Source organism: Hippopotamus amphibius, chromosome 1 (assembly GCF_030028045.1).
Source record: "Hippopotamus amphibius kiboko isolate mHipAmp2 chromosome 1, mHipAmp2.hap2, whole genome shotgun sequence".
Lineage (NCBI taxonomy): Eukaryota > Metazoa > Chordata > Mammalia > Artiodactyla > Hippopotamidae > Hippopotamus > Hippopotamus amphibius.
Genome location: NC_080186.1, coordinates 75,996,316 through 76,140,494, shown reverse-complemented (window position 1 = coordinate 76,140,494; position 144,179 = coordinate 75,996,316). Strand labels below are relative to the sequence as shown.

The 144,179-nt window shown below is 41.7% G+C and overlaps 2 protein-coding genes across 5 annotated transcripts; one reads left to right on the top strand and one right to left on the bottom strand.

Moving 5' to 3' along the window:
- Positions 1 to 27,852: 27,852 nt before the first annotated feature.
- Positions 27,853 to 125,778, bottom strand: WLS (Wnt ligand secretion mediator). Of its 4 annotated transcripts, XR_009050062.1 has the most exons (14): positions 125,408 to 125,778; positions 87,256 to 87,528; positions 61,062 to 61,186; positions 56,162 to 56,323; positions 54,982 to 55,118; positions 51,844 to 52,012; positions 49,526 to 49,623; positions 49,125 to 49,188; positions 46,690 to 46,833; positions 45,727 to 45,759; positions 45,319 to 45,402; positions 38,638 to 38,791; positions 29,437 to 29,596; positions 27,853 to 28,787 (listed from the first exon to the last, which is right to left on the bottom strand). XR_009050062.1 is itself a non-coding variant. In XM_057716714.1 (13 exons), the coding sequence occupies exons 1-13, from the start codon at positions 125,511 to 125,513 to the stop codon at positions 28,678 to 28,680; spliced, it is 1,659 nt and encodes a 552-aa protein (XP_057572697.1). In that variant the 5' UTR covers positions 125,514 to 125,777; the 3' UTR covers positions 27,853 to 28,677. The 4 variants fall into 4 exon arrangements, 3 of the variants coding, with proteins under 3 accessions (XP_057572697.1, XP_057572717.1, XP_057572707.1); XM_057716714.1 differs by lacking the exon at positions 29,437 to 29,596 and having other exon boundaries at positions 125,408 to 125,777; XM_057716724.1 differs by lacking the exons at positions 27,853 to 28,787; positions 29,437 to 29,596 and adding an exon at positions 31,696 to 34,011.
- Positions 125,779 to 142,476: 16,698 nt separating this feature from the next.
- LOC130859997 (S-phase kinase-associated protein 1-like) lies at positions 142,477 to 143,059 on the top strand. The gene has a single exon (XM_057747684.1). It carries the CDS (start codon positions 142,499 to 142,501, stop codon positions 142,988 to 142,990), a length of 492 nt encoding a protein of 163 aa, XP_057603667.1. The 5' UTR covers positions 142,477 to 142,498; the 3' UTR covers positions 142,991 to 143,059.
- The last annotated feature ends 1,120 nt before the right edge of the window (positions 143,060 to 144,179 follow it).

The following is a 144,179-nucleotide window of genomic DNA, read 5'->3' as shown; positions in this document are numbered from 1 at the left end:
CTTTTATCTTCACATCATGAAGATATTTTCTTATTTTATCTTATAGAAATTTCACATTTAGAGCTACCATCAATTGAGAATTGATTTTTCTGTATGTGGTAACATAATAATCAAGTTTCTTTTCTTTTTCCCAATAGACAAAAAAACTGATTGAACTATCCTTTCCCTACTGCTTTTCAGTGTCAATTTGTACGATCAAATGTCCAAATATGTGTGGACCTGTTTGAGGAGTTTTTTCTTAGTCTATTTGTCTACCTTTATACCAATATCACACTGTCTTAATTACTGTAGCATTATAATAAGTATTGATATCTAGTGTGTAAGTTCTTTGGCCTTACTCTTGCATAGCATCCCTATTTATTTCCATACGTATTTTAGAAGCAGCTCATAAATTTTTATTAAAAAATACCACTGTGATTTTTATCAGGATTGTAAACCATGGAGTTTACATCTTACAGGGTTTTTCAATCCATAAATCTGAGATATTTCTCTATTTAGATAGGTGTTCATTAATTTCTCTCAATATTGTGTTACTTTTTGTGCAGAATTCTTGTACATATTTTATAAGATTTATTCATAGGTATTTGGTGTTTTTGTTGCTACTATAAATGGTATCTGTTTAAAATTTTTATTTTCTAATTTTTGCTGCTTTAATTGATTTTGTACCTTGACCTTGTATCCACAAACTTTGCTAAACTCACTTATTATTTCTGATAATCTAATTGTAAATTAACTTTTTCTGCCATTTGTAAACACTAACTTTTTTTAAACAATAATAGTTTTATTTCTTACTTTACATTCATTATATCTTTTTCTTATCTTCTGTTCTTGTTGTCCTTGCTAGGATTTTCTGTAAAATGCTACACAGAAGTGGTGATACTGGGCAGATTTTTCTTATCCCTAGTCTTAGAGACAAAGCTTTCAACATTTCACCATTTAGTATGATACTGTTTTTTCTTTTTAATCTAGCCCTAATGAAGCTAAGGAAATCCTTTTCTATTTCTAGTTTTTAAGAAGTTTTTTTCTCGTGAATAGATGCTGAATTTAATTAAATATTTCTTCATCTATTGAAAAGTCCAAACGATTTATAGCTTTCTTAGTGTTAATATGGTAAATTACACTGCACATTTTTTCCAATGTTAAACTAGTCTTGCATTCCTAGAAAATATCCATCTTGATTTTGATGAACTGCACTTTTTATATATTGCCAGATTGAGTTTGCTAATGTTTTCTTTATGATATTTGCACCTATGTTCATGAATAATATTGGCCTATGATTTTTGATATCAAGTTTATGGTATCAAGGTTTAGGACCTCATAAAACAAATTGGGAAGCTTTTCCTCCTTTATTCTCTGGAATTGTTTTTGTGAAATTAGAATTATTCTTTCTTAAAAGGATGGTATAATTCACCAGTGAAGCCCAACTTTTCTTTCTGGGAAAGAAACTTGGAATTAAATTTTAAAAAATATTTATAGGACTAATTCATATATTCTGTATCTTCTTGGGTCAATTTCAGTAAGTAATGAATTCATCCATGTAAGGAATTCATCATTCAGTAAGGAATTTATCCATGTCGTAAAATTTCAGGTTGATTGGCAAAAATTGTTTATATTATCCTCTTGTTAATTTTGTAGCATCTGTTGAGTTTAAGCAAACTGCCCTTCTGCACCTAGCACAGTGTCTATCAGCGGGTAGCATTCAATAAATTACTTGAGGAATGAATGAATAAATTTGAGTGAAGCAGAAACACATGAAGACACACTGACCAAATGCTACTTACTGTCACATTAAGCTGGGAAGCTCACAGTGAAGAAGACCCTTGTACATGCTGTATCTTTGAGGCCTTAGCCAATGGTTCTCAAACCTATGACATAACATCATCATTTAAGATATATATTTGTAACTCCCCCTTTGCTATCTTGAAAAGAAATTCACAGTCGTCTAAATTAATTATACAATATCCTCTTGGGACTTCCCTGGTGTAGTGGTTAAGAATCTACCTGCCAATGCAGGGGACAGGGGTTCGATCCCTGGGCCGGGAAGATCCCACATGCTGTGGAGCAACTAAGCCCGTGAGCCACAACTACTGAGCCTACGCTCTAGAGCCCGCAAGCCACAACTACTGAGCCTGCATGCTACAACTACTGAAGCCCACATGCCTAGAGCCCATGCTTCACAACAAGGGAAGCCACCGCAATGAGAAGCCCACACACCGCAAAGAAAGAGTAGCCCCCACTTGCAGCAACTAGAGAAAGCCTGCAGATAGCAATGAAAACCCAATGCAGCCAATAAATAAATAAAATTAAATAAATTTAAAAAGTAATACAATATCCTCTTGAATAGAAAGTCAATAAATGAAAAGTAATTTATAATAAAAAGTGTGTATTTCAATCTGGAGTTGTTCAGGCATGATGTCACTAGAGACGTGATGAAGTTGGTAGATGCTTGCTCCTAGTTAGAATGAGCAAATTTGGATGTATGAGAAGTAAAACAATACTCAAATAATGTTTATAGTTGACACCTTTTCTTTATATTGAACGTTTTAAGATAAAGGCTAAATGAACATATTTGTGTGTGTGTGTGTATAAGTAGAATCAATATGAATGTGACAGCTACAAGTATAAACTGATACAGGTGTATTGCATTGTTGACTCTGATTCCAGAAGCACTGTGGTTGATGATGGAATATTTGTAAGAGCTGAACAATTCTTGGTAAAGTTCTAAAACAAAGTTCAACCTCCTCTTGATTTACATGGGAGTTGCATTCCTGGAAAATTCAGTATATGTCAAAACCACGTAAAATATCCTTTTAAATATATGTAAAATGGAGTTAGGTGTTTGGCTCTGGTACCCATAGAGATTTTTACCTACATATATTTCCAATGGGGCATTTGTAATTTGTGTGGGACTGTCTCCTTCACTGTACGACTTTAGTGGATTTGTCCCTCACCCAGTTTATCCCAATAGCACCCCCCAGTTATTGCAATAATCAATCCTCCCATACACAACAAATTTTCCAACAATACCTACACCTCTAGGAAGCACTGCCATCCTTGCTGAGAACCTGTACCTTGTTCCTCTGAGGTGGAGCTGGCTCCCTTACCCCCACTCTTCCTCCCAAGCTCTGTTAAAGCACCACACAGACACTGGAGGATACAGCAAGCTCCTTTGGAGGATCCCAAACTTGCATCACTGAATCATCTTTATATTTAATCATTATTTTAAAATTGTCTTACCATCTTCCCAAAAGGGTGTTTTGATGAGCAGCAAAGAGGTTTACTCTTAAACAGGGGCAAAAATCTGGTGGGGTGAAACGTGAGAGGAAAACAGACATGCAGAATGAAGCTGGGGGTGAACCTAGAACCTACAGCACACACTCCCAGGGCTTACACCCTTGACAAATGTAAGAGGTAGCCTGGGTTATCAATTTAAAGAGGGGCACTGGATCCGTTACACAATTCCGCTGTCCATGTGATAAAAGCTAGGTGAGAACGTGGACTCTGGAGCTGGCATGCTTAGATTCATCTAGGCTCCACTCTTACTCGCTTTGGGACCTTGAGTAAGTCACCGTGTGCTTCAGTCCCCTTGTCTATCAACAAGATGATAATAATAATACCTAGAATACCTACCATGTGGTCTATTGGGAGGCTTAGATAAGTTCAAGTGCCTAAAACAATACACAGTAGCTAGTTGTACCTGTTACATAAGCATTTGCCAAACAAACAGGCTAAAACAGTTGCTCAGAGAGAACACAGCTTTTCCTAGCAGTTTCTCTCACTGAGTGATGTGAGATTGAATTACCTAGCTTGTATGCTCAGGGGAAACTCAACATTCATCAATTCCAACCTGCTTGTGCTACAGTGCAAGAAACTGTAAGCAGAGAGTGGAAATCTAGTGACCAAACTCACGTAGCTAAGTTAGTGGAGGAGCCAGGTCCCCAGCTCCTGTCTGCTGCTCTTCCCAATACTCCATGGCTGGAGCTGGCCTAGGGAGGGGATGCAGAGAATGGGCCTATGATCTTTGCACCCAGCGTGTCTGCAGGTTCCAAAATCTCACCTTTCCCCTACTGTCCTCTTACCCTCCAAACTCCCATTTCTCCCTAAGTACAGAGAGCAAAGAATGAAACAAATCAAGTGTGAGTGACCCATAAACTCAGACACTCAAGGAACATGCACATTCTAAGTGGATTTCCTTTAAATACATCTCTAACTTTGGGTAGGAGGAGGAATGGGTGGGTAGAGGGTAAAGCTTTGGGCGAGAATTTGAAATGAAATTGTCTGAGCTGGCAAAGTTCCACCACTTTCTAGCGAGACTGCACAGAAAGTTATTTAAGAGTCTGCAAGCCTCCCTTTCCTCATCTGTAACATGAGGATGGTAATCACTGCTCATGGGATTGCTGTGAAGATCAGACGAAATAACATAAAGTGCCCAGCACCATGCCTGGCCCAGACTCAGGAGCCGATAAATACTTTATCAGGCATCAGCAACCCACCATAAGAGAGAGGTTTTTCCTTCACGCTCCAAAGAAAGGAGGCCACATGTTCCTGCACCTCTGAAAGATTTTATTTCGGCGTCTTCCTCCTCCACAAACCCAGCTATCTAGTGGAGGGCAGCGGGGGGTCTGGAAAGAAAGAACCTGAAAGCCCAGTCACTCTAGGCCCATGAGGAGCAGTGTAAGGCAGCACGGATGTGGGGTCGAACCCACCGCAGCCACTCACTGTAGCGAGTTCCTGAGCATGTTCTCCTCCCTCTCTGACTCTTAGATGAATATTTGTTCATTGCCCAGAATATAACACATGCCGGGGTCTGCCATTACTAAAGTGCTTGTTACTAAATGAGGAACTTTGAAAAACTGTACAAGAAATCTAGAAAGGCAGTGAGTCGGGGATGACTCTCCCCCTGGTGACAGTTCAGAAAGACTGGCAGCAAGGGACTTTGCAAAATGTGCACTTACAGACACACTCTCCTCCTCTTACAAGGAATGTTATGAAACTCTACAGTTCAGTTATAGTGAGAAATACTGTAAAACTAAAAAATATATATATATACCCTTAAAAATTCAATAACTCAATAGCTCCACTCTACTCAAACCTGTCGTTGGACAGATATGACATGTCTTATTGCAGATTTTAATTTTCAAAGGGAACTTTGACCTGTATGTGTGTGGGTGGCAGCTGCTAGGAGTTGCAGGCTCTCTGCGTGCACAGGGGTGTGGGTGGCCAGACGTCGTTGTCTGGAAAGCAAGAAGAGGCAAGGTGTGTCCACCAGGAGCCAGCTACGTGCCTCTAATATTTCATTCAACACCCCCCACCCTGTGTCAAGGAATCCTTTTCTTGCCTCCTGTATTCTTGCCAGTCCACAAGAGAGGAATCTCTGCCTTCTTTGGGGTATTGGAGAGCTAGCTCGCACCCATCTTTCTCTCTCTCCGTCATATCTTCCCAGGGGAGGGAAAGACTTCTCTTTTCGTTGAGAAGGGAAAAGGGTCCTGAACCACGGACTCTCTTTGTTAGGCTGGCTGTGGGCTGGATGGAGACTTTTTTCACTGCTTCTGTTTTCCTGTAGGAAGAACAGTTGGATCCCAGTGCACACTCTAGGGGGCTATGTCTTTCTCCAGAATTTATGGGTTCGAGACAAGCTGCCCACTCTCATGTGTCTGAGCTGTAGCCCCAATTCTGCCCACGTGCAGGTCCAGACTTGGTCAGGGCTGTGCCATTTTGAAGGTCATTTGGTTGTAGGTCCAGTTGAAGTGGGCCAACATGACCACCAATAAAGCTGCTATTTTCATCTCTATGACTATTTTTTTAATTGTCCCAGAACCAAATAAGTCCTACTAACCAGAAGAGGCCTTCAAGGTGATATGACTCAAGTCTCTATTGTACAGGTAAAATGCCGAGAACTGAATGCCCTCCTGCCAGCTCGCCCTCCCAGACCCCACCAAGGCTGGCAGCATAATGAAGTGTGTTGCCCAAGACTGCTCGGTTGCCCGGCCCTGCTGCTTTAAGCGCTGCCTGAGCCCCGCGGAGTTGCAGGAGCCTGCTCTGCACCAGCCCTCACTCTGTCTCAGCATCATTCACATAGATCCCTTGCCTCAAATTGCTCTGCACTTATTTTCACTCACTCAGAAGCACCTGAGTCTTCCTTCTCCTGGTTCTGCTCAGACCCCCTTGCTCTGCTGGGGCACTGTCACCAGGGTCTCAGGATGTGTTCCTGTTCTGGATCTGACCCCCGTGGACTGGAACCTGCATGTAGGTCTCCTGTCCGCCTGCCCAGTTCTCTTTCTGCCCACACCAGGTGAATTATAGTTGGACTTCTCTTAATAGCGGAGTCTATTAAATAGAACAATAGTTTTATCTCATCATGTGATTCAGAGATGGTTGCTAGGGAAACCACTCGGCATATGTTTAATTTGTAAATCTTACAATTGCCCTAAATTAGAGTAATTCATTCTCTCCCTTCAAATGCATTTGGACTGAGCTGGCTGGGAAGCAGGTGATGAGGAGGGAATGATCACAGGTTGGTTCCCATGGCGAGGGGTTCGCATACCTTACAAAGTGTTTTTTCCATCGCTTTGCCAAAAAGGCTACGGGGATTAGAGAGGAAGCCAGAGGGAACACCACAGTGTCCTTCTAGAGGACCCGGAAATCTGGAAAGCCCAAGAGGGCAGTCTCTCCCTTCTTATGAATTCAGGTGGTCATAGCAGAGGGACTGGGGGCAACACTGACAGTGATGGAGAGAGACAAAGGAACGTCTGCAAACACTTTTTATTTTAAAACGGATTCAGAATCCTAACACTGCAATTCAAAGGGGGTTGCTAACTGCACATGGGGAGAATCAAGCTACTTGGAAAGTTTTATCACCAGCAGAAAACAGGGTGGTCTGAATGTAAGATCATGGTGTTAGATTTGGAAGAGGGCCCAGCATCATCCCTGACAAGCCTTTTCTTGATCCACATTTGTTTTCAGGGGGTCACCCACACCCTGCTCCTGCACATTTCCAATGATGAGGAACTCACTCCTCCCCAAGGCAGCCAATTTTGTTTTTAAACAGCCTCGATTCTTAGGAAATCTGCCTTATATTGAGTCAATAGATGGAGGGGGCAGGCTGGGTGGCACGTGCCCTGATTGATGCCGTTGACTGGCTAAGTTCCCAGAGGCCTGTTTATACGCTGAGACACAGCCTTCCTCCGTCATACATGCTCATCATCAACAAGCCACACTGGCTCTGCGGCCCAGGACTATCCATTCAGCTGGGGACTCCTACCTTCAGATGGAGAGAGCAGCAGTGGGGAAAAAACAGAATGTTCCTTGATGCAGCGCTTGATTAAGAACAAAGAGAACAGCGGCTGTCTCTAGGGCCCTGCGATGTTTATCTCACCGTGATAAAAAAAACCACAATCAAAGCACAGACCCTGTTGCCCAGTGTAAATGCCATATGAAACTCTTCTTTATACCCTATCAGGATCAATATAGGATGACTCAGTATTTCAGATGTCACGAAGTCCGGGGGGTGGGGTGGAGGGGGCATTTGCTCTCTTTTGGAAACACCATGGCTCTATGAAGGCGGCTGAATGTCACATTATCTCGTGGCAGCCGCATCCCCGTGGTGATTCATGCTGGAGTCTGAGGTCAGTGAGAATCTCCAGGTGCCCCCATCCCAGCTCGGCTGGGACCTTGGATGTCCAGGGCTCCTGGCTCCTTGTCTGCTTCTGTTGTCAAGTTTATGAGTTCACCTTCAGCATTTTAAAATTCAGGATCGCAGAGGTGGCAGTCTCCTGTCTCTGGCTCTTTGGTACCTCTCCTGGTCTTTAAGGTCCCAGGAGGTCACTGCCTGTGGATAATTGATCTCATTGGCATAGTCCCATTCTCCTCAGCTCTAATTTATCCAGATCAGTATATTTAATGAAACTAAATGTCTAATCGGCCCTTCATCGATGTCTAGTCTCTCCTTCCAATTCCTTGACAGAAAAGGTGGAGGAAAGGCAGGTGCTGAGGAGTCCTGCTCCTTCTCTGATCTACTGAAGCATCATAATTAGTTTTTCTGATAATATATATATTACCCACGTGAGAGGTAATAGTTTAGGATTTTGGAAAAAGACTTCCAATGCAAGTGTTTATATTTTCTGTAGCCCTTTCACGTTGTTTAGTACTGCTTGTTTTTGTGCTACTTAACTGTTTTAACAAAGAGTCCCCAGGTCTATAAAAATAGACACATTTGTTAAATTCTTATTCAGTAGAGTCACTCTTATGGAAAATCTAGTTTTATGTGCCACAAAGCCATAACCAAGGTTTGCCTCATTGGAGAGAAAGAATCCAGGAAGAAATAAATGGTCATGAGTGGCAAATTTGCAAATTCCAAACTATGAAACAATGGCAGACAACACTGTCAAACGGGGCCCTGGGCTCTCCAGGAAGTCCAAATCCCAGACAACAAAGGATCCTAGTTTTCTCTCTGAATTCTGGTCAAGAATTACTAAGAAACTAGCTACCATGTAAAACTGGAAAATTATACTTATTAGAATGTGGGGGGTGTGGATAACCTCAGTCTTGGAGCAAGGAGTCTAACTGAGGAAGCAGGGGTGGGAAGGCAGGACTGGATTCTGAGGCAGTCTCTATGGGAAAGCTTTTAGTACTGCACACTGAAAGTCAGAGGCACACACAAAGACATTCAGTAGGAAAGAGGGAAAAGGATTCTTCTATAAATCGTGTGTGTGTGTGTGTGTGTGCGCGCGCGCGCGCGCGCGGCTTTTCCACTTCATAGCTTTGTGTCTTTGGTTAACTTACTTTACTTCTCAGATTCTCAGTTTCGTCATCTTTTAACAGGGATAGTAATGCTTTCATGTTCCAGGGTTTTCTTGAGACCCTAATGAAGTCATGGGGAATATTAGAAATGCCCGCCACTGTCTCCCTCCTCCCTCCAAGGCGGTATGCTCAGCTCGCCCACCCTGCTCTGTGTCCCACGGTCCACACAGAGTCCACCCCCACAACTCCCTTCGCTACTGTGGATGATTAGAATGAGGTGAGCAGTCACACCAAAGAGTAGTGAGCTGGCCTCGAAGAAATCCACCAATATGCTGAACTGAGTCATTCAGAACACCTTCCTCTTTTCAGATTTTTCACTGAGAGCTGAAGTTTTAATTTCATTTAATTTTGGTTAACTTAAATTTAAATAGCCACACGGAGCTAGTGGCTACCATACTGAACAGTGTAGGCTTATAGATTTATTCTCTGGAGAGGGTAAAACAGAAACCAAAGAACTGAAAAAAGTTGAAGAGAGGTTCTTATCACGGCAAGAATTCACACACCAAAGATGCTATAGATTCAGAGAAAGTCCAAAGAAATACAAAGGAAAGAAATGGTATTGCCTAAAGGTATTCAAACACTGTTTGGGAGGTAGAGATGACTGTGAAGACCAGATAATTTCTGTCCTGACCATCTACACCAAAATTGCCTACTAGTAGAATCCAGTAGTGAAGTGTTAAAAAGCACTTCTGGCAGTATGGAGAACTAGATACTATGGCGTCTCCACTACTATAAAATGAATACAACCTGATAAAACATACCCTTTATTTCATTTCCAGGCTTGCTCACCCTTTCTCAAAGATCTGAATTCACAATGATAAGTGATAAGTATGTGAGAAAGGTAGGGCTGGCCTGCCGGCAAATGCTGATATTAAAACCAAAAATCAAAGCTAAGTAACAAGGTGAAGAGATTAAGTCTGGGATTCTCGTAGGAGGGCTAAAGTTTCATAAGTGGGTAACACCCTCTGGCTCTCAGCAAATGCAAATGCAATTCTGCTCTGGAGAAAAGTTTCCTCATTTAGGGTTTCTAGGATTTCTACAGATTAAGATCAACAAAACGTAAACTTTCAATAAAATTTAAGAAACCAAAACATAGGAAAGCAAATCACTTTGGGCCAGAGGCAGAAGAAACAAAGTACACCAGATTTAGATCTTCAGGGATGTTAAATATTAAAATAATCATATCTAAACATGAAATAACTATGTATAAAATCCTTAAAGAAACAGACGATGAAGTCAGAAATAGAATGCAATTGGCAGATCATCAAAAATGAAATGCTAGATTTGAAAAAAATTAAATATAATTTTTGTAAATGAAAGTTATTATTATTATCAAATAAAACTCATGGGATGGGTTAAAAAGAAGAGATAATTAGTGAAGTAGAAGATAGAGTTGGAGAAATTAAACAGAATATATCCCGAGGAGAATTAGAAGATAATAAATGAGAAAGAAAAATTAATAAATAATGGTTATAGGTTCCTAGTAAAGACAGAAAATTGAGCACATACATCTAATTTTACTCCTTTCCCAAAACCCATTATTTAAAAAAAATGATATATGCTTACAAGTATGGGCAGAATATAAGAAAAAACAACTACAGCAACAAACTTTTGGAAAAGGGAAAGGAGGTGAACAAGTGATACCACGCTTATTAGAATTTAGGAACCACTGGTGGAGCAGTGGTTAAGAATCTGCCTGCCAATGCAGGGAACATGGGTTTGAGCCCTAGTCGGGGAAGATCCCACATGCCTCAGAGCTAAGCCCATGTGCCACAATTACTGAGCCTGCACTCTAGAGCCCACAAGCCACGACTATTGAGCCCACGTCCCGCCACTACTGAAGCCCACGTGCCTAGAGCTGGTGTTCCACAACAAGAGAAGCCATCGCAATAAGAAGCCTGTGCGCTGCAATGAAGAGTAGCCCCTGTTCTCCGCAATTACAGAAAGCCTGTGCACAGCAACAAAGACCCAACGCAGCCAATAAATAAAAATAAAATTAAAAAAAAAAAGAACTTAGGAAGCCAAATCATAAATTGGTTGTGAGGAAATCATTGAAATCAACCCAATCTGAATGGTAAAACAAACACAAGGAAAGTAGAAGGGAGGATGTAATACAGAAAAGAGTATAATGGGGAACAAAGGTACAACAGAGAGGAACTACCAAACCAAAAGTTCTTTGAAAAAACTATTAAAAATGGATTAATATCTGGTAAGACTGAAAAGAAAACAGAGAAGGTATGAATATATATGAACAAAGGGACATGTCTACAAAATTTTTAAAAAGTGGGAATAGAATACTTTATGCTTATACATTAAATGAAAAAATTCCAAACATACATTGCTTATGAAAGTAATTGAAGGAGAAATGGAAAATTTACATAGCTTTATAATTATTAAATAGACTGAAAGAGTAGTCCAAAATCTTTTTGCAAAGAAAAGGCTCAGATGGTTTTATTAGCATATGATTATCTCATTATACGGAAGAGCAAATGTTCAAGAAGAGTCCGGACATTTCGAAGACATACAGGATGAAGGAACTTGCTTTTCTGGATTGCAAGACTTACTAAAAAGCTAACATAATTAAAACTGTGGTTTTGAGGTCAGGATAGTCAAACTGATCAAAGGAACAGACTAGGGAAATAGGTCTACATGTGGCATATGGTTAGTTGCCCGGTGAAGAGAGTGATGTTCTAGATCATGGGTGGATCATTCCATAAATGGTGCTGAGGTGACTGGTTGTCCAAATAGGAAAACTTGAAAGATGATACTAATTCCCATATACAAAAATTAATTTCCAGTGGATTAAAATTTTTAAAATGCAAAGCAAAGCTTTAAAACTTTTGGAAGAAATGTCAAATATCTTTGTAACCTTGGGATTTATTAAAAAGATTTCTTAAAAAAGACACAAAAACTACCAAGAAAAAAAGAAAACATTGATGATACATCTATATTAATATTATCAAAAGACACTATAAAGTGAAAATACCAAGACAATTGGAAGAGATATAATTGACAAGGTATTAATACTCAGATTGTATTTTTTTTAATTCTACAAATTAGGATAACCTAATAAAAATGGGAACAGGGTATGAATAAGCATTTTATAGAAGAGGAAGCACAAATGACAAATAAACATGAAATTATGTTTAATCTCATTAGTAATTAGGGCAATGAAAACTAAGACCAATGAGATACTATATTATATACAGTAGATTGAGAAAATTAAGATAATAGCAAGTGTTTATGAGAATGTGGTTTAATGGGCAATTTTACATAATGTTAGTAGCAGTGAAAATTGTACAATCATTTTGCAAAATGATTTGGTACTGCATAGTGAAGCTGAAAATTTGCTAACTCTATGATCTATCAATTCCATTCCTAAGTACATACCTGGAGAGACTCTTGTACTCGTGGTCTGGGAAACCCATAACGAGAATGTGAAAATGAATGAACTAACGCTATTTTCATCAACTCGAATCTCATAGACATAGCTTTGAATTTTTAAAAAATGTAGCTCACCTAGGGTATGATCTTTTCCTAACACTCCCAAATGAGCAAGATGAAACAATACATTGGTTCCACCTTTGTAAGAATGTGATAGACTGTGAAAATAAGGCAAAGGGACAGTAAACAACCAAAGTCACTAATGACCTTCTCAAGCTAAGTGATGACTTGCCATTGGGTTCACCTCCCTGACAATAACCGGGGGAACCCCCTCCTTGCTGGGGGGCTGTGCCACAGCGAGTAGCATAAACTCAGTCTCCTGAGGAGGCTAGCTGAGGACCTGGCGGGAGGTAGTGGCTTTGCCTGCTCAGCAGCCTTTGACTGAGGCTGGGAGCCTTGCCTCTATCTACGTGACGCTGGCTCAGTTCTCATTTGGGGGTGATGCAGCGCTCCTCAGGGGGCCTTTGAAACATGCAGGGGAAAGTTTCTGTTTGTCACAGTGACTGGGGAACCAAAAGGCCAGCAGTGGCCCTGGTGAGACACAGCAGCTCTCCCATCCACGGAGCCCCTCCGCGTCGCTGCTTCGTCTGCATGTGTGAAGTTCACGCCTGCCCAGCTGGGAACTGCCAGACTCTGGGAAGTAAGCAAGCCTCTGCCCGGACCCCTCAGGACAGAGGGCTGCTGGTCCTAACTTTAGGATCTGTAGGGCTGCAGATGCTCTGTCCTCACTCCTTTCCTGCTTGGCAGCTGAGTCGTCCTCGTGGTAAGATTTGGCTGTGCTCGCTTGTAGTAGACAGTTACAGACCACTTGCTCACCGGTCTGTCAGCCCAGGAGCAGAAAACTGGCTTGGTCCAATTGCAACTGCATTCTCAGAACAGCTGTGTGTGTCGTCCTGTGCAAAGCTGAGCAGCGCCCTCCTCGGGACACCCTGGGAATGTGGATGACTGTCTGCTCTACGAAAACGCCTTGCCACGGGGAGAGAACACCCACAGCTGTGGCTTCAGAAGATTAGGCTGCTGCCCGCTCGTGGGGGTGCCCTTGTGGGCACTGGCTGGAGGGTCCCTCTATGAGAAGGCAGCCCCACGCCAGGGTGCATAGCTTGATGGGGAGTGAGAACCTGCTCCCTTGGCCAGGTTCTCTTGTGCAATGCGCAAGTAGTACTCATGTACCTAGTGGTCAAACCCTCTTTCTCTCTCTCAGTCTGGTGCCCGAGCCTTGGCCTCACTCAGGAGGAGCCTGCCTCTCTGTGACTGCCTCGTGGCGGCCCAAACCGGACTCCAGTTCTAAAGAGATGGGTCCAAATAATAAATTAAATAAATAAATAAATAAATAAATAAATAAATAAAATAAATAAATAAAGAGATGGATCCATGTGTCTAGCGCCCACGGCCCGACATTCAAGGCTTTCTACGCTCTGCTTCCAATTTGCTTTTCTACCCACCACACATCCGACGTTCTTCTAGGCGGGCTACTCTAGTCACGGCCTTCCAAATAATGCTTGTGAAATTTCATCTTCACACTCGCACACGCTTCCTTTATCCTGCCCTGTTATCCACCACTTGAAAACTCAGCTCATTTTCACTTCTCTGAGAAGTCCTCTCAAATGGCCCCAGCTCAGAAACCACTGGAAAGCACCCACTGTACTTCCCATTGGTCACTGGCTATGCAGCTCATGTACGGAGAGCCTAGCTCCCTAAAAAGACCATACGTTTTTCAAAGGTAGGAAGCTATGGAGGAGATTTAGTCCCCCTGCTCCCTACTTAAGAACCTTGCTGGAGGGTACTGTGCTTCGTGAAATAAGTCAGAGAAAGACAAGTACTGTACATTTTCACTTATATGTAGAATCTAAAAAAATAAAACAAATAAACAAGTATAACAAAACAGAATCAGACTCACAGTGATTACCAGTAGGAAGAGGGATGGAAGGAGGGGTGAGAGGGGAGTAGGGGATTGAGAGGCACAAACTACTACGTATAAAACAAGCTACAAGGATATATTGTACAGCACAGGAAATATAGCCAATATTTTATAATAACTTAAACGGGGTATATGCTATAAAAATGCTGAATCACTCTGTTGTACACCTGAACCTAATACAATATTGTAAGTCAACTATAATTCAAGAAAAAAATAAATAAATAAGAATCTCACTGAGCAGATACCATGGTAACAAATAGCTTCTCCTATTCTCTCAGATCAAAACGAACAAACAAACTATTGAAGAGCAAGGAATGTGGCTCCCTGCCAGGACTGGTAGTGAGAACATCAGGACAAGATTGAGGCTAAATCCATGAACCTGGTTTAATAAGTTGCCCATGAACTTGGCCTGAGCGACTTTGGTCCCATCCCACAGAAAGTGGCTTGTTTTGGAGACGCTGGTCCGCCTGTAGCTCACACTCTGGAGTGCCAGAGCAGGAAGCACTCTCTCTCCATGAGTGCTTGGACCCCACATGGGCTGACGCTCCCATCACAAGAAAAGCAGACATGCCTCACAGGTGGAGGCCTCACCTAGATGTTGGCTGAGTCAGATTTATGAGCTTAAGAAAGAGATGCTTTAGATGGTTTTCAAAATCTTTGGTGAGTTTTCAGCAATCTCAGGGCACTTAAAAACTCAAATCCACCACAACTCAGCACAGCACGTGTTTCAGAAAATCCCTGGAAATGGGCATCTTTGCTGAATTTCCGTCATTCCACAGGTGTAAATGAGACCCTCTGTGATCCAGGAGCAGCTCTAGGTTCTGGACATACAGTTGGGGAAAAAACAGATGGAACTCCCTGCTCTCAAGAGCTTTCACTTCAGCTCAGTGCCCAGCTCACTTTTCACATGATCTGAGCACTTCAGCAGGTGTTAAGGCTGTGACAGGGAGGTCACAGGAGCCCCTGGGGTAGGGAACACAGCACACGCCATTCAGATAGATCGTCTCAAACCTCACTGTTCAAAGTGTGGTCTGTGGACCAGCAGCACCTGTACAATCCGGGAGCCTGGTAGAAATGCAGAAGCTCAAGCTCCCCTGAGAACTTCTGAATCAGAAACTGCACCTGACTAAGCTCCCAGGTGCACCATGTGCCATGTGCCGGCGAAGTTTTGGAAAACACTGCGATAGAACACGTCCCACACAAAAGAGAGCAGAGGATCAAATAAGTTGGAGGAAGAGCCTACCTGTCACTTCCTTGCAGACTCAGAAAGCTGGCATGTGAGAGATGCAGATGTCCTCAGAAAAGGAACTTGCTTAAAATGCCAATGCTCCTCAAACTTACATGACAGCCCAGTGATGACTCAGCACCTGTAAACATTCAATGGAACTAGTGTCCTGTGAAACACACCTTGGGAAAAACCATGATGACTCTGACAGTTACAGTTTCAACTTGCCCAGTTTAAACAACTCAGGATGGAATGAGCACATAGCACGGTAACTGGCAGCTATGCTGAGGCACAGATTTGAATCGTGCCGACTGCTGGGGCTCCGGGCTAACGTCTCAGCTCTCAGGGGCTTTTGGCAGGGGTGGAGGGGGACCCAGTGGCTGCCCCTTCACGTGGCTGGGTTGGTCTCTGCTCATGACTGAGTCAGTGGCAAAGCTCGTGGGGTAATAAAAGCACTGCATCTCAGTGACTGCTGGCACTGCATGAGAGATAAGCCTTCGAGACACTTTAAACTGCTGGTTCACGTGCAGGGTGAGGATATACCCAGGAAACACTGCATTCTAGATGGAACATGTCATTTGGAGAAACCCAGGAGCCAACATCAGCGTTCCTTGTTCCTCATTTAGGGAAATGGAAGAAGCTCTGGGCTACATATACTCACAGGTGTCAAGAATCTGTGATGGTGGTGATGGTGAAACAGCTCCACATTTGTGGAGCGTTTCTGACATACCAAGTCCTAACTCATGTTTCCGTACAACAACGCAATGAGATAAAGTGTGAATCATTTTACACACGAGGGAACGGAGGCAGAGCTGGTTCAACGCCTTTTATGTTGAATGCAACTTCTGAGATCTAGGTGACAGGACTAAGCTAGCCAGAGGATGACGTGGTCCCTGGGTCCCCTCTATCCTCCTAGCCAGCCCCCAAGAGCTGAGGGGCTTGCCCGGAGCATCAGCCTGGCAGTGGCCACAACTCAAATTTGTGCCTTGGCAAAACTGCCAGTTACCATTGTTATGGTCTCTTTCCTACTGGGATAGTGTAAACCAAGAAAGCTGAATCTCCTTTGGGAGAATGTCTCTCCTGTCCGCAATTTGGTGGGGGGGGGGGGCAGTGGCCACGTCAGGTGTGAGGCAGCCCTAAGGGGGCGGGTGCAGACTGGAGAGGCCTCGGGAATGGGCCGGGGCTGGGAGGGGAGGCCTGGTTTGCCTGATTCTGCATTTCTATCATGTCCAGGCCGTGCCTATGCTGCTGGGGCCCTCCTGGAAGGCAGGACGGAAAGTGAGGCTAAATTTGCTTCTGTAAGGCCTGGGTGCTACCCGCTCTGGCTCCCAGCTGCTGCGTGGTCTCTGGCAGGCCTCTCCCCCTGGGCCTTATCCCCTTCTCTTTAGTGTTCAGAACAAGGATAGCCCTCCCCCACATCCGCACGTAAAGCTGCTGAGAGTTTCTCACCGCGTGTGTGTAACAGTCACTGGCACCTCTTGTTTCAACTCACTGACTGCTTCTCACGAGGTCCTTTCCAGGGCTGCCTTGGGCTTGTGGTTGCTCCAGGCTGACGGATCCGGATCACATGAGAGCTGGCCCAATCACAGCTCTCCCATGGACATGCAGATCCGCTGCTTCCAAATCACACGACAGAACCCCAGAGATGAGGACAAAACCCTTATTGTGTTCAGATAAAACCCATGGATAAAACATCTTTGCTTCTTGGGATGACACAAGTCCCTGGCAGCTGGAAGTCAATCACTCAGTTTACGTTTTCCTCACTTTGGGACATAGTATAGGGTGGTGCTAATGGAGTCATCCAGGCACAGCCTTGAGAGTCGGCTGTGTGACCCACCCAGATCAAATGACTTAACCTCTCTGAGTTTCAGCTTGCTCATCTGTAAGTGACGTGAATAAAATACCTATGGCATGGGGCAGCTGTGAGGTGCTGGCATGTCATCAGTGCTTCCTAAACAGTAGCTATACTTTTTAAATTTGCTTTTTAAAAACATCAAATTTCTGAAGATATGTTTCAAAAATAAAATAAATATGTTCTCTCCCTATAAATCTGACATTTTATACGAGGTTGGGCACACATGACAAAAAAAATTAACAAGTAGAAATCTAGGGTTTATAAAATTCGAGGATTCCCTCGCTCCTCCTGTGCCCCTCTGCGCTCAGCTCTCTCCCTCCTGGCAGCTGCCGCTGGCGTTTTAGTGCAGCTCTCCCTGGAGGCTGGGGGGGATGGGGGGTCTCCACCTCCCAAGTCAGTAGATGCCAGCTCTCCCCTGGTGCTGACCTGAAGCCCTCTTGCTGTATGCTGTGCCTTTGCCCCAGAGATTTAAGCCGAGCAGGGAAGAACTTTGAGTTTCATCACTGACTTCCAGGTTGCCTCCTGCCCTTCGTGCTGAACTGGGGAAGCAGGACACACTAGGATCTCAAGACAGGAGCCTGGAGCAGCAGGTCAGAGATTCTGCCCCTCCAGCAGCTTCCTTGACCCTCCCATCTGAGGGTCAGCTTAGGGGACGGAGGAGGGCAGGGATGACACCTGGCAGGACTGTGCTGTGAGAATGCACTTGCCATGTATTAATATGCCCACAACTGCACAGGGGAAGGAACTGGCTCGTTGCCACACAGAGGCTGAGGTGGACGCATGGCCGAGCCAAGCCAGCAGGTGGGTGTTTGCCTTTCCACCTCATGATGCCAATGTCTGCACAGTATCTGGGACAGAAAGAGAAGCGTATCTGCTAGAAATGCCGGTAAAGGCAGTGAATGGAGTCGTTACGGACAGGCTCTAGAGCCAAAATGAGCTAAACCCGGTTCAGTTATTTCCCAGCTGTTGGACCTCGGGGAAATCGTTTAGCCTCTCTGTGTACCAGTTTCTTCAGCTTTAAAATGATGGAAATAACCATACCTACCTCTTTGGACTGATGTGAGGATTAAAATGAATTGATAAATATCAAGGAATTAAAATGCTACCTGGCACATACATAGCAGGGAATCTGTAAATGCTAGATATTATCATTGTTGTTATTGAATTAAACCCCATGAAGGTAGGGATATTTGTATGTTTTGGTTACTGCTCTGCTTTAGAACAGTTCCTGGTACTTAATAGGTGCTCTGTAAATACTTTTGGGGTAAATAAATATCATTATTACAATCAGTTAAAACTCTTTTGTAATGCAGACATTATTTATTTTGACCAGCAGAGGGCAGCAAGTAGCTATGAGTGACATTAATTCTGGACCAAGGTGGTTTTTAAATGTTAATTTTGAAGACTATCGGGACTGTTCCCTTTTGAGCCAGCTGGTGGGTTGAAAGGTTGCTATTGCACCTGTATGAGTGGCCCCTACCCCGCTCTCACTTACCTTTACGCAGGTTAGGATGATTGGCAGAAATTCCAACTCACAACAAATCTTGGTTCGATTTTTTCTCACAGGGCCAAGTTATTTTCAATTTCCTTCTTCCCTTTCTTCCTCCTTCCCTCTCTCCCTCCCTTCCTTCCCTCTCTCCCTCCCTCCCTTCCCTACTCTATTCTCTTTAATTATGTCTTTCCTTCCCTCTTTCTCTCTGTCTGTCTCCGTCTCTCTCCCACACACACACACACGCACACACACACACACACACACACAATTTTCCAATGGATCAAGCTAGTATATTGTACACATTTCCCAACTTTATCTGTACAACTACTCCTTATACTCCAAATCATGAAATCTAGAATGGATATTCTTCCCAACCAATCAATGTTGCTAGATACAGTGAAATCGAAAGAACATCTGATTTGATAAAAACTAGACCCAGAGAGGTACTGTAACTTGGCCAAGGACACACAGGAATTAGTCGCAAAGTTAGAGCACTAGCCAGAGCATTCTGCTCTGTCCATCCTACCAGATCATCACTTACCTCCCCTTCTACCCACAGAGGAGGCTCAAGTGGTCCCCATGTATTGATCCGATGGGATCATCAGCTTCTGGCCCCAGATGCTATTCCCCTGGGCACAGCTAGAGGAACTATGGGAAGCAGTCAGCTGGGAAGCTGTCCGCTCCTCTCCTTGCTGGGCTCCGGGGCTGAGGAGCTGACTGCTTCCCAGGGCATCCTCCTGGGAAGTCCAGGCACCGGGCACGGTCAGCAACCACTGCCGACTTGTTCCTCAGCAAACTCGGCCCCCACCCACAAATCTCACATTTCCTCCCTGCCCCAGATGACAGGGCCCACACCGGCAACGTCAAGGTGAGGACCTGGGTAGCCCCTGGGTAGCGGAGCACAGAGAGCTCTACCGCTGGTGTGGCTGGCGGCTGGAATGGTTCCCCCGCGTCAGCCTTAGGGCAGCCTTAGCCTCCGCGCAAGCGTGGCCCACTGCCACAGCCTCCCCAGCTTGCTTAAGATAGTGTCTTTTCCGACCGTTATCCCAAAAAGAAAAAAAAATTTAGAAAAAAAGTGTTTGAGATGCCTACTGAAAAACAAATTCTATATGAACTGAAGAAAGAAAACTTAAAAAGAAAATTTAAAAAGCTAGAAGAAAATACGGTTGACCTACTCTATTATCTCAGATGAGGGAGATTTCCTTCAGCATTACAGCAAAGGTAGAAAACATAAAGGAAAAGATTTACAGATGTGATAACATATTATTTGAAAGCTCCATGCCCCCAAGAAACAGCAAAAACAAAATAAGAAGCAAGTAACAAACTGGGAAAAGTTTGGCTACGTGCGTGAGAGACAAAGGATGACAATCCTAAACCAGAATATCAGAGGAAAACAGATGAAGAATCTGAACTGGCAACCTAAAAATATAAACTCACAGGAATATAGAACATGTTCAATCTCACTGCATAAAATAAATGTAAAATGTGTCTTTTTTGGCGTCTTGAAGTGGCAAATGTCAAAACTTCATAGTGTCAGTGAAGATGCGAAGCCACAGGCCCCCGTTCTGCTGGTGGCATGTTTCTGGGGGCCACGGTAAGCTTACAGATATTCATGACAAACACTTTTTTCCATAGCCTTTATCACTATCACTGCGTTTATTTATTACCTATTGCCCCTCACCGCCTCCCCCTACCAGGTCAATATACACCTTGGTGACAGGGACATTGCTGACTCGTCTGCCCAAGTACCTAGAACAGCACTGGCCCATAATAGGGTGCTCGACATACACTTAACGAATACATAGTTGAAGTTTTGCCCCAGTAACTCTACCCTTAGGAACTGATCCTAAGGAACCATCAGAGATCTACAAGATTTATATCCAAGGATGTTCATTTCAGCATATGAGTCAAACTTTGCAAATCATTTAAATGTCCAAAGTAGGGGCTTAATAAACAAAGGATGACACATCTTTATTAGAGACTACAATAAAAAAGGCATTAAAATCATGTTGTAGATGATATAATGATATGGAAAGTTCCTAGATATAGTGTATTGTGAAAAAGGCAGGTTACATAATACTGGTTTCTAGAGAATTTCTGGAGACATTCTCCAGAAATCTTCTATATATAAATACCATCATAATACATATAAAATATACTCTATATACATATATATTCACATATACACATATATGATATGTGCATGCTATGTATACATAGGAAATATGACATGCACATATATATATGCATGCACACATGCATATAAAAACTCGTGTAAGAACACTGACATTTTAAGTATTTATCTCTAAGACTTGGTGTGATCAATGAAAAGTTCACCTTTTTTTCTTGACTCTTCTATGCATCTTTCCAAGGTTTTTACAACAAACCTGCTTTGCTTTGGGGACCAGATAAGAACACAATGCAGCACCCATATTCCTTAAGCTGACCGTGGTTCCAGGCGGCTAACAGCTCGGGGTGGCCCCGCACCAGCAGAGGGCCGGTGCTGGCTAGATCCCACCTCCGCGCTCAGCAGGGCTGACCCTCACCCTTCTCTGAAGCCCGAGCGAGGAGTGGTGGCCGTTCTGAGCTTTCCCTTTTCTCAGGATAAGTCCCACGCCCTCTCTCAGTGTCTCCTCGGAGCACCTTCCAAAGATGCACATGAATCCTTGTCTCAGAAGCTGCCTTTTGGGGAACCCGGCTAAGACACACAAACTTGATTTAAAACTCCTGCCGGGACTTCCTAGGTGGTGCAGTGGTTAAGAATCCTCCTGCCAATGCAGAGCACACGGGTTTGATCCCTGCCCCAGGAAGATACCACATGCGGCGGAACAACTAAGCCCTGTGCGCCACAACTACTGAGCCTGTGTTCTAGAGCCTTTGAGCCACAACTATTGAGCCCTTGTACGCAACTACTAAAGCCCGAGCACCCAGAGCCCGTGCTCTGCAACAAGAGAAGCCACCACAATGAGGAACCCATGCACCACAATGAAGAGTAGCCTCCACTCACCTGCAACTAGAGAAAGCCCGTGTGCAGCAACGAAGACCCAACACAACCAATAAATAAATAAATAAGTAAATTTATTAGCAAACAACAACAAAAAAAACACTCCTGCCCGTTCCCAGGAACAACTCCCTTTGTGAAGCATTTCACAAACAAAGGAAGAGTCTTTAAAACAGGTTCTCAATTCGCAGTGAGTCTTGACTGGCTTCTGGCCTTCTGTGCTGCCCCTGAAGTTTCCATCCGGTCAGCACGTGAGGAAGGTCCACCAAGCGTGTGCGATGGAAGGATCTCATGTATTGGCAGCTCCTGTCTGCGGCTCACTTTCGGTCTCTCAGTGTTCCTGAACTGAGAAGAGTTCATCACGGGCAGGGAAGACCATCCTGACCCTGACATCCCCATGGAAAGAGTTGCTGGACACAGCAGCCACCCAAGGGAGCTCAGAGCCTCAGAGGAGCTCAGAGCCTCAGAGGAGCTCAGAAGAACAATGAGAAGGATCAGAGGGGCTTCTGAATCAATACATGCAGGGGGTCTATTTACACTAGCACTTTCCAGCTACAATGTCAGCGCATCTGCCCACAGCTGATCTGGATCAAGTGCCCTGCATTGCTATAAGATGTCATTAACACTCCTTATGGTTCTTAGACTCAGGGCAGGTGAGGACTTCAGAGATCACCTAGTTCAAGGGGGATGGGGTATAGGCAGCTGCTCTGAGGGTCCCAGAGCAAAGTCATATGCAAAGCTATGACAATAACTCACTGAAAAGCAATAATTATCATGGAGCAACTACAAATTCCCCCATTCCAAGGTCTGACTTTTGTTCTAAGAAATTGTTCAGTGATAGCTGTCATCCTCCCTTTGGCCAGAAGAGGGCAGACACTTGCCATCAATGGAAGTGGAGAGCAGGCAGATATTTTTTAGGCTGGAATAACATCTCCCAATAAGGACATTCTGCTCTAACGAGTGTTGCAGCTCAGAACAAAATTCTTGACTCTTCTGCTGCAAATATGCTACTGAAAAGACAGGTTCACAGACTGAAGACCTCTTCTTAGCTCCAACTTTTTCATTTCACCTCTCTGAACCTCACTTCTTTATTATGTAAAGCAAGAAATATCTTTGACTATGAAGATGAGATATTAAAGGAAAAATATGTAAATTATAAAGTTCCATATTACAAAACACATACACATGAAAAAAGGAGTTTAACAGTAATGGGGGTGTGTGTGTCTAGACAGAAAGCTAGACAAAGGAAAGGTCTAGGCCAAAGGAGGAAATTCTCCAGCAGTTGAAACCAACCTATTTTGCACTTAGGACTTAACTACTGTTATTTACATTTCAAACTATGCTTAATTTAAAAGCTAAAAATGTGCTTTACCTAGTGAATCTGTGTGTGGGAAAAAGTGAAATTCACAGATATACTTGTAAAGTCCTACAATTCAATTGAACAATACTGCTGAATACAAACGCAGGTCTTGGCGACACAGGCTTACCTTGGAGATACTGCGGCTTTGTTCCAGACTACTGTGATGCAGTGAATACCACAATAAAAGGAGTCACATGAATTTTTTGGTTTCCCAATGCATATAAAAGTTATGTTTACACCATACTATAGTCTATTCAGTGTGCAATAGTATCATGTCTAAAAAACAACATACATACCTTAATTAAAAAATACTTTATTGCTAAAAAATGCTAACCATCATCTGACAAAAAAGGGTGGCCATAAACCTTCAGTTTGTAAAAAATGCAGTATCTGCAGAGCACAATAAAACGAGGTACGCCTGTATTAATTTTTAAAACACTATGTTTTAGTGGTTACACGTTCATAAGAAGCAAAAAAGAAGGAGGTGGATTAATTTTTCAAATCTAATGCCATTTTCTTAGGATGTTGAGCCCTAGTAGTAGTAGTATTTCACACTAATCTGTGCCAGCTGGAGCACTGCTGCAGTCTGAGTTTCGTATCCTAGAACAATGAGGAATTAGAATGCAGTTAACAGGCGAGCAGTCATGACGCAAGGATCTGGAAATCACACCTGGAGGAAGAGCTGAGGAAGCAAGATGTGAGCCTGGAGGAGAGCAGTTCTGGGTGGGACAGGACCTGCAGGAGGAAGTACTGTCAGAACAAAAAGGCCAAACTTGCAAACGGGGGTCTGGTCTCAATACTGAAGGGTCTTCTCAACCACCGAAGCTAAGTAAGTGCATGATCGCAGAGACATTCAAGGAGTGCCCGGAAGACCCCTCTGACAGCAGGAGAAAAGAAAGGCACTGCTGACACAGTCTCAGAAACCAAGTCATCTGTGTAGCAAAATGTGATGGGCGAGAGCAAGCAGCTGAAGTCAGAATGGTTCCTGTAGCACAAAAGGATGAGAGGACCTTGAAATACAGGGAGTGAGGCATAGGTTCATGGAAGTCAGGCTGCACCCACACTTTAAGCCTAATCAACTGCACTAACATATCCTCATGCTGAATAGCAGTGAAAGAAGCAGGGTCTGATTGAATCGAGAGAAGAAGGACGTCCACAGCAGTCAGAGAGACTGGGATGAGCTGAGGTGTGTTCACTGGCTCAGTCAGCAACCCTCCCCAGCTGAACTCCCACACTGTGCTAGGCACTTTTCAGGGAGCTGTATTTTCTTTGGAGGTATAGGGATGATCCCTCAGGCTTCATCATGGTTGAGATGTTATTTCTTTCAAGGGCACCCATTTCTCTGTGCTTTTATCTCTTATGCACCAAAAAACCTTCTACTTCCTCTTTTAGCTTCCATAGTTACCCGACAACAGCAAGGAATGACATGTCTGGGATGATGGAGACAAGACGTACAACCACTTCATTGTGAAAGACGACATGGGAACTATCATCCGTTGAGACTCCCCAGAGTGACCAGTCAGCCTCTCAGGGCTTGATCAGTTTGAAAGAGCTGACAAAATAGAGTTTCTAGAACTGCCAAGATGAAGATGAGACCCAGGACCAACCTTCATTCTGACATTTCTGTAGACCTTCTCAAGGTACCTTCCAGAACCCCAAGGGGTATGACTTCCAAAGGCTTCACCAGCTCTTAGACATCAGACTTGAGGCATCATCTCAGTTCTGAGAAATGATTAGAACCATCTAGAGGTCATGAGAGAAACCACTTATTTCATTTTTATGGACTTTTTTTCCCCTAAGGGCAAAATGTAGGACTAACACCTTGTGAACCCAATGGGTTAACCAACATAAAACTGATTGTTTTCTATGGGAAATAGCAAATGTACTTTACTTGTTTGATGAATATAATGGTAAATTCTCTTATTTTCTAAAGGCAGATACTTCTTTTTCATAATGTTCTTTGAAGCTACTTAAAAAATTTAAGATAACTTGTAAAATGTATACATGGCCAATAATTAACTTTTGCTCTAGGCTGATAGTCCTAATAAAGGCTTTTTCTCACCTCTTGAAGGGTTTCTTGAACTTTCCAACTAATTGAAAACAGTTGTGTTCAACCTACATTACTGAAACTGAGAACTTCTTCAGCAGAACTCTAAGCTCATTTCATGTCCGTGGAGAAAACAGAACACACAGAGGGACAGGCTGCAACTTCTCTCCTCTTGACCTAAAGTTTCTCCTCTAACATCCATCGGTTTTTTCCCTCCTGTCTCTGGATAAAAGTAACCTTTGCTCTTTCAAAAATAACTTACCGGCTTGTGTCCTTTATTCCAAGTCTCTGACCTTCCTTGGGGTTTATGTTACCTCATTGTTGTCTTGACTTCATGGCTGACTCTCACCATTCAAGTTTACAAACTCAGTTCCATTCTCTCCCCAGATTCTGGTTCCTGCTGGAGTCACCATCCTGCATCCTTCCTCCCCATCACGAGCACTCACTGACTGTGTTCTGCCTCTAATTTGTGCCCTTGCCGTGAGGTCCCACATGTCCAAACCACCAAATTCAGCAGGTCTTATTCCATCTTTAAATGCTATTGAATCTCTCAGGGCATTGAACTTCTTTCCCCTTGAATCTGGTTCTTTCTTTGTCTTCTTTGATACTTTGCATTCCGGTGAGTCATCGACCTCAGTTTCTTGCTCTCACCTCTTGAATGTGGCTGTGCCTGGTTCACCACTCATGGCTATCTGACACTTTGCCGCTCTGCTGAGCTGAACTTCACTGTCAATAACGATGGCTGCAAAACCTCCTGCCCTGACTGGTCTGCTGCTTCTCTTGTTTCTAATTGTTAGCTTGTCAATTCCTCCAGAAAATGGCTTTTAAAACCCAGCCCAGGCAAATCCAAACTCTTCCTCTGGTCCACAGTAGTTCATCTTTTCTGACTGTGTGCCCAGATCAAAATGGATTCTCCATTCTTTAGAAACTGATGTCAATCCACAGCGTAAGCTGCTAGCAGCCATTTGACTTGGCTTCCTGATCACAGCTGATCTGCACAGGGGCAGCCATCTGCCTGAGACTGAGACGCTCACGCACCCTCCCCTAGTTTTGAAGCAAGAGAGACAAAGACCTGGGCTAGTAAATGGTAGTGTTTTAGGGGAAAGGTCCATGAATTCCTGGTGCTGGGTGCTCTCGGAAAGTTCTACTAAAGTCTCTCTTTAAGCGAAGCTTGCTAGACTTTGCTTCTAGTATTTACAGACCCTTAGGTAACAGACTCACTGACTTCCTCTCCAGGAATTCCTAGTTCTGCCAAGGGCCTTACCATTCCCTCGCCTAGGAGGGCTTGAAATGTGACTCTGCTCTTGCTTTTCATGAGTTCCACATTCAGAATGCTCAGACCTCGCCAGCTTTATCTCTGAAATGAATCCCCTCTTCTCCACGTCCTCTACTACTGCCCTGGTTCCAGCCTCTGTCATCTTTTCACTGGGCTTGTCCAGCCTTTCTGTTACTCCAGCAGTAACTCTGATCATGTTACTTTTCCACCTAAAACCCTAGGCTGAGGCTGATTGCTCTTCCCATAGTATTAAGGACCCTCCTCATTCTGGCACGCAGATGCCTGGGGGTCATCTTCTGCTATTTCCACTTCTTCTATGACCAGCCTTATCCAAACATTCTCTGTTCTTCACTTCCTCTGTGATTTTTTTACAGTTGTTCCCTTTGTCCTTCAGCCCTGGTAAGCTCTTACTTCTTCTTCTTTAAGGCCTATCTCGGGCCCTTTTCCCCCACCTGCTTAGGAGAAACTCTCCCTCCACCCTCTGGGGCAGATTACTTGTCATGTTTTAAGTTCATCTTCCCTTCCAGACTGTGAGGCATGGGCTACATTTAACTCCTGGCACCACAGTGGTTGATCAGAAGTGGATGTTGAGTCCATTGGATTAAATCATCCAATGGATTAAATGATTTAATCACTGGATTAAACCATCAAATGTTTACCAGAACAGGAAAAGGCCTGAGAGAAGAGCCAAAGCCAAAGTATTTCCTCCCATCAGTGTTTTATCATGGTTTTGGCCAAAATCAGAGAAAAGAAAGCATGGAGAAGGACTGCTGAGTGGGTGGATTAAATGGATTTTTGCCCCAAACATCCAGGCATCAATGTCTGAAAAACAGGACACTCACGAAATTGCCTTTAGACTCCAGAAAGAACATATTTACAGAGCTTTCGGGTTTCAAATGCATTTCCATACACATTAACTGACTTAATTTGCACTGCCACCCCATGAAGTGGTTAAAGTTTATGAATGCCAGTTTGTAGGTGAGGGAACAGCCAGGTCAGGTGGCTTCAAACAAGGTCACACTATGTAATAAATGTCAGGCCTCTGCTAGGAAACCGTGCCTTCTAATCTCAGATCCAGTATTCTTTCTCTCTGCTGTACCACGTTGCCTCTCCAACGGCAGAGTTAAAATACAATGAAACAGGCTATTTGGGGAAGCGGGCATAGGTAGGGGTCATAATCTACTTCTAAATCATACAAATTTTCCCCCCACCCTTTCTGTCACAAATGCCAGCCTAGGGAGGTTAACCATCTAATGCAGAAAATGTCACCCTATTTCCAGAAATATATACCACCCCCAAACATTTGGATTTGATGGCAAAATATTTTAATTTTTCATAAAGCTATTTCCCCCCACCCCACAGACCCAACACGGGAAAGAATCTGCATGCAGGTGTTCCGACTGAGCAGCAGGACGAGGTGTGCACATACACATGTGCATATACATACAGGTTTATTTAAATGATCGGATCTACACTTTCGGAGGCCGTTTGAAGCATCTTATCAAAAGAAAACACATTTTAAGCAAGAGGTTAAAAAAGCTTTTTAGACCCAAAGGCCACTTAATACAATAAATCCTACTTGGGTAGTTAAGCAAACATTTTTTAAAACCCACATCCAACTGACTGGTTAGTATTGGATATACAGATTTGGTTTCAAAGCTGAAATGCCCCTGGTGTAATAGACCTTCTCATGGAATTGTTTTTTTATATTATGCCATAAAAAACAGGGACACACATCTATTGACAACTTAAATATTAACTCAATAGGCTACTTGATGATATAAATAGGGAACAAAAAGGTGGTCACGGACTAGCAGTGGGAAAACTACGACATCGGCCCATCTCGGACTGCAAAGAATGTTAAACTCTACCCTAGAATCTAAAACAGGAAAAAAAAAAAAAAAAAAGAGTCAAATATTCCACCCCATCTGGCCCAAACCATCCCCCAAGGAGTGCACCCCCAACACATGAGGTTTACTAACCACCTGCTACAGATGTTACTATGTCACTAATTAACAATGATCACAGAAAATGTGTCATACCGGAGGTTTTGTTATCATACACAACGCATTAGTGGCTGCAGGCATCTTCCTCCAAGAGCTACCGTCAAGAAGGCAAGCTGACAAATGTCCACACCACTGGTCCAAGAAACCACAGCTAAGAGACAGAGCATTCGTTTGCACATGGAGCTCTCTGGCATGCTCCCCGCTCTAGTCAGAGAAGTTGGGCGTGGGGCGTCCCAGCCAGGTGCTGCAGCCTCCTACTCCTGGGCCTCCTTGCGGGTCAACTTGTAGATCTCAGTGGGTCCATCCACGTGGGTGATGGTGGTGGTGAGCTGGAGTTCTTCCCCACTGTGGACACCCAGATCGCCTGAAACAGGGTTTTTGGTGTTAGATGTGATTAAGGAGGAAGGAGAAAGCTGGGATCCGTCTCAGTAACAACAGCCCAACGGCGGACCTCTTTCACACTGAGCTTAGAGAAAACACCGGGGCACAAACACCTAAAATTAGGGCCGACTCCCACCCTTTGCACTCGGACGTGACAGTAATTTCTTATCACGTCTGTCTCCCCGAGAAGACGTTTTAATGATAGATCAGTCAGCTTACTGCTTACGTTATTCGTAGAGTAGTGTCAGGCACAAAGTAAGTAATGAGAGCTTGCTTTGTGCCTGACACTATTCTTGATGCTTTATACATGATGGTTAAAATCTGTCAAATGCTTCTTCTCTTTCTGTTGAGACGACCATGTGGTTTTTGCCATATTTAATCCTCATAAGAGCCCTCGGAGGCAGGCACTCTGGTCTTGCCAGCTTCACAGGTGAGGGAGCTGGGAGGGGGATTAGGAAGAGGAGCAGACACACAATGGAGCCAGGAACTAGGCCGAGGAAGGTAGGTCTGACGCCAAGATCACAGGTACATTCACTGTGGATAATTTACAAAGCAGCCACACCATGTGAACGTAAAGAAGACCTGCCTATATTTACCAACAGATTGGACAGCGTACTTACTACACGTAATACCTTTAGGAATAATTAGGGGGTTTCTTCTCCAGGAAAAAAGTATCAGAAATGTGCTCTGAATTTTCTATTGCCCCATTCTACACAATGCCAGTGTTCTGGAGTCATCACAGTTGACAAAGGTATTCCTCTGCTACAATGGAACAACGTGGCCTCTTCTCAACTAGCAGGAGAAAAATAAGTTTCTGTGTTAAACCCTTAAAGTCTGCTACCTGCCATAAGACAATTAAGTGAATATATATTGACAAAAGGAAAGTGAAAAACATCCAGACCAAATGGTTCTCAGTTAGACTGTGAGTAGGATGCACGTGTACAGGCATATTTGCTGAGAGCGGTGCTAAAGAACAAAAGGCTAAGGTTCTGTCTGGGATTTTTTTTTACTTATATTGTACACATATGATGTCATAGTTTCTGGAACTGAAATTTTTCCTACTTCAAAGCATGGAATTAAATACACAAGCGCTCTTTTCAATTGGGATTCCACACTGTAACTTAGGAGAAAGCTCTGGCCCAACTAATACCTTGTCACTAGTTTAGGAGTTGCTGGGCATCCAAGACTCTGATGGCTTAGGACCCAAGAGGTCACCGAATTCACTGGCCCTGCAGGCTGCTAGGCTGGTGCTCCTCATGTGTGCCACGGGGTATTCGTTTTTCACTGTAGACCCTCAGCAGCTGTGCAACTAAATCAGTCCTATGAAATGCTGGAACTGCAGCTCTCTACCCAGGATAATCTTTAGTCCCAGAAGAGGGTCATTAGCTGTTGCAGAGACAGTTAATGGCAATTTGGGGCTGTTCTATCGAGGGTCCAATCAAAGGACAGGGGGCAGAGCAAGTACCAAAGGGGAATCAGCCCAGCCTCCAACACTCCTGGCCCTCCGCATGCGCCAATAGGGGAAAAGGCTGCTTAAAGGCTCTACACAGAGCTGCCTGGGGCCACGTGGAACTATTAATTATACAATGAGCACGTTTTCCCAGGTCACTACCTTGCATTCTCACTGCTGCAACTTCTAGTCCACTCCTCAGTCAGGAACAGGCTTAAGCCTCAAATTTCTTGGTCAAAAGCTAGTTCTGGATTTGTATATGTGGGTGAGCCAACCAAAACTTCAAAACCAATTTCATGATCTGCATGTCTGAGAATCATCAAAATTTCAAAGAGAGACCTGAGCACCTCAATAGACCATTAGCACCTCCAAGTGCTTACCTAAGGAATCCCTTTCACTGAGGACTTCTTAGAAATAGATACTAGAGTGTAATCCTACTTGGGTTTTGAACCAAAGGTGCCACTTAAATATTTAAGCTTAAAATGTGATTCCAATTGGCAGGTCCTGGAAAATGTGTATGACCCTACAGATTACATCATGTGAAGAAACAGCCAAAAGTACTCGGGCTTTTTAATTTTAACAGGTACCTATATTATAGTGCTTGTCCTATGTCTGACTCCATTCTAAACACTTTACAAATATTAATGCATTTACTCCTCATTGCCAGCCCTTTGACAGAGGTACTATTTCATCATTTCCATTCTTTTGAAGAAGAAACTGAGGCACAGAGAGGTCAAGTAACTTTCCCAAGACCGAAGTTGATAAATAGTGATGTTGGGTTGAAACCAGAGCAATGAGGCTGCAGAATCCAGGCTCTTCAACCTTTGGCTATGCTGACTCTATGTAAATATTCAAGTTTCCAACAGCCATTGAGACTGTCAGTGAAGTACCAGTCCACACGCAATGCGTTACTGTCATAAATATACACATACAATAATCTGGATGAGTTGTTCAGCACATTAATTTTGCCTTTGCATCTGATGAAGGAAAATTTATAGCACACAACATCAGTGCACTGATAGTAAGAAGAGCTATTATTTATGAGTATTTACCGTATGCACTATTAGAGGCTTAGCATGCCCTGTATTTCCTAATAAGATGTGAAGACACCAAGGCTCAAATAGGCAATGAATTTCTCTAATGTGACCGGGCTTGCTCCCGGCAGAGCTGGAATGAGGACCTGGATCAATGGGACGCTGGCCAGCAAAATCCATGATTCATGTGTGGTTTCATTGTACCTTGAAGGCCAATACTTTCCCCTCAGGGAATGGATGGGAAAATGACGGTGACATAGCAGGAGTGGGGATCCCAACATTTGTCTCTAAACTCCATAGACTCCCTCTTCTGCCAAGGTCTCACTCCATCTGTTACCCTCCCTCTCTCAGCTCCTCTGCTCAGCGCATAAACATGCTTGTCTCTTCCCTTCCAAGACACACCCCCCCCCCAAAAAACACAAAAACACCTTCTGAAAATGTGATATGTTTCTCATTAGGGGAGTGGGGCAGAATAAATGGAAAAGAATAAATTATGAAAGGAAATGAATTCTTCAGTTTGCAGTAAGTCTCTTTGCCTAGTTATGATGTCAATTCATCTCAGCTAATCAACAACAAGATGAAGGCTGGTTTCGAACCACTGTGAAATAAGACCCATCCCTGGCCTTGGATTTAATCTCAAAGGACTATCAATGGATCCATATCTATGGTATCACATCCACAGATATGTGGCTGCTGCTTGATTCTAACTGCCTGGAATGCACACTGGGGATGCGGAAAGCTACATGAACTGCGCCCTAATGATGAAATGACGAGCACAGCTTCCTAAGACTGGCAGCATTTTAATGACAATCATTTGTGTATCTGTGGCTTCTTTCCTCAACAGAAGGGAAACTTCTAATTTAATTCCAAGGTTGTTTCACAGAATTTGGGAGAGATCCACAGTCAGTTCTAATATTAATAAGGGCCTATCTAATTCTGTCCTCACAACCACTATGGCAAATTAACACCTCATTACCCAGATGTGGAAGCCAGAAAGCTCTCACACCATGAGTTCATACTTATTTCTTGAGGTCACACACAGTATATATTGGAGCCAGGATTCCAAACTACCTGTGTCTACCTCCAAAACTTATATGTTCTTTCTATAACATGCCTGACTTTTCTGTGGAATATTTTCTAATCCCACAGCAAACCTCCTCCCATTTTCACCTTCAAAGCTAAGCTCAAATGATAACTGTCTGTAATGATGTCCCTGGTTCATGGCAAAATGAGAAAATCAAGGAGAGGGCAGTGTTTGTAAAGGTAAATTATTTCCATGCCAAGGACTGTTGTCTACTCTAAAATTATATCCTTTCTACATTTTGGTTGTTAACAAAATAGTGGATGGTAGGTTTTCTAAATCTTTAAAAAGAAAAGATTTTTTTTAAAGAATGTGAATCACCAGCACAGTATTTGCTATGTAGTAAGTGATCGTTAAAAAAACACCCACCAAGACTTCCCAATATGGGCCGGTCCAGCTCCTCGCTGCTCTGCTCTGCACCCCAGCACTGGTACTCCCCACTGGGGTTTAGGGGGAAACACTCAGCTAGAAAACAGGTGTGCTTTGGGATGACTCAGCCTTTGTGATTCCTTCTGGGGGATAAGGCAGAGTGGCCTTGGAGGGACAGGATTCAGGGAGCCTGGGTCCAGCCATCTCTCAATCTCTTTCAACCATCAAGTTGGTTTACACCAGGCCTGAAGTGAGCCGTTTCCCCATCTACCTCCAAAGTACCTCCAGACACTCAGTGCCAGGCAGCTCTAAGGCGGGGAACACAAAAAAGCCTAGACATTTTGCATGAAATCTTAGCATCGTGGCTTGAACTGCACCTCCCTGCCAATCCATTTACTGAAGTCCTAATTCCCAGTACCTCAGAATGTGACTGTATTCGGATACAGGGTCTTTAAAGAGGTGATTAAGTCAAAATGAAGTCACCAGGGTGAACCCTAATCCAATACACCCATAATTTCTCCTTATGAGAAAAAGAGATTAGGACACAGACATGCACAGAGAGAAGCCCATGTGAAGACACAGGCTGTTGAGACCCACGTCAGAATCTGAGTCCAGCCCTGGGGGGAGGATCTGTTCCATCCCTGCTCACAGACATCCAGGGGAAGCCTGGGTGGCCACGGGTGGCTGCCTGTCACCTGACACACAAGCAGGGGAAAGATCACAAAAAAAGGCAGCCACTGTCAGAACCTCATGACTCAAACCAAACATTTACTGAGGCAACAAAAGTCAAAGCCACCTTTCCCGTGAAGCAGGCAGCAGACCCCAGAAGCCTCCAGAAGCACAGCTGATACTGAACGGCAGCCTCCAAGACACAGGGCCCGGGATGGCTGCTGTGGCTTCCAGCAGAAGGAGTGTGTCAGACAGAAGACACTTAGTGTGAATAGAAATAGAAAGGAACCTGCTGGCAATTAAAGCGTCTCCGGTTCCCTCTGTCATAGTCATCCAGTCAGGAATTCCATTTCTTGCTTTTTTTCTAAAACCTCCTCACAAGAATTTTATAGACAAAATAACACAAAAATGAAAGCTAGTATCAGGAAAAGTCTGACTTCATAAGCAGGTCCAACGTTCTTTCTTCACATGAACTGGTGACTGAGGGCTGGATCGTGTGTCCTGTATCCAGGGCATCAATGTACCCCTGGGAGATGAAGCCTCCACTCTGGGCTAAGGGTTAACATCAGCCTCTGCTGCAGTTTGTTTCTGCCTGGCAAGACATCTAGAAAGATTCACAGGTTTGTTATGGAAACAGGTAAAAGGAATAGCTTTAATGAAAAGGCATCAGGAGCAGGGCAGAAAATGTGAATGGCCTTGAAAGAGAAGGTCTAAAGTATCTTTGCTAAATGAAAGAAATAAAAGTATATGTATGTCTATATATATGTATACACATATATACATATACACATAAAATGATTATATATAAACGGATACATATATATACATTGATAGTCCATTACATATATTAAAAACCATTCAGTTTTATTAATTAATGTATATTAAATACACACATAGTCTAAATAAACTCTTTCAAAATTCACTGTATGATCCTCAATCAAAATACAGATACAAGCATTCAAAACCATCTTGTTCTTCTGATATAAGAAACACAATTGGGATCTCCATGGTTTACAAAAACTAAGGGTAATCATGTAGCAAACATGGATGTAAATTAATTTTATGACCGTGTGTGTGTACACACACACACAATGACCTGATCTGAATGTGTTTACACCAACGCTGCAGCTCTGGTAGATTAGCCGACAGTTAGGAACCCGGAGCACCACATCCCTGCGGCACCAATTAGCCACCGACAACATGAAAACGTTCTGGCTTGGACGTTCTGGCTGGAGCTGTCCTGCCACGTCCCATGTTTCAGGAGGCAGAGGAGGAAGTCTCGTCTCCCAGACCAGGCTACCAGTTCTGTGAGAGCAAGTACCGTGTCTTTGTCACTCCACCCTCTCAAACCCAGCACAGTGCTAAGCACTGAGGCACTCACTGCTTTGTTTCTAAGGCTCGCTTTCTGAGCCACACAATAAAGAGAAACAGAATTATGTGAGAGAATATTCTTTGGGAATCGACCCTTTCTCGAACCTGCTGCCCGTTTTGTTTCTCTCTGTCCGTGCCTTGACCAAAATGGAGAAGCAAAAGTCTATCCTTCTGCTTTCATCTCCTTCCTACCCACTCCCCTCCACATACACACACTTCTCGGCATCTCTCCATCTCCCAAACAAAACAACACTTCTCACAGGTTCTTTCTCTTTCCTTCGCGCCTTTGGCCTCTGCTGCTTCAGAAACTGCTTGCCACGTTCCTGGAAACAAGCCCTTTCCAGAGGTTCACCCAGGACCCATTTCACGAAGGCAAGAAGAACTGCACACCTGGGATTCATTTTCCACAGCAAGAAATCCAAATTCTTGGCTCTAGAGCTTGAAAGCGAGAGCGGGGAGGGAGTCCAAGCCATTTAAAAATAAAAACTTTCCACAAGAAAGGAAAAGGAGCATGGGAAGGCTGAGGGAGGAGGAGGAATGCCATCCAGAGACTGGGAGAATTTAAAAATACAGTGTATCACTCTGAGCATTCATTTTCTAGGTTTCCATGTAAGATTCCAAATTAGCTCTTTCCAAGGAGCGTCAAAATCTTGGCAAACGCGCCATAATTTCTACGATACTTTGTGTGGTCTGGCAGCAGCAGAAGAGATGAAAAGGGAAGAGAGCAGAGAAGGAAAACGATCGGAGAACCCAACTTGGAAGAGCCCCTTCCAAATGCACAAGGCAGTACCACCCGGGGAGCGAAGGGCTCAGCAAGCTGACAGGGGCTTATGGGCTGCTGCAGAGTCATAGCGGGTCATGTCACCACCGCAGAGCTGCTACGTCGTGCAACTAAAAATTGTGTTTATGATCAGAAGAGGGTCGCAAAAGAGTCTTCCCGCAAGATTGCTTGAATGTTTTTCAATAAGGGCCCTAGTGGCATTTAGGTGGGACAACTCTTTATTACAAGTGACTGTTTTGCTCATTGCAGGACAATCTAGCATCCCTAAAATCCGGCCACAAAATGCCAGTGGCACGTCCCGGTCATAAATGACAATCCAGAACAACGATGAACATTTCCAAACACCTCCAGGCAAGGGATTCAGGGGATATGACCTCCTGTTTGGAACAGCTTTTGAGCTTCCTGTGAAAATTACAGATCTCTGTATTGTGCTGTTTTCAAGAACAGAAAATCTGTTGGGGAACAAATCAAGTTCTATTCTCAACTGCAAGGCTCGATGCCTAGGAGTATGGCTGTCGTGCTGGGTAAGAAGCCCTCCTGGGAGCTGCCTAACACTTGGCTCACAGCTCAAGCATCTGGCCCCACAGGGTGGCAGGCAGTCATCCTGCCTCTGCAGGCCTGGCCACCGCTCTGGCCTCCCATGTGCCTGCAAGTGCTGGGCTGGGGCAAATTCTCACCAGTGTTTGGAAACCCCTTATGTGTGACAGAAGCACCCCCTTGCCTGCCACTTTATGAAAGGAGGCGCTCTTCTGCCCCTTCCTTGATAACAGGAATGAAGAGAACCATAAAATTTTACGGTCCCAAAATATTTTAAGAGATCACGTACAGGTGGGAGAAGGGGTGCACAGAGAAGTGAAGCAGTTTGCCAACAGTCACACAATAAAAACAATCAGAATAGTTTATGTCCATAAAGTGCTGTAGCACACGGTCAGTTCTCAATAACTGTTACCCGCCAGGATTATTATTCCAACATCCCAGGAAGTCCAGCCATTGTTTTAGGTGGTATTTCCCTGGAAGGCAGGAACTCCACCTACCATGTTCCTGCTTAATACTCTTAAGTCAAGGACAAGTCCGTATGGTTTCTGTCAAAGTTCAAAAGAATGGCCATGAAATGAAATGAAGATTCTTGTTCACAAGCCCAGAATCCCTTCCTCTGGCGTTACGGAGGGCCCCCGAGAGGCCAAATGCTCCCAATGCCACGCATGTAGTAAAACACAGAGTGCCAGCAGTGGAAAGGAAGCTGAAGGCTACCGAGCTCACAAGCTTTAAAGAAGGGCAGCCAATCAAACCAAGAGTTGGGCAGGTGGGTCGGTGAGCGAAAGGTCTTTATTCTTGCCCAGGACCCATGGTCAGAGATGGACCTGATACTGAGCATGACAGGAAGTCATGGAGTAGAGAGGAAGAGAGGCCTGGTCTCTAGGATGCTTTTGTACAGAAGAGGCACTGGGGACAGATGGTGGCTGAGACCTTTCCACGCCCCTTTCTCCTCAGCACAGATGCAGGAGAGAGAGCACACAGGCAATCTCATCTACGACACCTACACAGCGAGTGTCACGTGAAGAGTGTAATCATGTTCCCCCAGGCCTGTTCTTTAGAACATTAGTTCCAAAAGATACCCTGCCTGGAGAAAGGGTTCCAGGGCCAAATGATTTAATAATTTGGAAGTGGGACTTCCCTGGCGGTCCAGTGGTTAAGACTCGGCGCTCCCAATGCAGGGTAGGTCCCACATGCCACAACTAAAGATTCCACATGCCACAATGAAGATCCCATGTGCCGCAGTTAAGACCCAGTGCAACCAAATAAATAAATAAACATTTTGAAAAAATAATAATTTGGAAGTGCTGTCACCCCCCCACCCATTTTAAAAGATTTACAGTACAAATTAATAAGCTAAAGGCATTAAGATATCTTGTAGCAAAATCATATTAATGCTAATTAAAAACCCAATGATTCTCAAACTCATTTGACTACTAAAGCCTACCAACAATATTCTATTGAATGTAATTTGCCAGACTCCAACTGGGGTGATCAGGAATAGGTTTGAAGGAGGAGGAAACAATTATGAATGGACCCAAAAGATGAGTAGGGTTTTATCAGGCCCAGATGGAGGGGGAGATACGAATCCCTTCACTCAGCAGACACTTCTGAGCACTTCCTATGAGCAAGGCCAACCCTCAGTGCCCCGCAGACATGCAGACCTTAAGCCCTGATCTCTGCTTCAGGGTAGAGTGAAGGGCACTGGCTTTGATCTGACAAAAACCATCTTATGTTTGGGGAACAGTAGGCACATGGCCAGGGTAAAGCAGGTATGAAAAAGGGAAGAAAGAATAAGGGTGGAGCCAAACAATGTAGGCCTAAGTATGCACAGAAGGAGCTATCAGATGTGTTTTTTACCAGGCCACCTCTTCCATGTGAACAGCACTGGCCCAGGCAGTAATGTTCATTTCCCTCTGCTATGGCTGGTAGAGAAACCCCAAGCAAGCCTCTCCCTTTTTAGGTCTCAGTCTCCTCATCTACAAAATGACTGGACTACGTTCTCCAAGGCTCCTTGCAGCATCAACACCAAAGACAGCACGTACTAGCACTTAAGGGGAGGAAGGCTATGGGGATAGGAGAATAGCTATTGGTTTGGATGTGTCAACAGGCTTGCAGGAAAATGAGCAGGGGAAAAAGGAAGCTAGCTCCACTTCAACTCAGGGCCCAGTCCCCATCCACCCGATATCTCAGATTGTGGTTCTCAAACTAGAAGAATAAATATGGCACACTTTCCAACAGTCAGTTTTGTTCAAAAAATTGAGGAAAGCAAATTTAATTTCTGTACTAAGACTGGGAGGTGTCGTAGACTAGGACGTAATGTTCCCAATGTATTTTAAAGATTTTTTAAAAATGAGGACTTATAGAAATATCTGCCTTTGCCTTGTGCAGCTTTTTATCTTATGGCCCCAGAGTTCCTGGAGGTGCTCGTTCACATGGAGAGAATGTATGACTGGGGAACTCGGAGCCTTTGCTATCTAAGTCCTGTAGAGACAGAAGCCTACTTATCCTGAATAAAGCTATGCCAAAGAGACTGGAACTCACCGTTGGACTGGTCTTCCCCATAGTTCTTATGGGATGGTGCATACAAGAACATCAAAGCAAAGACGTACAGGTTCCACATGCCATAGATGCCTGTGAAAAAGGCACTGTTCACTTGGACCGTGACGCCGCCCCACTTCCAATGGCCTTCAGTCACCTATGGGAAAAAGGAGTGACATTCAGTTGGATCCAAGAAGAAACAATTCCAACACAGGAACCAACTAACACAAAACCAAGTCTCTTCCATATATGGGAAAGTGAAGGGCCATATAAGACTCTATTTTTTACTAGTGAATCATACTAGTATGAATTAAGGTTAATTGAGGGCTTACTATGTGTCAGGCACAAAGTCAGTGGTGCTCATCTTGGCTACACATCAGCATCACCTGGGGAGTGTCTCTTCCTAAAACAGCAGTACATCATTATCCCTAATTTAATGAAACTGCATTTGAGTCTAACACTCATCTACAATTACAGTCTTCTGCTACCTGTCTTCCCAGCTGGATAAAAACTCCCTGAAGGCAGAGACCAGTTCCAGTTTGCTTTCTGCCATATCTTCAGTGCCTGATGTACCACAGGGTTAGTTAAATAAATAAATGGGTCCTTGGAGTGAGTAGTTTTCCTTGGGGGAGCAGTGTGGAGAAGCAGAAAGGCACAGCCTTGAAGTCAGAGACATGGATTCAAATCCAGGCTCTACCACTCACTTTCTGTTTAATGTAAGAGAAGTAAGATTAAGACTTTAAACTTCAGTTTTCTTAAGTGCAAAACAAAACTTGCAGGGTTACTAAGGAGAATTAAGTAAAAATATTTCTAGAAATTTCCTGGCACACAGCAAACATTCAAAAAATCTTATTTTATAATGTCACCCTATGTAAGTCACTCACGAAGGTAATTATGAAGCTTTCATGTGCTTCACAATTCAGCAAGAATGTTTTGAGGCTGGTTTTGTCTATGTTGATGATTTGGTAATTGTTTGAAGGGCTAATGACATACGGCTTGCACTAAGAACTGTCAAGAAACCTGTTGAGCAGAGGAACTAATAATTTGTGCTAGCTCTGAGATAAATGAAATGATTTTGATCACTTCTGCTTGCTACAGGAAATCTTAAATGGGAGTAAAAGAAAGTATAGAACAGATGTTCTTGTGAGGAGGCTGGAGTATATAAACCATCTCTAGGAGCCCCTCCTTCTAGGAGCTAAAGTGTAAGATGGCAAGCTACCTCTAAATGTTAATGGTTTAAACAGGTTGATTTCACCTCCTGTTTATGAGGAAGTGGGTCTATATTCATATGGTACCCTCTGTACAACCCATGACCCACAGGAGCCCAGGAAGAATAAAGCTATAAGGACAGGTATTTCCTTCTGAAAGACCTGGAGTGTCAGTTAGCCAGGTTAATGGATTATAGACTTACCAGTTTTAGTTTGGCCTTGGTAATATATAATTTTTCATTTTTGTGATTCATAAACAAACCACCACCACTAACTCTTATTTACTTTGGGGAATAATTCACTTTATATGACATGCTCAGGAAAGTTTTTTGGCAAAGAAGGATTTCATAACCATCAATGATTTTAGAACAACATGCCAGCATTCAAGCTATTTAGGACTGCTTCTTAGAAATGTCTCTGAGTGTCACTCTTCTTACTTTTAAGTACAGAATTTCCTAATTTTATAAAAACTTACAATACTTAGAGCATACTTAAGGTGATTTTTAATGCATATAATGGAAGGGGAGAAGAAGCCCTAAGATAGGTTTTGGAAATCCATGTACCCGCTATCATAACAAAGGGAACTCTTCTTTATGTGATTAAGGAGGGGAAGTAAGGCTGGGGGAACTAAAGGTAATGTGGAATAAGGCAGTTCTTATTTTCTTCTACTGTGTTAAGGCAGTGGGCCCCTCAGCTAGGGGAAGGGCCTGCAGGAGAGCCTACTTCCTGTAATATAAGCTGGGAATACTTCAGTATTGACAACTTGGCTGAAATCGACTCTTGCTAGGCCTGGCATAACTGACCCATCTAAGGAAACATCCCCCTGCATGCCTGGTGCACAGTGGTGCTCTACAGACAGATGTCTGTTGAATCAATACAGGCAAAAGCATAGGGATGTGTAGGAATGCCGGCACAACTACAGGGAGGTAGAAAGGGGATATAGAAAGAGCCACTTTTAGGAAATATCTGACGAAGTAAAAAGAAAATATCGCAGTCCATAGTAAACCATAATAATTACACGTAAAAGTAAAAGGAGTAGTCAATGGGTAATAAGTACAATTCTTTTAAGTAGTGCTCTCTACTATATTCCTTTGTTATCCCTTAAAACAAATCATTAACACAGACATTAACGAAGCTAAGATTTTTAGAAATAATAACAAGGATAATGGTAGTTAACGTTTATTCAATGCTAATGATGTCAGGCACTATACTAAGAACTGTACATGGAAGACATCATTTCTTCTTAATAACAACTCTATGAGGTAGGCAGGCAATGTCTCCACTCAACTCATGGGTAAACTGTGACACAGAGTACCTTGTCCAAGATTGCTCAGCCAGAAAATGGTGGCTCTGACCCACCAAGAGGAGGTGGGTGTTCCTAACCATTATATAACACAAGAGTGGGAATATTATCTAAACTAGGATGAGTCTCTTAGTTAGAGAGACGAAGAGGCCACTATTGTCAGGTCAAATTTCCTTTGAAATTCACTTAATTGAGCACAATGCACATAGTTATACACTATGTGTGTATATATACACATACATACATATGTATACACGTACGTATATATATATACACACACACATACACACACAGGTTTTTAGATTCAAATCTGTACAGTAATTTATATGCACTATGTATCCCAGACGTAGTATTGTTTGGTATATAACAAACTGGATACATATGCAAAATACAGTTTCACAGCAGAACCCCTGAAATGAGGTGCTTATCCTACGAGGGGCACATGGAGCCAGGACTGACTGGCTGAGGAAACGGCAGATTCACACCCCCATCTCATGCCTGCTCTGGGACACATGTCCTTGCTTGGAATGGAGTTGCAGAATTACCCACACTATTTGATTTGTAATCTCCAAATACATTACTTCCTGCTGAGGGCAAAGAGTTGAATTTGCATAAATGGAATGTATACATAATGTCACTTTACTGTTTGGAGACCCCATTGTGCCTTCCCTTCTTCTCTCTCAATTATTTATGCCTGAGACATCCTGAGCTCTGAGTACATTCCCACCAATATGTACCACAATGAACAGCCTCAACAGAGCAGGCCTTGTAAATCCAAAATCGTGTTAATGGCAAGGCAAAGAGGTGACAGTCACCCCCTTTAAACTTTCAGAAAGAAAAATCAGGTAGCCCCAACCAAAAAAGAATAAAAAAGAAGAAAGAAAGAAAGAAAAGAATCTCCCCTCTGCCTAAAGTCTTATTTCTAAAAGTCCCCGTTTTTCCTGATTTCACATTTGAACAATTTACTTTTGTGTGAAACCACCCAATTATACCCCTGTAGCCAAGTGAAGGTCAAATCCTTTTACACCCAGTAGTCTTGACAACCAACATTCCACTTCACAACAAGATTTCCAAATCCCAGACACAGGCTCTCTTACTGGAAACATTTCCTCTGTAAGTAACAGAGTGAAGTGATCACATACAAAAAAGAACTGGGGACAGGCTCTCTGGGAGTTTGCTGCATGCGGCTTGACCTGAATGTCAGGCACCTGGAGTCCCCTTAGTAAAGGTCAGTGACCTTCTCTCCTGCATTGCACTTCTGTTCCCTGCTGCCTGCCACCTCTAAACGGAACGCCCCTTTCTTTTCTAGAGGGAAGGGGCTAAAACACCAGGCTGATAGGTGCCATCGCTCCGTTGCCATGACTGAGGCCATTAAAATGGCAGGCATTAAAAGACTGCACCTCAGTACCCAGCTACAAAGCCTCAAGGTCACTGCATTCCACAGCTTCTGTCGGCCTTTCATTCCTGGCCTCAGAGCTTCAATATCCTGGCAAGATTCCCCTCGCATTATATTTCATGGGGCTTAAATGCAAGCTCTCCCAGCAAGTCTGAGAGTATAATGGGAGTTTTAATACATTCCTTTTACCTAAGGCTGGGATCTATTTCAAAAAGTTACCCAATAGGTTTTCTTTCAGGTGAGCTCATTGCTGAGACATTCCAAAATGACATTAAAAAATAAATCCTCTGATGACTGTATTAATACAGTACCTGGGACACTGAGAGTTATGCCTGAAAACGTCTTAGATATCTATAAATAAACCTTAAAAAAATAACCCAGCAGGAGGACTGTAAGGAGCTAATGGAATCCAAAAGACCTCATTGCTACCCCCTTAGAGTTGAAATCCACTCCAGGCCAACTGTCACAGCAGATATAAAAAGGCAGCCACAGGCTGGAGCTGTGTTAGAAAATACTGGGCAGTAGAATATTAATCTTTTTTTCCAAAGAAAAGCCATAAACTCTGTGACTTGGAAGCCTAGCCTCCTTTGCTTCAAAAAGGTGCACTAATTAAACATGCACAAGATTAAATTTGGGCAACATGTAGCCAGCTTAAAGATCAGCCAAAAAGTCCCTCTTGACTTCAGATGGGAGAAACAAGAGAGTAAGTGGGACGGGGTGGGGCTGTGGGGGGAATGACTTCAGCTTTCTAAAGTGGCAGAAGCACGTGTCAGGAGCAAAGATGCCCTTTCGTTCTGCCTCCCTGAGAACGTATCTTGGTATTACCACCTTTTATTCTTCAGCCCATCTTCCTTGAGGTTCTGTTTCTCCAAGAAGTGAGTCCTGCTCTCTCAGCCTTGCAGAACTCACTGTATTAAGTGTCACAATGCATTACTGAGGGACCGGAGGACTGGAAAGCATTTTGGTCACATGAAGGAATCAGACAAGGGATAAGTCCGGCCTCAGACACCCTTGTTTGAGCCTCAGCTGGTTGAATAAAAAACCCATTCAGAATTTGAAATATTTTTACTGCATTTGGAGTGGAGGGTGATGTTTCCAGGGTTTTATAAACAGTCTGATACAAACACAGCACTGTTACAGGTCAAAGCAGAGGTGGTGAACAGAAGTTCTGAAGATGTGTATGTATGCTTGTTTTATTTTTTTTCTACTCACATCAGCCTTCGGCAGCAGCACTAACACTGCCCAGTGGGTGTAGCCAACAGGGCTCTAGGGGTTGGAGGCACCCTTGGGTATCCTTGGATAGAATTCAAGAGGGTTCATGAACTGGAGTGGGAAAAAGTTTTATCTTTATTTTCACCAGTCTCTAACTGAAAGTTACCATCTCCTTCAAGTATAAGTGTAAAAAACAAATCCCCACAATATTAGCAATACCTGTAATTTTGTCACCAATAGAAATCATATTTTCATATCAATTACACACATATCTGAAATCTCTCTAATATGTATAATTGTAAATATATATCATCTATCTATCTATCTATCTATCTATCTATCTATCTATCTGATTCCCTTTGAAATCCAAAGTATTTTGTTCACTTAAAAACATTCAAATAAGAGGCCTCTGAATGTTTGGAAGGCCATGGCCTTCAACCTAAGGTTACCTAAGGGGTCTAGGACACAAAAAAGCTTAGGAGCCCCTCTCCTAAAAGGAAACTTGCTAGCAGAACGAGGCGAGTCTTGTCCTAAGGCTCTATCTGCACTACTAACATTCTCAACTTCAACCACATATAGGGATGACAGACCAGTTGGCAAAGAAAATCAAAAAGACTGGATTTTGGTTCCTAGCTTACCGGATGTCCTTTGGCACAACACTCACCATTACTGCTGTTCATAAGAGCACAGCTCTTGATGCTCACAGAGTGCCAGGCGCTCTGCACATCACTTTGCAAGTATTGCTTCACATGATGCTTACAGCCACCTTCTGTAGGTGGTACTATTTTTATATCCATTTTACAGGTAAGAATATTAAACTTTAGAAGTATTCAGTAATCCATCCATAGTCCCACCCAGCTGGAAAACAGCATAAATGGGAAATGTCTCTAAGGCCATTAGATTTCATATTCTAGCAAACTGGGATAATTTCTATCCTACTTACCCATCAGACTTTTATAAAGCTCAAAATAATGATAGGTACATAATATGTATGATTTAAATAGTACTTTCTACTTTCCAAAACAAGTTACCAATATTTAAAAGTCATTGGCATTACCAATATTGAGATTTTCAAGCACAGCAAAATTTTGAGCTTTGGAAATAACCAGCGGAAAGATAAAGCTCCATCAAGGGGACTTTTTAATTACATTTCATGTTTAAGTGCCAATATAATTGTTACAAAGAATAGCTGATGGACTGTAAAAGGATCTGTGTTAATGCTAGATAAGGATCAAATAAAATTAGTACTTGCTTGTTCGTGTTCTGCTATAGAGATTGAAAAGTTACTCTCTTAAGTAAATGAAACAAGTGTCCTTCAGTCTAGCTGCAGGCTTTTAATTCATTTAGCAACTTTTCCACAGGAGGCTGTTCTGAAAGGAAAATTCAGTCTACCTCTGGCCAGGTGATAACAAGTCCCAGATTAGAGCAGCCTAAAAACAATGGCTTGATTAGCTGCCCAGTGTAACAGCCTCTCTGCTCCTTTCACAGTAGCTCTATAAAATTTTCTGTGCAAAGCAGAGGCACCTTTTCAGAACATTCTCATCCTGACCTCTGGGTCCACTTACCTGACTAACGATGAAGAAGATGACAGTCATGGCAGCACAGGCCAAGGTGATAAGCATGAGGAACTTGAATCTGAAAATTAGCCCCTGTTAGGAAAGAGGAAGAGCAGTTTAACATTCTACCAGCTACCACCAATTCTTTTCTCAATACATAAATCTATCAAAAGCTAATTTTAAAGAAATCTGTAAAACCAAATCCCTAAGAGTGACGGTAAAATAATTTCACATAGTAACATTTCTCCTGCAGAGGTGAATGTGCCTGAAAAATTTATTGGGCCAAATATTTCCTAGGTTCTTATCTCTCATGAAGCAGTGATATCAGAGCCTGGGAAATTATATTCACAGCACGTCATGAGGCTGCTAATTTCCCTGCTAAGCTGGTTATGCTTCTCTGCAAGGGTTCAAACTTACCAAATCCAAGTTTTCTGCGGTTGTAATAAAATTCTGCTCCAGTGGACAAAAAGAAATGTGCACATGAATCAACATGAAGTGGATTTGGTTGATTTTTCTCATGTGTCACTCCAGCTCTAGACACAGGCAAAGCTTCAGAAAGTGCCCCCACTTTCCCAAGAGGAGGAGTTGAGGGAACCTATGTTTCAGGGAGAGACGCCTCTTATTCAGAGGCTCTTATTTTTGCTGCATATAAAAAACCTGTGGTTCTGCAGTTTGTTTCTCTTTGCACAAAGGAATTAGGCTCGTGTCTCCAAGAACAGCCACTTAGGCATAAGCCTAAGGGATCCTTGAAAAATTAAGAATGTGTTGCCTGTATTAGAAATGTGAGGCTGTCGAATGTTTCTCTTGAATAGGGACCTGATCTATAAAGAGATCACCGAACTCTATGTGAGCACCTGCTGGATATTTTAGGAGAAAGTTGGTGAATTAAAGTCTGGAAATCAGATCATCTGGGCTGAACCCCATTCTTAAGGCTGATTCTCAGCAAGAGAACTTTAAATAAATCCTCACTCCAAGCTAAATCCCAGTTCTACAACAGTCAGGTCTGCTATCTAGTACGCACCCACATTCCATTCCAAAGCTGAAGAACCTGCTGAACAAGTTTACTCCTAATTGGAGATAGAAAGACATTTGTATCACAGAAAATTCTAAGATCTAGATAAACCAGAAAGCTAGATGCCTCTCAGAATAGGATTTAGCCTCTTATTTTGCCCAGAGATTCTACTTTACATGAGAATCTCTCACTGTGTATTTGAAATAAAGGCTTCCATCATCTCCAGGTGTAGTGTGTGTGTGTGTGTGTGTGTGTGTGTGTGTGTGTGTGTGTGTGTGTGTGTGTGTGTGTGTGTGTGTGTGTGTGTCTTTGCATCAAGCAGCAGACAGTAAGCACCAGTTCCTGAATGAGCCCAGAGACACATTCACCTCATAGTGCAGCCGCCGGACTTTGCTCATGGCTGGCAGGCTGGATTGCTTCCCGCTAATGTTCCGAAACACCTGAAAGACCATGAAGCACAGAAACAGGAAGTAGAGGCAGAGGCAGATGCCAGCCACAATGATGAAGGCCATCTAATGGCACCCAGTCAAGGAAACAGCCCACTCAAAGGACTCAAGCACTTCTCCCCAGCTCTGTGAGTGATACTCTTTGTCTCTAAATATTTAGGCAATTTTCAGGGCAATGAAATATTAAAATCTGGCATTCTAATATCAACAATAGAGAGGTTTTCTGACACAAAAGTACCCGTGAAGAATGTTCCAAATTGCTTTCCAAGCTGAGTAAGAAGAGGAATGGAGCCTTGCATTTAGAATGCAGTCTAGGGTCTACCCTAAACCTACTGAATTAGAATCTGCCTTTTAACAAGGTCCCAAGGAGAGTCATATGCACAGTAAATTTGAAAAGTACTAAAATATTGGATATGGGTTGTAAAATATCGATCAGGTGGAAACCTGCATTAAAATCACCGCAAGAGTTAAAATACAGGTGCCCAGGTCTCACTGCAGATCTACAGAATCAGATCTTCCAAGGGCTAGGAAACCAAGTATAACCATGTTTGGGAACCACTGGGCTCGTCTTCGGATGTTTATAAGGAGATTGAGATACCCTGGAATCTGGAGGGGATGGAGTGGTGGCTGGGTGCAGTCGCAGTACCTGCTGCTACAAAGGATGAGACGGAAGGTCTTGAAGTAAAACCAGGGATGAGGTTCTTTCACAGTCTTCACTCACCACAAAAAAAAAATCTTGTTAGATGGAACAGGGAGCAGGAGGACACATGCCCAAGGTGGGAGCTGAGGGTGGGGGCAATATACTCCGAGGCTAATCTTCAAAGCTTAATCTGAGAACCAGCAAGGCTTGGGGTAGAGTGAGCTGGCATGGGAGGCGGGTGACCAGACTCCAAATTTTTACTGCTACAACTCCACGCCACGTTGCATATTTTTTTAATATATTTATTTATTGGCTGTGTTGGGTCTCTGTTGCTGCGCACGGGCTTTCTCTAGTTGCGGAGAGTGAGGGCTACTCTTAGTTGTGTGCAGGCTTCTCATCTCATTGCGGTGGCTTCTCTCATGGCCATGCACGGGCTCTAGGTGTGTGGGCTTCAGTAGTTGTGGCACGTGGGCTCAACAGTTGTGGCTTGCAGGCTTTAGAGCACAAGCTCAGTAGTTGTGGAGCAAGGGCTTAGTTGCTCCGCGGCATGTGGGATCATCCTGGACCAGGTATCGAACCTGTGTCCCCTGCATTGGTAGGCGGATTCTTAACCACTGTGCCACCAGGGAAGTCCCCAGTCGCACATTTTAAAAAATTTTAACGAGTGTGAACCCAGCACTTATATTTCATTAAATAATATATTTAATGCAGTTTCTTCTTCCTTCCTAAAATCAATGATGCCCTTGGATGAAAGGAAGACAGTTAGTTGCTAAAAGACCTGACAATTTATTTGCCTCCTTGGACCTCCATCACATCTATAGAATGAAGGGGTTGAGGCAGACTTAACATTATAAATATTCCCAGTATTGTGCAGCTAACATTTGGGGTGGGGGCAGAAAGGAGGAGCTCAACTCTCTCGTCTTTAAAGCAATGATACTATTGATCTAGTTTGCTCACAAAGTTCTTGTGATACTAAGCCAATATAAATATCATGGCCAGACAAAGCATATTTACCAGCATACAAGATCTTATCCATCAAGAAAGAATACAACTCAAGCCCTTCTCCCCTCTCCAGAGGACAGCCTTTTTCTCCTGAAACACGTAACTTATTATTGAGGAAGATAAAATATTTATATCCAGCATCCTAAAAGGGATAAGCTAAGACTGTCACTTCTGCTTCATGAAGATGACTCAGACAGTTTAGACCATCCAATCAGAAGCCTGGGCGACTCTCCTGGAACTAATCACCTTAGCCTTATCTCCATTTGGTCTTGGAAATGAATGGCAGCAGCATGGGATGCCAGTACACTAAGGTCACTGTAAGAAATCTTGCACACGCTCGCCTTCAGAAACAGGCCCTCCCACAGGAGCCCGGAGATGAACCTCCGTGGCTCCAGGGAAAAGTTAGTCACGCTTCAGTCTGCGGTAAACAAGTGTATAATAGATCATTTAGACAGGCAGTGGTAAGACCAGCCACTCTGATCCCTCTACTGTGGGGACATGCTGCGACTTCCTCGTTTGGCATGCTCTCACCCGGGCTTGAAAGCAAGCATTAATTCTCCTCCTTATTTGCCTTAATTGTGCTGTTATCATTGGTTTGAAGATCAAAGCCCTGGCTGAGCACATATGGAGAGCATCAGCAGGACTTAGAAAATGATCTTGGGGACCAGGCGGCTTTGGGAAGAAATAAAACCCTGAGCCCATCAAGGAAGGATACAGCCAGCTCTGTTCCAACATCTGTAGTCCAGATACTGTAGAAGGGATTCGTGAGTTGCACCCCTCTACAAAGAGAAACAAGATGGAAAGGCAAGACACAATTAATACACAGGCAAAGGGGAGCTTTCCTTTTTATATACTCCGCTTTTCAGCCGGAGGGGTGGGGACCGTATTTAGACTAAGTCACAGAGGACTTAAAGAATACAACCAGCTCAAATATTTTGTATCTGTAAAGAGCTCTGTCTCTGATTTAATCCCAGTGCTTACCTGAGGATGTGACCAGGGTTTCATCCCACAGGCTCCTGACCACCCCCTCTCCTTTTCAGATACTTTTTCAAAAGAGCTGGAAGTGGACCTGGTGACATGCATTTCGGCCCAGAGTCCTGCAATCCCCCTGCTCACCTCTCACACATGTCAAATATGAAGAGGCAGAAAGAGCCAACAGCAATCGGTCCGACTTGCTTCCAGTACCCTGCTATGTTATTCCTCTCATGCTGGTCCTAAGGAAAGCCAAGGTGAGAAATGAGAGCAAGGCGGGGGAGAGCCAAGCAACTCTACAGGTGAGTCCCTCATCCAGCAATCCTTGCTGACTGCCTGCTGTGTACAAGCATCGCGCTAGACTCCAGCACGCAAGCCCGTCCATAAGGGCTCTCGTAGTTATAAGAACAGGATAATACAAGAACACAAAGAAAGGCCTTGTATCTGTCAGGGAGGAAGGTATTTTCCCCTACCCTTCTAGGGTCTTCAGGCTGGTCTAAGAATTAAAGTGACACGAGACAGATTAACAAGGCGAAAATTTAATAACATGTATGTATACACTGGAGAGTCCCGGAAAAAGTGAGTAACTTGCCAAAATGTCCAAAACCCTCACCTCTTTTTTTTCTCTTCATAGCGATAAATGGGTGGAAAATTTATTTAGAGAAAAGTACACCCATTTTATAATTCCTTCATGATGTAGATAAAAAACATAGCGTTCACAAATGGAAAAAATTTCTCTAAATTGAACACAGTTTTGTTTTTTAAAAAAATTACATCATATACCAAATAGTACACTCTAAATATATGCAGTTTATTGTATGTTAACTGTATCTCAATAAAAGTTCTTTAAAAAAATTACATCATAGAGCCTTACCAACTCTTTCTTAACATCTTCCAGAAATTATCCAAATAACAGATCCACACTTTGCTTTGCTTTTATAAATACCTTGACCTAAATCACCAGGCCACACTGACCCTGACCTCTTAAATACCATCTTCCGCTAAAGACAAAAGAGGATGTTGGGGGGAGTGGTTTGGGACTTCAAAGGGGAGGAAGGCAATTCACATGGAGATGGAAAGCAAACGTTTGGTAAATAAATATTTGCTGGGCTCTGCAGACACAATGAGGCAGAGTAAGCTGATTTTTAAGGCCCAGCCTAGAGCCTTCCCCTACCACACCCAAGCCCATATTCTTGTATCGCCGGTGATAGCTCGATTTAGGGAACAGGCCCTCTACTGAAATTCCTTTAGGCAGTTAGGGGGACCGTCAAAGTTTCTTCCTGAGTCTTTTGAACCTTGATTGTTTCACCTAGATATAATTCACAGGCCAAAGAGACACTTTGGCTTTGGGTGGCAAATTTTGCTCCCTTGCGTACCTTAGGTAGTAGAAGTTCTGTGATCCACAAAACGACTCATTCACAATTAAATTCCTATGTGATTTATCACTTGTGTTTTTTAAGGTGGGGTAGTTCCCAGAGGACAAAATAAAGACTCAGAAGCATTAAAATAGGTTAAATGTAAAGAGATCACTTCTGGTTAGGGAAAATAGATATAAATTCTATCTTCATTAAAAAGAAGAATGGTTCCTCTAGATAGATATACAAAGATGCTAAGAGACAGAAAATAAAGGACTGTAGGGAGGAAACAGGGAAAGGTCAAAGATATGTCGTAGCAGCCAGGCTGGGCAATCCACCCGGACTGGCTGTCCTGCTGCGGCACCTAAGCCCCCTCCACTCCCATCCCTGCTGCAGAGGACTCACAGTCAGTGCAGCTGCTGGACGACCCCTCACGCCCACCCCAGCCGTAAGGAAAAGCCTCTCTCTCCTCTCACTGCTCTCCTGGAAGGGCTGCAAAACTTCAGAAGCAATGATCAAACCATAATGGAATTTAAAAACAGTCCGCTCTACTATGAGGCCCGTGGGCCCAACACAAGGACCAAGCTCCAGCTGGCACATCAGTCTAGCCGCAACGTGATGACTGCACCATTCTTATTTTTATCCGTGGTATCTTCAGTCCTTGAAATATGATTTGGTGTCTGTGCAAACTGAGACCAGGGAGGTCAGCATTTCAGGGTAATAGGGGTTACTAGGCCACCTGGACAAACTGCCAGCTGGAAAGAGCCTGGCCCACCTTCTCTGGTGGTTACCTTGGTCCTGAGGACAAGCAAAGCTGAAGCCAAAGGACAAGAGATAGTGATAATCATTAATGTTTGTGTATTTGCTTTCTGCTAAATACTTATCCACACTATCTCACTTAAACCTCACAAAAAACCTACACATTAGCCTTTAAAACCCATTTTACAAATCAGGAACCTGAGATTCAGAGCAATTGCCAGCTAGTTTATAAATGGTGACGCAGGAAGCTGAACCACGAGTCTGCCTCCAGGGCTCCCGAGCTCACTACTCCTGTAACTACTAGTTTATTCTGCCTCACCCCCTGCTTCTTCCCCAGGGTGCTCTTACCATCATGTGCTCGCCACAGAAGATGATCCAGAAGGAGAGAAGCATTGCATAGAAGATGCCCTGTCGGATATCGCCAAACAAGAGCATCCAGGTCCAGTCAAACCCAATGGAAAACCATTCCACTGGGATATTGATAAAGGTCATAGAAATCCCAAGGGCAAAGATGACTCTGATGGTGAGAAAATATCAGGAAAACTACTTTATTCACTTGGTAGGCAAAACATTCTTGATTTAAAAATCAAAACCCAGTTTTGGGAATTGAGATGTTACATATTGAGACTAAAGGCATGGGATCAGTTTCTTTGCTCTCATAATGAGTTTTCACACGGAGACACTAAATGTCTTCTTTCATTGGCACCACTGCAAAATGAAGGAGCGTTTCTTTGTGACTGCTCTTTCTACACAGTAATTGAACCTAACCTCCTGAATGCTCTGAACTTTATCTTGGTGCCACCTCAGATCAAGGACTTCCTATAATGTTTTCACCTTCCCTTGCCTTCTTAAACAGACCTCATCGAATATCGTTATTCTCTCTTACCTATTCAGGTTATCATTAACCTGATCATTAAGAATATTCATTATTGTAATATCCTCAGCAACTATGAGTTACACAAGCATATTTGTTTCAATAATTCATGACTCCAGACAATGTGAAATACAAATTATTTTAGCTGCTTGTTTCATTTTTATTTTGCTTTTCTCCTGTTAATGGTCACTTCTCTACCAAAATATCATTCATTTTCTTACTGATTTATTCATACTTCCATTCATACCCACGATATGTTTATTAAGCACAAATCACATACCATGCATTTTGTTAGGGCCACACACACCTAAAGGGATAGGACCAGTTCTTTCCTTCACAGAGGTATATTCAGTGACTGAGCCCAAGTGTGATAAGCAACATGTCAGAAGAGTGCACAGCTTGCTACCAAGACTTCTCACTTTGATAGAGACAGAAGTTGAGCTGAGTTGTGAGTCAAGATGAGGGAGGTGGAAGGGCAGAAGGAAGAGCCTGGCTGGAGGCGCAGAAGGCTCCAGCCAGGCTGGAGCATTCAGGAACAGCCTGAAACATTTGGGGATGTGTATGTGGCACATATCAGGAAATGACAGGACGTGATACCAGAGAAATAAAAAAGGCCAAGCTGGTGAAGAAACTCGCATACCTTGTTAGAGAATTTGAAAATTTTCTTGAAAAGATGGAGGATCCAATAAGAAGGTTAAACAATGAATGGAGTGACATCGTTTCATTCATTCATTCATTCATTCATTCAACACATTCATATTTACTGAGCTCCTACAATGTGCCAGTCACTACTCTAGATGCTGGGGATATAGCAGTAAACAAAGTCGGCAAGAATTCTGCTCTAACAATGTTTGTATTCAGATGGGGTGAGGGAAGGGGTATGGGAGGAATGATAATAAATAAATAGAGAATGAGTATTAGGAAGAAGTATAATAAAGCAAGGTAGGAGAATGGAGAGCGATGGCATGCAATTTATATAAGGTAGACAGGAAAAACCCTCTAAGACAAATTATATCAGCGCCTGAAGGAAATGAGGCATTGAGCCACAAAGATACCTGGGAAGGAGCATTTCAGATGAAGCGAATAGCAAGTGCAAAGGCCCTAAGGTGAGCACATGCTGGGCATGTCTGAGCACCATCAAGGTGGATGGCAGGTGGTGGAGGAAATAGGAGATAAAATTAGAGACGGTAAAGAGAAGGGATCATCAAGGGTTTACAGGACAGGGCAAAGGAAATGAAAAGCCAATAGAGAGATCTGAGCAGAGCAGGGATGTGATCCAATTTCTACTTAAAAGGGAACAGTCTGCCTGCTATGTGAATAGATTGCAGGAAGGAAAATGATGGAAACAAGAGGAGCAGTTAAGAGGCTATTTCCTGTAATCCAGGTGAGAAATGAGAAATCATGGTGAGTTAGATTAGGGTGGTAGGAATGGACATGGTGAGATTCCCTAGTGTGTTGGAAGAAGGGTGTGAAAAAAAGAGAAGTAAAGGATACCTCTTACATGTCTGCTCCGCTGCTCCTGAGCAGCTGAAAGGACAGAGTTGCCATTTCCTAAAATGAAGGTGCCCCGAAGAGGAGCAAATTTGAAGCGGGAGGAAAACAAATGTTCTTCTTTCTATGTGTTATATTTCTGTGTAAGTGAAGATGTTAAGTAAATGGGTAGAATATTTGGCTCTAAAAATTTGGGAGAAGCTGAGGTTGACCACGTAAATGAAGAGTCATCAGAGTGTAGATGACTTTTAAGACCACAAGACTAGATGAGTTCACCCGGGGAAAGCAGCATACCTTAGAAAGAGAAGACGTCCAAAGACCAGGAGCCCCGGCTCCAAAGTTTAAGAGGTTGGAAAGATCGTTGGAAACAGCCATGGAGACTGAGTGATGGTCAGCAACGGAGGAGAATAACCACGAGAGTGTGGAGGAGGCTCTAAGAAGAAAAAGGGAGTGAACAATGATGCCAAATGCTGAATCAAGAACAGCGAGGACTGAGAGGTGAGCTTTGGATTTGGAATGTGGAGGTCACTGGTGATCCTGTCGAGCAATTTTAATAAGGGGTGGAAGGGGCTCAAGAAAAAGCAGGAGAAGATCTATAGCCAAGATTTTTGAGGAGTTTTGTTGTAAAGAGGAGCAGAAAAATGGTGTGGTGACTTCAGGGGGAAGTACAAAGAGTTCTGCCTAAAAATGGGAGATGGCCGTGTATTTGTATATTAATGGGAATAATCCAGCAGAAAGGAAAAAGTCAATAATGTGGGAGAGAAAGGGACTATGTCCACAGGAACATCATCCTTCTGGAGGTGAGAGGGGTTGGGATTAGTTAGCAGCAAGGCAGTTTGTCCACTGAAACAGAGAGAAGTATCTGATATAGAACATGGGAATGAAGAGCAAAGGCAGAACAGAGAGCTGGAAGTATGAGAGCAGTGGAACCTCTAGGATTTAATAATAATTTGCATGTGAAAGCTGAAGGAGAAAAAGGAGTCCAGGCTGATTCACAGTCAAATTACCAGCCCAAAAAACACACTGACCACGTGAACTGGACCCCCAGCAAAACCAGATCCAGGGCAGGCAAATCACAGGATGCCCGTGTTCCTTAAGAGTGCTCCAGAATCAGCTCTTACTTTTCCAGAAGCACTGGGGGTCGAGACATCATGGTGATCCTCCTCCAGTACCACACCATGATGATGAAGATGCTGGGTGTGAGGAAGGTCTTCATGGCAAACCACACCTTGGTGAAGCCTCCATTCTGGTGAATTCCCTAAATAGAGACCAATCATAATTTTGAAGGTCAATATATCTTAGCATTATTTTCTACCAGCAGATGCATTCTGGGGAAAGGTAAGTGGAGATCTTTTTTGCTGAACTTTCAAGATCAGGATTTGTAACATTCACAGCATGTACTGTCCTCATACTACCTCCCCGGACCCCTCCTCAGGAATTGTAGAAACATAAATCAAAAGGCATAAAGATAGACTCACTCTCTCCTAAGCGAATGATTAAGAACATGATCAAAGATTGTTCTGTAAGGTTTTCACTGAAAAATTGGAGCTCAGATGCCCAAAATGTTGGCATTGGTAAAATGCATCAAGATAAATCCAAACTGTGGAACGCTAAGCAGTACTACGAGGTATATTATAGTCACAATATACCATTAAATTTAAAAAAGCAGGGAAAGAGTCAGTTGAGTATGAGCCCCCTTTTTTTTTTGTAAGGGAAAGATTATACATGTATATACACATAGAAAAAAATTGAGGAGATACAGCATAACCTCAAAGTGGTTATTTCTCTAGATGGCAGGATACTGCAGGTAAATTTATGTTCCACTATGTGTTTATTTGTGCTTCTAATTTTCTACAGTAAATATGTATTTGTTTTTTAAATTAAGAAAACAAATTAGACTTAAAAAGTCACGCTGCACAGTCCACTTTTTCCCTACTAAAGAGAGAAAATGGAAAGAATCTAAACCATGACTGCTCCCTCTGACATTTGTGCTTGCCAGGTGAAACATGTAAAACTAGTATTGCTTTTGTCTTGGTGTTACTCACTATGTAATTCTGATCATCATCATAAAATCTTAAATGGACACAATAACTGCATTATTTTCCATTTCTGTAATCTCTCACACAATTTATGATTTCAGCCATCATGGGTTTGTTATTCTTCTTACTTCTTGATGAAATGGTTGAGACATGGAGATGCCAAGGGTGAGATGGAGCTCCCTTCCAATACACATGCTCACAACCAGTGTTCGCAGCCAGTGCTCTGACGTCACAGGCTGCCTGATCAATCAGATGCACTTACCACCAGCCGGATATCCTTTATCTCACCAATCCCAACGTTGATTTTCTTCTTCTCATTCACAGGCAGCCGGATGTTTAGAAGATAATACTTATGAGCTACAGACCCAATTTCCATGAAAGGAAGGACATCACATTCATAGTAACGGCCCTCGTGTTCTGCGGTCTGGAAGAAGAGTGGAGGGTTTGAGGCATGGTCACTATTTCTAATAGGCTATGTCTGAATTATCTCACCTTTGCCTCACATCACCAATTCTAAAAAGCTAACGCTTAAAGGTATACCTCAGAGGTACAGATAATAGGATACACTGGATGCATGGTGTCTACAAGCTGCCCCCTCCCCAAATAAAGACCAGCCACGTTTGAGATAGAACCAGAAATTTTATATTACGAGCAGAAATGTCTTCTATTTCAACACATTTCTCAGCTCTTCAATCCTCGTTAGAGCCTCACATCAGACTAACCTGGTCTACCAGAGCTACAAGGACGTTTTTATTTGCAGCATGTCATCAGAGACCTGTGGCTCTCTGAAGGATCAGAGAACCATAGGTCCATCAGAGACCTATGGCTCTCTGATGGACCAAGGCTCTGTGGAACAGTCAACTCCTTAAATGTTCAGGAGGAAAGTTCATCACTATGTTGGATGATGACTACTTATTTATATGGTTTGGGCCTGCAGGAGAAGCTACAAGAAGCTGAAAATATCTACTCTTTATTGATTTGACAAAAAAAAAAAAAAAAAAAAAAGGCAGCAGCAACCCCAAGGAACCCTTGGAATTTGGGGAAGACACAAAGAGATGAAAGAGAATAATGAGATTAGTTTGCTGGAGATGACCACCTGCAATTTTCTGCCTCTAAAGCTTTCTAACTGCCCAAGAGACATGAAAGCAGAGGGAGCAGAAATTAAATAAACAAAAATTTTGCCCAGTTGCTAGGAAAGCCTCTTGGACTTCCTGCCAAGCAGTTTAAGAGGTACTGACCAGGACACGGCAGTGGGAGACTGGCAAGTAGTACAGCTTGCTTTTGAAAACTAAATTCTGCTCTACCTTTGCAGGACACATCCCTATGTGTCCCAGTTGAGGGGTGGGGGAAGCAGGTAAGGATGGGTATGTAGAGGCAGGAGCTTCAGAAACCGAGGACTCTTCCCTGATAAAGCAGATGAATGTCTGTCCTCACTGCTGGGTTCATATGCCAGCTTTGATGTTTGCTTGGTACCTCCTGATGAAGTGATGGCGGGACTGAATTTGGTGTTTCTGAGCCTGAATTCTCAGGGTCTCCAAAACTTTCTGTAAATCTTCAGAGTAAAAAAGTCCAGTGGAGAAATCAAAAGGAAGATAACAAGGAGTCTGTTCCTTCTGTGATTGGGGGAGGGCTGGTGGGGAGGACAGTGTCTTTACTGGACAGTCAGAGCTTAGAGTGCAATAAACAGACTTTTGTATAGGAACAGAAGGCACACATGACAAAAGTAGAGGTTGAGCAGACAAATATCTGGCTTATGCACTTCTATTCTTTCCTCTCCTGCTCCTGGCAGACATTACTAATCAATCATGATAATTTTTCATCCTCTAAGGTCTAAGGGGCTCTTATCAGAACTAACAGTTGATCAGACATGGCATGTGAGATTTTTAAAATTCTTCTGTAGAAAGAACCCTCCTTTTCCAAACCTGTGCTACAGGATGGATAAGTCTTCCTATATAGATCTGTCTTCCTCTCCCCTCTCTCCTTTCTCTTATACTTATGAGTACAAATCAAGGCTAATACTAGGACTCTGCACAACTACTGAAAATACAATACAGGCTCTAATTCAGCCTCAGATGAAGCTGCACTGAGAAGGCTGATTACTTGCTGTGGTAACAGCAAGAGGTGGGTTTCCTGATGTGTTTCCAGTCAGGGTCTTATATATAGAAATTGAGAGTTTGAAGGAAACAAAACTTATTTAGTCTAATTCCACTGCCTTCATTATGTGTCTCATCCAAGGTTCCAAAAATCATGGCAGAACTGGGTTGAGGATGTGGGTCTTCCAAGCCCAGCCTCCAGCTCTGATGGGAAGGAGACATGTGAGTGCAGCAGAAAAGAACGCTGTTGCCTCAGACACACCTGAAGGCAGGCATTGTGCTGTGATAAGGGGGCACTGAACTTCAGGCCAGGAGGCTTAAATTCTAGTCCAGACCTCATCCCTTGCTGGGTACCTGGGGAAGGTCATCCACCTCATTTGGCCTCACTTTCTTCCTAAGCAAGGAGGTTTAATTATGTGATCTCCGGGGTTCCTTCCAATGCCCCACTGTGAGTCTCTGTGTGTCCTCCACTTCCCTGTCCCTACACAGATTAGAGAGACACACAGTGTTCTGGGATCCTGGCCTGGCCTCTCTGTATCAGAGACAAATTCACTGTATCCTGCTGGGGACTTTTCCTTAGGTACCGAGGTTCTGACTCTGCCAGTATTTAGGGCATTTAGGAAGAAAGATTTCCTCCTCTCTCTCTCTCTTCCTCCCTCCTTTTCCTTTCCCCCATCCTCCTCAGCCCTCCCCCAAATCCAGCATGAGTCTGGCTAATTAGGACAAATTACAGCAGGTGGCAACTTGACTTTTTTTTTTTTTAACTTCACAATCCACCAGGGACTAAAAAGCTTTAAAGCAATTTCTCATTTAATCTTCAGACTCAAGTCTAAATTTCACTGCAATCAAAAAGCATAGATTTGATGATTCATTTCCTTCACACTTTTCAAGGTTTAATATCTTTCTTGAAAGGGATCAACACATCCTAAAGATAATTAAGCAACTGTCATTAAGAAGCAGTTGCAAGCTTCTTAATGACCTCCCCCTGACTCTGCTTCTCAGTGCCCTCTAAGTGTATAAGTAAGGCGAGAAATGACTTTTCCCTTTTCTGAGGATGAAATTTCATATCCAAAAGCTTTATATCCTTTAGCCTAGACATTCAACCAGTCTTACCTCTGAATGATGTGATCAACTTGCAGCGACAGCTAGCAAGATTTTAATTAATTTCCTCCACTGCATACAAAGATCTAGAAATACTACATATCTCCCTCCTGCTACCTCCAATTTCTCTCTATCATTCATTTTTACCTATAGATTGCCCCCAAGGGCCTATCCCAAACAATTCCGGATGGCTTTTTGATCATTCAGCAAAGGGTCTACTGAAGTGACTTTCAAACTTTATGAGGCTTAAGAGAAGGAATTGAAATCCTGTTAAAACACAGATTTCTTGGTCCTACACACTGAGATTGTGATTCACAAGTTTGGGGTGTGACCTGGGAATCTGCATTTCCTACAAGCTACCAGGTGATGCTGATGCTGTTAGTCCTCAGACCACACTTTCCGGAGCTCTAGTCTAGGGAACCTGAGGAGGGAGACTTAACAAACAGCAGGTACCCCAAAAAATGCTTATGTGTAGGGTGCATGGTTTGTCCATGATAGTTTTAATTTATACCTTTTGTTCTGGTGGCCCATCTGGTGAAACATGTCCCAGACTAGACTTTAAGTGATAAGGTTCATTGTCTCATCTGGTCCTTATAAAGATTCCCAGAGCAGGTATTATTATCCCATTTTGCAAAGGAAAAACTGAAGCTTGGACAGATAAAGGGAGCTTGCCTGAGGTCATGCAGTCAGTAAGCGAAATAGCCTGGAATTGAAGCCAAGTATGTTTTGCTCCAAATCCAGGCCTTTAACTAATGTTAATGAATCTGCCCGGCCCCATCGTACTCCTCTTCAGAGTCGTACGGACAGGGCAGGGGCATGGTACTCGGAGGCTTCAACCTGCCATTCTTACCATTCCACAGGGAACCCCCATTTTGTAGTTATAGGCAAAAGTGAAGCTAGGAAAGGCCAATGTTAGGAGAAGAGGAACTAAATCAACCAACAGAGTGGGTACTACAAAGTACCCCCAAATCCTTCAGAAGCAACTGACCTGAAGATGTCAAGTGACAAATGACATAATCAAGAATGTGCTTTCAGTGCAGTCTGCCCTTTCATGCACTTCATGCAAAGAAAACAAGACTGTTTCTGTGTGTGAAGGAACACCACAGATCACCCAGCTGGTGGTGCTCCTTGTCAACACGCTTGAGGAATGTGAGTAACCATGAGTAACAGTAACTACGGCTCCATTTCAACTTCACAGAGACTTTCAGGGAGGGGAACAGAATCCTGGGGAGACGTGTGAGGGCAGCACTTGGCATCTGAAAAGGGTCCCCTACTAATTCTGAATCAGTCCTTATGCAATCAAATACTACTATCCTCTGAGGGTCACTGAGTCCATATTTTAATTCCTGAAAAATCTAAGGCCTTTGTCCAAGAAAAAGTGTCTCCCTACTCTCTATGCAGTATAGTGACTTCCCTCCCCTTGGTGGTTAAAATGAGTCTTCCTGGAAGAACCAAAGAAGGGAGAGTCCTAAAAAATACGTAAGAGAACTGAGAGGTCTCAAAGGAAACTAGATTTCTCCCTCGGGTCCTCTTTTTGTCTATGGTGTTTGTTCCCTGGGATTGTTAGTCTTCACATCGGCACACTGACTTTGGCAACAGAGGTGCCTAAGAAACAGAAAAGCAGACACATGCATTGATCCAACATGAACAGATTTGCACATCTAAAATTAACTTAGCAACGATCTTCATACACTTTTTGTTAATAACCAAAGAACCAAGAATTTATTTTTATGGAGGTATTTCAGAGAAACAACTAAATCACTTCAACCAGACATTCCTTCTTCTGTTCTTTCTTCCTTTGCAGGGACATGAAATATCTACATTGCCCTCTTCTAGGACAAAGAACGGTGACTACTAACCTGTGTGGGTCATGCATGCTTAGGAACAAGGAAAGTGTCTGAGCAAATGTTCCCACATACCTGGAAACCAAATAAAAACCCCATCAACTGAGACACCAAGGTACCCTACCTTGGGGGAGGTGAAGGTACATTTGAGTTTCCGGGGCACTCTCTCGTGGGCCATTTCAGTCCATTCAGCAAACATATCATCACGGTAAGCCAGGGAAACGTCCATTGAAACTTCTGCATTTTCTCCTGCAAGAGAAAGGATGCTCAATTCAGAAATGGCTTCTGGGAAGAAACTTTGGAAACAGTTTAAAAATCTTATAGGCTCTATCACGGAAACCAACAAGACAAAAGAGATGTATCAGTTCCTGTCAAACACCAAACCTGACTCTCACTTAAAAGTCATAGGATGAATGTCTAAGCTGGGTCCCTTCCCATAACCAACTGCTCTGCCAAGGAGTCAGTGTGTCCACTTAAATTCCTCTAAAGACAGGGTCTCACTCTCTCTGAGGCAGTTCAAATGGTCAGATTCTGACTCACAGTCAGCACTCATCCTCCTTAACTTGCACCACCGGTCCTAGGTCTGCCCATAGGCGTCCCACAGCAGATGAGGACCTTTTTCCATAAAAGTGCCTTAGGAACTTGAAACCTACAGCTCATATGCCTGTGTTTCCTCTCCTCCCTGATAAAAATGACCAAGTTTTTCAGCCACCCCTCAGAAACATTATTTAAGTACCTTGGGTACCTTCTTCAGGACACACTCCAGTCTGAAAGCCTCCTTTTTAAAATTCCCCCAAGCAGCTCTTAAATATAGGCTCTGCTGCTTCTCAAAACCCCTTCTTCAGAGTGTGGACAAAGTTAATATAAGAGGTAAAGGTTTTCTCCAAATTAAAGACCTATATACAGACAGGAATATAAAAATAAGTTCACAGTTGTTCAAATGAACATTCACATATATTTTCATATCAATAAGGACCATGAATGGGTTTAACTCACCACAGAACTTATTCAGGAGATTAGAGTAATAAAAATTGGATCTATCCATTTTGTCTGTTTTATACTCTGTTGAGCAAGTTCAAGAACAGAGGAATCTTAATGGGGGAGAAAAAGAACAACTACATTTCCAAAATGACCGTGGTAAGCCAGCTCCCACTGGGGTTATAAGACTGGGCTCAGTTCTAGGCTCTGGAACCTCAACACCAGGTCACAAAGGAAACAGATAAAAATGGCTGCTGTCTGGAAAATTAGGGCTTTTCTATCTACTGACCCAGTGTGGCTTGAAGACAATTTGATGGTGTGATGAATCCCTGGTTCTCAGAGGAAATCTAGGAAGAGAAGAAAAGAATGCAGGAAAGAAGGGATTTAAGGCCATTCTGATACAGACAAAACCCTCAGTGAACATCAGCACCCACTCCTTTATTAGTACCATTTAAATCCTCAGTCACTAATCATGAACTATCAGAAAGAGAGAGTAAAAAAAAAAAACCCCATTTAAAATCACATCAAAAAGAATAAAATACCTAGGAATAAACTTAATCAAGAAGGTGAAAGACCTATACTCTACAAACTATAAAATACTGATGAAGGAAACTGAAGCTGATACAAAGAAATGAAAAGATCTCCCATGCTCTTGTATCAGAATAATTAATATTGTTAAAATGGCCATGGTACCCAAAGTTATCTACAGATTTAACGCAGTCCCTATGAAAATACCCATGACCTTTTTTACAAGACTAAAACAAATAATCCTAAAATTTATACGGAAACACAAAAGACCCAGAATTGCCAAAGCAATCTTGAGAAAAAAGAATAAAGCTGGAGGTATCACCTTCCCAGATTTCAGACTATACTACAAAGATACAGTAATCAAAACAGTGTGGTATGGGCACAAAGCCAGAGACATAGATCAATGGAACAGACTACTGAGCCCAGAAATAAACCCATGCACCTATGGTCAGTTAATCCATGACAAAGGAAGCAAGAATGCACAATGGAGAAAAGACAGTCACTTCAATAAGTAATGCTGGGGAAACTGGACAGCTATACATGTAAAAGAATGAAATTACAAGATTTCCTCACACTACATACAAAAATAAAATCAAAATGGATTAAAGATCTAAATGTAGGACATGACACCATAAAGAAGAGGACATAGGCAGAATTGACATAAATTGCAGCAATATGTTTTTTGATCTGTCTCCTAAGGCAAAAGAAATAAAAGCAAAAGTAAACAAAGGGGACCTAATTAAACTTAAAAGCTTTTGCACAGCAAAGGAAAGCAATGACAAAACAAAAAGACAACCTAGAGAATGGGAGCAAATATTTGCAAATGATGCAACTGACAAGAGGTTAAAATCCAAAACATACAAATAGCTCATACAAGTCAATATCAAAAAAGCAAACCCAATCAAAAAATGGGCAGAAGACCTGAACAGACATTTTTCCAAAGAAGATATATAGATGGCCAACAGGCACATGAAAAGATGCTCACATTTCTAATATTAGAGAAATGCAAGGTAAAGCACAATGAGATATTCCCTCACACCTGTCAGAATGGTTATCATCAGAAAGTCTACAAATAACAAATATTGGTGAGGATGTAGAGAAAAAAGAACCCTGTACACTGTTTGTAGGAATGTAAACTGGTAGAACCACTATGGAAAACAGTATGGAGGTTCCTCAAAAAACTAAAAATAGAACTACTGTATGATCCAGCAGTTCCACTCCTGGGTATATATCCAAAAAAAATAAAAACACTAATTCGAAAAGATATATGCACCCTAATGTTTACAGCAGCACTATTTTCAATATCCAAGATATGGAAGCAACCCAAGTGTCCATCAACAGACAAATGGATAAAGAAGATGTGGTGTGTATGTATGCGCGCACACACACACACACACACACACAAACACACACAATGGACTATTACTCAGCCATAAAAAAGAATGAAATGCTGCCATTTGTAGCAATGTGGATGGACCTAGAGAATATTATGCTTAGTGAAATATATCAGAGAAAGACAAATAATGTATGGCATCACTTATATGGAATCTAAAAAAAAATACAAATGAACATATATAGCAAAACAGAAACAGATATAGAAAACAAATTAGTGGTTACCTGCAGGGAGAGGGAAGGGAGAAGGGGCATGTAAGGGGTACGAGATTAAGAGATACAAACTACTATGTATAAAACAGAAAAACAGCAAGGATATATTGTATAGCATAGGGGCTTATAGTCATTATCTTATAATAACTGTTAACAGAGTACAATCTGTAAAAAAAAGCTGAATCTCTATGCTGTATATCTGAAACTAATATAATATTGTAAACCAACTATACTTCAATGAAAAAATAACTAAAGATAATAAATCCTCAGTCAAACATGGTGAATTGGCTGCTTATGTTTTCTTCCTTTCACTCCTGAAACTCCACCAAAATAAAAATAAAAATAAAAACAGTAAAGGAAAACAAAGGATATTAAATCACAAGGGGAAAAAAAATGGTAGTGACATGAGCAGACCAGATATTGCAACAATTTTTTTGAAGGTGAAAAATGGATGGAGTAGGATATCCTGACAGCCACAGAGATGGGGACAGCCGAAACTCCACAGAAGGGATATTCTGGAAAAGTGAGCCAACATGTCCAATAGACCCCAAGCCACTCAGAACTGGAAAGCACCAGGCATTGCATAAGACAGGACAGGCAAGATGCTGACAACAGGGTAGCAGGATTGAAGTCTATGCACAGAACCACTGGACCCCCAATTCTCATCTATCTTCCCATCTGCACACAGTCCAGGAGACTCTGGACTCGAGAACACTAGGCTGTGCAGAGACCCAGGGCTGAGAATGAGGAATAATAAGAATCTGTGTAATAAACTGTGGGACGCCTGGCTTGTCAGGAGCAATGCTCAGAGTTTGTATACCCTTTTGGTTAGGAGCCAGAATAACTACAACTGCTGCTAGCTTTGGCAGCCTCAGTGCTCCAAAGAAAGAACTGATCAGAGTTCCCATTTGTGAGTTGACTATTAGGCACCAAGGTACCTCCTTTTCATTTCTAACATTGGGAATAGGAATTGGGACTTTCAATTCTATCAAAAGGGCGCTTCCAGAACCACAGAACTCAACAGTATAAATCTGAAACATATAAAGGAAGTTATTAGTTCTCATGTTGCACTCCTTGGAGGACCAGGGTTCAGAGCAGCACTGGCCTTAGACACAATACAGCAGGAGGTGCCCTGAATCTGGGCCCACACTTTTAAAGGGTTCCACTGTGTCTGGTCCTTTTCCAGCTGTTCTCTTTCTCTCTAAATGAGAAAACCCTGAAGTGAAGGGGAACTGCCCACCAAGAGCCTAACCCCTCCCCCAATTTTTAGAACATGGTCCAGGAAATAAGGACCCCACAATATGTACCCAGACAGCTCTGAGCCTAATTCCATATCCTGAGGGGGAGGGGGGTGGGGTGGGGTGGGACCTTGTCCCCAGATCTGGCCTCCCAGAGGGAAAGATACAACCACCTGTGCACCCTTGGGCTCAGAAGTAGTCAAAGGGCTGCTGTTTGTAGGAGGATACTGACAGAGATTGAGCTTGGAGGGTGGGGTGTCCACACATAAACACACCTCTGTATGCAATGGAGCCAGGGATGGGAAGAACAGACAACTAGAAGCACACATCCCTGGTCCATCACATTTTTGGCACAGAATTCCAAGGAATCCAAGAATCCTAAATTCAAACTCAGACTTCCAGTTCATTATGAAGGCAAATTTGTTACAATTGGATGACACGATTTATTTGGCTTAACAATTTGTTGGCCTGACTTTATCACTTTAAAATATTTAGACATATGATAGCTATGCCTTCATAGGTACTCTTGCCCTGGGCCCCACAAATGTTAGGAGTGGGCCTGGTACAGAGCAGGTGCCTCAGGGAGAGAAAGAGCCAGAGAGACTTGCCTCCTGGCCTGTTCCCTGCTTTAAAAGTTATTGCTGGGCTTCCCTGGAGGCACAGTGGTTGAGAATCCGCCTGCCAATTCAGGGGACACGGGTTCGACCCCTGCTCCAGGAAGATCCCACATGCCGTGGAGCAACTAAGCCTGTGCACCACAACTACTGAGCCTGCGCTTTAGAGCCCGTGAGCCACAACTATTGCGCCCATATGCTGCAACTACTGAAGCCCACGTGCCTAGAGCCCGTGCTCCGCAACAAGAGAAGCCACGGGAATGAGGAGCCCGCACACCACAACGAAGAGTAGCCCCCAGTCATCGCAACTAAAAAGAAAACCCAGCACAGCAAAAAAGACCCAACACAGCCAATAAAATAAATAAATTACATTAAAAAATAAAGTTATTGCTACCTGTTGGGAATCCCCAAACTGTTCTAAAATATGCTGTTAAGGACTGCCCTGGTGGTGCAGTGGTTGAGAGTCCACCTGCCAATGCAGGGGACACAGGTTTGATCTCTGGGCCAGGAAGATCCCACATGCTGTGGAGCAATTAAGCCCATGTGCCACAACTACTGAGCCTGTGCTCTAGAGCCCTTGAGCCAAAACTACTGAGCCTGCATGCCACAACTACTGAAGCCCAAGTGCCTAGAGCCTGTGCTCCGCAACAAGAGAAGCCACCACAATGAGAAGCTTGTGCACTGCAACGAAGAGTAGCCCCTGTTCACTGCAACTAGAGAAAGCCCGTGCGCGGTAACGAAGACCCAACATAGCCAAAATAAATAAAGAAATAAAATAAAACTTATTAAAAAATAAAATAAAATACGCTGTTAAAAACAAAAATTTCAAACACTGTTTTCATGTACAATAAATTACTCTGTATTAGGCCCTCAAGACTTCCATGCTTTCGTTTAAATGACCTCATTAAACAACTGGATAAAGTGGGCATGGATATTTCCTTTTGATTAGTAAGTAAACCGAGGTCCTTAGATATGAAGTGACTTGCTGGAAATTGTACTCTTGTTGGTAACATGAGAGAGAGAACTATTTTGAAACTGCCTTAAAAGACAACCATCTTTTTTATATTGCTTAAAAAAAAACTGGGTAACATGTGATGAAAGAAGTCCCTCAAACTAGTCGCAAAATATGAATAGGTAGGTTTTTAATAAAAGGCTCTATGTGTACACTGTCCCGTTCGGGCCTCACACCCATCCTATGAAGAAGAGGTTAGTTATGTAAATTGCCCAAGAATACATGGCTAGTGAATGGCAGAGCTGGGCCTTAAACCTCAGTCCAGATCGCCACAGACCCCACCACCCTTTACTACCTTTGTTGGCAGAAATAGAATTCAAAGGAAACTTAACAGTTGAATCAAGCACACTGCATGCATGCAGAGGGCCATGCAACTCTGACCAAACACAACTTTCTATGGGAGAGAAACATGCAGCACTCCCGGGTGGCCACAGGCACGGCTGCAATTCTCTAACCCGAGCTTTGAGGGGAAGAACTGCTGAAACCTACACAGCACTGCTTCAAAAAACTGACTGCAGAAGTGTGATGTGACCCACCCTGCGTGGAGCTGGAAGCCCGGGGACACCCGTGTTCACGTCGTGGATCTGGCGCTAGCCAGGTGTGTGATCAGGGACGGAGGGAGCCCGTGTACAGCTCCTGCCCTCGTGAGGCAGCACAGGTTGTCTTACCAGATCTGCTGCTTCTTTCAAGATAAGCCAGCAATTCAGAGGGTGATACAACATCTGGCAATTTTTAAGTGTCAATAACCAATTCACCAAAAACAAAAGGAAACAAAATCTCTGCACAGGTCCGCTAATAAAACATCAGGCAAGTTGAAGCATTCTTCGGTGGGTGGGGGGACACTTCTCATACTGCTCCCACACCACCAATCTTTTCTTTCCATTTCACCATCAAATGACGTTCTTTCCAAACCTTTCTATTTTTGTTCATGAACTTTACCACATGCTCTGCCGAACCCTTACACACCACCTCCTTACTTCCTGTGCCATCCGGGGGCAGGTGTTATCATTCCTGTCCGTGAAGCAGAGAAGCCAAGACTCAGAAAGCTTCGCGCCTAGAAACATCAGACTCAAGCTTCTAGAGCTTCATGGCGTATAGCTCTTATAGACTCTACAGGGAGAACGGCCAGCTCAAGTGGCCCTCCGGCCTCCTCTCGCTGGACTCTGGGATCTCCCCCACCCCACCCCGCCACGGACGTTCAGGTTCCTTACCCTGGTGGAACAGATCTCGCCTCCTAGGATTTCGTGATCACTAAATTAGTTACTACACGAAAAATTCTTAGAATAGTGCAGAAAGCATGAAAGGTTAGCTACTGTTTTTAAAGTTTTATTAGGGAAGTGAAAGTAAGTCTTATACTTACTTTAATTCAAAATAATTACTGGGTTTCAGGAACATGGAACCTCTCACTATGAACCCGTATCCAAACCTGGAGCACAAAACTCACAGAAAAAGGAAAACACTGGGCAGAGAAACCCAGCAAAGCTGTGAAGTCAGCCACTAGAATCCCTTTCTTGTCTGTCTCCAATGGACTCGGAAACAAAGTTCAGCTTTAATGACGACGCTGCACGTAATAAAACACCGGTCTCATGACTCATGGGGCACTGTGTGGGCAATACTCCTCCCCGCCCCTCACCTCACAGAGATAATGAAAGTAAAACATCCAACTTGAACTCCCTGGGAGAATGGCAGGAAGGCCAAGGCTACCTCTGGCACCTAGAGAATCTTCCCTATAAAACAAGCACGCTGGTTATACCAGTTCCATGGGGTAAAGTTATAAAGTATCAGTATAGGGCATTTATAGATTTGAAATGCATGGTTTTCCACACTTAAACGAGACAAAGCAGCTTTGCTCTCTTGTGGGCTGTCTGAGCTTCACGTTTCTCAAATGGCTTTGGAGACACATCCTGGTTGCATGGAAAACCCATTCACAGTACTGGAAGGAAGGTGTGGAAAGGTATACTTGGTACTTGACTCCTGTTATGGGAGCTGTGCTCTGACATGAGGAACCTGTGCTCCAAGGTTCTGCAGGAGCAGACCCGGACTGCAGAGTATCATTACAAGCAGAAAGACCTGTGCCTGTCCATATTGGGAAGATGAGACCAATCATATCCTTAAGAAGCATCTATCACTGTATGAGTTAAACCACTCTGCCCTTCATGAGAAAAGTGTTTGCCAATCAGTTTTCTGAAGACAAGTGGAAAGCCAGAGAGGTGAGCAAGTCCTTAGCATAAAGCCAAAAATTGCAGGGGGCGGGGGGGGAGAAAGGGCAGGACAAACAGCTAGGAAACAGTGTGAGCACCTCAAGAAACCTAGGGCAGCTGCTTAATGTAAGAATGGCCCCTGGGGGGAGGGGCTGAAATGATGAAAGATGAGCTTTCTTTGAGGACAAAGAAAGTCATCAAAATGCTTCTTAAACTTTTGGAAGCAGGTATTTGTCAGCCAGGAAAGTACAAAGAGTTTGGTGGCCAAACAGATCTGCTTTTCAATTTTATCTTTATGTCTACCTAGCTAAGTGACCTTAAGTGTCTCAGTTTCCACCTTTGCAATACAGAAATAGTGGGACCCATTTCCCAAGGCTGTTGACGGGACCACTTGACATATACCGTCTGAAAAATACTCACTCCCTTTCCATCCAGTCCTAGGATGGTTACATTATATTATTGATCAATTAACTGGAAATAAAGGGGAAAGGGGGAAGGTCAAGTTACATTAAGAGTTAATAAAGAATTATTTTATGGTTGTCAAAAGCTTTTCAGTTCCCTGAGAAACCTTGATTTCCCTGGGCCCTTGCCCAGGGGAAAAAGTTAAAGAGATTTCAAAATGCTCACATGCATTCCCACGTTACATAGGGAGCTGCCAGTCACCAGGTTTGTTTGGGTAACCTCAGAAGGAGGCCGCGCAGACCAGCCTCCTCCCAGCCTCCTGCAGACATATAATCTGGGGTTATTTATGCCAGCGTTCCTACCCTGATCAAAAACTCCCTGACCTGGCTTGTATTTTCTTGACGCTTTCAATTAAGGAAATAACAAAACCAACCCTGTCCCATATCCATGGTTAGGTCTGGCAAAAATGGACTCAGCTAATTATAAATTTGGTCCCGGCTGTTTTCTTAAGATGCCCTACAGGCCTGGGTGTGAGCAGTTATGAAATGAATGAGTACAATTATTTCACAAACCAGCCTAAGAGTTTAGTTCACATCACCTCTCTCGTTTCCCCCCTCACATCAAGCATTTGCATCGTGGAGAAATATTTTCCACATGTAGGAAGACATTTTCTAAGCATCATCAGAATGACCCCTTGCTATATTCTGAAGCAGTATCTCCTAACTGAAGTAAGCTGTCTATGAAACATGATTAGGTCATAGGGAAATGTTCCTCACATCAGGCCCTTTGCAGTTAGAAAACATCCACTTACCTCTATTGCACCCTATTGGACTGCTTAAAGGCTATACATTTGGAAAAGTAGCTGGGGCATCAAATGTTTTGTAAACAAATGAACCTGCAGGACCACAGGGTATAGAAAAGAGTACATCCTGGTGTTCACTGGGTTGTAGAGTAGCTCTTCCCTTCCAACACAGCACACTTGCTCCGAGGGGTCTCATCTGCTCCTGGGCCACCAACCACCTCTCAAGTTCAGATTCCCCTCCTGAGTTTCAAACCTGCATGCCCACTTCCCACTGGACGGCTCTGTTTCTGTGGTGCAGGAAAGGAAACCAAACCACCAAATTTGGTCAATTCTCTCAGCTCATCAAGTCTTGTAGATTTATCCCCGTCTCTCTCCTCGCTGCCACTCCCCATGTGCAAGGCCACCATCATCTCAGGTCTAGATGACGCAAACACATGTCCTAATGCCTGTTTTTCACACTGTAGCCAGAGAGATGATTTCTAAAATACTTTCAATGTCTTTACATTGCCCTCAGTCTAATGTTGAAACTCCTTAAGTAGCATAAAAGACTAAGATCTATCTCTTGGTTAGCATCCCAGGGTCTCATCTCACAAATCCTTCCCTACTCCTGCCCTTCAGACGGGTCACCTTAGCCCACCATCCTGCCTCCAGCCTTGAAGATGGGTAAGAGTTCAGGCTCTGGAGAGAGGTAGCCTGGGAACATGGCCCACCTTGGCCACTTGGTACCTGTGCAACGGTAGGCAAGCCACTGAACTTCTCTCCCTATAAAAGAGGGATAACAGTATGCCCATCTTCTATGGTTGTGAGGACTAAATGTGCTCATCACTCAGCACAGCCCTGGCATACAGTAAACACTCAATGAATGCTGACTGCTTTCTAAGGCTGCTACTCAAGGTTACCTACACTCACTGCACTTGAGGTCCCTGCTAGCACGCCAGGTTTTTAATAGGTGCTCCCTTTGAGAGGGTGAATTACAAAAGAGCTTCTTTTCCTCTGGGCTGCAGATGGTACTCTGCAGATAGTGTTTGGCATTCCCACTCATGTCAGAAAAACTCCTGCTCCTCTTCTAGAATTCTACAGATTCATTCCCACCTTCCCTAACCCACTAAAATGAAGGGCCCCTCATCTTGCTCACACAATACCCTGTGTGTCCAGCACTGTAACATGTATCCTTCTGCAGTTCAACTACCTGACTACTTACCTGTATTTCCTTCCCCACTCACTGCCCACTTAGACTAAGACATTCCTGAAAGCCAGGGACTGCCTTAGTCTTGTTCACAGCTATATCACCCATGTCTTTACAAAATAGACAGTCATTAAATATTTGCCACATTAATGAATGAATATCATCCTTCTTTCTCCAAATACTCCTACAATCCAAAATTCCCTCCGTCACTCCATCATCTCTATACCAAACATGTGTATAGTCTATAGTTTGCTCAATTTTGGTGGCATTCACTTTCTTTTCCCCACTGCCTGCTTCCTTTCTCCCACCCTCACACATGTATGTGTACACACACACACAGATAAAAGGATGTTCCTCAAATTCAGTCCAGGGTCCCATCAAGGAGCAATATGCCTGTTTCCTAGGACTGGGTGGAAGGGGAGTGAGCCTGAGGGAGGCACCATCTCCTTCCTTCTGCTCCATCTGAATTATAATATGGGAATGCAATAGTGTTCTGCTTGAGAGGCTAGGAGGGGTAAAGGAGGAAACAGGATATAACCACAGGAACTAGAAACCAATAAATCTCTGACCTGTTCTAGAGTTTAAGGTTTAAGTAAAGCAATAAAAAGATGGGTCTTTGAGGTGTGTAACACGCCTGTCCAAGTCTACGGGGAGAAGAGAACAGATGGAACTACTGGCAACTACTTCAGAGAAGAAAAACTGTACAGCACTCATTTGGGATTAATACATCAAGTCTCTGGTAATCTACTCAAGCCTATTTTTCCAGAACAGAAAAGAAGCCCATCAGGAACTGAGAAGTCATAACAGCTGGTGCTGCCACCAAGACAGAATAATACACCTCTGAAACCTCTAATACGAGTTGGACCACCCAATCCAATTCACGTTTTCCTCCACCAAATATGTTTAAGCACCTACTAGTTTCTACTCACAACAGTGGGGATAAAAAAGACACACAAGGCAAAGTCATTGCCTTCAATTGTTCACAGTAAGGTGAGGAAGGCAGGCATATACATAAATATTATCCCATGTGGGTATACATATGAAGTAGGTATATACAGTCAGTCCTGTGTATGCATGGATGCAGAACCTGCAGAAATGGAAGGCTGACTGTACTGCACCATGTTATGCACCAAGGACTTGGGTATCCGTGAAGTCTGATATTCACTTCACGGGGGTCCCAGAACCAATCCCCAGGGATATCGAGGGATGACTACAGTCAGCACAAAGATGTCAAGAGTGCTAGTAGGGGGATAAGAAATGCAGCACAGAATACATGATCTTCTGGATTATCTCATCTAGAAGAGGCGATGTTTAACTCTGAATCACAAGATGAGTAAGAGTTCACTCGGTGAGGAAGCAGGAGAAGGAGTTATAGGCAGAGGGAGCCGCATGCATAGAGTCATAGAAGCACAAAATAGCACAGTGTTGTCAGAAAAGTCAACACAGCGGGGTATGGAAGAAGGAGTGGAGAAAACAGACAGGGTTGAGAGGAGGAAGGATCTGCTGACAAACATGCTCTGAATGCTGCAGCATTTTATTCAGAAGGATGTGTAAGAAGAGAGATGTGGCAGCTGTATGAAAAGCAGACTGGGATGGGGCGGGGGTGAGGTGGGGTGGGCGCAGTTAGAGACATGGAGAAGAAACTGAGGCCCAATGCACTTACACAGTTCTCAGCATGTTTAAGATTATTTAATCTCATAGTAAATATCACAGAAGGACCTTCCCTATTTTCTGAGGAATCTGAACTCAACAATGAACCACTCTTTTCCTAACAAAGCTAGAGAAATCAGAACCATCCAAGCTGGCAAATGTTAAAACACTGGAAAGCAAATGTAGCAACAGCTCTCTCCTATTTGACCATAATCAACATAAATGTGGAGTGAAAACAAAGTTGACAGCCAGGGGAGGGAAACACACAGTGGGCTTCTTTGCTTTCTCCCCAGGACACCTATCAGTGCACAGAGCATTTAGAATAACAGCTGATGAGATGGTTAGGAAAAGCTACCTGCCCCCACCACCTGAATGCAATTAGAGAAGAGCGCTTCATTCACACTGCATCTAAAAATAGATGATGGCACTCACAGACTGACAGCTGCATCCTCATACAGTACCCAGGAGAGGAAAGGGATGGCTACTTTAACTTAACTCCCAAAACAAACAGTGCAGCAGAAGTCCAGAATAAAGAGAAAACACAAAGGTCACTTCTTCAAAGGGCTGGAAGAGGAATGGGTCACTCTGTGGCAGTTTATTAGTCCTCCTCAAATCCTGATAAAACCAGCCAAGAAGTATGCCCAGACCTGCCCAGAGTCCTTCAGACAGGAGCTCTGGCAGGTGAAGCTGCTGAAGAAATGCAAGCAAGATCAGGCAGGAGGGCCAGGACTTGTCCTCTTAACTTCTTCCTACATCACCTGGATACCTAAAAGCTAAGAAAGTCACTACATTTTCTAGATAAGATAAACGAGCTCTCCCTCACCCCACCCCACCCCACCCCACCCCACCCCACCCCCACCTCGCCCTGACTTTCACTGTCTAAATCACACTTTGTCTAGCCTGGGGCAGGGAAAAAAAAAAAAAGGTATCCGGGAAATAACCAGGGATCATTAAGGGAAAGAAACCAGGTGTCTCAAAGGAGTGAAGCATTTCTTTTTTCCTCTCCTGGGTCCCAAAATGTTTTAGTTTTCTTCCCCAGTCTGCCCTGCCCAGGGAGGGGATTATGCTTGGGCTTCAAAAGAAACAAGGGAATGCTTGTGGACGGGAAGCAGATTCTCTCTGCGGCTCTCCCACAGATCTGTGCTGGCTCTCAGGGCGGCTGCCAGCCAGCTAAATGTCAGATCCCTGCACCCCGCATTCCCACGCCAAACTACCTCCATCGCCCTGGTGACTAAGCTGTTTCAACAGCTGTGTTATTGCTGGAGTCTGGCCAGTGTTATTCGCACAGAGTATTTGTTTCGAGCGGCTTAGGTGGGGAATTACGGCACACGGGATTGGGGTTCTATCTGCAGATCAGGTCCTCCCCTTGCTCATCAGTGAGGGCATTCCCTGAGCTCCGGGCAGCAACGGGACAGTGCTGGGCTGCTGCTCGAGCTTCCAGAAGATGGACAGACTCATAATGCCACAAAGAGGGTGGAGAAGGCATGTGTGTCTGGGAGGGAGAGGAGAAGAGTAACCAGAAGGGTGACCAAAAACCAGAACCCTGGGCTGGGCCCCGAAGACCTCCACTGCCCCTCCCTCAATAAAAGCCACCAGCACGAACAGGAGGTTCCTTCTTCTGTTCTTCCTCTCCAGCCATTTCCCTCAGTCTCTCCCCTGAAAGGCTCTCTCCTTTCAGGCTATGTTGGCACCCCCGCTGTCTCTGTCAGTCTCTCCATGCATCTCTCCACAAACTTGCCTCTGAACAGCACTAAGCCTTAACTGTGTCCTCCTGGGTGCTTTTCCCTCATCCACTGGCCCTCCCCTCTGTCGCTGCATCGCCTGCCGTTATTTTTGTTCAGCTCGCTCCTGAAGAAGGTGGGCCCATGGACTTGTTCATCCCCTCCCAGGCCCCACACCTCCAGCCTCTTGCTCAGCATGGCAGGCACGGCAGGCACTCCTTACTAACTGCTGAACAAACCAACCCCACTCCCTTCCACTGAGGCTGAAGGGACACGGGCAAAGGGACTGCACTTGTGACCTTTCTTATCTGTGGGCAGGACCAGTTTCCACTTCTAGTCCGTTCTAGGCTGCATCCACCCAGGCGCCCTATGAGCCTGCTCTCCCTCCTAAGTTGTTCTCACCAACAGCAATGGGCTATGTTTTCTGATGTTAAAGAGATCACAGAAATGTGTTTTTTTTTTTATAAAGGAGGCCTCGTGTTTTAAAAAGAAATAAAACAATGACTCTCTAACGCTCACATTGTTGAGTGCCTATCACACGCAGACATTTTCAGCCGCACATAGATGCCAGCCGGATATAAATGATCATCTGCGATCTCAAAACGAGGAAACCGAGGCGTGTGGTGTCGGTGTCAGCGTGGGAGGGAGGTAAACGATGAAACAGGTTTGCCCGACTCCACCACACCAGGCCTTTCCCATTATGTCATGCATTAGGAGAGGAGACCTGTTTCTTGCTCTAGGAAAGCCACTAATTAGCTGTACAATTGGAGTAAGTCACCTTACACATTGTATTCTTTCATTAAATACTGAAGTTGAACATATGATGACTAAGGTCCTTCTAGTTCTAACATCTCATGAATGTAGAAAACTAAAACACCACCAGTTACTTAACTGCCTTCTACCTTTGAGGCACTGTGGTAAAAACAAAGAACAGTAAAATAATCCCTGCCCTCGGGGCACTTATAATGGAGTTGGGGTGACCAGGGATAAAAACTTGATTTGACTAACATAAGAGTTAAACAGAAATAAATACAAAAATACCAGGGTACACAGCAGACCTTGAGAAAAAACTATAAAAGGACAAAAGTGCCTTTCAACAATGGTGTCTGTCATCATACCCCACCCCCGCCAAAAAATATCTTTGTGCTGCAGGCAGGAAAAGCCAGCTACCTGAAGGGATCCTGTCTGTTTCACGGGAAAGCTTTGTTTCCGACAAGTTTCGTAAAGGAAAAAGTAGGCTAGAACAAGCTTTTTATTTCCAACCCACATTTTCTTCGTTGCCATGAATGAGGAGGGGATAAGAATGACAGCAGGAAGCCAGGGAGAAAAATAATATGGCTGGTGGGTCTTGACCTCGTGGATTCCTGCTGACTGAGAAGCCCGAGAGGCAACATTTAATTGTGAAAAAACCAGCCTTGCTCGCCTCTTATCTTTTTCCTCTGTGACTTAAAACCCACAATTACTGGCAACCCCTAGATTCCGAGTCACTCAGCTGGTGGTGGCAGCAATGGCTGTGTCTGTAGCTGAAAAGCAAAAGGGGAGTTAGATTTTACCTGCCTCGGAAGCCAGCCTTGTGTGAACACGGCCCTAACCCAGCTTTACGACTTCTCCCATTAAAAAGTTCACAGATGCCCTCCCGTTGGGAAGACCACCATGCGAGAAGTCCAGGTGGAAAAAGAAGAAATTCGATTTTCAGTGCTGTATAATTCAAAGGACAAAGGATATGAGTCTCAAATTCTGAATTCCACATTTCATTTCAGCACTAAATACGTGATTTTCAATTCCTTTTCTTAAGGATCAAACTCCAAATTTCTTAGCCTGGTCATCAAGACAACTTACCGACTGGCCCCTCTATCTTTCAGGAGCTTATCTTTTCTCTCCAATATGGAATTCTTCTAACACGTGACTTTACTGTCCTTTGCACACATGTCATTTCACAGTCTTTCAGGGTGGAAAAATATGGGTCTTGGTCCTGCCTTTCTCAGCTGTAAACCAGGTGACGTTGGAGAAGTCACATACTTTTATAATCTCAGTTTGCAGACCTCCAAGAGGTTGTCTCCCACATCCCTCTGCTCCCATCTTGAATTATTACTCTATTCTCAAATATTTTAATTTACATATTCATGTTTTCAAGTCAAATATGATTAAATCATCCCTTGTGGACATATTTGCCTAAGGATGCTGGGGATTTCCCATATCTTCTATTTTAGGGTGTTCTCCAATTTTTTAAGTGGTGGTCAACATGCAATTTGGCACTCATGGGGTCTACGTATACCATGAAGTTGAAACTCTTACCTTGAGATTCATAAACCTCTAAATTCCACAGATGACCTTCAGGTCTTCAGTTGAAATATGAATCTGAATGGGGCTTATGCACATTTTTCTCCCAAGGTCAAGGTCCTTGATCCAAAGTTAAGAACCACTGTCCTAAAGTAATAAAAGGCCTAAGGCCATCATCTGCCCATGTCCTCATTTTGCACACTTGGCCCTGCTGTCTTCCTTTCTGGGCTACTATGTTCTCTCCAGAACTCACATTTCTTCTCTCTGCTCAAGTTCAAGAATAATAACTCACCTTTATTGAGCATTTACTCTGTACTCTTACTATGTAAAAGCCTCACATGTATTATTCTAATTTCATCCTTAAAGCAATCCTAATAAGGGTGGTACTACTATTATCTCTACTTAAAAAGAAAATGAAGTACAAGGAAGTTCAGAAACTTACCAAAGGTGTCATATAATTTACAAGTGACAGGTCGGGGATTTGACCCAAACACTCTGGCTTCCCAGAACAAAATAAGGCTGCCCTTGGATTGCTTACTTGCCATCAGAGAGTAGACAGTCACAAATTTCAACATCTCCTTCAAGACTCTACCCTTCAAGACTCAAAAAACTATCTTCGCAGTCAGTTCATCATTTCCCCATCTATGTTCATGGAATATTCTGAGCACTTAGCACTGAACACATTAGTGTGATTTTTTGTTTCTTTCTGAACTAGACAGTGAGCTCCTAACTAATTCTTTTGAGTACATCTCAAGTATTGACTGTGCCTGAGGCTGTGCTGAGTATGGGCACATAAAGGTGAAAAGCGTACAGTCCTTACCCTCAACATTCAGTCTTTCAGGATAAACAGAAGTAGACAAAGAAGAGTCATGAGGTTTTTTGAAATTGTATTATGCAAGATAAGGACTTATCTTTATATCTTAATTCCTGAGTAAAAAATGCTAGCACATAGTAGAAGCCCAATAAATGGCCACTAAATGAATGCAGGACATTGGGAAGGGGGCCTCAGAAGCTGGACTGTTAAATTTAAAAGATCTACCATCCCTTTATGAAAACTCTTTGAGGTTATTTATATACTGACTCACCTAAAAACTGCTTCCTGTGTTGGTGTCTATGATACATTTTTTAATGTCAGACTAAAAATATACTTCCAGTACACCAACCCTGTCTGCCTACCCCAGGACTAGAAATGAACACAAGGTAACACGTAACAAAATGAAAGACAAGAAAACTCACTCATTTCAACACTAAGTTCACCCACTAACAAAGAGGCACCCATCCCGACTGAACAGCATCTTCTAAAATGGTTCACACCTGAGGGTCTTTGAAGTAACTGATTCATAAAGTTGAAGGGACAGTCATGAGATTTTTATAGAGCCAAAGAATCTTAAGTGAGTCACGGACTCTTCAGCAAGAGAGACGTAGAGTGGACGGAACCTTAGGAGTCATCTCGTATGATTTCCCACTCAGATCAGGAAGCCTCTCCAAGCACTATGGATGGATTCATGCCCTAGACTCACTGGGATCATGGCACTGGAGTCTCAAGATCACTTTCACTTATAACCCCTCTATTTCTCAGCTGGGAGACTTTGGACAAATCATTTAGCTTTCCTCATCCTCAGTTTCCTCTCATTCTATAAGGGAAAACTGTTGAGATGATCAGATGAAATAAAAATAAAGTTGTCTTAATCAGAGATGGTTTGGTTGCAAGTAATAGGATTTTATCCACACTAGCTTAAGCAGAAATTAGCTAGAAGGGTACAAAGGTATCTCAGGAAACTCAAGGGCACAAAGTGCTGACAAGCTTGAGGGACCGGAACAAGGAAGAGAAAGCTGCCAGGGAGAGTCATCATTTGTAGTCGATCATAATTACACCCCATGGTCCTTCATCTCCACTTTTCTCTTTGCATCTGATTTTCCCACTCTGCCAAACAACTTTTCTCTGCTTCTCCATGCATGTGGCAAATGACGGCTGCCCAGGTAGCCCTGAGGGCTTTTCAGTTTAAATGTCAATGAAGGTGAAGCCCAAATTTTTATAAGAGAATCTGATTGTTCCCCCTTAGGGTAAAGGTCCATTCTAATCCAATCAGCTGTGGCTGGGGGACTGATCACGTGGCCAGATGCCCACTCAGCACCCACGGTAGAAGCCCACACTCTGAGGAGGGGAGATAGACAAGTTCTGCAAGAAAATGACATGAGGCCAAAGCAAATGGCTGGCAACACAGACAACCACTCTACTTTGTAAAGAAATCACCACCGGAGGCAAGCTATCACTGTGGTCATCATTATGATTTGCCCCTCAACTGGCTTCTGCTTGACTACTACCAATGACAGGCTGCTCACTACTTGAAGAGACAACCTTTTCATTGCTGAAAAATTTCAACTATGAAAACTCTTTTTCTACGTGACAGTAACTTTTTAAAAGATACTAAATTTAAATGTTTACAATCTTCCCCCAACCCTTACCTTTGAAGAACACATAATCTTGCTTGTTAGGTCAGGCCTGGGCTTTCCTTTGTGGTCATAATATGAATAACCAGTAAGGCAGGAAAGATAGATTCACTGGAAATTACTTTAGGAAACAACCTAAACCAGAACAACTAAAAAACCAGAAGCTCTTCTTGCTTTAAAGAATTACTACTATCTCTCCTGCTAATACCATTAGCACTAACTTACTAAAGCAAAAGAGGAACTGGAACCATTTCTAGCACCAGTGTGTAAATAGTAGATAGATGTTGAGGAAAGTGGTTTTTTCTATTGGAGAATCCCTGCCACTTTTGCAAGTAGAATTCTGCTTTGCTTAACAAAGGATTTTCTTTCCCCATCTAACTTTCTTTTGCTTTCAAAAGCATCATCCAGAAAATAATTTTACTTCGTATTTTCTTAGGTTACCCAAAATAAAGGTATGATTCCCCATAAAATAACCTCACATTAGCTATGTGATGACTGACTGGTATTTAAATACTGACAAAAAAAACCCAAAATTAGAAGAGGAGGTAAAAGCACAAAAACACCTCATATATAGTGGGGCACCATCAAGGAATCTGCTGCGGCTGGTGGCTTTGCTGTTCACATTTTTCATTGATGTCACCAGGCTTTTATTTTAGTAACCAGGATATACTTGTTATGGATGCAAAGAGAATCTCCTCATTTATATTCTAAACTCAGAGCAGGAAATGAGACACGTGGGTGATCTGCAGCTGTGGCACTATAAACAGGACCAGCCTACCTCCTAGTCTAGATTCGAGACTGCACTACATTTCCTGAACTTGGGAGATTTAAAAAAAAGAAAAAGAAAATACACCATTTTAGAAAGACCAGCGCAACTTCTGTCCAAGAATCTTAGAGGCCACTGTTCAGTAGAAGGCTCACTGACCTGTCTACGATAGCTACTTGTTGCTATGCGCCATCCACTTGCCTACATGATTGATATACAATCAGGAGATCCTGCTCTATCTCCAGCCAGCTGTGCTGCAGTGGGCAAGTATTGTAAGGTTTCCTCATCTAGTAAACTAAAGGACTTGTCCTTTATCATTTTGGGGCCAAACACCTATTTGAAAACCTGACAAAAGGCAGAAACCCTCCTACTCCCAAAATGCACATATAAGTAAATATGACTAAAATTTCACACAGTATCAGGGGCTCATGAGCCCCTGAACTCTACCCATAGACTCCTGGTTGAAGATAATTAGACCAGCAGCACTCTAACCTTCCTTCCAATGCTCAAAATCTGCAATCACACAGTTGATATTTAGTAACAATTACTGCCAATCGTTCAACACCACAGATGAGTTTTTTGCTAAGACTAGAGATCAATCCAACAAGATCTACTTTCCAACGTTAAATAGACCAATAAGTCAACGGATGACTGGAAGGAAGTGGGAGGGACAGGATATAGCAAACTGTAAACATTAATAAAAAATCTTGGGAAGGTTTTGAAAGCGCCCAACTCTGTTTCTTGAGTGGATTTTTTCATTCGGAAATACATAACACGAAACCATCATGCCAAATATGGAGATCCAAACAGCTTTACAGTGATGCTACCCAAGTCTCGGGCTTACACCCACCACACCCAAATAAAACAAAACCAAAGGTTCCCATGCTCCTGCCAATATAAACACGTTCACAATGGTTAAGTCCGAACTTGTGCCTGAAGATTTGCTCAAAGGGAAAGATAATCCATAAGTGAGAGTAAACAAATATGATGTCCTTAACATCTGCTGTCCTGGCTTAGTCAACAAAATATGGTCTTCTCCATGATTTTAGTTTCCATTTCAAGTCAGTAGGTAAGACTGAGTCATACTTGCAAATTCTAGGTTCGAGCTTTGGTTTGAAGGGGAAACACGACTCCATAAGAAAGAGGACTGGCTGTGTACATCCATCTTGAATACTGACAACTTCTCTACCTTTATCCACCACCTCAAACCCCACTCCATTTAAGTCTGCTGCACCTTTCCAGCGTGTTTTGAGCTTTTTCAGCTTATCTATTTTTGAGGGGGAGGGGAGAGAGGAGAAGAAAATTCTGAAGTTTTTATTTCTGCTCACATTGACTCTGGGGCAGGTAAAAAAAAATTTTAAGGTAACTTTAAAAATCTTGGTGTCACCAGCCTGCAATAAAAACTGTCTCAATCAGAAATGTTTCTTATAAATAGAGGCTGTAACATGGTCATGAATCAAAGAAGGTCTCTTTTGGGGAGGTGGGGAATGGGAGTGGGAGTGTACAATTAGATTTCTTCTCAGTGACTTGCTTCAACATAGTTTGTTAAAGAGGATTAGCTGATGAAGCATGGAATTCCACTTGTGTGAATACCATATTACCAGTGGTCTGTTCCATCACAGCAGTTGTAGTTTTATGGTGCATAGAATCCTCTGCCCCCTTAAGCTCTCTTTGTAGACTCTTCCCAAGAGGCATCTGAAAATACAGAATTAAGAACCACAGCTCTTGCTGAAGGTCAACAATAAGATCACTAAAGGACTGTGTCTTTCTTCCTTCTATAAATTCTCCCCTAATCATTTTAGATAATGTGACAGTTTATTTTATACAGCCATCAGATTGTTCCTTTGTTCTAACTGTCTTCACGTGGTGTCTGTCTAACGTTGTGTAACAGACATACAAAAGGAAGCGCACAATCATTTCATGAAAAGTTAGGCAATTTTCTCCCAGGACACTCAGCCACCTAACTTGAAAAATGACTGAGTAATAATATCCTATTCTTCTGACTAGAAATGTTTTCCAGAAATGTTTTTAGTTTGAGAACATAAAAATCACTTGTTATAGAAATAACTCCATCATTTCATGTAGTCATTTGCAAAAATGCAACAAGAAAGTAAGACAATACTCAATTGTAGTGTACAGGACAGGGCTCAAGGCAAAACATAATGACTTTATTACCTAAGAACAGAATAAATGCCCTGGGTTTCCCCATCCCACACCATTCATCAGTATTTCTTCAGCCTAAGGGATTTTTAGACCCCTGAAAATCCTAGATTTACTACTCCAGACAGATCAATCCATCTTGAGGCTTTCTGCCAATGAATTCAGTGCTTCTATTTCAATAGTAGATTTGAAAGCTGGGTAGAGACATGTCAAAAAAGATAATCCTTCTTTGATCTTTGCACCCAAGTTCCTCAAAAGAAGCCCCATGGAGAGTCTGAGGTTATGCTAAGTATGTGACTTGCAGTTGTAATCAGTAGATTGACCTACTATTACAAATGGGTACCATTTTAGCCAACCCAAACCTGTATTTCACAAATACATACATAAATTGAGTGACTGATACAATTCTTTAAAAAGAATGATATACACCCACTCTAGAGGATATTTTCTAATAATAGAATTTGTTATTACAGAATAATCTAAGCCCATCATATAGATATGCATTCATTTTTCTCAATAATTAACTATCCAGATGGTCAGGCTGACTTTTTTCTGACACTTTTTAGTCTGCTCACACTCCCTCCATTTTCTAATTCTCCAGAGCAAAAACTGAAGTCCTTTGTCCCTTTCACCTCTACAGAAGCACCACATTTGTGCCGTGACAAACACATTAATTCCATGCCTCTGAAATATTTAGGTGAAAGTCAGCACTGACCCAAACAGATTTCAACAGACAAGTCTACTCAATTTGTACTGTCATCCCTGGTTATCTACGGGGGATTGGTTGCAGGACCATCCCCCACCCCCAACGATACCAAAATCTATGGACGCTCAAGTCACCTATACAAAATACCACAGGAGAGTAGACCTCCGGTATCCAAGGATGAGATACAGAGGGCCACCTGTGTAATTGGCATTTACTGGAAGGTCTGGCTTCTAAGCATCCAGAAGTCTCTAGATTCTATTTAACTGGCTTTCCCTTCTCAGATCTTGCAGACTATTGTTTTAAAACTATCACCATTTACAAGTTGACCTATTACTTTTCATACTTATCACTGAATGACAATTGTAGGTTTTTTAAATGTTTATGTTTAAAAAATGAAAGTACAGGTTCTGTTTAAAGTTGCTTTTCCAAGTATGGATTGCTTTTTTTCAATAATTAACGTGGAATATAGTCTTTCTCAATCAAATAAAATACACACATTCTCTAAACACTTTTATTACTATAAATTACCCTACAATATCATCATTCCCCCCAAAAAAATCAGTCTGATGAAATCTTGGAACTGATGAAACAATGACCAGTTTTGAAAGTGAATGTCAATGCTTATTCAGTTTCTGAGGGATTGTCAAGATCTCAAATACTAGCCCAAATCTGTATCATCTTAAATTGAAAGTTTAAAAGGGATAAACATTGAGCCCCAAATGACTAAGTGTCATTTAAAATACATAGTCCTTATTTTATCTGCTCATAGACACTTCAAAGATACATGAAAATTATGAACACGTGTGTGTGTGTGTGTAAAATTCTAACTTTAATTTCATAGTCCAAATGTGAAATCTCTTATTACTTGAAATCTGAAACTCATTTCATAGACTGTCTAGGAACGTTTAAAGAAAAAACAGGATTGGTCCTGACTTTTCCTTCCATTTGAGGTAATATTGCTAGAGCTGAATCTTTGATAAACAGAAAGTCATCCACATATCATAGGATCTTGTTCACCACACTCCCAATCTTTTTTCTTCTGCCCCATATATTGCTGTCAGAAAGGCATTCAAACAATGACAAAATGTAAAAAGTAAACAGGCAGTTGCACATACTCTTCAATATAAGCATCAGGGGAAAACCTAGACCTACCATGTCTTATAAATATTATTATAATTAAAATATATGTATGCATGTATATGTCTATATCAATCGACAGACATATCAAAAAAAATTAAAAAACAAACAAACAAAAAAAAAAACAAAGACATATCAGCCCTCTTTAATCAATGCCCTACTTAGTGTCCATAAGCAAAAGGTGAAGAGAATACACTTAAGGAAAAAATATTCTTGCAAACCCAACACGTAACATTTTCATATTAGAGTCAACAGCCCCACCCAGAGCTAATGCTCAAAATAAGCGTTTTTTGATCTGGTTTTCTTGATTGCTCTATGGTTTCAGTTATTTTATACATTTTTTGAGGGAAATGTTAGTTGTCCATCTTGTTACATGTTTAGTGTGCCCCTATTAAGTGCAGACTCTCACGTTACAAGAAATTAAAGGATGTTTTTTAAGATAAAGAATCTTTAGTCCTCTCTTTTTCTAGATGAAGACAAAATATATTTTGGAAACTGGAGATGTACTTGGGAAAAAAACCCATAAGATGCACTCACATTTCATTTACATATAGCAATGTTTTTGTTAAAGCCTCACGAACATAGGCATTTTTGATGTTTAGAATTAATATTTGATGGGAAGCAATTCATCTGTGAAGTTATTAAGATATGTAATAGGTTCTGACTGCCAATTAGGATGGGAGGTGAAATTTCCCACACATCCAACAATTCTGACGCCAGCAGGGTGTCCTACAATTAACTCAATTCTGACACTATCTACCCAGAGATAACATCAGATCCCACAGGTTAAGGGTTCAGTCGCACAAAACTGCCCCTGTCTTCAGATGCCAATTGCAAGCCCAGGTTGTTACCCGTGCTTCTGATCTACTGGCTACAGATTGGAGGGTCCCATGACCCCCTCCTTAGACTTCAGATGCCAGCTGCCAAACCCAGGTTGTCACCTGTACTTCTAACTTAGTAGCTATAAATCAGAGGTTCCCACAACCCCCTTTTCAGGTTTAATTTGCTAGATCCGCTCACAGAACTCAGAAACCCATTTATTCACTAGATTATAGGTTTGTTACAAAAGATATTGAAGTAGATACAAATCAACACCCAGATATATAGGGCAAGGTCCCTAGCAAAGGAGCTTCTGTCCTCATGGAGTTTGGGGTCCAGTATGATGCCACGTGGAAGCATTCTGATTCCGCAACCTGGAAGCTCTCCTTCAGGGTTTCTATGGAGGCTTCATCATATAGCCTTGACTGATCAACTCATTGGTCCTCAATGATCTCCATTTCCTGATATTCATGCCCTGTGTAATCTCCCTCAAGTGGGGGCTGGACTTACTAGTTCACTTTTTTGTTTTTTGTTTTTTTAGCTCTTTATTGGAATTTAATTGCTTTACACTCTTGTGCCAGTTTTTTCTGCACACCAAAGTGAATCAGCTGTATTTATACATACATACCTCCCTCCCATGACTCCCTCCCACCCTCCTTATCCCAGCCCTCTAAGTCATCACCCATCATCGAGTCGATCTCCCTATGTTATGCAGCAACTTCCCACTAGCTATTTTACATTTGGTAGTGTATATATGTCAATGCTACTCTCTCACTTCATCCCCTTCTCCCCCCCACCCCATGTCCTCAAGTGCGTTCTCTACATCTCCATCTTAACTCCTGCCCTTTCACTGGGTTCATCAGTACCATTTTTTTTTACATTCCATACATATGAGTTAGCACACGGTATTTGTTTTTCTCTTTCTGGCTTACTTCGCTCTGTATGACAGACTCTAGGTCCATCCACCTCACTACAAATAACTCAATTTCATTCCTTTTTTATGGCTGAGTAATATTCCATCGTATATATATGCCACATCTTCTTTATCCATTCATCTGTTGATAGGCATTTAGGTTGCTTTCATGTCCTGGATATTGTAAATCTTACTGGTTCACTTTTAACCAGAAGAATACAGTAGAAGAAATGGGATGTCACTTCTAAGATTGAGTGGCTTCTGTCTTGGGTGGCTGTGTTCTCTCTCTCTCTCTCTCTGCCTCTCTCTCATCACTAACCTGATTGAGGGCTGGAGGGAACCAGCTGTCATATTGTAAGACCACCCCTTGATAAGGCTCATGTGGTGATGGAACAAGGCCTACCAACGTGAGTGACCACGTGAAGCAGATACCTCTCCCCTAGTCAAGACTTCAAGCCTTCAGATGAGACTGCAGACCAGACCAACAGCTTGACTGCAAGCTCAAAAGACAAGCTCAGCCAGAGACTTCCAAGTTAAGCTGTACCCAGATTCCTGACCCAGAGAAATAGGGAGATAATACATGCTTATTGATTTATTGCTGCTAAATTTTAAGATAATTTGTTATACCTGGCATAATACAGCCAACATAGAGCAATTATTATTTTCTATTACAGAGTAAATCATTTCCTTTATATTTGGAGCTAGGAGTCTGTCTGGGAACATTATACCTGAAATACACAACAGGCAACCAGCCCAGATAAAGAGTACTGTGTCCTTGACCTTCACACCAAAACATAAACACATCAGTTAATCTACCCATGTCAGCCTCCCATGGCTCCTCTAACTGTCATAATTCTCCTTTTCTTGAATGCAATCTTGGAACTAGGAATACGAAAACCCAAACCTCCAGGTATATACATTGGTTTTAGTCTCCGTTTTTAACCTCACAGCAAGCTTCCTTCCAGAAGCTCACACATTATACTGCATATTCCTCTCATTACAATACTTATCTGTCCCTACGGTATGTTTAATTGTCTCCCAACTACTTCTTACCTAGTGCTTTGTTCAATCTTGTATCTTTAGTACCTAGTGCTTAACGCATGGTTGAGACTTAATAAAGTTTGAATGGGATGGGGAGAGTACACTTACTGATTTGGTTGTTCAGCTTGAATGCAATGTCCAGCTGCAGGATAAACAGCATGAACTGGAACCAAGGACTCATCTCCATGGCAGGGAGGGGAATGTGGACAGAAAACACAATGTCATTGGCCTCGATTTCCCTTGGAATTGCTTCCTCGATGTCTCGGATCTTTTCACAGTGGTTGGGTCCCCAAGGCATTAACCATTTTGCCTTGTGATGGTTTTTACGGACATCCACACATTTCACTGACATGTAGGACACTGCCGTTGTGGGTCCTGGAGCTGAAAAGAGAATATTTTTCTGTTTTAGAAGAATCATCCACGGAAGGCTAACATTCTCTCCACTACTGTCCTCTCTCCATTTTCCACACTACTTTCTATAACGTGGGATCATTAATACCAAGCGATCTCCCAAATCCAGGTGAGGATCCTTCCGTAACCTCCAGAGGCATCATAAAGCATCCCCAAGGACCTTCCAATTGTTTTCAATCACTGTTGTTTATTGAAGGAACACATTTGTAGCCAGTTTTGTTCAGTTACCTCCTCATTCCAGCGAATGTCACAAAAATCAACTGTGCTTCACTATGCATCTGCCTGAGGGCTTGGAGGGCTCTCAGGCTTCACAGAACACAGTGTCTGAAGTCAGAAGACTTGGGTCTGAAGCTTGATTGTATGACTTACTCCCAGGTAATTTTGGGTAAATTACTTAAATCTATAGTAGCTTCAGGATCCTCATCTGAGAAACAAGATGGCTGGCTTCTAAAATTCAACCAAGATGGTTGGTTTCTAAGATTCTTCTTAACTCTGAAATTCTACAACACTGCTTTTGATTGAGAGAAAGAATTATTTTGACACTGGGCCCCCACTTAATGTACCTATCAGAAGATAGAACCCAAACATTGACTGACACAGGGTATACTAAAATACAATGCATGCATTTCGAGAGGGATCATCAAATTTGAAATATATAACATTAACAACACAATTTTGTGATTATAACATGGCCACATAATTATAATAGAAAATTTGCAAAATACAGAAATGTCGAAGTTCGCAACAACATTTACTCAAAATGCCACTGGAGAGAAGTAACCACTGTTGGAAAAATATCCAAATATTATCTGTCTTGTCTATGTGTGTCATTAGATAAAAATTTATAGAGGATTTAATTTGTATAACTTTAAAATACATACTAACACATATTTTTATAAAATAGGGTCATACCATCATAGTGTTGTAACTTTCTCCTTTACTCACTTAGCAAAGCAGAATCGAACACGGATAACTAACACAAGCAGTGGAGCCAGCCTGCCTGGCTCTCTCATTTCTGGTTGTGTCACCAGAACCAAAGCTAGCAAAGTTTGGGGTGAATTTCTAAACCTGTCTGTGTATTCATTAGTTTTATTATCTCTTAAATGGCAACAATAACAGTACCTACCTCTCTGAGTCATTGTATATATTAAACAAGTCAACATAAGAAAAGTAATCAGAACAGTGCTTGAAAGTACATGAAAAAATACAAAATTAATTTTAGCTCTTATGTTACAAATATTTTCTATATGACTAAAAATTTGCAACTAGTGGTTGCAAAATAATCACACGATATACCATTTAATTTACCTATACCCCCAACACTTGTTTTGTAAAGGTTGTCTATAAATAAGAATAATTCTTTGCCTAATATGTTTTGTTAGTAATCTACCTCAACTTTTCCATCTGCTGTCTCAATTTGTTTATGGCATATTTTAATACAGAGAAATTCCAGATTTCATATACAATCTCACTTTTATGTTTTTCCCATTCTTCTGTGTATAGAGAGACTTTCTAATCTCTAAATTCAATAAACAGTTACTTTTATTACCACCTACTTACTTTTAACAATTTCATTTTTTAAATATTTAAATTGTTGACCCAGCTGGAATTTATTCTGACATAAGGGATGAGTGAGAATCTAGTTTTATTTTTCTAAATGTTTAAGTTATTCTTTACTGAACAAACTCTCCCTTTTTGTTGATTTATGACATCATCTTTATCTTATGTATACCAATAGATGTTTCTGGACAATCTATTCCATGTATTGGACTGCAAATTCATGGCCCAACAAATACAGTTTTAAATCATGTAAATCGATGATTTATATCAATATCTGATAGAGTAAAACCCCTCCCCCACAGCATTTCATATTTACATTTTTTGCTGGGATTTGACTGAAATTACATTAAATCCAAAAATTAATGTGGACAGCGTTGGCATCCTTTCCCAACATTTAGTTTTCCCACCTAAGAACAGTGATTACTTCTCTATTAACTGGAGTCCATTTTGACATACCTTTGAAAAGTTTCACTGTTTTCTTCATGTAAATCCTTTTACTACAATATATATTTAAAATCTATTTATAAAACTTCTCTGAGTAGTGGAAGGAAAATTTGGTTTATGTGCATGGCTGAAATACGTTTAATTTTGCACACGTGATCCCTGACATACTGTGCTTTCAGATCCTTTGTGAACAGAAATCATCTCTTATTTGACAGAGATCAAACAGCAACTAGAGGAATATGTAAAGCAAGAGGAAAAGTCATTTATGACACGAGTGTGTATTATTAATACTTTGTCCTACTTCTAATGCTCAAATACACATTTTTCTATCCCTAAAATCAATCCTAACAGTAACATTTTGAGTAGTAAAATGTTATGTTCCCAGAAAGTTGGGATAATGCCTACTAAAATTTACCAGAAAACACAGCACTGCTAAACTCTAGCTGAAAGTCCTTCAGTGTAGTATCCTGAATACTGCAACACAGAACCACCACTAATCCACGCTGGGGAAGTTTTTCTTTAAAACTCAAAACTGTATCATGAAGACATTTTACACCTAATCCATCTAAAATCAGACATCTCACTTAGTTTAGAAATATGAACCAATCAAACTTTGGTTATCCTGACTCCGCTAAATAATCCACCAACATTACACAGACCAAACGGCACATTTCACTAAGCTTCCTTTAATGTGGTGGGAGAATAAACAGGGAGACAAAAGTCATGAATTCTATTTTTGGCTAACATACTCAAACTGACTATTTGCTGCAGAAAATAGTCACTACATTTTAAAACTTCTATTCTTCCAAAATGAACCTAACCTTTTTTCATTTCTTTACTTTTTTCCCTTTTGAAAAACAGGTCTCTCCCTCCTTAGACCAAAATGAAAAATAACTACCTGAGTTCCTAGTTACCCTCCAAAACCACATTCCAAACTTAATAACAGAGAAGCTGAACACTTCACGGGCACAAAGGCTGCATTTTTAATGGACACAGTGAACGCCTGCCATTGTAGCAGCCTGAATTATTTTCATTCTTTCATTAGTCTAGTGTTTCTTGCATAAAGAAAAAAAATCCCAGGAATACTAATATTTTCATAAATAGCATGGCAATGAACTTTGAGAAGCCACAAGTGCACCTCAAGCTATACTATGAAGAATCACAAGTATTTTTCTTCACTTGAATAAATTTAGTCTAAAAAACCTTTTGCATAACTTTAAAAATCTGAAGAGAATTCAACATTTTCCATTTCTAGTAGTGCTCAAAAGGCAGAACACTTGTATTGTTTCAGATTGTATTGTTTGAGAAAGTAAACAGACATTCTGATATTCAAACATGGACAATTAATGTTCGCTGAATAATATAGTTACAGTTCAAGATAACTTCCTACTCCAGCTAAAAGTGAATTTCCAGGTGTTTGTATGTAGAAAGCATATCAAAGTAAACCAAAAACAAAGCCTATAGCCATTAGCTGGTTGCCTACTATAGAAGGTGTTTTCATGAGCTATAGCCAAAATTGTGACGACGTAGATCACAAAACAGTGCCTAAAATCAAAAGAACTTTTATTTCTGTCTTTAAATTTTTAAAAAGTGTGATAGATTTTACTGTAAGAAAAAAGAATGAAACAGGAAACAAAATTATCTGTAACCTTTGAACAAGCCACAGTCAACTAACCAAGAGTTATATGTAAGGAAGGCCTCAGTTAGTCACCAGTGTGGTTCTAGGGATTAATAGTTTGTGTACTTAAGAAGGGGCTAGATGGATTCAGGTCAACAAACTGAGTCATGTTTGCTCAGGTGAAAGCTAAAAATAACCACTCCTCAGTATTCCTAGGATAGTAATGTAATATCACCGAGCTGCCTCGACACACATTATAAATGTCCCCCCCTACCCACCCATAGCATTGAGTTGAAAACAAGTGGCCCAAAGCTACTTCTACATCAGTACAATTTAGCAGACAGAGCAATTTGGCCCAAAGTGAATATGCCCAGGCACTATGGACTGGTTAGTTTATGGTAGGTGAATACAACATTTACAGTAGGCACAGAAGTTATAAAACACAAGCTACTCTTTGAAAACACCACCCTATCCTGAGGCCAGTTCTCTTTACCATGTCAAACATAGGCCATTTTTTTTCTTTTTTATCTGTACTTTAACACAGTATTTTTAGCCTCCATCTCTCCACTATAGCAGAGAATTGTGAAATCTGACACTACACACATTTAATTTTAAACTGATATGAAATCAATAAGACTTCTAATTCAAGGTTGTGAAAAACTGCACAAACACAACTTGAAGACTCTTTGAAAATGCAATGACCCTTCAGTGACATTCATCACTACAGCTCATACTGCATTCACCAAATATGTCCGGCGTACCTACTATGCACAAAGCACTGTTAGGTGCTTAAGGGAACCTAACAGACACCAGCCATGTGGAATGTAAAAATAATGGGGAAAACAGACAATTCATAAATAATTACAGGAAAAAGTAATCATAGTTGTGGTGATACTATATTTACCCAGACATTACCTGAGAAAGCGCCACAGTCAGATATTTGGAAGGTAGGAGAAATGAATCCACTAAAATGAGACAAAAATTCCAGTCATCAATTACAATGAAACCTTGAATAAAAATGTTAAGTGAACAATGACTAAACCTGTACTTCTTTTGGAAGAATATTCATTGACTCCAGTCAGCTTCCTGTTATGGCATCTCAAATGGCTGTCCAGCTTACAAATTACTATCTGGCCAACCACTACCGCTATCATGCTCAAAGCTGAGTCAACATCAAATCATTAGCCCCTACTCCTGCCAGGACCTATAATTAGAGAGCTGGCCAGAGATACAAGACTTGGTTGCCTCCTAGAAAAGTTAAAATAAAATTAAAACAGCATGCTGACATGACACACGGTCTCCGTTTAAGCCAACACAAACTATTTATTTCTTTGCTTTATTACAAGTAAAGAAGATTCCTTTAGCAATTATCTAGGAGTATTACTATTATGCGGGCACTGTGCTACCTAAAGATAGAGACAAATGACAGTGCAGACCCCGAGTTGCTCACAGTCGAGTGTGGGAGGGTGAGAAGTTGGCAGAGAGGTCCATCCTGATCGAAACCTGCCCTTACAGATGTTGCACAGGATGCATCATTTGTGAAGGGGGCTGGGAGAGCTGCTTGCCTGAGGCCTGGACTTAGACTTCAAAGAGAGCAGGTGTTAGTCAGCCAGGTGGAAAAAGGGGTACTAGTGGGGAAGGCACTAAATAAAGAAGAGCATGTGCTGGGTCAGAGGCTATCTAAAAAACTACCATACAGTCGTCCCTACGTATCCGCGGAGGACTGCTTGCACGACGCCCACAGATACCAAATTCTGAGGATGCTCAAGTCCCTTCCATAAAATGTCACAGTATAGTCGGCCCTCTTGATCAGCAGATCAGTCCCTGGGTGGTTGATGTGAGGATATGGAAGGCCAATTGTATGGTCTGTGTTTTGAGTCTTAAATTTAAAGAGATCATTTAATAGATGAAAATGCTGCACCACCACCACCACAACCTTGTTACAGCCCTTTGCTTTCTCTGATCAGTGATCTAGCCCTCTAGGGAGCCTTGGCTTCTGCTCCCAACAGTCTCAGCTTCACTTATTCAGCAACATAAAGAAGAGACCCACAAACAACAAAGAATTTTTATTTGGGGGGAATCTTTCCTTCTAAGACACTGTTGGTATCTTGTAGGGAGCCGCAAGGCCAGACATGAGCAACAGCGTGCCCCGGAAGGAATGGAGAAGGCAATGGGGTCTCCAAAGAGCCTTTGCAGTCTCCATTATCAGGAACAGCCTTCACCTAAGTGAGAGGAAGACTGTCTTCCCTGCAACCAAAATGATATTTCAAGATTAATGTGCTTTGGGCTCCAAGAGGAAGGAGTGTGGAAAACAGACCAGTTAAAAGGGTTTATAAGCATTAATAATCAGAACCCTTCAAACTGAGAAAGTAATGATTTTAATTCAAAATGGCCAAACATTTCAGAAATATTTTAGAGAATTTTATTTTTATAATAGCATCTTAGCTAACAAAAATGAAAAAACAAAACTATATATACTGATTTAAAAACACAATCATTTCATTATGCATGTAAGTCAAGTCATTATGCTGTACCCCTTAAACTTATACAGTGCTGTATGTCAACTACATCTCAATAAAACTGGAAGAAAAAAAATTTTTAATAAAAACACATAATTGTTAGCAGATACTTTCAAGAGGGAGGTTGATTTAACTCGAAATCTAATCAATTCAAAATCTGCCGTCATGATCTCTGACCTGTATAAATGTGAATAAATTGGCTTATTTATCTATTTTTCACAATTTCATTTATTTATTTATTCTCTACTTTGTTCCCTAAAAGATTTTCGATTACTAGGAAATGAATACTAGACTTTATTTTTTAAAAAGAACTGAGGCTGATTTAAAAAGATGGAATTAATGTTTGGGGCACTAAAAATTACTTGGCCTATGTCTATATCTATAAAAGTTGAGAATAAAAGCAATAGCTGGACAATGTAAGCTCCCACAACTTTCACCTGAACTACAAAGCTGAACTGCTAAATATCCATTTCACTTTGAAATATTAAGAAAACATCCATTGCCTGGCTATGAGTGGTATGTGTAAGCCGTTCATAAAAGATTAGGTACTCAAACCGGTTCTAGGCTTTGCCTATCTGAATATCCATGCTTACCTAAATGAGAATTTATATGCAATGCACTGGGCATTTAAGGCCCTTGGACAATTCCAGGGTTTGCTTAGAATTTTTAGATTCCCTCCCAAGAAGGGCACGGGAAAAGAAGGGAAGAGGAACACAGGTGGCCATAGAAACCAAGGAGACCAGATGAATACCTGTTATTTTTATTCAAAGCATCCTCCCCGCCCCTGCCACAAAGCACTCATTTAACATAAAGGAATCTTCAGCTAAATTTAAAAATTAGCTTTTAAATGTATTAAATTGAGTTCCCTCAGAGACTGCACTTGCCTTTCTCAAGCTCAGAGACCTCCTACGTTAATTCTAGTTAAAAGGCCATATGTGGAATATACTGTACAACCGAAGTAGCCAGATCATATTATCTGGTTGAGTCGAGAGGTTTTAGACAACTAGCAATTCCTTGACCAATTCTGCTTACTCCAGGTCAGTTCCTAAAAAGATTTCTAAGCATCTACCATAGCATGTACCTCAGTTTTAGAATGTCTCATAATGATGACCACCTCAAAATTCTTCAGCTAAAGAAAGTGTAAATACTTGTGTTAAACTGACTTAGTGCTTCAGAATTAACTGACTCAGTCTGTTAATTCCTTTACTTAAATTGCTTTGAAGTTATAATGGTCAGACACTCTACCTCTGCCATTGACTTTGAAGATAAAATTCTGCTGTATTTCAACCATACCAATTAAATCTTACTAGATTACTAAGTTTAATATTATTTCACAATTCAATCTCAATTACTGGAGAACTGAAAGTGGGTGTGTAGGGCCAAGATCTGGAGACTTAATTTTCAGAATTATCCTAGCTATGCCCTAGCGCGTATAAAGGGGTACGCTAAGTGACATGTAATTCATTCTTGCCAGCAGTTTTCAGTAAGTAGTAGTTAATTATGCTAACATCTGTTCTAAGAAAGCTAAATTTTTAAACACAGCAGAACATTCCCCTACACTAACCTACCACCACCAAAACACACAAACACACACACACCACACAGCAGAGTTGAATGCAAAGTAATTTGTACTGTACACACACAAGTCAAACGTATTTTAAAACAGTTCCCTACAACATAAACTTATGAATAAATGACAGACATTTTGACAGGAAAGGTTCAGAAACTGTGGCAAACACTTGTGTAATTCGTTCTTTCTTTAAAAAATATTGAAAAATAGTGTATGTTTACATCTTAGGCTGATGAGGATTTTCAGTGCTTAGCCTGCAACCTCAATTGTTCTGGAGCCAGAGATGTAACAGCTTTGAAGAAAAGAAGAATTACTCTACATTTGTCAGAAACTACACAGCAAACATGAAGCGCCACTTGGCTTCCATTACTTGCCTGGCCTGGATCCCGAGGAATTGAGGAGGGTTGGGACCAAGAGGAAAAAAATTAGAGTGCTTTGGGACACAGAGCCAAATTCTTACATAGTATTTGAAATGCTGTGGTAAACATGAAGTTACTTTAGGCTCAAGATGAGTGCCAGTTTTTTTTTCCTCTTTTTGAAAAAATCATAAAATGCACATAAATAGCCCTGCCAGAGGTTTAGCACATAAAATCTGCCAACCATTAGACGTGCTAATTGGGGAAGCAACCCTGAATTCAGATTAAAAAACTGACCCTCAACTTTCGTGTCTGGCAGCAAAGAGATTACATTAAGAAGCTTGATAGGAGTACATCAAACCTCTAGCTCTGAACTATTTCTAACCTCTAGCTCTGAAGAATACCTACAATTACGGTTTCTCCATCATTTCAGAAATACTCAAAACACTAAAAACTAAAAACACATGAAGTGAACACAAAAGGCCTCCACAGAAAAGCCAAATGGCTCATCTGCTGACGCTACTGCTCATCACTCGGCACACCAGTCATCTGGGCTGAATTTCTGACTTTGCGCCAGTGCGTTAAAATCAGCCACCATTCAGCCAAAAGGCTGTGGAATGCAGCCAGGACCACCTATGGAAAGTGAATTATAGCATCTTATAATTTACTACCTTGGCTATGATCTCGTAAACCCAGCACGGAGGGCACACCAGCTCTTGTATGGGAAATCTCTCAGAGCCCCTGTAGAGGCCCACAAAGCTGCTCTTGGCAGAGCTGTGTGGGTAGGGGAGACACAAAGGTGGCAAGCTTGCCACCGGCACACCTTTGGAGTGAAACTTTAAGGTTAGAAAATCCCCAAATTAAATCTTCTAGGAGAAACAGCTGCTTTGTTCTGAAGTACATATGACACTCTACAATGTCACATGTTTATTACCTGTAATTTATTATTACCAGACATGTATTATTTATAAATTACAGATATTTTACTTTCATCAATATTATCAACGTTAATAATAAACATGAACACTAACTAATTCACATGTTAATGTGAACTGCACATTGCATTTCTCAAAGCACTTTCAGACACTTGGATCATCTAATCCTCGTAGTAAACAGGTAGAGTTGTTGTTATAATGGTCCACACTGCACATGCAGAAGACTGATGGTTTTCTCCCACCAGTAAGTGGCAGAGCTGGGACTAGAACTCCGGACTCACTTCACATCTGCTGCTCCTTCCAATACATCACATTGTCCCAATTACCAGTTTATCTATTAGCCCTCAATATTTATTAGCTCTCTCAAATTACCTGAGATGTACCGTGTAGAGCAGAAGGAAGACTGAACAGGGCCAGAGGAGCTCCACAGACAAGGCACTACCTCGCACTGACAGCCTATCTGGAAAGACTACAGTCAGCAACAGACGGCTTCCACGGTGTTCCCATAAAAGGATGGTGGACTAACAGGCTCCCTAAAATGCACCGAACTCACTTGAAACTAATGGCTACTCTCCTACATTTAACTGGAGTTTTGATTCTAACTTCAAATTCTGGGCCAGCAGTCTGGGATATTAGCCTAGGGAAGATCCAACTCAGGGAACACATGATAGAGCTGCCATGGAAGAGTCTGTGACAGACCTTGCAGGCAGAATAAGAGCCAAGAATACAAATTAGAGGTAGGCTGAGTTCAGAGCAACCTAAGGAAGAATACACTGACAATTCGAGTAGGCAAACAATGGCACAACTGGACTCAGGAAAGGGCGAGCTCCCGGTCCATAGAAACATTCAGGAAGTAACTGAATAGATAAGAGCCTGAACTAAATAAGTTTTTCTCAGTGACAACAAAATGGTATTAAAGTCTCCTATTCACACATGCGGGATCCTAGGGAATGGAGACCTTAAGGCCCAATAAAGAGCTTCATGTAGTCAACTGACTTATTTTTCTCCATATTCTGACCAATTTCAGAAAGATGGATAAAAGTAATTAAAGGAAGAAAAGTACAAGGCATTTTGAAGGGTCAAAAATTTAGTGTTGGACAGTACAAGCTGAGACTAAGGTCAGGCAAGGTCTGTTAATGACTTTATCTGGAGTTTACAAATGCCAAGAATAATCATATCCCCTTCCCTGATTATTCAAGAAAAGTTGGACCTTATACTTTGTGAATTCCCTGGAACTGGAGGTAGAGGCACATGTTAAGGGTAAACTGCAATTTTAACAGTCACGTTCATAGGAACTGGGTTTTTTAAAACATTAAAATAACAAAAATTTAAGTAAAATCACTATATACTGGTTAAATATTTTAATATTTTCATCAGGTGTAGGTGCTAGCTCAAGTGCCACCTCCTTCATTCAATTTGTCAAAGAACGCCTATAATGTGCCAGTATCTGAGGCTTCCACCAGTTTCCCATCAGTAACAAATGACCCTTACATTTCCTCTGATGCCAGTATCACCTGGTCTATGTCTTAATATAGCATTCTACTTTATTTGTAAACATAGCTTCTGAACCCTACAAAATTATAAGCTCCACTGGGGAGGGACCACGTCTTATCCCTCTTCATGGCACCAAGCATAGAGATTTGAGCATATAGGTCCTCCAAGCCTGAAATGAACTATTTACAGTGAAGTGTCTTTAAGTCATAATAAACACATTAAGTTATGCTTGATTCCCCTAACAAGCTTTTATCAAACACCCATTAGACATCATTTTAAAAAATGTCCTCATGTATCAGATCCATGGCCAGCCTATATCAAAGTACAATTAAGACTTAGCATTCGGAGAGTTTGGGAAGAAGCCATGGTTGCCTTCTGTGATGCCAACCTCACAATGGTACATGTGTGCTCATTTCCACTTACAATGGTTCTTGCAGATCTTCATTAACCTATATATATGAAATGAACACTAAATTTTGAGGATCAAAATAAACCAGTCCTAAACTGAAACACGCTCACCCCAATCCACAGGAAAGTAAATTTACACATCAAAAGAAGGTGTATGAGACAGACAACAAACAAGCAAAAACATGGTGATTTTTAAAAAATTTCTTCCAAAAGGTTTGCAGCCAATATTAAAATTGTGGGAGCATGTTTAGATACCACTCTTTAGCATACTTCCTGGAAACTGAGGTTCACAATGGTAGGACTTACAGTTATTTACCCTATACCAGCACTGCCCTGGAGGGATCAAGGCCTGCACGATGGAAAGAAAATAGGAGACAAAATGAGATAAAATATTCACATCTTAGACTTAAATGTATATAATTAATGGCTGCAAATCTGAAGATTTTACAACAAAATCTATATTTCTCAGAACATATATAGGGAAATTTTTGGCCATTTCATTAATATCCTCCTTAAAAGTCACTCCCTTTTAAAGGCATCAAATCTTACTTTTCAGATCAAATCTACAAAACAGCTCAGACAGAAACCTGGCCTGCATGGATGCAGCCAAAAGGATCTTCTGCTGCATGCATAATCTATTTACCTAGCAGCTCTAAATAAGCTTTTCTCTGTGGTCCAGTGAATTACATAGGGAAGTGTGCAAATGAGTAGCAAAGAAAAGCAATGGAAGACTTCTGGTGTTGAAGGAACTGTGAAGCACAGGATGGTATCAGAAGTCTTGAGATGACATATGGAGCTTCTGAATGGTGCCAGGCAAATGCAATTGTGACTGGAAGGAAGAGCTACTTAGGAGGAAGAATCTGCAGGCCCTGTTGATTAATGTGGGATGTGAGTGAGAGAAGTCAAGGATGTCCAAGTTCCTTGCATGGGCAGCAGATGAATGGCTGTCAATAGCAATGTCATTTGCTAGGAGAGGAATCAAAGGAAAATGAGCGATATGTCATATGACAGGCAGAATATATAGAAGCTGGGGGTGTAGAGCTTGTTAAATAAAGAGCTCAGTTTGTATGATGTGCGGGGTGTTACAGATAAAGGTCAAATACATGAATGACTAAGATTTGGAAGAGGAGTTAGATTTATTCTAGGTGGTTCCAGTATTGCAAGTTCTAAGGAAGGAAATTTGAGAACAATAAAAATAAGATGGTCCAAAGTTAATCTGACCAGTTGAAGACAATGAGTAGCCCATACCTGTGTGAGTAGAAATGCTCCTGCTAGCAACACTTAGTAAGTGCAAAGAACGCAGAGGACATTTGAGCATTGGCTGGGGATGGAAAGACAGCCTTTAGGGCCTTCTTCATCATTACATTCTATGAGCACTCTTCATAGGTTTAGAGCTTCAACTCTGGGCCACAAATTGGTCTGTTATCCTGAATCATGACAAGTTTGAGGATAAGAATCTTGGCGGAATGAATTATCCTAGGAATCAGGATTGCGGCATTCTAGTACTGATATGCCACTAAGCAGGCAAACTGACCAATTTTGGGCCCCAGCTCCCTCAACTGTAAAAAGGCAGTATTTTAATTGCTAGATACTCCTAACTGAAAAATTCTTTGACTCTAAAGGGAATTTATATATTCTATGCTATGGTGAAATTCATTCTTTTAAGGTTAAAAATTAGAATCGATATATATGCCAACACTACAGGCTGCTATGCCATGCCCATCTAGCCCCTTCTCCCCTCATTTTCCTTGTATTTTCACATCTGTTAGAGGAAAAGACTGTAATCTCCTACTCTTCTCTGCTGCTTATTGAGGCCAAAATGGGCTCTGGGTGTTTTCTATCTTCCAACAACTGGTGAGATCAACAAACTATTCCAGAAGGCAAGGGCAAGCTAGGGCCAACTGTATATGTAAAATTTCATACTGATATATTCAGCACAATGAAATATACCCCTGTAATATATACTGTAGGAAGGTGGTCCAACCTAATCATAATGAAAACATTTCGCGAAAAAAAAACTCCATTCCAGCTTCCAGCCGATGGCCCATACACTCACAGTATAACACAACACAAAGACATTCCAATACAATGAAATAATCTGGAGTATGTCCAACCTCTATTTTTCAGGATGATAGAAATAGGCTCAACAGAGCTGAGTCTATTATTCAGGAAAAACGGAAGTCACGGCATACACTACCCTAAGCCAAAGGATCATTGACAAAATTTGCTAACGAGATATCAATTCACAACATTCATTCAGATTCTCATTTTAACTGCTGGGTTCTTAATGTATTTCAAAATTTACTCAGATTACCCTCTGGAAAAAATGTTCCATAAGAGAAAGAGACAATGACAGTACAGCAAGGGAAAAGCTTTCACTGGAAGGGTTCTTTAGGTTACTACATCTGTAGGCATCTACAAAAACAGAAGGAGAAAAATTAAAAGCAAGGGCTCTAGACTCAGAAAAACTTGGGATAAAATCCCAGCTCTGTTACTTACTGGCAATTTAGTTGGGCAATTTACATAACCTTACAAAATCCCAGTTTCTCCTTTGAAAAGGTTTACTAAGAGTACCCACCTCTAAGTTTGTTGTAAATATAAAATAATAAAAAGAGCCTATCACAGTACCTTGCACATAGTGAGGCTTTAATGAACGTTAACTATTGAGAACAAGAATGCTGCCAGCATATGGAGAAGAAGAATAATCTGGTGGGAGGTGGTGACATGATCCTTGCTCTCTATCCTGTCTCCCCCCCCCCCCCCCCCAGGGATGTCTGTTTTGTTTTGTTTTGATAATTATTTATTTATTTATTTGGTTAGTTGCAGCATGTAGGATCTTCATTGCTGCGTGTAGGATCTTTGGTTGTGGCATGTGGGATCTTTTAGTTGCAGCACACAGACTCTTAGCCGAGACGTGGGATCTAGTTCCCTGCCCAGGGATGGAACCTGGGCCCCTTGCATTGGGAGTGCAGAGTCTTAGCCACTGGACCACCGGGGAAGTCCCCCCCACCCCCACCCCAGGATGTGTTCATCTAAACATTCAAGGAACTAGAAGGTCTGAATCTTGGGTCACTAAAAATGGAGGTTCTCAACGATCAGAGATGAATCTATCAGAATTTTAATGTGAATATCTAAGATGTCTTTCCCTAAGAAACATCCCAGGGACATCCTATGCAGCCTATTGTTTGAACACAGAATTAGCTCTTAATTTTCTCCTCAATGAAATGGGATTATAACATCTTTTTTCATAGTTATTTTCATAAATTATTAGAAAATAACTATAGCCAAAAATATTAATGTGGGTCTTCCCTACTCCTCCTCCCTATAGATAAAGAGAATGCTGCTTTTGCTTGCTCTGTTGCAGGCCCTCACCTGCCCCCCAACGAGGGTTCAGCTGTTGCTAAACAGATTCTTTGAGCTGTCATGATACACAGCCAAAAGAAATCAGACACGTGGAAGAGATGGGCTTGGATAAGGAGGGAATTTTACCAGAGGAGATTTTAGGGGTGTTTTGGAAGAGAGAAGTTTGAAGCATCAAAGAAAAGGGGAATTTCCAGAAGTAGTGCTACAGATTATATGTCTTCTTTACCGTATTTCACAGTACAACTAGAGAACTAAAGTTATTATATTGTTTTAAGTTCATTTTGGGGGGATTGCCTATTTCTTTGACAGAATCACTACTTCAAGATGGCTCTATTAGGTCAGTCATGTCTTCACAAAGGGGCAACACAAAACAGAAAACGGGTGCAAAAACTTCATTCAAACCTTTGGCACATGACATTGGGAAGATGGAAAGGGCTGACATTTTAGAAAGGCAAGTTAGGATTTGGGGGCTGACCATATGAAGTTAGAGCTACACCTACACTATATCATCAAACTATTTCAATATTTTGTTCAAAGTCTGGGCTCTTTACAATCAGAGAGATGCACATGCCTATCCCCCTTCACACTCCTGGCTACCCTGCTCCCATCCCTCTATCCCGGGGTTTCTCAACCTCCTCACTAATGACATTTGGGGCTGGATAAATGTTGTGGGGACTGTTCTGTGTACTACAGGGTGCTTGGCAGCGGCCCTGGCTTCTATTCACTAGTAGCCAGAAGCATCTTCTCTCCTCCTCCTGAATGTAGTGAGAATCAAAAATGTCTCTAGACATTGCCAAATATCCCCTGGGGGGCAAAATTACTCCTGGTTGAGAACCCCGGCTTTATTCCAATTACTCAGGCTTGGAAGAAAAATTCATTGCCACTAAGCCAATCTGCGACACTCCCTTTTCAGAGTTTGTAACTACAGGGATTCCAAGCTCTCAACAATCCATAACCATCACAGTTGCCTACATGTTGGACTGGCTGCATCACGCATCAGGTTGTCATCTACAAATTATAAATGATTATAACAGCTACCAATCGTTGGGTATTTCATATGTGCCAGGAAGTAGGCTAGGAGATTGGATTGATTTTCATTCTTACACAGCAGTAAGCAGTAGACATCATTATCTCCATTTAGAGATGAGTGAAATGAGGCTCTAAACCAAGGTCACAGCCAGTAAATGGTTGAGCTGGGGTTTGAACCGAAATCCATCTGAGTCCACAGTCTCTCTCTGTCTTAGGTCACACTATTTCTCCTAATGAGAAAAACCAATGCAGACATATATGGGAAGTACATCTGGCATAAGTCACACGAGTTAAAATGGGGAGGCCAAGACATAGATTGTTGTCGAACCTTGGTGTTCTCTGAACTAAGCTGATCACCTGCAATAGAGATGTGTTCATTCTAAGGACACTAACAAGTTGATTTTTGAATTATGGATTTTATACTTAAGACAGGAAAATGGTGGTTTTCTCTAAGTAGAAACAACAAGCAGTAGCTGGTTGCCATGGTAGCAGAGGTAAACTTAATCCTGACTGGGAATGCAATCACCGGACAGGGACAGCAAGTGTGGTAAGGAATCTTACCAGACAAAGGTGTTTTCTCCTGGAAAAGAGAAAGTCAGGGAGAAATGATGGTCCTCTTCAATTATTTGAAAGGCCACCATCTAACAAAAGGAAAGCAGCACATGTTCTAGATTATTCCAAAAGGAAAATTCAGGATTCATGAGTGGAAATTACAATGTGGTAATGGAAACCAATTTTCCACTAAATTATAAGAAAGAACATTTTAACCACTGTAGTGTTTCAACTAGACTGAAAAATTAAACAATTTTAATTGTCTATTGAGCAACCATCACTGGAATGGAAAAAATGCTGGCAGGGGGGTCATCTGTGTGTGGGTGAGGTTAGATTAGACAAATTCCCAGGGCCCCTCACAAAATAAGAATCTCTGTTTCTCTAAAGAATTGGGAAATTGTGGATTCCTGGTGAAAACAGACAAATGGAGGGTGGTGAAGGTTAGGGTCTCCAATAGGCAAAAAGCACCAGCAGTAGCTCATCACCAAAATAGGAGAGGTAGACTCCAATCTTGCCTGGAAAGAAAATATCATGTAGGTGAAACCAGATAAGAGGGGAAGACCTCGTGGGGGATTTTTTCCTGTTCTGAATAGATGACTAAGGGGTAGGGTAGCAGGGTTTAAAAAAAGGGCCAAGAGGACTTCCGTGATGGCACAGTGGATAAGAATCTGCCTGCCAATGCAGGGGTGGAGGGTTTGATCCCTAGTCCCCGAAGATCCCACATGCCCATGGAGCAACTAAGCCCATGTACCACAACTACTAAGCCTGCACTCTAGAGCCCGAAAGCCACAACTACTGAGCCTACATGCCACAACTACTGAAGCCTGTGTGGCTAGAGCTGGTGCTCTACAACACAAGAAGCCACCACAATGAGAAGTACATGCACCACAAGGAAGAGTAGCCCCCGCTCACCACAACTAGAAAAAGCCCACATGCAGCAACAAAGACCTGACAGAGCCAAAAATAAAAGAAAAAGAAAATTGAAAAAATAAACATTTTAAAAAATAAAAATAAAAAAGGACCAAGAATCAAGCAGCCCTTTCTTTCGTCTTCCGAACCTAAGGCACAGTGGTGCTTCTTTCTTGAAATTTACAGCTTCCTCTCACTATCTGATTTTAAAAATCCATTCAATTTTTTAAAGAAAATAGACAAACATCCAAGTTAGGAATGCTAGAATAATAGTTGATAGCTTTCTTATAAATGCTAATATTGCCTTTGGTTTCACTATCCCTGATTTGCCCCCAACCAACAATTCACTCTAAAACAACTCACCAGTAGATTCAGCGAATGGATAGGACAGGGCTAACCTCAAACTTTCCTCTTAGAAAACCAACCATATTGCAAATTTACTGGACCTGCCTTGGAAAGTAAAATGATTACAAAGTCAACTTCTGCTAAGGCACACAACCTCCCTTGTAAAAGGAAGGAGGAGCTAAAATAGGTTTTCAAAAAAAACTGATTCATCTTACCATTTATATATGAATAATACATTAAGAGAATTTTCCCTATCTCTTCATCTCCAGGGCACTCAAAGCATTTACAGTCTCATTATTTTATACCCATTAAGTGGATACCAAAGATTATTATACTCCTTTGATTTCTAAGAAAGCAACTATGGAAAGATTAAACAAGTAAGTTGTCCAAGTTGCTCAGTAAATTGAGATGTTTGTAGTTGTCCACTCAGTGCTTGTTTTAGGGACTTAGTACTACAAAGTGACTGAACCCTAACTCACCAAAATCCCCAAGTCTTACCTATCTCTCCCCCATTTCTCACACACACATGGAATTTTCATCAACTAAGCACAAAGCTGCCACCATGTAGATCTTGGACAAGGGTATCCTATCAGACCCGCAGCATGTCTGCAAGAAGCCTGTCACCACACCTGACTTGGTTTTCCAACCAGAATCAACCCACTACTTTATCAAGTGAAGTTGATTCTGCCTGGCCATGTCTGGGAAAATTTTAACCCCTCGATTAGCTATTAACAATTGGTTTCACTCAGACGAGACAGAGGACAAAATAATAGTGGTTTAAAAAAAATGCCTCCACCATTCTGATTACAAAGGAGGCATGATTAACGAAGTTCCCTTTGTGTCCAAGCTCCATTCTGAGAGCCAGAGAAAGAGATTTCCACCCCCCTTTTCTGATTGCTGAGTCTTTTCTTACTTGTCTCATCGCCCACACAATCTGTTCATAGCCCAATGAGACAATCCATCCAGTCTGCAGAGAGTTCCTAAAACATTTATGTCGTGAAAGCAGACAGGATGAACAGGACCTCATCTCACAAAGGATGATGGGACATTCAGCAAAAGAGTTCACAAAGGGAAATACAGACGGAAGGCCCTAGGCTGAATGGATTTGCCCACAATGTTTAACACAATGCCTGTCCTTACGGGTATTTGTAAACCTTCTGGTCAATTTACAACCACCCCCAGATTTTATCCCCAAAACTCTACTGCTTTTAGAACATACAGTTTTTAAAGAAAATACAATTATCAAGTGAAAGAAGTCCAAATCAGTGATTTAAGGATCATTCAGTCTCTCTAGACCTTAAAACATGAAAACAGCAACTGAGACAAAGATTCTAGTTCCAGCTCAACCATGTCGGTGGGCCAACATAATGTGTATAAAACACTTAGCACATTGCCTAGCACATAGTAAGTGCTCAATTAACATTATCTAATATTTTTACCACACCATGCTCTGTTTTATTAATGGTATCTTTATATCTGCCCTGCCTGTCTACTCAGCTAAAACAGTGCCACCTTGTTTGTCGTTGGTACATTACAAAAGATAAGTGCCTTGCCTTCATAACACCTCCTCTTATTTACAGATCTATGATAGGGTACAGACAAGATACAAAAAAGCAAACCTAGTCTCATAGCTGGTGAGAAATAGGTTCCCTGAGATCTCAACTCATTAACGTCACGCTTTCTTTCCATGACAGGACAGATGAGCAGATTATCATGACTTGTGCCTCTTTATGTTCCCCAGAATTTAGCGAAGTGCTAAGATATACTTTAATCACCATCTAAACAAATTTCTAATCTGCCAGTAACCTAAAGACTCTGAGGACTTACTTTAGTGCCTTTAACAATAAGAAAAGAAATGAGTGGAAAAGGCCAACATCTTTGGCTTTTTGAGAAAGACATGCCTCTGTGTTTATTTGCCAAGGGAAAGTATTACCAGGTCTACTAAGCAAATAATCAAAGGCAAGAAGAAGCGTGAAGGATTAAATGATATGTCTAAGGAGGCAAATGGGGCTAGCGCCAGGTCTCTTGGATACTCTGTTCATAGCTTTTTGGATTAAGATTGTTCTTAATTCAGTGCCTTGAATGACGTGAATCTTGTCCTGAATTATGTACATCAAATTGTGTTTCCCATGACCAGCCACACCACAAAGGTCTGGCCAAACTCCCTAATTTTTCAAAAAAAATCTTTTTAGCTGATCTAAAAAATACTTAGAGCACTTAATCTATTTCACCTACTTTGACCTTGACAACAGACTATCTTATTTTATCACCCTTGTCTCTACAATCAAAGGTAAGATCCATGTGCGCATTCTTTCTGTAGCCTATGACTAACCCAGCTCAGGGACTGTAGTAACATGTGCCAGCTCATTCTTTGTTCTGCCTCACAGACTTATGGATGTCCCAAAGAAATCTCAAGTGATCGTAATACCTACTCAAGTTTCCCAACCATGCCCCCAAATACTAGTCTGCTTGGGCAGTCATTAAAGCTTCTCCTGTGCCTTCGAGAACCTCATTTTAGCTGCTTGGACATCCTCTTGCCATCCGTTTCACACACACATCCAGCTCAGCAGGAGTACATGTTGCAATGAGCTTTGCTTCAAAGCCAACAGCCTGGCTGAGGTACAAGAATTGTCATTATGATCTCCACCAGCCAGTTGGTGCTCCAACAGTGGTACAACACACACACACACACACACACCCATTTCAACTACTGCTCTAGTTGGAAGAGCTGTGCCAAACAAAGGTTGGTTCCATATCTGATTTTTTTTAATTGTCACTAAAGACCTATTCCACCAAACACAAGCAAACTCTCCAAATATGCCTTCTACAGTATAGTAGTGGTCCCCATTGGCCTATCTTTAAACCAAAGGCATAGTAAGTATATCAGTCTGGGGTCTTCTGGTTGCAAAAGGAGGGAAACCCTGCACAAAGTTGCTTGAGCAAAAATTAAAGCAATCAATCAATTAGTAAGGTGAAGATGAAAAATGTCCAGAGACAGCATGGTCTTTAGATAGTGGTTGTTTTGAGAAATCAAATTATATCAACAGATCTCATTTCTTTACAGTCACTGAATTCTATCTTATATTTTATTAGTTTCACTTTCAGGCTTCATTGAAAGGGCTCCAGCAGTTCCAGGCTCATATTATCTGGATTCAAGTTTAGTAATAAACAGAGAGGACATCTCTTCCTGGTAGCTTCCACAACAAGTCTCAGACTTCATTCTGATTAGACTAAATTGAGCCACATATCAGCTGTGGCTTGGTCACATGCCCATCACTGGAGTCAGAGGTGAAGCCTCTCTTAAAGCTCATGGTCTGAGAGTAGGAAAGAGGAGGTACCACAAAGGAAATGCAGGATCCTGCTATCAATAGAATGAGGCTGAACCATCCTCTCCCGTAAGTCTTCCCTTTTTCCCTAATCTCTAAGAAGTTGTATTATAAGGATAATCAACTTTGAAAATAGCACACTAAAGGAAGGAAACAACCAGGCAGGTCAAAAAAGAGTACAAATAGCCAATAAACATATGAAAAGAGGCTCACCCTCACTAGTAATCTAAGAAATGTAAATTAAAAAAAATATTCTTGGCACATTAGCAAAATTTTTAAAATTAAAAGTAATGCCCAGTACTGGCCAAGATGCAGGGATATGGATGCTCCTAGGACTGACTTATGAGGTACATGGGTGGTTATCATTGATCTCAAAAGGCAAGCTGGAGATTATTAACAAAATCTTTAAAAATGGGCATGATTTTTGACCTCAGATAAATTCACAGAAGTGAAATTGCTAAGGAAATAATTAAGGGTATGAACAAAAATTTAACTACAAGGGAGGTTTTCCCAGTACTGTTATTATATAACTCCCCACTGGAAATATCATCAATGACCAACAGTAAGAGATTAGGTAATTTAATTATGGTAATCCATTCTATAGGCTATCATACCAACATAAGAAATAGCCTTTCAATGCATATTTGTTGACATGATTTTAAGGGAGAAAGGCACACCATGGAAGAGTTAGTAAGTGGGTGACCATACAAAAGCATCATTTACTAGTTAAGATTTTAGTAAATTATTTCACGCTCATCCCTAGGTGCTCCCTGGCTCCTTCTTTAAGATTTTCCACAGGGTTTTGTTTGTTTGTTTGTTTGTTTGTTTTATTATTAGCTGTGTTGGGTCTTTTTTTTTTTTTGCTGTGTGTGGGCTTTCTTTTAGTTGCAGTGAGTGCGGGCTACTCTTCATTGTGGTGCGCGGCCTCCTCATTGCCGGGGCTTCTCTTGTTGTGGAGCACGGGGTCTAGGTGCATGGGTTTCAGTAGCTGCAGCACATGGGCTCAATAGTTGTGGCTCACAGGCTCTAAAGCGCAGGCTCAACAGTTGTTGCACAGGGGCTTAGTTGCTCCGAGGCACGTGGGATCTTCCTGGAGCAGGGACTGAACCCGTGTCCCCTGCACTGGCAGGCTGATTTTTAACCACTGCGCCACTTAGGAAGCCCTCCACGGGGTTTTAAAGACCCAGATCTTCCCTGGGAAAGGTCAAAACATCTGGAGACCTTCCACAGGCTAAAATTTGTTGTTCCTTAAAAGAGATATTTTTTACATGTTTGCTTAAACAATTGTTTAAGGGAGCAGCTGTTACATGGGGAAATTAAAGATGATGGACCACAGATGGCATATACTTGTCCTAGAAGATAGCTAAGAAAATAATCTTTGGCTAATACACAGCAACTTCTATGAGAAATAATTCTCTATACTAAAAAACTAAGCTTTTTTTTTTTTTACTACTCTTTATCCTATCATCATGTAGCAATTAATCTTCACATCCTCAGAGCAATTCCACTACAAATAAATCTGACCAAATCAACCCTTCTCAAACAAAACTAACCACAAACACAGCTATTCTCCATTTCAGTTTCCATAACTTTAAAATGTGAATGTTCCTGTTGGACTGATCTGTCTCAGAGAGCTGTTAAGATCAAATGAGATCATTTCTATGAATGTGCTTCAAAGAAGAATAAAAGCACCAAACAAATATGAGGTATTAGGAGTAAGAATTCATCACCTAGGTTTAACATGCACTTAACAAAGCATCTCTGAGTCTACAGTCTAGTCTTTGGTTCTGCCATAGCTATCATGTTCTTTTCCCATAGTCATTTCTGAAAACCAGACGTTGGCCTGAAAAGTTTCCCTGCAACAAAAGGACAGGGCCCTCTCTACTTTCATATTGGAAGAGTGATTATAAAAGTGTGGTGTTTCTAGTTGTTGAAACTTAGGTAATCAAATAATAGGGAAAAATGTCAAAGATAATCCACAAAGCAGACAGACATGCCCAGCTTAGACTGGAGCCTGAAATGGAAAACAGCAGCAGCACAAATGAGTAGAGGAGTTAAGGGTTTTCATATTATTTCATTCAAGCTACAGCAATTAAAAAACTTAAAAGATGTAAACTTTTGAGAGTGAGAATTATTTGAGAATGAGCACGCATTACTACTCTTAGCAATATTTTTTATAGCACTCCAAATTATATTCCCAAAGGAAAGCACTGCTTTAAAAAAAAAAAAGTTGTTTCTTGGTAGGGCAGTGCCTCTACACTATGGCCTTATATAGTGTTTTTTCTATGGTTTCTTTCCCATTTTGAAGAATGGTAAAAGTTTAAATAAAACATGGATGGGTCAATAATACGTACACTGAAGTTCTTAATGCCCTTCTTTTTAAACCCCCACCCCAATTACATCCCTCCCTTGAGGATATTTACAATCCTCTATGACACATGCTCTGTACCTTCTTGGTTCAAGGAAAACACACCTACAGCATTTCAAATTAACTACTGACCCTTACTCTCACACTATAAACAAACCCTTTTCAAAATCTCAATTGCATTGTGTCCACATTGATTAAAGCTTGAAGCCTGGTGACCTCATGTGGTGTTAACTTCTCCCATGCACCAACAGTATTCTGCCTTTCTACTCAATTACCCCCTTTGGTGCCAGAGGATCGCTACCCAATGAACATACACAATGGACTTCTGCTTCATTACACTAACCAACAGCAGGATAGAAATAAGCAGAAGAGGAATAAACAAGCTAATTTATCATGAGGACAGAGCAAGCTTTCACCAGTCTCACCATGGAAAACTTCAGCGGTTTACAGGAATATCAATGGTCTGGGGGTGATGTTTATGATCTTACAGATTGCAGACAGAGCCAAATAGACCCTCAGTGATTAAAGAATTTTGCAGATGAGCAGGTGTGAACACATGCACACAAAAACCATGTCTTAAAACTCTGGGGTCCTACATAAAACCTACTGAATAATTATTTGGGGAAGCACAACCAAGGGCTTTGGATAATGTGGACTGACACCCTGGTAATTTGCCCCAAGTGTTCGACCTAACTATGGGGCCCCTCTTATTCATCCTTGACGAGGTGGTCAGGAGGGACCCAGCCTCTTTGTGAGAGGGGTCTGGATGCCCCCCCCTCATTAGGCATGGCAAGGGCACAGCGGCTGATTGAATTAACAACTTTGGAGGGCTTCAGTTCCAGTTCCCAGACATTAGCACCATCATCCAGAACAAATTAAAAGTCTCACAGCAATTAAGCAGATTTTGAAAATGAATTTCCCATGGTTCACTGGTTCAACAAGCAATCTTGAGTTAAGTATTAGAGAAGAGTTTTAGAAGGAGAGGAGGAACTGACTGCTGAGTTTCCAAAGAAAACACATAATTGGTAGAGGCATAAACAATAAACGTCTGAGCCTCTGCTAACTAGGCTTTTACATTTCTTTTATATAAAACTGGAAATAGTCACAGAAGTGTGAAAAAATAAAAAATTAACATGGAATTGTATTAAAATGGTGGATCCTAGGAGGATTCTTTTCCTTTTTCCTTTGCTTTTAATTCCTTTAACATCATTGTATTCTTGTTTAAAAGCAAATAAAATTAGAAGGGGACAAAATGCATGTTTCTAGTCACTAGATTTTAATTTCACACAAGCAAGCTAAACCTGACTCTAGAACTATCTACCTCTCCCTGAACCAGTGTATCCAGGTTCAGAGCAGGCAGAAAACCTTTTATGTCAGCTTCCAAAGGACTCTGGCTGATTTAACACTGGGAAATCATTCTTGGGTTAAAAGAATAAGACATAATAAAATAACACATAGCATATTCTTTGTGCTTACAATTTGCAAGTTACTGTACACATACTTTTCATTTCACAGATTATTTCGTTTAATCCTTGCAGCAATGTCACAAGACAAGCACTACTACTCCCATTTTACCCAAGAGATAGATGAGGAAACTCTGAGTTTAAATAATTTGTTCAAGGCCACATAGCCCACAAAAAGTAGAACCAGGATTCCTGTCCAGTCTTTCTGAACCCAACGTGCTTGCTTACATTTAGAACAGCAAACTCCCATTTCCGGTGTGGTTTTACCTAGCCTTAAGAGCGGTGGATAGGTACACACGCACACACGTGCACGCGCGCGCACACACACGTCATTATTTTAGAGGGAAGGCCTGCATGATGATGTGATGACCCAGCCAAGGAGGAATTCCTGTCGCCTCTTTCAAGCCCCTGTTTTCTCTCCATCCCCACCACCTCCTCTTCCCCTGACTCTTGTGCCAGCTCTGTCCCCTCCCCAGTACTCCCACCTCTAGCTGGAAGGTCTGGCTAAGAGAAGTCCACATCCAGCTTTTGTGCAGTTTTCTCCTTGGTTTTTGCTTCCTTCCCTTTCAGAGTACATCTGCTTCTTAAATCTCTATTACCACATCTCCACCTGGCTCCACTGGAAAGTCAACAGGCCCAGGTTCCTCTTTGCCTGCAGGCACATATTCCACACAGCATGTTTCAGTACTGTTCAGGAACCTGGAAGAATGTGCAGATGAATTCATTCCCACCCACCGGATCGAGAAGCTCAACACAATGGAATGCAGAGGTGGTTATTTGAATGTCTTATGCTTTCTTGTCAAGGGCAGTTATAAAAGCTGACATCATAAATACATTACTGATCTCTAAGAAGAACCATAAACACATCTGCAAAATTCTTTGAAGGGAAACTTTGAAAGATGAATTTTCCATCTTTCAAAGTTTATAGAAAATTAATCAAATTATGTGGTCTTCTTAAAGAAGCCCCTAAAAAACAGCCCTCAGGGAGCAGAAGAAACACACTTCTTAAAGATAATAAATCACAAAATTCCATTATGGTTCAACATTCCCATTTAAATATTCAAGATTCATATACTAAGGTGTGTTCCTTTTTCCCAGAAAACTTTATCAGCTGGTATGGATAACCACAATTCCTTTTCTGCTTTTATGGCCAAATAAAGACCAAATACATATATCAGACCTACTAGTAATCAGTGTAACAGTAGGCATAGGTAATGAAACACTTCTCCAGCAGTCAGGAAACTTGGTTCAAATCTTCTCTCACTGCAACTTCTCTGGGCCTTAGTTCCTATTATACAACATAACAAGAAAAGGTCCCTTCCCCAAACTCCTCAAACTTACAATTTTATAAATCTAAGCATATAAACCATGAAGGTGACATGATCTTTTAAGTTCAGGTGAATAAGAAGAAATCTCCCCTCATTTCAATTATAAAAGAACAGCCCAGAATAGTGTGTTACAAATTTTAAGGCTGACCTTAAAGTTGAAGCATTTTAGCTACCTCTGCAATCAATGCAAAATGCAAGGCATTTATCTACTTCTTCAAAAAGTATTACTGAGCACTTCACACTGCACTGCCCTGTGGTAACCACTGGAGATAAAAGACGAACAAATTAGACCACCCCGGCTCTCCTGCAGCTTCTGGTCTTACAGGGATGATCTTTTAACTTTATTTTTCTTTATAATTCCTTATAATACAAGATAATTCTAGCTAAAGCTTCAGAAGTAATTAATATTTTACAAGAAAAAGATCATTTCTTTCCTTGAAGCTTGACTTTCAAAGGTCTTTGTCATTATGTTATATCTAGAAGCAAAAACATTTCCCAATGGATGACAACTTCAATTTTATAATGTAAAACAGAAGAACAACTGGGATTTGCTATGCAGCAAGCATGGATGGAATCTCTCATCCACATACTGAGTGATATTCATTTAAAAGTAAAGCTACCTGGGCTCAACTATGCTATAAAGAGCCGTGAGTACTGGCAAGCATTTTAAAAGACAAAATTTAAGATTCAAATTAAACCTTGGTGAAAACTATTACTAACCAGATCAAAAAGTACGTTAATTGCTCTAATTCACCAAATGCGTGGATGACGTGCTTCTTGAACTGTTGGCTTGCATGGATTATGCCTAATGGGGAGGCTATCAAACAGGGTTGCTGGGTTTCTTATTTTATGTAATTTACTAAAGAGGCAGAAATAAGCTGCCATGAGCCTAACTAGACTTGGTTTGACACACACACACACACAAAAATCCTTAAGAAGTTAATTAGTGACAACTTCAATTCAGGGAAATGGCTAACATATATCGAGGGATCTAGCACATACACGCAGGTAACTTATGTTCTCTCATTTAAACCCACAACCTCCTGTGAGGCAGAAATGTTTAGAGGAGGAAACTGAGGCTCACAGCATGTAAATGGCTTGTCCAAGTTTGATAACAAACCAGATCACACCCACTGATCAACGCTAAAACCACATGCCATCAGTTAGAAATCTGATCACTCTGAATGCAAGGATCAGTAAGTCTACCATTGAACAGAAACATCATATGGAAAACCTTGAGCCAATACCATGTTGTTTTGTAGTGTGACAATTTCCCAGGAATTTTATAAGCCCAAGTCATTAAAGGCAATTTCCAAATTCCTGTAGCAGCACTGCTTAGGTGGGAGAGTTACTCTAACGTGAGATGCACAGAGAGTTGGTGGATTCCCTGGACGGAGCTGGTATCAGTACCTAACCACATCATGACCCAGAAATGCAATCTTCTCAAATATATACTACTGCTGATTTTGTTTAAATCCCAAGCCTACTCCTCTTCTCTCTCCCAAATTATATTTCCTCTCTTTGTCTTTTTTAACGGGTTGGTGGGGTAGAGGAAAAGTGACATGAGAGAATTCTCCCAATATCTATAACAGAAAAAATAAAATGCTAATTGAAAGGTGACCTTAGCATACCCTAAGTTTAGAGATCTTGGGCATCTACAAATTATCCTGTTTCTTTCTCTTTCATCGACTATTATCCAGAAACACCATGTTCTCATAGAGCAGAACTCTGTTCTGTTTGGGCATGTTCAAAGAACGGTGCCAGCCGAGGATTTAACACCAGCTGGCTCATGAACATGTAAACGCTGTACAATTAGGAGGATGGGTGACTGAAAGGATGTCCAAGGCCCTGGAGTTGCCTGTCACAGACAAGCCCGTCCCCGCCCCACCCATCCCCACCTCACAATTCTGAAGAAGCTGATCCCTTCTAAGCACAGGTGTGTTCTTTAAGTGACAGCAAGGCCCCTGGTGCAGTCTTTCCCAAGCCTCTCAGTACAAATCTTATCTACAACTTTCTTTTGCTCAGGCATGCGGGGGCTAAAGTTGGAGCCCATTTCACACAAGCAAGAACTAGCTCAACAGAGCAGAGAAAAGAAAGGAATGTGGGGACGTGTGTTTTCTACATTTGAGGCATTCCGTTCTCAGGAGAGTTCCAACCTAAGTGAGGGCAGATAAAATACATAAGAACCTGGAGAAAAGGAACAGAAAAAAGACCTGATCTGCCATGAGAGAGGGCTGGGTTTCACAAATATAGAACCCAATTTTTTGTTTGTGAGCACCTGAAAGCAAGCATGTTAAACAGAGAAATAAAAGAAAAAATATTAATTACAGCTAAATCAGAGGATGCAGAACAGTGCTTTGTGACTCTGCTTAGTTTCAACAATAATAATAGAAGAATCTACCCTGTAATACTTGCACCTCTAAAATCACAAAAATAAGCTTGTCAGTCACAATGGAATAAGGCCTTCAACATGTTAAGCCGTACCTTGGCAATTTGAATTTTCTACTTGCAATTGCCTTCAGAGTGAAGAAATGGCAGAGACAAAGATGAGCAGTTTTGTTTGTTTCTTTTGCATGTAAAATAGACCCCCCAAAATACAGGGCATGTCACTTCCCCTAAACTCACTACAACTTCAGAATCATGCCTGCCACCAACATCCTCTGAAAGCACAAAAGTTAGTCACAGAAGTTTAGACAAGGAAGCTTCAGACTTATGAAGTCTTTAAACATGAGGATGGCACTTTTGCTGTACTGATAAGGAGAACAGTGCACAGATTTTTTTTTTTTTTTTTAAGTTTTAAATTTACATTTTCTCAAGCAGGAGAAAGGAGATGTACCATACTCTCAGCAAACAAGGAAGAAATTTAGTTTTGTTTTTTGTTTTGTTTGTTTGTTTGTTTGATTATGTGGTGTTCTTTAAAATCCACAGAGAATAGCTTAACACTCCATGCTTCATCAGAAGTTAGCTAAGAACATTAAGTATACAAAGGCAAGCAGGAGAAGACAATAAAGTTATTGCTATTTTATTTTCAAGTAACAGAAAAGTCAATGGAGCTTTAAGAACCACAAGCTGGGAATTTTCTGCACATCAACTCTATGGCCTCAGACAGAAATCAGATGATCTTCATGCTGAAACTCAGAAGGAGATATATGCTTGGAGTGCTGACTGGCATTAGAACCTGAGTCTAAACCAAGGCTCTGCACCTAATTGTGTAAACTGAGCCCCTTCCCTTTCTTGGACTCTGATTCCTCCTCATAGGAGGTAGGACAAGATGGTCTCCAAGGCCCTTTCATCTTTACAATTTAATAGCAACAAGCTCCACAGCTTCCTTTTAGGCCAGATAGCACCAAAGGGGACAGGTATAGTGGATCCAAAAAGCTGTACTTACGGCAACTGATAAGATCACACAGCTTTAGAGTGGAATCAGTTAACATACCCCAGCCTATAATGTAAGGATGTCACTGTGGGGGTGGGGGTGCTGCTAGGTGTGATATGACTTGCCTATACCCAGAGACCCCAGAACCCTGGGCACGTTCTCACGTTACCTACCACATGCCTACATCTCTCTGCTGCCAGTGAGTTTCTGCGGCAAATCGTCCCAACTGTTGTAGACTTAGAAAATGGCATAACCGAGCTCTGTTAAAATTGTCTATAAAGCAAAAGTAATAAACCTGGAGCAAAATGTGCATGTTTTAGGACAATGATTTAGACTCATGTGCTTTTTTGCTAGTTATTTGCAGCAATATTAATGCCTACCATTTTGGGAAGGCCCATTATGAGACATACGGTTATAATGTGAATTCATGTTAGACAGCAGGTTGACCTCTCTTGTGTACTTTCAAACCCAAAATGAGTAATGCTCTGGGTCATTCCACTTCCCTCTGCCTAAATAGATCCATGAATCTGGAGGTGTTAGACAAAGTGGTGGTGACTCAAGAAAGAAAAAGAATAGAAGATAAATGACGTCAAGGCTAAGTTCTTCCAGATCTAAGAGCAGAGGGATACAGAGAAAGAAAAGTAGGAGAGATGGATATGGGTAAAGCAGATGGTTTCAGCAAAGAGTCCTCTGGGAATCAGATCTCTGGTGGGCCTGGCTCAACGAGAGACCCAAAGCGTTCCTTGTCCTCATGAGAGTGAATTCCTCACTACAACCATCCGTGAAATAGGAGGCCTCCGTCCCACATCACAGTGGAGGGCGGGAGCCAAGGAGCTTTTGTGACTTATTTGAGATCATGGAGACCACAGATCGCCTGCAGAGTTATAGCTAAGTTGCTCTCCACTACATGATGCTGCCCTGACACCAGGCACTCTCTCTGGGAGAGGCTCAGCCCCAAACTAAAAGCAGCAGTTAACTGTCCCCCAACCAGCTCTCATGAGCTTAACCTTATTAATCTGTGGCTCGGAAAAAAAAAAAAAAAAAAAAACTGAATCAATCATTTGCAGGCCAGTTACCTTCTTCCTAAAGAAAGATCATAAGGCCTTGCCAAAACAAATGTAATACCTTGGCCTCTGCTTTCAAGTACTTCTGCTTTCTTGGAAATGTGTATTTGTGGATAAAGTCTCTGAGTTAACCCAGGGAATTAACTAGAAGATTAAGAAGGCCCTATAATTCCTGTGGGCCAATTAAGAAAGAATACCCTTTACCAGGGAATATTAAAAGAATAGAGTAGGAAGGAAAAAGAGGGAGCTGAAATTGCACTTGAAGGCCCAGGATTTAAACAGGCATAGCAGACACAAACACTAGCTCAGTTTGGGAGGAGTGGGTGGCATCGGAAGTAGATTTTGGAAATCCAGGCATAAGCTATGTCCCAAAGAGATGTACTCATATGTTTACAGGGGCCCTAATTTTTCTCCTATCTCCTCCACACCCACATTCCCCTCCCTTGTATTCAACAGCTATATTCAGGACCTATTGTGTATGCTAAGTCTAGTTGGCATTCAGGTCAGTTACTTCCACAAGTTTCCAATTACAACTCTCAGTTACTCCAAGTGTATTACTGAGTGTAATAAAATTTTGGGGGGGGGTGGAGCTGGGGTGTAATTTTCTCAGGTTCAGCCCTCCCCACCATGACCTGCAAAGTATTGGCGAACATTTACAATAGCTGGTGAAAGAAGTTAATATGTTTTAGGAATTGGGATCATTTGTATAGGAAGTAACTAGGTCAGTGAATAGTACCCAGGCAGTGATGGGAGTATGTGGTCTGGGAAAGGATAGAAGCAGAAAAAGTCAGTCTGAGCTTTCATCTTCTATTGAATCTGGGTAGAATGTTTCCTCACACTTGACTCTTTGTTTCCCAAAGAAATTGCAGGTACCATAGGAGGAGACTGGAATTAGACTTAAGAGCATGGCTTGATTCAGTTCAGGATCATGGGCTTCAATGCCAGCCTTCTTATTTACCATTTCTGTTAACTCCAAAAAGTTCCTTAAGTGAGCCTCACATTCATCTGAAAACTGGAGGAAGTACCTGCTCCTTTAGGTTGTTATGTTCATTAAACGAATCAATACCTGTAAAATGTTTTCCATAGTCACCCAATAAATCTTCAAAAAAGCAACAAATCGTAACTAGCCAAATCCCTCACTACTGGTCAGATGACACTCTGATTATCACTTTTGCTCCTCTATAAAATTTAATTATGGGTGGAATATGGTGGGGGTGGGAGGGATGGGGGGAAGGAGAGGTAGTTCTAAAGGGCTAAAGAAACTTAGGATTTTTGTATTCTAAAACATATGAGTTGCTCTTTTCTGTTATTTATCAATCCTTTTAGATTAGCCCTATTATGAAAAAGGAAAAACACAAAACATTTCATCATCAAGTTTGAGAATTTCAATGCCTCAAGCTCCTCCTCTCCACTTACACCCCCATCCAGGCACTTTTTCTGGGAACCATCCACATCTGGCACACTTGTCTATTCTATTGTGCCACCATTACAACATCTCGGAGAGAACACAAGACAAATGAGATAGACAGGATCATTTCATGTCTTCAGGCTCTCTGTCTCCCATCATTTCTTAGAGTCTCTATCAAAACTGGGGGCAGTAAATCTTTCAATAGAGAATATCCATCAGCATTTTTTCCAAAGAACAAAATGAACCAATTCACGGTGTCAGCATGGAAGCCTCTGGTTTGAAATGCCCTCATTATTATGCATGGGTGTGTATATAAACAAAAATTATCCTTTGGGGAAACAATTTTCAACTGTCAGAGGCTCTTCTTTCAACTGCTCTGCTATCACTGCCAATCCACACCCTGTAAAAAGCTCTCCAACCTCAGTTTCTTCTCTTCCTTTGAAAAAGTCCAGACTTATATAACTGTATAAATATGTTAAAACCACTAAGTAGAGAAAATAAAACTGAATAATCTTCCTTAAGGTGGCAGAACTCAAACACTTTGTGGCTAATAAACTTGGCTGCTCAGCCAAATGGATGTTTCACAGAATTATGGGAACTGGTTAGAACCTGTAAGAAGTTGTAGACTTCTCAGAAGTTGTCCTCTCTTAGCTGGGGCAAGGCTCTGCTTTACTAAGTACAGCTGGGCTCCATTTCACTTATCATCAGATGATATTTTTAACAGGTTACCCAATGGTTAACATGTTACCCAATGGTAAAAAATGAAAAATTAGTTGCATTTGCAGTGTTACTCATCATCTCTCTCTACATTCAAACCATTTCTTTTCAGCCCTAGAAATCAAGGCTTTGGGAGATGGGGTCAGGAGCACCTAATGGCTGATAATTCTGGATTGACTGGACTCCAACCCTAGCTTTGACCCTGACAAGCTAGGTAATCTTGAGCACTTTTTCTAGACCTTTCTGTACCTCAGTTTACTTATGTGTAAAATGGGTACAATAGTACCAGTGTGGCAAGGCTTTGCACGGATCAAATTAAATAAAGTCTGGCACACAGTGCACATTTAACACATGTTAAGCATTATGTATATTGTTTTATTAATATATTTATGTCAAGATGAAATATTAATATAACTATTTGATGACATAATTAACAGGGCTTTTCATTTCACATGTTCTCAAGTTTCCAGTAAATGAGTGAGAATTATCGTGATATTAGAAACCTCATTGTAGGAAATCTTTTGCTAGTGAACTTGAATTAAGAGGAACTCTTTTCTAACCTCTGGCTTCCCTAGGTTACTCAGGCTTCAAGTCCCCTCTTTCCTAAGCCCTAGTCAGCATTGTAGACCTATCCTGGATACACATCAGGCTCCAATCAATATTCTGCACATTAGGCAGGTAACATACATGAGCTCTAAGCTAAGGACTTTCATACAATTTCAAACTCTAAATCTCCATAGAAACACCTTTATGAGGAAGATAAGGTAAGAATCTTCCCTCAGTCTACACGGATTAAAAAAAAAAATTTAAAGGCCACATTATTACAAAATGTCAACTTGCTAGGAAAAGCTTTGAGTCTAGATCTGGGTTCCAGGCAGGGGACTTGAAAACTTTACAAAGCCACACTATTATCTCAAGGAAATGTTTCTCACTTTGAATAGGGAAAAGGGAAAGTTCCAACAGAAGGCTAGACAGGCTGTACTGAATAAGTAGATGAAAGTATGATTAGAGATTGTTAGCACTAGCATGATTTTGCTGCAATAACCAAGTAGATAGCTTAGTCTTTTGAAAGTCAAATAATGTAATTTTAATTACAAAAAAATTTCCCACTCTTTACAAAAAGAATTTCTGAGGTTGCACAGTACTTCTACAAACCATATTAGATACTCTGGTAGTTAACAAAGAAAAAAATGACATGGTTTAGTCAGATATGAAATTTTACAAGATAAAAAGCAGAATCAAATACAGAAAAACGTGGAGTAACATCAACCAAAAGCCAATTTCTTAGCTCTTTTCTTAACAGATACCCAAACACTGCAGGATTGCCAAGTATTGCATTATTAACATATGTAAAATATAAATACCACAACAAGCTTAAAACCTAATGTATTGGGAAGCAAACCCTTATATATGCTGCATGCCTATAATTTTACTTATTTATTTTATTTAATTTCTTAAAATCCTTTCAAATAAATGATACTAGTAGAAACAAAAACTCTTCATATGAATGGACCACAATCAAAACCATCCACAGTACCCATTCAAACAATAATGGCACAATAATATGGGCTATATCATTGAAAAGAAGTAGATAAGTCCATGTTAAAACTGAGAAAACTGATTATAAAAATGTGCGTATGTGTATTATACATATATACACATATATAATATTCTCAGCAATAAAAAACAAGAAAAGGCCGCTCACATTGTAAGCCTTTGAAAGAAAGCAATCCTTCCTAAAGAAATAATAATGGGCAATTTGTTGATACTTATTTGGGTTTAAGTTTAGGATATTCTCATTTATGGGTATGCTTAAAACAGTGCAATAATTTTCTATTCATCTAATCCTGATCTTTATACTCTTACCAGTTTTAGAACAGGTGGGAACAGTGACCTGCTTTTCCAACCATTATATCCCCCAGACATGACTAATTTGAAGCTGAGCAAATTGCACATAATAGGCCAGGGAATCAAGTTCATGATTTTTAGTCGGCTGCACTCTTGTTTCAGGGCACATGGTCTCCTTCCCCTCCCCTCTTCCACCACCCTTGCAGCTGCTTCTCCATGAACTAAATTCACCAAACGTGAAATCAAAGGAAAATTATTTTTTAAATTTTCTGCAGGCTTATTTTTAAGGAGGATAAAGATTAAGCTATATCTTTAAAAATATTTTCTTTTCCTTCAGGGGTTCTTAAATTTTTAAATGAATTCTAAATACAAAATAAGTTAGTCACTTAAAAAATCTTCTCAGTAAGATAACAATCAGATGCATGATTTTATAATGGCTCAAAGTTTTTACAAAAGTATAGCATAATTCAGTAAATTCTTAAGTACCCCAAATTCTACCATATATTACTTTCCAGAGCCTTCTTGCAAAATCTCATTAAAGGTTTAGCAGTATACAGACCCTGGAACAAAACAAACAAAACAAGCACAAAAAAACAAAAACAAACAAACCAAATAAAACTTGGTTCTAAAAAGGTTGTTGGAGTAGGAGAGGACTTAAAAGCTGACTAAACCGAAACCCAATCCCTCTTATTTCTTTTTTATCTAGTGTTTAAATTTTTCCTCATTGATTCTAGAAGGCTACAACCAAACACCAGTCTGAAAGTCGTATAAAACTCTCTAAGCACTGAAAAATTCATGCAATTTCATAAACTGAAAGGAATCTTTAACTCATCAACCTACCAAAGAGAAGACTGAAGCCTGTTGGTTAACTGAAAAAGTGCCTGTCACCTTGGGTGCATGGTTTGTCATTATTGTTTGGGGAGGGTGGGTGGTTGTTTTTACTTTGTGTATAAGTGTATGGAGTATTTACACACTTACAATCAGGAGCTTTGCCATTCAGATCCTCCCCTTTATAGGCTGTCATATTTCCTTTCATCTAGGACAACAGTGATCAAAAAGGAACAATATATTATCAAGGCCAATTCAAAGTGAAGATTTCACTTCCTCACCTGGCCTCTGCAGATGAATTAGAAAGACACTACACACCCAAGACACCTGACTTCCTATGGATCAGTCCAGTTGAGCAGTGAAGGGGCTCTCTTCTCACTGGGGAGGGTGGAAAAGGAGGCTTCTGGACTTTAGACTTTCCAGCCTAAACACTGCTCCTTCAGCTACTGATTCCACTCGCCCACTTTCTTAAAGTTCTATCCTTTGCTTAGTTTCACCTGCTTTCCAGTTTAGGAAAGTTTGGTGGGAAAACATATCACTTACCTTTTGTTGATATTTATTTCCCATGTTTGGGTCTTGTAGCATACCTAAGTTCTTAGATTTGTTTAACAGCAAAAAAAAAAAAAAAAAAATTACTCTATAACTAGTTGAGATAAAGGCTAAGCCATTATTCAAAGTGTTTACGGTGAAATGAATTTGATCTCTTCAGCCTTCAGGCCTGAACTAGGGACACAGCCTTGGCAACTGAGGAAGGAGGAGAGGTAAGGGGTAAATTTACACAACAGGTTTCCCCCAAGAATTGTTATACAGAGACAGTTTTCTTTTTCAAGGAAAGTTGGAACTAAAGCAGTTGATTTATTGAGGGGAATCTAGACCCATCACTAACTTTTTGATATCAGGTATGATCACTAATCAAGTTCTCTGGGAAAAACAACCCTTGGTGTCACTCCAAACAAACCCCTCTTTGAACATACAACAGTTCTGATCCTATGGCAACTCCAGTGACCAGCAGCCACTCAACAGTGCCCTTGGACCTTCTCCACAGTGCTAAGATGCCAGAAATTATACTAGTTCCAAAAGTGCCCTAAGAAACCTACAACAGTGGATAATGGGCTAGATTCACTTTAGAAAAAGAAACACACACCAACAAATACCAGGGAACTATGTGTAATGGTTCACTGCTTGTGCAAAAACCTCAAAGAGGATGAAGGTCAGACAGGGATAATAGGCCAATTTAATTCTGAAAGCACAAGGTGCAAGAAATTTTAATTATGGTCTGCCACTGAAATCACACAAGATCCAATGGCATCTAACTGCAACTGCTCATCAAGGGAGACAAGAGGTGTAATTGTAACCGCTGCATAATCACTGTGAGGGCACAGGGAAGGCTGCCTTCAGCTCGCAGTAGAGAATGTATTAAGAGCCTCGAAAAATCCAATACAGGGAATCACGGAGATTGCACATAGCTAAACAAGAGCTCATAAGAGCGGGGGCGGGGGGAGGGTGTTGAGGGTTCCAGGAATAAAAAGATTAAGCTGTTTGACCCAAATCGAGGATATGAGCTTGGAAAACTCTGAACCTCTTTCTGCTTTTGGATACAAACACAGAGAAAGGCAAGATCTCCCCCCAGAAATTTCTCTCCTTGGTGAAGGTTCACCCACTCTCCTTTGTTTAAACAATTAGCTTGGATGTTACAGTGATTTACAGAACCAGCCTCCCTTTCATTTGTTCCCATCAAACCCAAGTCTGGAGACATAACGCCACGCACACGACTAGAGGTGCCCACGCCTGTGCAGCTCTCACGACCACGATGACACCGCGCCGCGCGGGCTCTGGAAAAGGGACGCACGCAGAAAGCCCCTCCGGGGACTCTCCACTTCGCAAAGTTTTACAAATCTGCGAAATACGGAAACCAAGCCTCGCATCCGCGCGGGTGAGGAAGTTGGCTCTGAAGTTTGCGCCGGGACTTCCTAAATCTCGAGGAGGAGGGGAAACAGAGTGCGCGGGGAGGCGGGAGGATGGACGGAGATGGAGACACAGAGAGAAGGGAGCGTTTTGAGTGGAAGGTCCGTGAAACCATGTTCTTCACCCGGAAGCCTGTTTGGCTCGAGAGGTCCGGGCGATGCACGCCAGGAGAGTTCTCCCAGGGGGGAGCTGTCACCTGCGGGGGGCTGCGGCAGGGGCGGAGGCCGCCCTCCTAGGCGCCAAGGCAGGACCTGGGGCTCCAGACTCACCGGCTCTCGGGGCTCTAAGAAGGAGGGGAGATTCGCAAGAGAGCAGGAGGCCAAAAGCAACACCTTTCTGATACGCTTTCCCCTCCGAACTCTCCAACTTCCCCCAGTGCCAGCCGAGGACTTTCTCCCACCGCACATCACCCCATCCAGGCTCCGGGCAAGGCTAGGACCTTGCCGACTGCCACGGCTGGGGGTGCTGGGGGAGGGGGGGCGTTGGGGGTGTGGCGAGGAAGCCGAGGGCACGAAGGTCAGGACCCAAAATGCAACGTCTCGGCCCCCAGCTGAGACAACCAAAAGCGTTTACACATGCAAAGATCGCAGCCCCGTAACAGGGCTCTCGGTTTGCGCTGCGCGCAGTTCTCCGACTCTTCAGTTGTTCCTAATAAAGTCGATTACGTTGCCCTCCAGGAGCTGATTGGGAGGGAGCCGAGAGGAAAAGGGGGGAACGCGGGAAAAAGCTGCGGGGCGCGGCAATCAACTTTGTAACCCAGAGCTTCCTCGCGTGATCCGTCGCCATGCTTAAGATTCCCACCCCCGCCACCCCCCTCCTTCCTTTCAAGTGGATACTGAAACTAGGCCAAAACTTTTTCCCCTCCTTTTCTCTTAGCCACTAGACTGGATTGTGCCCCACGGAGCCCCATGGAGCTCTGCTTTCTTAAGCACAATAGCCAGACTAATTAGATCATAGAAGCAAGGCAGTGATACTGTAACAAGTAGCCCGAGAGGCAAAGAGGGAAGGGGCCCGAAAAGAGAGAAAGGGGGAAAAGTTTGCAGCTTTCGCACTTACCAATCAAGCCTCCCACCAGAAAGGCGATGACTTGGAACACAAGCAGAATCCCACCAACAATGCAGAGCTTCTTGGTGCTCATGTTTTCTATAATTGCCCCAGCCATTTCTGCGCCCCCCTTTTTTCTTTTCTCCTTGAAATAAATGTTTTAGGGTGTGCTTTTTGCTCCCTCTCCTCTCACGCTCCCTTCTCCCTCGCCTCCCTTCTGGGCGCTGCAAAACTTCAGGGGTGCAGGAGCGCGGCGAGGAAGGGACCGGGAACGAAGGCGCCCGCACGGATTCCCCCAGCGCAGCCGGCTCGGGCTCCCCCAATGCCCGGAGCTGTGATTGTGGCCGCTCCGCCGCCTGTGGACGCTTAAAGGAGCAGGGAAGCGGATCACATGACGCCGCCTCCCTCCCTTTCTTCCTCCCTCCCTCTCGCGCTTCCTCCCTCCCTCCCTCCCTCCCTCTCTTCCTCTCCCCCTAGCCCGCCAGTGCGGGGCTCTGAGCTCCGGCGGGCGCTGGTGTCCCGCTCCCGGGTCTGGAAGGCAGCCTGTCCCGCCAGGGGCTGGTGTCGTTTGGGGGCTGATATTGTGGTTTAGTGGGTCCCCCTACTCCGCTTCCCACACGTTTCCTCTTCTGGTGCGAGATTTAAATCACCCATGGGCAGCTTTGCAGACCTTTAACTTACGCGTTGACTTTAGGAAATGGCCCCCACCCCCAACTGCTAGAACTCTCTTTAGGAAAGAGGAGGAGAATTTTTTAAAGGGACCCAATAGATGATTAAATCAAAGCACGGAGATGCGGAATAAAATCTCAGTTGGGCTTCCTTCTGCCTGATCTCAGCCTCGTTATTGGGAAAATACCCAGCTAAATCCCCCCACTGCACCCCTTAATGAACCCTGCGCTCCAGCCAAATCAGGCCACTGTTCATTACCACGTTATCCCCCACTCCATAGGTTTTCAGAGCCTCAACCCCGGCTCTCGCCTTGAAAGAAAATATATTCTACCCCACCGGAGTTTAAAACCTCATTTAAAAACCAACGCGTCTGAAAAATATTTTTTATTTTCTAAACCACCTTCTTTTAATATCTCCGGGCACTAAGCCCCTACAATTCCTGTGTTTACGTTCTTATCTCCTGTTGCAAGGACTTGCGTGTACACGTTTGTCTCCACCATCGAGCTGTAAACTCCTGGGGGATAGGGACCGAGTGCTATTCATCTTTGTACTCCCCGTAGTGCTTCGCAAAATTCTAGCTCTGGTAGGGCCTCCGTAAACTTTTGTGGAATGAATAAATAAGTGAATGTGAAAGCCAGCCTACGGTGTGCATTTCAAAAGCCTGAGACCTTATTTGACTTGGAGTACATATTCAGTTACAATGTTTGTCTTCTCTTTGTAAGGATATATTTATATTTATGCTTAACTTCCAGGCGGAAAGGCAAGTGGGACAAGTGGGACTCTAGAGATTTCCTGCTCCATCAAGTCTAAATTCCTGGGCCTGGTTGTTCCCTGTTTCATAAACTGGCCCCTTGGCCAGTATGACTCACACTGCCCAGTAGACCCTTGGTTTGGTAATACCCTATTCCCACACATACACGGCTTCCACCACCCACCACCCCTTACATACCTAGTTTCTTGTCCCTCCCCTCCATCTACATCCTCTTCATGCCAAGAGAATATCCCAAGTCCTGTCTCCTCTTCTACTCTGTTCCTGATTTTTCATCTTCTGCCATTGTAGAAGATGCCATCCAGGTTACACTTAATAAAAGTGTTCATTTCTAGTCTCCAACTAGACTAGAAACTCCTCAAGGATAGGTGCCAAACCATACGTATATAAATTCCATCTCCTTGGAGTCTAACAGTTTTTACAGTTCTGGGGATACAGTTGCTATTTACTTAGTCTTTCCTTTAACCCATTAACCAATAGGCACATATTATGCCCTTAACTTGTCCCAAACTTTCTTTTCTAAGTACTTGAGAATACCAAGATGTGAAGACACTTACCCTTGACCTGGAGGAGCCCCAGTCTAGCTGTTATTCACTGAATAGTGATTAACAGTCTTTAAAGAACACCAGATCAAATGGCAAATGGGCAGAAATAGGCAGAATTGTTGTTAACAATAGTGGTCAACAGTTTGACTGGTACCCAAACATATCAGATAGACCAGCATGGGTTATTTGCATTCCTTCTTTATCTTTTCAGAACCTTACATGATTTGTTTGTTTGTTTGTTTCCTGTCAGGAGTAGGTTCCAGAGCATCATAAAAAAGAAGTAAGAATGTCCTCACTCTACTGCTAGTTCACTCCGCATTCTGTGTTCTTATCTCAACAAGCTGCCAACTTCCACATATTTAAATAATAATGCCTTAGGGTTAGAATTTCTTTTTTTTAATATCAAGGGATATTGCTAAAGTAAGGTTGACAGGATTCAATATGAAGATTTACTCTCCATTTGATACTACATATCACTATTTAAGAAGAAAGAAATTGTGTCCCATGCACTTCAAGTATGAATTGAATCCATAAGATTTTCTTGGCTACTTGCATTGGTTTATTCATTTAAGATTAATGAGCCCTCAACTCATTTTTTCTATCAACTGCTACAACACACCCCATCCCCTAGCTCCCAAATGCATTTCTTCAGAGTAACTGGCCTAACTCCCTAGGTTCTAGTGTCCACATTGGGAAACTAGAGGCTTGGAGTAAAATACTGGTTCCCAAAGATAATCCCCTCTTTTGAACAGGCACTTATATAACCATTTTTATTAAAAAGATATTTCTAATCGCTAATCAATTCTTCTAATCTGCCTGAGATTACCAATATTGCCAAACTGAGTGTAGGGCAGACACATGCAATATTCATCACCATGAACTGCTTTTAAAAATTCACAATGTCTGTTATGTCTTTATGAATATTAAAAGTGACTATTCGATCCTTATTTCCCAAGGGAATAACACAGATGAGAGGAAAAGAGCATGAGTGTTTGAGTTGGCTGGACCTGGGGTGGAGCCTAGATCCCAGCTCTGCCCCTTGCTGTGTGTGATCACCATAAACCATTACACAGTCATCTACCCACTCTGAGGCTCAGGTTTCTCACCTGTACAATGGAGATAATAATAGTACCTACCTCCTAGTACTCTTCCAAGATGTGATGAGGAGGAGGAGGAGGAGGATGGTAATGATGATTCTATTTAGGAACCCTTAAGAGAAAACAAAAATCTTGTGTTAACAGACTAGTAATCACTAGTTCTTTATCAACTCTAAAATTTTATCATGTTATAATTATTTTTGGAAGCATATTTTAGGAGCAGTCTGGGTGATTAACTATTTGACAAAAGTGCTAATAAGGCCAACACCTAGTGCTGAACTCTGAACAACACTCTGTGAACTTTAAACACAGAAACATTCTATTCTAAAAACTGCTCCCAATCACCAATAAAACACTTTTTTGGGGTCATTACGTAGATTGCCCAAAAGATGGATAATCCAAGGATGCAATCCAACTCTGCCAACTGAAATTGATCATTCCAATTGTTACTAGACTTTAAGTTGGGGATCCTGATTTATCCACTAATTTATTTGAAGGGTTTGGCATAGGGAAGGTCATAAAGATGTGCACTGCATGTTTATTGAATGGGTGAATGAATGAATGAATGTATGAATAAATGACTCTCTCGCTGAAGATGGATTCACTGCAGCTCTTCCCCCTCCCCCAACCCCCATTCCTGTATAGCATTTACTGACTAAATGCCTATCTGGCACATTTTCCCGCACTGAAGTTTGCACACCTGTCTATATATGTGCTGTGCTGTCACCTCTGGCTGGCAAGCTCCTTAACACAAGAAGAGTATGACCTGGGCCTTTGTGTCATTCACAGCTCCAACACAGCCACTTGCACAGAGGAGGGCTCAATTGAGAAAGCCCCTTTAGAAGCCAAGGGTGGCATATTATTATTGTCATTGCAGTAAATGTAACATAGAAATATAAAAGAATTGCGTCTACCTACTCAAACACCTAATTTACTTCTCAGAGGGACCTAACAAGAGTAATTATCCCACTCTGAGGCTGCTCATTCTCATGAATAGCTTTTACCCGTACACGGCATCCCCACGGCTTCTCTGTTGTTGGTACTTTCTCATAGTTAGTGGCTGTGAGGGTGAGCAGGCATCTGGGGTTCACACTCTGTTATTCAGTGTCACTTTTCTCCCCCTCTCTCTCTCTCTGAATACACACACACACACACACACACACACAGTTTCTTTTAAAATGCTTTTTTTCCCCCACACAGAACCACTCTTTCCTTTTTTCTCTGAGTGCCATTGTCTTGTTTCATGTATACGTACAAGATCTTTTTCAGTCCCTCCTTTCACAGACGAGCCCTGGGTAGGAAATATGTAGAACCCAGAGCTTGGAAGACCAGTATTTCAACCTGATCCTTAGATAAACTTGTTTAATTAATAAATACCCCACCACCCCTCCCTTTTTACACATCAACACCCACCCTGCAGTTCTCCATTCCACCTTTTCTTTTACATTCCACATATATTTCAGACATTAGGCTTATTCATACCCATCTTTGTCTTACTAATTGTGCAAAATAAACCTGAGACAATGACTTACCTTTTTGATATTTATTTTTCTTATTTCGTAAAAAAAAAAAAAAAAGGTGATAATATCAACCTCAGCTTGTGGTGAGCATTAAACAAAATAATGTTACAGAGTTCCTGGCAGAAAGTGGGCACTCAACAAATATTTTGCATGTTATAAAGGAGGAGATTTCTGTTCCCAGTTAGAAACAAACAAAAAACCCCAAAGAACTATGAAACACCTAATTATTGTCTCTTATGAAATTGTCTCTTTGAAATTGCAACCTGGAAGGGCAGGTAAGAAACTTCATAGGTTTCCAGAGACCTCTGGTGGGAAGCAGCTGCCAACTTGAGGTAGCCAGCCAGACCCCTGCTGTTTCCCAGGCTTGAAAGAAGCTTTGGCAGGCAGACATGCCCCCAATGTTTAAACCTCTGAGGTCACATGTGCTGGGTTCCTGGAGCAAAGGTGGGGGAAAGGGCTTTTTCTCTTAGCCTGTTTTCGTAGTATAAGCCTAACGGGGTCTGAGCGGACGGCTTCCTGGACTCCTCAACCTCTCGTGACTGCTCTCCCTCCCAAGCTCACCTTGTACTCTGTCACGCTCACAAGCTCCTCTCCATCTGCTTCTCCCCACCAAGAGTGGCAGTGGGAGGAGAGCCTGGACAGCGATCCTATAATGTGTGGATAACACTCAACACCATGGCACAGAGTCAGCACACAAGTTCTGCTGAATGAATGAATGACAAATGAACACATCCCAGTCCCTGGCTGTCCAGGGGTTCAAGAAGGCCTCCCACAGGTGGCCAATGGCAAGAAGAGGAGCTCAGACTTAACGTCAGCCCTAGACCATCTGGGGTGAGAACAGGCCCTGACTTGGACCAAAGCCCAATCCTTACCCTTTGCTAATTGTAAATTAGCTCAGAGTCATCACTAAGTAGCTCGGCATGAAGGACAATCTCCAATAAAAACAGCTTCAGGCATCTATGTGTAATGTGGGAAAGTAAGGTTGTATGAGGATAAAACACATGAAAGTCAGGAACCTGTATAGTTCTACTTTCCACTAGTTAAAGGAAACTGGGATACTGGGAGTGAGGGAGGGCAGGTAATTCCCCAAATATCAGATACATGGCAGCATATAGTCCCTAATAATAACACCCATGATTATAACAGCCACAACAACAAGAACTTATATTGCTTTCCATCTACCAAGCACTCCACTAAATGCTTTACATATGTTATCACCATTAATCCACATGACAACTTATGAGGTAGGTACCATTTTTATCATTTTTAAAAAGGGAAAGCCATTTCAGAGATAAGGAATATTCCCTTGGCCACAGAGCTAGTAAAGTGGGGAGTTAAGATTCTAAAGTAGATGCAACACTCCATTCAATCACCAAATATGTATTGAGCTCCTATGAGTGCCAGGAGCAGATCTAGGCCCTGGGGAAGAGCAGTGAGCCCAACACAAGGGGTTCAAGAAGGCCTCCCACAGGCCTTGACCTCATGCAGCCTACTTTAGAAAGCCCACGTTAGAGCCTTGGTTCTTACCTCCTTTATGTCAGCCATGCCCTTTGAACTCACCAAAGAAAGAACCCCATAAGGACTTCCCTGGTGACACAGTGGTTAAGAATCCGCCTGCCAATGCAAGGGACACAAGTTCGATCCTTGGTCCAGGAAGATCCCACATGCCACAGAGCAACTAAGCCTGTGCACCACAACTACTGAGTCGGCATGCTGCAACTGCCGAAGCCCACACACCTGGAGCCCATGCTCTGCAACAAGAGAAGCCACTGCACTGAGAAGCCCATGCACCGCAACAAAGAGTAGCCCCCACTCGCTGCAACTAGAGAAAGCCTGCACCCAGCAACAAAGATCCAACACAGCCCCACCCCAAATTTTTTTATGCAAAAAAATTTTTTTAAATAGAAAGAAGGAAGGAAAGAAGAAAATGCAAGAGCCCCATAAGGCTGTGGAAGTGAGTAGAAATCATGTTGTCATTGGGCCAAGGAGCCTAACTCCTGCTTTCCCATGTTTCCCTCAGGAGACAGTCATTCAGAAACCCCTTTGCCTGCCAGTTCAAAGACAGGCCCTGTTTTAGTGTTTTTCAGCTACTACTATGTTTCCTCCTTCAGCACCTTACTCTCACTCAGATCAAACTCCCTCCAATAAAGCCTTAAACCTTTGCAATTCTTTCCTTGCTTGGATCTGCCACTAAGGCTTTCCAAGTTGAAGATCAATTTTCAAGTCAAATGACTCATGAAAGTAGTTGTTAAGCATGATTTCACAGTGTTCTGAGGACATCCTTGAAGAATACACATTAGCAAAAGACGTTCAATGCACAAAATTAGATTTGGTTTAGCTAAGCTGCAAATCGAGTCCTAATATACTTCTGTTTGATATTTTGTTGTCTCTACACAAAGTTTCAAGTTGCTTTATAAATATTATTCATCTTACTGTATCATTTATATGGGTAAAAATTCCTAATTCTGATACATTTCTTACCTTTCTAAGAAATCTAAGACCTGAATGATTTGATAATACTTTTCTTTCATAAAGATTTATTACACATTTACCATCCACCAAGTGTCTGGCAAGTGCTGGGATACAAATACAAAAAGGGCAGATACACTCTTACTCTCATAAAGCTTATGATCTTAGGTATGTACAAGGATGTTGGTGATGCAATGGCTCTCTTAGCCAAGACAGTAAGTCCTAAAGAATTGCTAGTGTAAGAGGTGTGGAAGACACCTCTGATCCGAGAAAGGGAAAGGGAATGTACTCTCCTTGGCTGGAGGTACAAGGTCCTCCTCACTCTGGCTCCATTTAACCTTCACAGAGTCAGCATAGTGTGGCAGTGAGGAGCGGGGCTCTGGGGCCAGTTTACCTGGGTCTGAATCCTTGCTTTGCCAATTACTGGTTATGTGCCTAGACCAGTTAAGGTAATTGTGTTGTCCCTCAGCACCCTCCTGTAAAATGGGAATAATAATACCCTCCCGAGGTATGATCATTATGAAGATTAAATGGGATAATTTGTGTAAAGTACTTAAAACTTCCTGAAACATCTTAAGTTCAATGGATTTGCTCAAAAATAAATAATTGTTTTCCTCTTCTACCACTCCCACAAAGGCACCTTGGATACTGTTCACTTTAATATCTTGATAAATCCCCAAAGCACCACATGTTCTTGGATATACATCCATTAACAGTTATTATTACCATTACTGTCATCATTATTATGGGATATCTCCTATATGCCGGGTGCTGGTTGTACAATTATTGGAGGCAGTGTGAGAAACAAGGATAAAGATCAAACGGATCTGAGTGGAATTCCTTGGGCAAGTAATTTGACCTCTTGTAGCCTCAGCTAAGACACCTGTAAAATGGAGATGATGACATCTTCACAAAAGCTATGGAGAGAACTGAATACACTCAGTGTATAAGGAGCTTAGCAAAGTGCCAGGCATTTGATAAGCGGTTCAATTATGAGGAACTAGAGGAAGAGGGGAAGGAAGAAAAGGAGAATAATCTCAGAGGTGGCTGACATTTTTTAGTTAGAAAACTGAGGTTCAATTCTCTCAACCCCTGCCAGCCCATCCTTCCCTGTTCAGGGACTCTTCCTCCCCCCATGCTGTGTTCCCATCAACTCCAGTTTCCTGTAATCCTAGTTGAAAAGTCTCTCTCATTGAACATCCCTGCTTTTATGGAGCTGTGGATCTGTCCCTTGGAAAGAAGGGGATACTAAGCCTCTAGGACTGCTTGTTGAAACTCTGTTTTTCCAGTACCACAGATACTTGGAGATACTTTTTATCCTTCTGCCTAAAAAGCAGATACAGTATCTCCTTTGGGTGAACCCTCATGTGGCCATGTCTATTATGCCCCTTCATACATGCTATTGTAGTTATTTGGGCACTTGCCGTATCTACTCCAGTAGGTCACACTTTTTTTTAAGGTAAAAGGACTGTATTTTATTCAGAAGACTTTTTATTTAATTCTAGTAGAAACTCAGGCTCTGTAGTGATTCTCCCAGATCTTTCTTCCTGATCTTTGCCTCTTCACCTCCCTCTCAAAACAGTTGTTTTATTTTACAGGGGAAGTTGGGGGAAGGAGCCATCAGGTATAAACATTCTTAGCCTCCAAACTCATCAATATTTTCTGCTGCCTGGTCTCCAAAGAAGCAATGAACCTCCTCTTGGGCAAAGCTACAAATTTACTGATGCATATCCACCTTGACTTATGCTCTTAGACCTATTTTAGAGAGCTGGCCAGCACAGCCCAAGGGTTAGGAGTATGTGTTCTGTTTAGCCCCTGCCTCCAGGGTGAGAATAAGGACTAAATGAGTTAGCCTATGGAAAGTACTTACTAGATAGAGTACTTAGCACATGGTATACAATTAGTAATTGTTAGCTATTATTATTAATAACCTTCCATCACCTTCTACAACTTGCCTCTTTAATGATCTTCTTTCATGCCTTTCTTCAATCTTACTCTCAAATCTCCATCCTAAAAAATATTCTTCTCAACCCTGCATTCTCCTTAATCCATTATCGTCACTGGCTTCTTTCTTTTGGTTGTGAATCACATTTCTGGAAAGAACAGTTCATATTTGCTGGCTTTATAACCTCACTTACTATTCCCTCCCTGACTCACTGCAGACACTGTAGATTCCAGACCCCATATTCCACTGACTCTACTCCAACAGATATCACCAGTGACCTCTTTGGTCTCCATCCTACTTGATGTCTCTGAAATTTAACACTCCTTTTAGAAAAGCTCTCCCGACCTCAGCTTCAGTAACTTTACTTTCTCGACTCTCCTATTTCTCTAACATCTCCTTTGCTCTCTTTCAACAGCTCCATTTCCTCTGCCCACTCCTTGAATGTTAATATTCCTGAGTATTCTTTCCTTTACCTCATCTCTTCTCATAGAGTCTGTTGGCAAATCTTGATCTTCAGCCCTGACTTGTTGACTGAACTACAGACTCATAAAGCTAATCACTTCCTGGACATCACTGTCTAGACAATCCACACGCACCTCCAAACCAACCACATGTCTTCCCTATCTCACTTTATGGCCCAACCTTCCAACCAGTAACCCAAGTTGCATGTCTCAAGGCCATTTTTGACACATTACCCCCACCTCCAATTCATTCAACTATCTACCCATTCAGCACACATTTATTGAATACCTACTGTATGAAAGAACTAAATACTCCAGAGAATGTTTCTTCTCTTCAGAAAATAAAAATCTAAGACATGAAAAGGACATTAAAGCCAACAAGTACAATGAAGTATAATAGGTAGAATTATAGAGAGGTTAAGAAAACAGACTCTAGAACCAGACAGAGTTTGTTCAAAGCCTGGCTTTGCCACATACTGCCTGTGTGATCTTAGGAAATTCATCTAAATTACTTATGCCTACATCATATGATTGCTATCAAGATTTTAAGTTTTACTATATATAAAGAACTTTGATCAATGCCTGGAACATGGCAACACTAAGTAAAGGGCAGCTGTAGTTAGCAGTAGTAGCAGTAGTTGCTGTTGTAATGGTATTACCATATGTGGGAGCATGGGCATTGGGAAGCAGAAACAAAGACTGAGTAAAGGAATTCATACAAGTCTTTAGAGAAAAAGATAACTCTGGATGAGCTTTAAAAAATGACTAGGTGTTCCCCAAGTAGGCAAAAAGAAAAATATAGATAGGCAAGGTTAAAATCAGGGAATAGTAACTCCTAAAGCTCATACAAAAGAGGTAGTATAATATGTCATTGTGTCTCTACCATATTGCTTTGGAGACCTATAGCTATGGGAAATAGGAACATAACAGGGTGGAGAAGCGATGTTCTCCTTATGATTATATATCTTTAAAAGCTATCATTTGAAACCGTGTTTATTATTGGACTGGGAATAATAACCCTTCTGTGTTTGTATAGCACCAATTCTGTACAATTTTAAGATAACATCTGAGTAATCTTCACAGCCTTGGAGGTCTGGCCAATTATAATTATCACCATTTTTCATATGGGAAAACAGGAGTACAAGGTAAGAAAGGCAGAAATCCAGGGTTGCTCAAAAAAGTTACTGGTGGACCTAGAAATGGGACTCTAATTTGCAGCTCACTGAAGTGTCCAAAATAACATCATGCTAATTCCACACTGTCCCCCCATTTCTCTCCTTGTCATGGAAAAAATAGAGCAAAACATTATAGCTGAAAAGGCTAAGGTGGAGCTAAAGACAATCAGATACAGTGATGAGCTCTGCGGAAAATCCTTGATAAACTGATACAGGTTTCTGATGATGAGCAGGACTGACATGTTTGGGATGTTAGGTTGTCTGCCAGAAAGAAACTTTTTTTAAAAATATAGATTGATGTATATATAACTTACATACAATAAACTACATGAAACATAGATATACACATTGATGAAGTTCTACAAATGAATACTGTATTTGTTTGCTAGAGATGCTGTAACAAAATACCACAGACTGGGTGACTTAAGTAACAAATTTAGGGACTTCCTACATGGGTGCAGTGGGTAAGAATCCGCCTGCCAATGCAGGGGACACGGGTTCGATCCCTGCCCCAGGAAGATACCACATGCCATAGAGCAACTAAGCCAGTGTGCCACAACTACTGAGCCTATGTGCCACAACTACTGAAGCCCACGTACCTAGAGCCTGTGCTCTGCAACAAGAGAGGCCACAGCAATGAGAAGCCTGCACACCACAATGAAGAGTAGCCCCTGCTCGCTGCAGCTAGAGAAAGCCCGTGTTCAGCAAGGAAGACCCAACACAGCCAATAAAATAAATAAATAAATAAAAGAAAAAAAAGAGTAAGAAATTTACTTTCTCACAGTTCTGGAGGCTGTAAATACAACATTAAGTGCTGGCAGAGTTGCATTCCTCTGAGGCTTCTCTCCTGGCTTACAGATGGCCACTCTCTTACCGTCTCTTCACATGATCTTTGCTCCGTGTGCTTGGACCCCTGATGTCCCCTCCTCTTCTTATAAGGACATCGGTCATATTGGATTATAGCCCCGACCAAAAGGCCTGTTTTAACTTAATCACCCCTTTAAAGACTTTATCTCCAAATACAGTTACATTCTTGGGTTCTAGGGGGTGGGACTTTAACATATGAATTTGGAGGAGGGCATAATTCAGCCATGGAAACTACATGTATAAGATACAGAACTGCCTAGTTCAAGATATAGAATACTTCCTTTATCTCAAAAGGCTCTCCTGTGCTGTCTTCCAGTCAATCAATCCTCCAGTGCTAATCCCTTTTCACTTTATCACCATTGATATTTTTTTTTCCTATTTCAGGACTTCATAAAATGTGTTCATTATCTTTTTTAAAAGAACTTTTGTTGATATACAACTGACATACAATAAACTGCATATATTTAAAGTGTACAATTTGATATTTTTTTTCTTATTAGTAATGTATATATGGCAATCCCAATCTCCCACCCCACCCTATCCCTGATTTCCTCACTTGGTGTCCACATGTTTGTTCTCTATATCTGTGTCTCTATTTCTGCCTTGCAAACCGGTTGATCTGTACCATTTTTCTATATTCTGCATATATGCGTTAATATACGATATTTGTTTCTCTCTCTCTTACTCGCTTCACTCTGTATGACAGTCTCTAGGTCCATCCATGTCTCTAAAAATGTCCCAATTTCTTTCCTTTTTACAGCTGAGTAATATTCCATTGTATATATGTACCAAGATTCATCTGTTGATGGACATTTAGATTGCTTCCATGTCCTGGCTATTGTAAATAGTGCTGCAATGAACATTGGGGTGCATGTGTCTTTTTGAATTATGGTTTTCTCTGGGTATATGCCCAGTAGTGGGATTGCTGGGTCATATGGTAGTTCTATTTTTAGTTTTGCAAGGAACCTCCATACTGTTCTCCATAGTGCCTGTATCAGTTTACATTCCCACCAACAGTGCAACAGGGTTCCCTTTTCTCCACACCCTCTCCAGCATTTATTGGCTGTAGATTTTCTGATGATGCCCATTCTAACAGGTGTGAGGTGATACCCCATTTGATTTGCATTTCTCTAATAATGAGTGATGTTGAGCAGCTTTTCATGTGCCTCTTGGCCATCTGTATGTCTTCTTTGGAGAAATGCCTATTTAGGTCTTCTGCCCATTTTTGGATTGGGTTGTTTGGTTTTTTGATATTGAGCTGCATGAACTGTTTATATATTTTGGAGATTAATCCTTTGTCTGTTGCTTCATTTGCAAATATTTTCTCCCATTCTGAGGGCTGTCTTTTCACCTTGCTTATAGTTCCCTTTGCTGTGCAGAAGCTTCTAAGTTTCATTCGGTCCCACTTATTTGTTTTTGTTTTTATTTCCATTACTTTAGGAGGTAGGTCAAAAAAGATCTTGCTGTGATTTATGTCAAGGAGTGTTCTTCCTATGTTTTCCTCTAGGAGTTTTATAGTGTCTGGCCTTACACGTAGGTCTTTAATCGATTTAGAGTTTATTTTTGTGCATGGTGTTAGGGAGTGCTCTAATTTCATTCTTTTACATGTAGCTGTCCAGTTTTCCCAGCACCACTTATTGAAGAGGCTGTTGTGTTTGTTATCTTTTTGACTGCTGTTTTTTCCCCCCAAATGATGTCTGTGAGATTCATCCATGATATTGCATGTAGCAGTATTTTATTTCATTTTATTGCATAAATATATTACAATTTATATAATAATTGAGTTGCTTCCAGTTTTTGACTGGTATAATAAAGCTGTTGTAAGCGTTCTTGTATATGTCTTTTGGTGGACATAATCATTACTTTCTGTTAGGTATACAGCAAAAGTGGAATTGCTAGGCTATAGATACATGGGTGTATTTAATGTTAATAGATAATGTAGAATAATTTTCCAAAGGATGTATGCCAGTGTATACTCACACTAGCAATGTAAGCTCCAGTTGTTCAACATCTTCATCAACATTTAGCGTTATCAGTCTCTTTAATTTTAGTCATTCTGGTGGGATGTATGAGTATATCATTGGAGTTTGAATTTATATTTCCCTGATGACTAACACAGTTGACTTTAGGTCATCTGATATTCTCTTTTGTGAAATGTTGTTCAAGCCTTCTTTCCATTTTTAAATTGGTTGACTTTTTTTCTTATTTGTTTGCAGTTCTTTGTATATTCTGGATATAGACCCTTTCTTAGGATTCGTATTGCAAATATTATGTCTTTGTCTGTGGCTTCTCTTTTCTCTCTTTTTTTTTCCTTTTCTCCTTTTAAATTAATAGACATTCTTAATGTTAATTAAGTTCAATGTTTCAAACTTCCTTTTACAGTTTGTATTGATGTTCCACTTTAAGAAACCTTGTCTAACTCCAAGGTCATGAAAATATTCTCCTGTGTTTTATTCTAGAAGCTCAATTGTTTTATTTTCATGCAAAAGATTATGATTCGTCTGAAATTAATTTTCCTGTATATCTATCCAATTGACCCAGCACCATTTCTTTCCCACTGAATTGCAGTAGTGGCTATGTAGCTCATCGGGTGACCATCTTTGTGCAAGTCTTCTTCTGGGATCTGTATTCTTTTCATTTTTTAAAAAAGACATATAATTTTTATTTGTCAATTATACTTCAGTAAAGCTGGGAAAAGTAAAACAAAAACATTGAGTTCTAGGGTCAGGGTGCCTGGGTAAATCTTGATTTCATCTCTTATTAGCCAAGTCACCACAGGCTACACTCTGAGGCTCAGCTTCCTCATCTCTAAAACGGGAATCCCAAAAGACCTTTATTCCTGTAGGAAGGATGAGATGCTCAATGTCAAGCTCACAGCGTAAGCATTCAATGTGCTTAAGTTACCAGTGTTGTTGGAGTTTTGGGCAACAGCTCCCCAGAGCCTCAAGGTTTTCATTCCTGTCCCTCAGCCTTTCTTATGAGGACTCCTACTTCTGCTGGAATCCTGTGGACTCTTTCCACATTTAATTCCAATTCCAGGTCAGCCGAGTTTGAAGATTTATTCCTCTTTGTCTGGTAGGCAAGGCTGTCAAGCCATTTTCACCTTGAGTCCTGGATTGATTTGTAGCCACCCATGCAATCCACCAAGTATTCTTTGAAGGAAACATGCTGCATCTGTCATTAATGCCCCCATTATAAACCATGTAAAGAGGTTTGATGATGATGAATTGTCCTCATCAGCCTGCATGTTACCCTGTTCTGATCCTGAGCAGAGCTGTTAGACTTCCTCTGTGCTTCCTTATGTGGGAACCTATGGGTTGGCCCACCTGTCACTCCCGGTCTCTGCTCTCCCTTTGAACTTCCCCCAGGGCTCTTGGGGGGAATGGTCCTGATCACTGACCTTAGTCACACATCACTGCATAAACCAGGCTCAGAATGGACCTCCAGTGCCCTTCAGTCAACTCTCTAGACTGACAGGAGCCCAGTCACTTCGTGGGCACTGTGAATGAGCAATGGTGGAGTGAAGTAATTACTTCAGATCTCAAGCCTTCAAGTTAGGCAAATGGTGAGAGCGTATCTGAATGTGTGGAGTGGGAAAGGTCGGTGGGAGTGGGTGATGAATAGGGGGGGATTTGGAGCTGCAGGAGAACATCATCAACTCTCTCCCTTTTGCCTCTTCTGGTCTTTATCTTGTGTTTCGGAATTTCTTTAGCCACTAAGTGGTGGGTGGCAATTTTTCACCATGTTTCTGGGAAATGTCTCTGTTTTCTCTCTTTTACAGAAGCATCCAGGGGGTTCTGCCAGCTGGCTGCTCACCAGCCTCTCTCCAGGCTGCAAGTACTGTATTCTTTTCCACTTGTCTATTTATCTCAACTTCTGGTAACACCAGACTATTTTAATTATTGAAGCTTCATGCTAAGCCTTGATATACAGTAAGTCTACCAGATTTGTTCTTCTTCAAAATTGCCTTGGCTCTTCTAAGTTCTCTGGATTTCAAATAAATTTTAGAACCATCTTGTCAATTTCCACAAAAGAACTTGGTGAGTTGTGACTAGGATTGCATTGAATCAATTTGGCAAGAATTGACATCTTATCATACTAAGTCTTCCAATTAATAAACATGGGGTCTATTGATCTGGGTCTTCTTGAGATTCTCTCAGTCATATTTTATAATTTTAAGGAAAGAGGTCTTGCACATATTTTGTTAGCTCTCTTCCTAAATATGGGGGATTTTTTGGCACTATTATTAATGGTAATTTTTAAAAATTTATTTTCTAGTTTGGTACATATATATATGTGTTTTCTATATTGACCTTGTATCCAGTGACCTTACAAAATGAATTTATTTTTATAATTTATTTGCAGACTCTTTTGAGTTTGTACATGAACAATCATGTCATGTACAAATAATGACAATTTTACTTCTACCTTTCCCAACATTATACCTTTTATTTTGTTTTCTTGCCTTATTGTTATGGCCAATTCCTTCAGTACAATGTAAAATTGAAAAGTCACCACTGTTATTTGATATTTATTTTGGAAATGCCAGCTAGTGCAATTGGACAGGAGAATAAAAAAACAAGCAAAAAGGAAATAAACTTACAATAATATGTAATTGATATAATTATAAACCTAAAAAACACAAACAATTCAAATAAAAAATTATTTAGAACAATAAAAATTCATTAATATGGCTAATCATAAATTTAATATAAAAGACAGTTAGTTTACTTGAATGATTAACTGTCAGAAAGTCAAATGAAAGGAAATGTCTCATTCACAATTACTATGAAATGTTGAAATTCTAGGAATCAATGTAACAAAAAGGCACAGAAATTTAAAATTCCTCTGAAGTGCATGAAGGAAGAGTTAAATGAAAAGACATCCTTAATTTGGAGGGAGGAGTCAATATTTAAAAAGATATCAGTTATCTTTGAATCAATCAAAACAATGAACAAGGTTTTTGTTTTTGTTTTTTTTTAAAACTTTAACTAAATGATGGTAAAATTCATGTGAAAAATGTACATATAAGAAAAATTCTAGGGACTTCCCTGGTGGCACAGTGGTTAAGAATCCGCCTGCCAATGCAGGGGACATGGGTTTGATCCCTGGGCCGGGAAGATCCCACAGGCCATGGAGCACCTAAGCCCATGCTCCACGACTACTGAGCCCACGTGTGACAACTACTGAAGCCCACTCGCCTAGAGCCCAATGTTCCACAACAAGAGAAGCCACCGCAATGAGAAGTCCATTTACCGCAATGAAGAGTAGCCCCCACTCGCCACTACCAGAGAAAGCCTGCATGCAGCAACGAACACCCAATGCAGCCAATAAATAAATAAAGAAGTAAATTTATAAAAAAAAAATTCTAAAAGAGAAGAATCATGAGGGAGTATCAGATGAAGTATTTAAAACTATATTTCCCTGATCTTATGTTAGACAAACAGATCAAGTGAGACAGATGAGAAAATCCATAAATAATTTTGAATAGATTGGCCTTGTTCTCCACCTTTCTGTTTTTCTTTTTGCAGACGCCGCCCTGCTCTCTTCAGTCTCCCGCCGGCCATCTCCTTGAGACCTAACACCATGCCTTCAATTGAGTTGCAGAGTTCTGATGGAGAGATATTCGAAGTTGATGTTGAAATTGCAAAACAATCTGTGACTATCAAGACCATGTTGGAAGATTTGGGAATGGATGATGAAGGAGATGATGATCCAGTCCCCTTGCCAAATGTTAATGCAGCAATATTAAAAAAGGTCATTCAGTGGTGCACCCACCACAAGGATGATCCTCCTCCTCCTGAGGATGATGAGAACAAAGAAAAGCGAACAGATGATATCCCTGTTTGGGATCAAGAATTCCTGAAAGTTGACCAAGGAACACTTTTCGAGCTTATATTGGCTGCAAACTACTTAGATATCAAAGGTTTGCTTGATGTTACCTGCAAGACTGTTGCCAATATGATCAAGGGGAAAACTCCTGAGGAGATTCGAAAGACATTCAATATCAAAAATGATTTTACTGAAGAAGAGGAAGCCCAGGTACGCAAAGAGAACCAGTGGTGTGAGGAGAAGTGAAATTTTGTGTCTGACGCTGTAACACTGTAAGGATTGTTCCAAATATTAGTTGCACTGCTTTGTTTATAATTGTTAATATTCGAAAAACAGTCAAATGCAGCAGCAAATCAGTTGTATCAGCAGAATGTTGTCCTCATTGCATGTGTAGTTTCAGTACAGATTCCAAACTCATGGCTCCATTTCTTCTAGTATGATCAAAAGTTCTTTTTTCTTTGCTCTGAATAAAATTGAACTGTGGATTCTCTATAGAAAGTGGAATTTTGGGCTTTCCCTCTTTTTGTAAAGCAATTTCTGCCTAGTTTGCTGTCCAGTTAACTTTAGTGACTTTTAAAAGTTGGCACTGTAAATAAAGCAACTTGCAAAAAAAAATAATAATAATTTTGAATAATTTTCAGAATTTAATGTGATCATAGCCAACTTTAATAAATGAGGAAAATATGAATTGTTTAATACATAATGTTGGTAAGAATGGCTGAATATTTGAAGAACATAATCTGAATTTTCTTCTCTTTTTATATTAATATGTGAAAAAAGAAACAAATGTGAAAAAAGAGACCATAAAATACCTAGAACTTGAGATAATATTAATTCACAAACAATTTTGGCATGGGAAAGTCCTTTCTAAAGGACTTCAAATTTCTCAAGCTATTCAAGAACATTTAATATCCAAATTTATATCTTAATATTTTAAATTTTTATCAATTTTTAAACTCTATACAATAAAAAAGGGCAAAAAGACAAGAACAGATTAGAAAAAATATTAGTTATATGTATGACAAAGCATCCTTAATATACAAGGAATTATCACAAATAAGTAAATAAAAGATAATTAACCAATAGAAAAAATGGGCAAGGGAATCCATGGAAAAAAAAATCTTAATAGACAATTAACACACGAAAAGATACCCAACCATATTCATATTTTAAATTGTACAAATTAAAACAAGAATAAATTGTCATTTTTTCTATTCAATTAAAAATTAAAAGATTAGGTAAGTTCAAGGCTGAAAGGAAATAGGTATTTCTATGTATCGCTGATAGTATAAATGATTATAAGCCTTTTTTAGGAAATTTATTTACATTTTTCCAAATTTGCTAATGAGCATGTCCATTGACTTCCATCCTGGAATTTATCCTACTCAAATACTTGCAAAAGTTTTCAAAGATATATGTACAGGAATTTCACAGT

What these genes read in the sequence shown, in the direction of transcription:
- WLS (XM_057716714.1), bottom strand. Translation starts at nt 125,513, where the DNA reads ATGGCTGGGGCAATTATAGAAAACATGAGCACCAAGAAGCTCTGCATT. An exon ending in CAAGCTGAACAACCAAATCA is followed by an intron (nt 61,187 to 87,255) that starts GTAAGTGTACTC and finishes TTTCTCTTGCAG; the next exon opens with GAGAAAATGCAGAAGTTTCA. An exon ending in ATGTTGGAACAGAGCTGGCT is followed by an intron (nt 46,834 to 49,124) that starts GTATCCTTCCTT and finishes GGGTGCCATTAG; the next exon opens with ATGGCCTTCATCATTGTGGC.
- LOC130859997 (XM_057747684.1), top strand. Translation starts at nt 142,499, where the DNA reads ATGCCTTCAATTGAGTTGCAGAGTTCTGATGGAGAGATATTCGAAGTT.